At 40.2% G+C, this 132,591-nt stretch overlaps 5 protein-coding genes and 1 long non-coding RNA gene across 11 annotated transcripts; 2 read left to right on the forward strand and 4 right to left on the reverse strand.

The window, feature by feature from the left end:
• Window positions 1-21,243: 21,243 nt before the first annotated feature.
• rtn4ip1 (reticulon 4 interacting protein 1) lies at window positions 21,244-28,868 on the reverse strand. 3 transcript variants are annotated; one of them, XM_086050006.1, is made up of 10 exons: window positions 28,661-28,867; window positions 28,370-28,558; window positions 27,724-27,875; window positions 25,805-25,873; window positions 25,589-25,713; window positions 25,448-25,496; window positions 25,218-25,354; window positions 23,978-24,161; window positions 21,557-21,649; window positions 21,244-21,432 (listed from the first exon to the last, which is right to left on the reverse strand). In XM_086050006.1, exons 2-10 carry the CDS (start codon window positions 28,515-28,517, stop codon window positions 21,316-21,318), a joined length of 1,074 nt encoding a protein of 357 aa, XP_085906132.1. In that variant the 5' UTR covers window positions 28,518-28,558; window positions 28,661-28,867; the 3' UTR covers window positions 21,244-21,315. The 3 variants fall into 3 exon arrangements, with proteins under 3 accessions (XP_085906132.1, XP_085906131.1, XP_085906133.1); XM_086050005.1 differs by having other exon boundaries at window positions 28,370-28,868; XM_086050007.1 differs by lacking the exons at window positions 28,370-28,558; window positions 28,661-28,867 and adding an exon at window positions 28,252-28,358.
• A 35-nt stretch (window positions 28,869-28,903) lies between these two features.
• Window positions 28,904-37,421, forward strand: qrsl1 (glutaminyl-tRNA amidotransferase subunit QRSL1). Its single transcript, XM_086050004.1, has 11 exons — window positions 28,904-29,036; window positions 29,304-29,463; window positions 29,540-29,638; window positions 29,719-29,815; window positions 31,154-31,315; window positions 31,393-31,568; window positions 32,987-33,099; window positions 33,425-33,617; window positions 33,806-33,923; window positions 35,433-35,638; window positions 36,390-37,421. Exons 1-11 carry the CDS (start codon window positions 29,013-29,015, stop codon window positions 36,605-36,607), a joined length of 1,566 nt encoding a protein of 521 aa, XP_085906130.1. The 5' UTR covers window positions 28,904-29,012; the 3' UTR covers window positions 36,608-37,421.
• Window positions 37,422-42,985: 5,564 nt separating this feature from the next.
• LOC147137776 (uncharacterized) lies at window positions 42,986-44,892 on the reverse strand. The gene is made up of 2 exons (XR_015089309.1): window positions 44,485-44,892; window positions 42,986-43,568 (listed from the first exon to the last, which is right to left on the reverse strand). It is a non-coding gene; the product is annotated as an uncharacterized LOC147137776 (long non-coding RNA).
• Window positions 44,893-45,411: 519 nt separating this feature from the next.
• iars2 (isoleucyl-tRNA synthetase 2, mitochondrial) lies at window positions 45,412-59,249 on the forward strand. 2 transcript variants are annotated; one of them, XM_086048935.1, is made up of 24 exons: window positions 45,412-45,941; window positions 46,451-46,570; window positions 47,166-47,319; window positions 47,388-47,536; window positions 47,993-48,042; window positions 48,932-49,041; window positions 49,144-49,231; window positions 49,513-49,628; window positions 49,703-49,872; window positions 49,956-50,046; window positions 50,145-50,296; window positions 50,390-50,550; window positions 50,637-50,739; window positions 51,544-51,637; window positions 53,672-53,752; window positions 54,224-54,332; window positions 54,805-54,907; window positions 56,011-56,133; window positions 56,222-56,353; window positions 57,519-57,625; window positions 57,718-57,863; window positions 57,944-58,134; window positions 58,342-58,486; window positions 58,752-59,249. In XM_086048935.1, the coding sequence occupies exons 1-24, from the start codon at window positions 45,675-45,677 to the stop codon at window positions 58,895-58,897; spliced, it is 3,108 nt and encodes a 1,035-aa protein (XP_085905061.1). In that variant the 5' UTR covers window positions 45,412-45,674; the 3' UTR covers window positions 58,898-59,249. The 2 variants fall into 2 exon arrangements, with proteins under 2 accessions (XP_085905061.1, XP_085905062.1); XM_086048936.1 differs by lacking the exon at window positions 53,672-53,752 and having other exon boundaries at window positions 45,429-45,941.
• A 159-nt stretch (window positions 59,250-59,408) lies between these two features.
• On the reverse strand, window positions 59,409-89,981 carry rab3gap2 (RAB3 GTPase activating protein subunit 2 (non-catalytic)). Of its 3 annotated transcripts, XM_086048933.1 has the most exons (36): window positions 89,941-89,981; window positions 89,573-89,691; window positions 89,262-89,353; window positions 86,754-86,868; window positions 86,108-86,189; window positions 85,809-85,856; window positions 85,647-85,722; window positions 85,409-85,510; window positions 83,726-83,825; window positions 83,294-83,392; window positions 81,422-81,570; window positions 81,245-81,324; window positions 80,664-80,756; window positions 78,785-78,924; window positions 76,827-77,022; window positions 76,572-76,715; window positions 74,751-74,833; window positions 74,420-74,484; window positions 72,287-72,377; window positions 72,054-72,196; window positions 71,742-71,955; window positions 71,520-71,617; window positions 71,322-71,430; window positions 71,100-71,260; window positions 70,222-70,396; window positions 69,969-70,142; window positions 69,777-69,883; window positions 69,618-69,684; window positions 69,084-69,154; window positions 68,978-69,013; window positions 68,824-68,898; window positions 66,874-67,089; window positions 66,711-66,800; window positions 62,572-62,796; window positions 62,330-62,494; window positions 59,409-59,969 (listed from the first exon to the last, which is right to left on the reverse strand). In XM_086048933.1, exons 2-36 carry the CDS (start codon window positions 89,673-89,675, stop codon window positions 59,817-59,819), a joined length of 4,137 nt encoding a protein of 1,378 aa, XP_085905059.1. In that variant the 5' UTR covers window positions 89,676-89,691; window positions 89,941-89,981; the 3' UTR covers window positions 59,409-59,816. The 3 variants fall into 3 exon arrangements, with proteins under 3 accessions (XP_085905059.1, XP_085905060.1, XP_085905058.1); XM_086048934.1 differs by having other exon boundaries at window positions 72,075-72,196; window positions 89,573-89,950; XM_086048932.1 differs by having other exon boundaries at window positions 89,573-89,950.
• Window positions 89,982-96,181: 6,200 nt separating this feature from the next.
• kcnk5a (potassium channel, subfamily K, member 5a) lies at window positions 96,182-116,160 on the reverse strand. Its single transcript, XM_086050192.1, has 5 exons — window positions 115,609-116,160; window positions 100,775-100,886; window positions 100,459-100,625; window positions 100,191-100,359; window positions 96,182-98,917 (listed from the first exon to the last, which is right to left on the reverse strand). Exons 1-5 carry the CDS (start codon window positions 115,792-115,794, stop codon window positions 97,935-97,937), a joined length of 1,617 nt encoding a protein of 538 aa, XP_085906318.1. The 5' UTR covers window positions 115,795-116,160; the 3' UTR covers window positions 96,182-97,934.
• Window positions 116,161-132,591: the final 16,431 nt, after the last annotated feature.

Genomic DNA, 132,591 nt, shown 5'->3' on the forward strand with positions numbered 1-132,591 from the left:
CATCTCGGTGCACTGTGGCCAGCCACAAGACGGCTCGCTCCACTATTTGAGAAGGACTGGTCTACCCACAATACGATGACTATTTGCACAGTCGAAAGGGATATAATACAGGATAAGTATCAAAACCTTGGTCTTTGAAAATACAATAATCTTCCATTTTGATTGACACTGACAGAGATGTATTAATTTCACAACAAGTTTATTATTGGAACCCTACTACTTTGGTTGCCTCATTTAGCTACATGAGCAATGCAAAATGGAAACAGCTGTCTGCAGATGCAGTGCAGTTCAACATTGCTGCAACTACAACCTTAATTATGAATATGTTCATCCATCCATACATTAGACCGTTTGTCCTCATTTGGATCACGGATAAGCTTGAGCCAAACCTGGAGAAAATCCAATCAGGCACGGAGACAACATTCAAACTGCACACAGGAAGGCCTGGAGGAGGGATTCCAGTAAAAAAAGATCGAGAACCGATCGGCAGAAGTGCTAACCACTTGGTCACCGGGCTTCCTAATATCCATATTGTTGAATGGATATCCATCATTATAATGGGGAAATAAATGATACAGCACATTCGATTTTGCAGGTGGTCTTTTTTATATAAATAGCTGGTTGGTGTTTCTAAATATTGTGATTACCGGTAGTAGAACTACTGTGTATGATAAGTACGAATCAAATATATCTACACTTTCGATCAGTGTAATACAACATGTGATTTTTGTATTAATAAACAAACATTGGGCCTCAGCTACTTCAGCCAACTTTGATCAAATGTCCTTTGGAATCAGTAGGATTATTGCTGAGGAAGTTTGAAATTGGGTAGAAATTGCTGCAGGGAGTGTTCTGACCTCGCCTTGTGTCCACTCCTATCATTTAAAAGGACCATAACGACAAGCAGGTCTCAAAATACAACCACTCGCCTCTGCTATTAAAACACATTATTAGAAATATATAATGTATTGTAAGTTAATAAATCGTGTTTGTTTACAACATAATTTGATACATGGCAATCGCGATGTTTTGGCGTGTGCAATGCATTCTTTCTTCGATGATGACATGATATGGTTACTGCCCACATTGCTGCCCTCTGCCGAGCAAAGCAAACCATTGTGAACCATTACTAGCATCAGCGAAAAGGATTCAAAATAACACACGCACGGCTTTTGGGTGTAATTTTGAATCAAATGTTAATAAAGAAAGAGATAAGCCCCCATAACTTTCCTAAAGAGAGAAAGTTAAGAAAACAGTGGGAGGATGCGGTTGGAAGAGCTTCTTACTTTCCTGATGGCTTTGACCACGCTCTGTTTCGATTTGAAAAGGCTGAACAGAGGAGCTCATTGCTGCCAACAGGTCACTCGACTGCTAAATTCAACAGCGCGCAACCATGTTTCTTCACTATCATGAATGCATTGCGATGTAAACAACAATGGCAATGTATATGCAAATAACATTTCTACAAAATGTATTAAACTGTAAATTAGTTTAGAAAATGTTATCTTATAATTATGTTATTTAACAATCAAGTAAATCATATAGAGCAAACGTGCCATAAGAGTTGGTGTTCCTTTTAACACTACGATTGTGTTGATTGCTTTAAATATGAATGTGGCTGGAACCAAAAAGCATCAATGTTAGCATGACCTTCTTTGAACTATTATTGGAACTGTCCCTTTTTAAGTGCAGAGCAATCTCTGAATGTCTGATTTTTTTTTTCCTGGAATGTATCCATGCTCACTAAGGCCAAATCCAATGTTGTGTCATCGCAAGGACTACAATTAGCTCAAAATGTACAGTAACACCTGTCAAACAACAGGCAACTATTCATATACACTTAAGGCGTGTCATTGAGCGATATACAACTCAGTGAGATTTCAGAGGTTTTGTTTTGATGTGCAGGTCACAGCTTGGTTCTCTGGCAGTCAGTTGTGTTCGAACAGATGTGTTCTGTTCAGTGTGTCAGCTGTAGGATTTACAGTTCAACTCAAAGACAGACTGGGTGTGTTTCCTTCAGGTGTTTGGTGTGTCAGCAGCTCCCACATGGGGTGGAGTACTTGTACCTTCATTGGCACGGTGCATGTATGCGCAAATCGTGTCTGACGGCCGATCTCAACAACCACGGCAGACTTGACACAGCAGCAGGACAACTTCAAAGCAACATAATGGTTTCAAAAACCAGACACGGGAACTCCTTTATGAACTTTTGTGACCACATTGGCATGGATCCAAGATGACCTCTGAGTGAAAGCCTGCACTGTAAAGTGCAGAGCATACATTAGAGGTTAGAGGTTACATTACCTAAGTGTACAGAGGTCTGGGTTTATTTTTTTTTCTGTCATGGAAAAGCTGTTGAGCATGATGGTATTTGGCACACATTTTAACCTTAACCTTGTAGTATACAGTATTGTGCAAAAGTCGTTTTCCCACCTCTAGGTTTGTTGTTTTGATAAACCTTTTTAACAGCAGATATTCTAACTAAGATGAGCTATTCCCACAAAGATTTGAAGAAAAATAACCTAATTTGTATAATGTTTTGTTACCATCTGGATAAAGGTACATATACAGTACATTATTTCTTTTTCCAAGTAGAGTTGAATCTATGAAATCAGTGGAACTGAATCAGTAAGTTACCACCCGTCCTACTAACAGATTTTCCAACAAACACATTCAGTATGTCACCACTCACCTCTTGCACAGTTGAATATCCAAGAAAAAGCTTTATGAAAACTGTTCCTTTACAAAGATGATCAAGATCAATTATTGTGGTTGCAGTGGCATATAATTGCAGAAGGCCTACATCGTAGCGTTTTTTTTCCCCAATGGACAATTGGACACAGCACTCCGTATGATGCTGTAGTTCTACACCACTAAGCTCCAACCACATTAATGTACATGTTGTTGAATAAATACTGTGCTTCGAAACAAAGATTTGTCATCATTATTTTTAAATACTGTGCTTGTTACTGCACAAGTGTTGTACAAATGTTGACATCTGTTGGTGTATGCATTATAGCATTGCTAAAACAACAAATATAATGTTGGATTTGACACATTTATATTATACATGTACTTTGTATGTACTGTAAGCATGTTATTGGAATTTAACTTTTTTTTATTTCAGTATTATATTATTGAAATTCCATTACTGTTTATTCAAATAGCAATGTAATGAAATACAGTAAGTACTGCCTAGCTACCCAACTTGCCACTTTATTATAAATGTTCCTTATAATATATCCACAGTGTGTACAAAAAATGTGTTTAGAATTCACCCCCACTCTGACGCCACCAGTTAAGTAAAAAAGTCAAATGCATTTTAGCTTGACCATCCCAGGCGGACCACAGACAGTTGGGTAAGCTCTAATATAGTTGTGGTTGCTTTAGACTATGTTTAATAAATTAAAATGATCTGTCAAGTGTGACAATTTATGTGAAAAGTAGGTAGCAGCAGTATTTGTTGGTGTTTCATACATGCGGGGGTAATATTCTCTAACTTACATCGAGGCTTGCTGCCTGGCTAATACACAGTACTAAATGATATTTTGAAAACAATACACTGTAACTCTTCCAAGGATCATTAGTCAGATAAACGTTTATTTACAACAAAACACATCTACTGTATCACCATACAGCTAACGGCAGAACTCCTCTCTCTCTCTCTCTCTCTCTCTCTCTCTCTCTCTCTCTCTCTCTCTCTCTCTCTCTCTGTCTGTCTGTCTGTCTGTCTGTTCTCTCTCTCTCTCAGCCTGCCTGAGAGTCATTCCATGACAAAATGAACGACCTATTATTAAAACAACATATTTTATAACAAATTTGATGAACAAGAATAATATGGCTGGAGGCAATTGACGAGACAAAATCTGACTGATCGCTCATCTCTCTCATCTCTAACTTTTTATTTGTCTCCTCTTAATTAAAGGTTCTGTTTTTTATTTTAAAGCCAGCAATATGAAATATTTGGTAGAACTGTAAAAGTGTATGTAATGCCATTTATGATACGTTTGATCCAATATTGGTTTTACTGTATTTGCGATGAACAAGTCTGACAATTTATTTATTCTTTCATATTACAAATAAAATGCAATTGTTTTGCCTGTGAGTATTGGGGGTGAGTGCAGCTTCTCAACACTGAAAATTATATACATAGAAAAAAAATATCTGGGATATGGCGGTCAATAATATTAAGAGGACGGTTAACATTTCGCTGTTTTCAACATTGAAAGCAGGCTTCTGGAACAGATACCGGAATACAGCACCAAGTAACATATATTTACCTGAAAGACAATATTTTATACAAAACGGAGACAGGGAAGCTGTCATCTATCATTAGGCTGTTCTACTCGGCTACGCGCCAATAGCTTTGAGCATGTACTGTAAATGCGTTACAGCGTCAGGCTGAACTGTGGTCTTGTACTGCCACTTGTTGAGCAAAATAAGTACTTTTCGTTTTATATTATGAAATCAGAATATAAAACAGATTGCCGAATTCACTAAAGGACCCACGCCACCCCAAATAGCATGCTATCAGCATTGCCGAGCTGGGCTGCTACTGTGCGTAAACTAATGGCAGATGTGTGCACAGTGGCTCAAATTAGCAATAGCATCTAGCCTCCGATCAATCAGCGCAGGTGGAAGCCTTCGATCGCCGTAAATAGTTTTAAATTGGTCAGAGGTAGCTGTCTGGGCCTGTACCAGACATTCGGATTTCATCCATGTTGTAATTCTCAACAATCAGTCTCGTATTTCTCTTTTTACTGAAGTTATTTCCAGCGATCATTTCTTCCTGTTTGTTCGGCTCAGGTGGTATTCTGTGCTCTATAGGATGACACTTAAGTTATACAAAATGTCTTGAACAGTTTGAAATTATGACCTGTTGACACCACACTATTATACTTTGGTTGGGAGTGGACACTGTAATGATAATTAAATTGTAGAAGTTTACATTTTGAAGAGCTGGCCTCAGTTATCTTTCTTCCAGATAACTCTGACTCTCTGAGTGTATTGTGAATAGCAGAGCTGAGCGTTCTGTCTATCTGACCGACCGGTCCGTTTATCTGTCACTGACGGATGCCTGTTTTGCTGACGGTTGATGAACGACATTTTTAAAATAGACGGTGTGAAAGTTTAGTCGGACCCGTCGACGGTCGCCCATTTAAAAATAGGATGATGAATATCGGATGCGGGCGGCACGGTGGTCGACTGGTTAGCACATCCGCCTCACAGTTCAGAGGTCGTGAGTTCGATCCCGGCTCCGGCCTCCCTGTGTGGAGTTTGCATGTTCTCCTCGTGACTGCGTGGGTTTTCTCCGGGTACTCCGGTTTCCTCCCACATTTCAAAAACATGCATGGTAAGTTGATTGGACTCTCTAAATTATCCCTAGGTGCGATTGTGAGTGCGGATGTTTGTCTCTGTGTGCCCTGTGATTGTCTGGCAACCAATTCGGGGTGTCCCCCGCCTACTGCCCCAAGACAGCTGGGATAGGCTCCAGCACGCCCCGCGACCCTTGTGAGGATAAGCGGTATCGATCATGGATGGATGAATATCGGATGCTCAATTTTTTTATAAAATGCCCAGCTCTGTTGACTAGTAGCTAAAAGGTAGTATGCCTCTGAGTTTTATACGATTTACACTCCTGCTAAAATCTTTATTCTGTGACAGGAAATATTCATCCAAGGTCAGGTTTGCTGAAGTCACATGCAGCCAGAGGACAGATGTGACGAGACAGCAGAGGCCTGATGAAGAAGAGTGAGGCTGTGGAACAGCAGCATAGTGATATTAGCTCACAATTTTTAACTGCAGATGCAATGAAATTCCCTTCAAAGGGTATGCTGGATCTTAGTTGTGCATTTTGAAGTTTTAATCGTGGTTTTAATTTTGCTATGTTAGCATTACAAAACCAGATGCAAAGGTAGTCACGTGATCAAAATGAATTCCATGGGAGACAGGGCATGCGATAGTAAACCATAGGCCAACATTTTCCTGAGATATGAGCCAAAATACTAGCTCCCCCATTGGTAAAGGCATGTTTTTATTTCCCTTGGCAAAGGCCCACGCTTAAAAATCTGACATAATGAGTAATACAGACTTTCTAATACTCTATGAAAAACTCTTGGCGGAGTGTATATATATATATATATATATATATATATATATATATATATATATATATATATATATATATACACATATATATATATATACTTACATATGTATATATACGTATATATATATACTTATATATGTATATATGAGACCGAAAAAATAACAAGCCCGGACCCAAAAAGGGGCGGGACAATTTGTTGTAAATCTAATCACAAAAAAAGGCCTTAAATCACTACAGGGTCTTTTAGTTTTACATTTTAGCACTGATGTCATTTTTACATGCAAAACTTTTATATAAGTGCCAATGTTAAGCTCATCCAAGTGTCACTTTAATACCACCATGATTTGTTATATTGCTGAGAGTATGGTCTTCCTCTTAAATAAAAATGTAATTCTTCTTCATGGTCAATAAAGAGTAACTACTTAAAATGTGGCCTACAACTAATGATTTTAATAATAAATTTGTCAATTATTTTGTCAATTATCATATTTTTCAGACCATAAGGCGTACTTCAAATCTTTTGATTTTCTCAAGAATTGACAGTGTGCCTTGAATTGTGGTGCACCCTATGTATAGATTCGGCTTTTCAGTTTCTATTACGTTCACACCGTCATCTTCATCCACATCTGTGTGTGTATGTACATATGTACATTGTACAGTATAAATAAAAAATCATCGGCTTGACCATGGATCAACGCTTCTTATTCACGATGCTTAAAACTTTTCATACACCCCATGTGTGGGTGTGTGTGTGTGTGAGGAAAGTATAGTTGCTGTAAACTCCGTCTCAACTGTGACTCAGGCATTAAGTGCTCACTAATTTTCAACCATACGTCAGTGGAAAAACAGAGCAGGCAAATTTATTTGCCTTCCTCCCTCCATTCATCAAACCTGTGATCCCTGCTACTGCATAAGCGCTCATGCCACATGCATTTAAGGCAAGGAAACATGGATCTTTGCATTTCCCGTTGAGAGCAATCAGAGCGGCTGATCACACAACTCCAGACGTCTGAAACTGTGTTTGAGTCCTAATCAGTACTGCAGGATCTCCCACTCGTTGTGCGGTTGAGACACAAAATAATCCCCTGTCAGTCAGATGTTGGCCTGTTCAAACGCAAGTGTTTCACAAGCCTCTCCTTGCCGTCTTTTGTACACACAATAATCTTGCTGCGATTTTGGCTTTCGCTTTTTTTTTCTCTGACTGGTTTGCTCTTACGTCCACATAGAGTACAAACACCCTCACTCATACAGGAGCACAGGCGCAAACCCACTTCCACCTGTTTCCGATTACTGTAATTGGCCAGTGAGGTTGGGGAAATGTATGACAGCTGAATCTCGGGCAAAAAAACCTGACCCTGGCGAAAAATGAGTGGAAACTGAGGCGCGGGTCCGGTTTGCTCCCGGCGTGCATGTGCACAACACCAGTTTAGTCTAGCCTGACTCCTACTGTGAAGTCATTCATTCTCTCACACACACATTTTTAGCAAGTATGGCTCATCTTGTCATTTCGAGAAGTGTGAGGCAGGCAGGTCAAAGGGATTGCAGAGCCAGTGAGTAAATGAGCCATCCGGAGTCAGACAGAACCAATCAATCACACTCCAAGAGCATGTATATTTTGGTCGGTTCATATATAACAGGCAATCGAGATTTTTAGGTCGTTTTATTACCTGACATGTTTCGGCGTGTACTTCCGCCTTCATCAGAGATCTTCATCTCTGAAGAGCAATCAGAGATCTTCATCTCCGATGAAGGCGGAAGTAAACGCCAAAACATGTCTGGTAATAAAACGACCTAAACATCTCGATTGTCTGTTATATATGAACCAACCAAAATATAGATAACAAGGAAGACAAAATGAACTTAATACAACTCCAAGAGCATGCGTTGTTGGAGTCATCTCCCCACTGATCCGCTTTCAGCATGATGATAACAGCTTCATTCTGATGCAGTGCACATCAATAGGCTGGAAAGATAAATACACAAGGAAACATACATAGGGCTGTGGAAGTAGTGGTGAAATGTGTCAAGAGGAGAGATGAAGCCTGTTGGAGAGCTGAAAGGTATGAAGGTCTCGTCCACAGCCATATTTTACTGTGGAATGCGGACACTTTGATGCGCTGTCTGCTTTATGGGAGGATTCTAAACCATCTTTACGCACCAGTCTTGATGGGTTCAGCCACAGAAATGCGTCATTAAAAGACAGGAAGCCATAACAGTCGGAGTTTGTGAGACTTGAGCAATGAAAGTTAATGACGGTAACCTCCTAATGTATTTTTTTTAACACTCTCCTTAAAAATGGCCACCAAGATGTTTTGGACCGTTAGGACAGAAAGTATGTCATTTTTTGGGGACCTACAGAAAGTCAGGAGTTTAAAATCGTCTGGTGATTCAATACCTCAGTCTGCATGTTCTCTTCCGCTGCACTGTGGCTTGTATTTAATTGCTGCCAAACAACTACAGTATATGGAATTTGATTTAAAATTCTGCACAACATTAAAGTCACTGTTTGTGCAATCATTTGGGTGGTCTACATGTCCAGAATTATACAGAGCACCATCTATTGGTCACTTTCTCTTCTTCTTTAATCACAGTGTATGATACTTCCATACATATGTTATTTGATAGAAAATACCAAAGACTCCAGTACATTGTTAAACATTTCCAAGAATCAAGTTTTCCTCTCACAATTCCCCATCTCCCTTTTATCATCCGGGTGGAAGAATACCACACTTCAACAGGATACACACAAATCACGGCTTCACAGGCTTTTTATTGTGTTGAGTTTCCAGTATGTGCACACTCCATGCTCAAAACATGCAGTGATTTAGTCCAGAGCTATTACTGGGATGGTTTAAATCATTTTTATTGGAAGATGAATGGATTTTTTTATTCACGTACACCTGCATGAGTTTATTCCTAGCCACAGCATGTGGGAGAAACAGTCAAGAAGCCAAAAAAGCTTTCACATTGGAACTGAATTCATGTTTACATTTGCCATCAAAATTATGTTTTTCATTAGAACAGTCACTGAACAAAATCCAGGGTCATTTGGTCCTTGGATAATCAGAGCAGGATAATGCTTCAGCAAGGCTGCTCTTTCTCACTAATTCTGTTCATTAACTTTACGGCCAGAATTTCTACTTGACGGGCAGAATTTCTAGGTGCAACCAAGGGATAGATGGTGTCCAGTTTGGTTGTCTTAGAACACAGGTGTTACAAATGATCAGGATCGTTATCAGGCTCCTGCAGAGCTTGCTGATGAGCCGATCATTTGAATCAGGTGTATTGGAGGAGGGCGACATCTAAAACATGCAAAATAGTGGCCCTCAAGGGCCAGAATTTGTGCCTTATAATTTCATCTCTACTGGTGGTCTCATCAGATTCCGGGGGCGGAGCTATGTGGTGTTCAGGGCTCTTAGTAAAAATATAAATGCATATGTGCACACATGCATGTGGCCACCCCTCAGTGAGACGTTAACCATGTCCAAATTTGTAACTTCATAGCCTGGGCCCTACGAAGGCTCCAACTCATGTAGCCTCCGTGGACCACATAAACTGCGGCAATTTTGGACAGGCGTAGCGTACAAGAAGGGCGAAGCAATGTAGGTTATGAAAATGTGCTCCGAAGCTGCCTTCGCTCAGGGCTAATGTTCTCTCTAATTTTCCATGTGTCTGAGCATTCACACAAACTCCATGAGCATTCCTTGAAGCACGGTGAGCAACATCAGACATGCAAACGGCTGCCAAACCAGTATCCAATGCCTGAGATCATAATAAGTTGAACGATTGAGGTATGTTACCAAAAATAAGTAAATAAAACCACCTGTATATCAAAATATAGGATATCATTGAATAGAGATTTGTGACACGGATAAAATGAGCCTGCCTTTTTAAGAATCCGTTAAGGATAAAGGATTTTACACTTTATATTTAATGAATCAGCCCAAATTGACTTGAATTGTCCAAAAATCAATGTAACTAAATGGGAATTTTTGCAATAATCATATTTTTCCAATATTTGCTATGCACATGAGTGATGTTTTTCATCAATAATTGAGTATAAAAATGGTGGAAAAGGTCAACTTAAATGTTGTATTATTTTATTACTAATTACTGTAAAAGTGGTGAGATGCTTTAATTGTTCGATAATAATCCTCAAGAAGGATTTTAAGGATCTTACCTAGCCCAGTACATATGAGAGAATATCCTCAAATTCACGCTTCTGAGATTAGATGATACTAAACATTAGTCTTTGGTGGTAAATATTAGTAAACGTATTAAACTGTCATATCATGGTAACAGATTAAAAAATTAGGACAAGGTGGCCTATTTTACATAACTCACATTTTGTAAAAAGAAATGAGCAAAAGCACAGTGGGTTGCTGGAGCTCTGACTGTGTTTACCTTGTGCATCCAAAAACTCCACCCCTGGCCTGAGCCAGCCAAAGTGTGCTCATTCTCTGATCGTCCATTGATGACGCGAGGCTGCGGAGCTGCAAGAACTTCGTGAATTGCACCACATCTTGGACATTGACACTTCATACGTACGGCGCGGTAATGTTCTTCAATTTTTGTTGGTTTTCAACCTGTTTGAGCAATTTCACCCGTGATTTTTTTTTTGATATCCCGAGTAAGTGTTACAGGCGTAAAGTATGCGTAGAATGCATTGTCACCATGGAAATAAACAAGCCACAACCCGACGGTGGTCATATAATTAACAGAGACCAAGCCTTCCGTAGGGGTAATGTTATATTAGTAAGGTGCATCAACATTAATATAATCGGAAAGAAGTCGCATATAGGACGCCAGACCAGGTAAAATTAACCTAGTGCGTGTCTTTGACCAAGGTCTGTCTGTTAGTATGTTTTTTTTTTCATGTTCAAAATTTTAAAAAAACAAACTAAATAAAACTATGTTTTCACGGTATGGTGCTGAAATGTTCCCACATTAACACGTTCACAATTTCTTGTCTTTTTTGGACACATTTTTTGTTCCTGCTCCATCAACTACGTGCGCCAAATGTACATTTCAGTTGTATGAGGCGAATATGAAAATGCAAAATGCCAGTACAGCTGAGGTTTTACTTTTTTTTTTTTGGTACATCTATATATATATATATATATATATATATATATATAGAGAGAGAGAGAGAGAGAGAGAGAGAGAGAGAGAGAGAGAGAGAGAGAGAGAGAGAGAGAGAGAGAGAGAGAGAGAGAGAGAGAGAGAGAGAGAGAGAGAGAGTTGCATAGATACTTTATTGGTCCTTTTCAGGAAATTCTGCTGTTGCAGCAGCTCACACAGACAGCAACATTCATACATCTATCATTCACATACATAAGTACAAAGAACAACAAAATCAAAAGTAGGCATCATTAGCCCTACTTGGACAAAGGGTGTGCAGTCGAGGGGCGCCTGAATTTATGTCATGTGGTCGACAAATATGTACACAGCAGTTGTGTCACCCTTGCCATCCCACTGAAAAATTTCTGGCTGAGCCCCTTTCAAACTCTGACCGTTACCACTGGTTCTGAAACCTTCTAAGATGAGAATCAGTACCTCCATACAAATACTTGTATCGTCCCAGTGGGAGTACACCGAAAAGAATGTTGTGCATCATTTACACAATTTTATTTCTTCAAGTGGTTGCACGAAATAAAACCATCTGAATCCAAATAGATTTATTTAGCAGACTATACATCTGCTTTAAAAATAGATTTTTTTAAGTAGACTATACATATGCTTTAAAAATCTGGATACAAAATGATTGTATTTCGTGCAACCACTTGACAAAATAAAATGCAGTAAATTCAACCATCATTTTTTTCAGTGTACTACTAAAGGTGGAAATGTCTGAATATCTTGTTGCTCACAAGTGAGGGAAAGACATCATGAGATTTACCAAGACAACCAATGTGGTCATCTCATCAGACATATGTCTATGTTCCCAAAATCTATGGTCAAGCTTTGCGTAGTGAATTAAAAAAATGAGACTGTGGATTCAAATGGGGGGCACTAGGAGTTGGCAGAGGTGGGCAAGGATGGGCATCCTGTGAGGCAATATAGCCATCCATAAGCTGCCTGTAATTAGGAGGTCCCGCAATGACTAAATATAATTTGATAACTTCTAGCAACCTTTAGTACAGAGAATACCAACTTTCCTAGCATGGCACACACACACACTGATAATTGGGCCTAGTTTGAGCATTTTTCTCTCTCTTCTGATCAGGAGTCTGATTATCGCTATTTCCAGATGTTTGTTGAATGAGATTCAGCATTGAATGTCGCTGCTTCTTATCAGTCAGCTTGTATAGACTCGAGGTCACCCGCGACCCTGAACAGAATAAAGTGGGGTATACATGCAACCGGTGTGGTTTGACATTGTGTTTGAGGAAGAGACATACACATATCTTTGGAGTTGGATTCCATTTAGACTCAACACCAATCACCCAAGTCAGCAAAAAATCGAATTCCTCTTGTCAAATGTGGTCATATAACGTGTTCATTCACAGATACCGTAGTATGCTATGTTAACCCATTAAGGCCTATAGCGCCTGGCTCAACAGCTCCCCAAAACCTAAGGTCGTCTTTTTTTTCCCTTCGCTTTATTACGAACATGTAGGAAAAATAAATGAATAAATAAAATAAGAAAAAAAAAAGAAAAAAAAAAGGAGTGTCATTTAAGTGCATAAAAAAAAGACAGACATACATTACATGTTCTAAAACATGTTCTTTCCCAGAAATTCATTCATTAATTATCCATACCACTTATCCGCACAAGGGTCGCGGGCATGCTGGAGCCTATCCCAGCTGTCTTCGGGCAGCAGGCGGGGGGACACCCTGGATTGGTTGCCAGCCAATCGCAGAGCTCCCAGAAATTCAGCACCTACAAAATAATTAATATCTTAGCCCCTGTAGCAGACAGAAAAATAATTTTAAAAGAATGAGAGCTTAGACATGTGTCTTTCACACAGATCCGTTTATCAATCTTTACTGTTTCAATCGAAGAGGTAAAAATAAAGTGTCATTGCAAGAGAAGCACTACTTTTAATTTCCAAAATCCAGTGGTAATTACCATCCTCTTTTCTGTTACAAAGACGTCGATATTGTTATTATCTACAAACATATAGCTTAACCATATACCACATTCGACTGGTTCAAAGTCCACAAGCGCGTCGTCTAAATCACTGCTGTTCCTCATTCAAGAGCTCCCGCGACCACGGCGTCCACCATTATAACTCGAACGAATTCCGGAACATCCTCCACGGGTTTACAAGACCGTCACGTGTGTGTTCTGATGCATTTCATTGGTTAAGAGACCGAGGATTAAATAATAAATAGAAATAGAAACTGGCGTATACTGACTTTAAGGGTAGAAAAAGGCAACAACGCTTTAGCGGTAGAAACGCGGTTATGCTCCCATCCTTAGTGAGTTAAGCGAGCAAACTTGTAAAACCTTTGACTATCATTATAGAATTCAGTCCAGATGCTTTTTCAGGTTCCTAAAGGAGGAGGCCATGTCCAGGATGAGTCAATCCCTTAACTTGAATGAGTCACATTATTATTTTTTTTAATCACCTGCCTTGTATACCTGCATGCCTCCAGGAATGGAGAATTCTGAAAGCAGAATTGATAGCAGGTCCACAAAGGGATTGATAGTATCATGTCTCATCTGGAGAATACTCATGCCGTAGAGCAGACAGAAACACTGACACACCACAATGACTCACTGGAGGCTGTCAGCCACCTGTGCTCCCTCCCTTGATTAGCACCAAGTATGGCTCCCCTCAAGGAAGATGATAGAGGGGAGCACGAGGCCTGCTTTGTTCCTCTGGAGTTTCCTCTTTTTGGGATGGATTTGTCCGCCTCAGAGCAGGACGCAATAGGCCGGCCTGTGGAGGGTCAAATGGGGGTTGTGCAAATACACACTCACGCTGGGTGGGATGCAAGCTCAAACAGATTTTCCAGTGACTCGCCCCTGGTGAAGCGCGGCTTGCCAAATAACTGCATCATTCTCCTCCCCGCGGCTAACGTAGGGAGCCGTTTGGGTCGCGTCGCCAGGGAGCTTGAGGTTTTCCCATTTGATTCATCTTGTTGCTGCCAACATCACCCTCAATTCCTGTCACGCAATCAACAGCTTTTGGCTTCCCACATGATCTACTTGTTTGGTGATGGTATTAGAATTATACTGATATGTATCTGAATTAAAGCATCAAACTTGGCAGGAACTCCTGACCACATTAACTTATCCCGAATGCCTCCGGTTATACCTTGACAACATTCAGAATAAATCATTACACAACCAGAATATATCACAGCAGTGACACAAACTATATATATCAGTTTTCCCTTTTGGGTCCAGCTATTCATCTCCATGGTTATGCAATAAATCCCTGAGTGAAAATTCATCCTGAAAAACCTACTGTCAGTCCTCCGTTGCATATGTGAACAAACACTTTATTTTGCAGTCTGTCACAAGGAGTCCAACGTCAATATTGTCTGTTTATCCCATCAGAAGAGGAAACAACGAGGAATAAATTCCTCTCCCTGAATTGCCATGAGGACAGACTACGTGCCGACCTTACTCCTCTTCAACCACACTAATGGGAATTAAATGTTCTCAATGTCCCTGAGGTTTGATTTACTGACATGAAACTTTAGCCGAATCCAGAAGCGTCACCTTAAGCAGATGCTGATCTGCCGCTGAAAGATGCTCTGTGATCACCACTTGCCTCTGTCACATGCAGCCATTTTTCGGACTCATTTCAAAGATATCGCTGCATTCACTTCACTTTACTGAAACCTTCTTCTAAAAATAACCTGTTACCAGAGCACTCGCTCGATTGGCAATGTAGGCAAATGCTCACGGTGCCACAATTAAATTAAAAGTAGATTATTACTATTAACAATTAAATGTGAAACTGGAAAATCTATCATCAACCCTGGCACACCAAAAAAATACAAATGTCCTGAATTGCTTTACGGCATACTCACTTCCTCCTTTCGCTATAAGGACGGCTCAGGATTTCACGACACTACGCGCTGGCACGCATGGGAAATGTGGTTGATTTTTGTCAAAACACTACCGCTTTTGTCCACATGGCGCCGCCATAATCAACAAAAACTGACATGACACAGCGTAGCTTTAAGTTGATCATTTCTTCTGAGCATTTAGACAAAAATAAAGACGATGGTTAAAAACAATGCCATTAGACTTCATTAGTAAGCGTATGTACATAGCCGAGGGAGAGTGACATGGGCGCATGACATCATGCCTGTCGTGATTGATGAACTGTTATTAAAACATGACCCACAAACAAGGCTTGTGGAGGGCTAGGTTTATTTGACTTGACCCTTATGTGTGTGCTGTTATCACAACATTCACATTCTCGGAGCAGCAGACATGTATGATTGTATATTACCAGGCAGCCATAATATTAGGTACACCTGTGTAATGTAGTAAGATATAATACAAGAGCTTTTTCAAAAATGTAATTTAATATTCTTAATGTAATGTAGTGTTGAGGGACTGAGCCCTGCCGCAAATAGCAAAAATCTGTGAGTTATTGACAACCCCTACAAAGGTTTGCTTCTAGATGGCACAAGATGGCTGCAAAGAAATACAGTGGTGCCATGAGATTGACACGAGTTTAATTTGTTCCGTGACACAAAACACTCATCTCAAAATCAACTCTCCCATTGCAAAAAATGCAAATGCCATTTATCCATTCTGGCCTCAAAAACCAATAAGAATATTTAGGTAAATGTGAAACTGTTTTTGTCACACTTTTTTCTTCAATGTAAATTGTGCCATAGCCACCTGGGGGCAGTACAAGACAGATAGTGCACAGCTACTGTACATATGTACAGTACTGGAAACTCAGCTTCTCTCTCAGATTCTCAGCACAGCAGTTATCGTGGTCATTCTTCGCAGAGGACAAAGAATATATCACTGGCGTTGGACCAACACCTCATAACATTTTGGTGAATTTCATGTTTTTTTCAAAAATTTGTACTATTGGTCAGTCCACACGCTTGGGTGTAATTTTGTCACATTATTGACCACACTAAAGTGGTGAAAATGTCTCTCTCTTTCAAGATGCAATGCTGATTGTTGAAGAAATTTTCCATTTTCGGGGTCTCCTAAAAAGTGAGTATTTTGGAGGTACAGGATTTTAGCCAGGTGCCACAAATACACTTGTGAGTATTGCCATATTATACTTATCTGTCTACATGTGTTGCTGCACCTTTTTTGTTCAACTATCATTTGCTTAACGGTAACAACACCACCACATAGATACTGATTGTTAGCCTGTATGCCTATGGTGTTTCCCATTGTATGATACCATTAAGTTGACAGAGGCTATGTGGTTGTCAATGTATAATTATCTTGGTTTTATGTTTAGTTTGACACTAACCTTCATCTGAGAATGCACTTAACAGTTTGAAGCCAGTCTCTTTTTTGAAGAACATTCACCCATATCTCAAGGCATCACTGCACTTTTCTACCAGTCCGGGCTATGGCCTGGTCTAAATGAAGCTACTCTCCTCATGTTAACATTCCTTGGCACTAAAATGCCACAAGATGGCCCCAAAGCAATATTTTTACATGAGGCAGAGCTTTGTCCCAAGCACAAAAATTTAATTTAATGTTAAATTGATTATACTATAATACTTCAACAGTAAACTGAACTTAAACTGCTGTATCTATTTTAGCGTTGCACACCACACAGAGCCAGCTAACAGGAAGTTTTACCAGCAAAAACAGAGGACACTTAAGAAAAAAAAAAAAATATATATATATATATATATATATATATATATATATATATATATATATATATATATATATATATATATATTAAAAAATCCCTCATGGGGAAATTCACCTTACACTGTATATTTCTTCTTTATTTCTTCTACAACCATTTATTCATTTTGTCCAATGACCAATAGCTGGGATCAATGACCCTCTGGTTCCAAAACCCAAGGATACCAGTTGTGGTGTAAAAGGATATTTTGATTACCTTATTTAGCTATACATGTATATTTTTACAGACAAAATTCTCCCTCCAATACTTGAATAAGCTAGTTCAGACACACACAGCTCAAGAATCACTATTTTGATGCCAAGCCTGCCATCTAGTGTTTTTTGTTGAACCAGTGCTGAAGTGCACAGCCTGGAGGGGAAATTTAGCAACAGCTGCTGAATCATCACCATTTGATAGTTGGCCAAACACAAACATCAAAGGGTGAAAGATATTATTCTATTTTTGTGGGAAAACCGATACCCCTACATTTTACTTCAATCCATTTCAAAATTAAAAAAAAAAAAAATACTCTGCGTTAAAGGGAAATATCTTTGTCCAGTAAACGCTTATAAAACATCCAGCTCGTCAATCAAACATGCGTTTCCAGTGAAGGATCAAAAGATAGCGTATCAGGTTTAACATGTATCCAGACAGAATGTGACCAAAGGGGCATTAATCAGCCGTTCATGGACTATTACAATGAATTATTTTGACATTTTTAAAGTTGTCCTCCAATTTTACTGGTTTATGCAATTGTGTTTCTTCATCTTGAGACCTTTAGGTTGTGTCTCTTTTATCCTCCCCATTGTTATCAAAACAAGCTGAGGACTTCGGGGAATTCATCCATAAAAATACATAAAAATAGAGGTAAACATAATAGAAGATGTATGGTTGAACACATTCTGTTCTGTTAACTTCCAAATAAAGTGTTCTAAATCCATTCCTATGGAAATAATGTGAAGTGAATTCTAGGATCAGTTTCCAAAATAAAACAGTCACAGGCAATGTGTTACGGAACATTTATACATTCCTAACTGACGTTTAAAAATAAGTTCACCACTATATAATATGAGTCAAATAAAGTCCAATTAATCAACCTTTGAAGACAACTAACAGATATGTAGGGGAGAAGGAACAGGAAGTTGTTTTCATAGCAATACTCTATATTTGCATTCTCTGATAACTCATGCTTGGTAAAAATGATTTGATATTTAATTAATTGGCATTGGTAGCATTGACCTTTGTCATAATAAATTACTTTACAGTTCTATGGCTGTCATTACTATGTGATGTGGAGGCATCACAAACAACCCAAAAGCCATGAAAAGGCTGAACACATTTGGAGTGAAGTTAATCCCTAGATGCTCACTGAGCTGATGTCACAAAATATTTGCTGGCATCACACACAAAGTTTGCCTTTTGACACAATTTTGTAGAAAATATTAGTTGGACTCCAAATTATTTGACTTTTGGCACATTTGACATTGGAAGTTCCACTTTATCTACTATTGATGTATGTTCAAAAAAGGGATACAAGTGTTTACGGCTGTAGAAAAGAAATGCTGGTCTGGAGGATTGGTGGGATGTAATGATGCTGTGATTTGGACTGAGTGGAGTGTATTGAAATCTTGAAAGCAACATTGTCTGCAAAGGAGATGCTTGATTACTCTTCAGTGATGAGTCATATGTGCGTGTTTGCTCCACATACACCTTCAGGTCAGTCTGAATTCCTCTGGCTCACTGTTACATGACGTGGCACGTGGCTCAAGTTGAGCAACTAACCATGCATGTGGGGGACACTTATAAAATTTAATTGGATCGAAATGGGTCGCATCCATTCACAGTCACGTTCACACCTATGGACAATTTAGAGCAGGGGTCTTGCCCCCAAGGTAGACATGCTGCTACCTTTCTACAATTCTACAACTGTGCAAACATTTCAATCAAATTAGACTCCAATAAAGAAAGTCGGGCAAAGGGAACAAAGGCTGCAGGTGGTGCTGTTTATTGAGTGATGGGGGCACCATGATGAGAATTCCAAGCCTACACAGATGACAATCTTCAGCACAGAAGGCACAAGCGTCCATGTGGCGCAGAACATCTGAATTATACGTTGTTGCTGCTCTTCTCGCTGTGAAACATAATTTATTTTATTGCGAGGATGACATCATGATTAGTATCCGAGTATGTGTAATTTGTAAACGAATTATCATGATGAGGGCAATGAAACGTTGCTAATTATCTGGTTTGTGAAGATAATTGTTGTTTGCATTAAGTAAGAGTCAAATTTAAATGCACTGTACTCACTTGGCTCATAAACCTGCACCAGTGAATCTTGAATGTGGGCCACTTTAAAAGCTTTGGCCAATGGAAGCACAGAGTTTGATGACCGTGGGGCGGGCCGTCATTTTAAAATAAACAAATAAATGATATACACTCTTAGGCTACAATATTATGCAAGGTATGGTAGCTCATGTGCAATGTTAGAAATTGCTCTTGGCGTAGTGCATACAATTAAAAAAATAAACATTGTGAAATCAAAATTGTCTGCCACTCTCAGCTAAAACTGAGAATATTGTTCGTTTTTATTTACTTCATTCCAGAATTACATTCACACCAGAATCTTAACAGCTACATTTTGGAGACAAATATTTATGCCACTAATAATATAGCACTATCAGCAAACGACTGATGTGATACCAAGTATATAAGGTGACTTTCCTGAGGCAGTGTCTCCACCTTCAGGCACTGTACCAGCAGCTTTTAAGACGACCGTTATTCAACATCGGCTTAAGCGGCCAAACCTCGATCGATCCAGAGAACCTCAGTAATTATAGGCCGGTTTCAAATCCCCCGTTTATTGCGAAAATTCTTGAAATAGTCATAGCGCAACATCTTAATGCAATGCACTTAAATAAACATTGTGGCAAAAGACAGCCGTGATAAAGTTAGTATTAATTAACCCATTAAAGCCCGAAGCCCCTCGTGAGACATCTCTCTAAAACCTACGGTCGTCTTTCACCCTTGAAAACCTGACATTTTCGCCACCTACAAAATAATTAATATCTCAGCCCCTGTAGCAGATATAAACATCCATCCATTATCTATACCGCTTATCGTCACAAGGGTGACGGGGAGTGCTGGAGCCCTTCCCAGCTGTCTTCGGGCAGGGGGCGGGGGACACCCTGAATTGGTTGCCAGCCAATCGCAGGGCACACAGACACAAACATCCGCACTCACAATCACACCAGGGCCAATTTAGAGTGTCCAATTAACCTACCAAGCATGTTTTTGGAGTGTGGGAGGAAACCGGAGTTCCCGGAGGAAACCCACGCAGGCACGGGGAGAACATGCAAACTCCACACAGGGAGGCCGGGGCCGGGATCGAACCCATGACCTCTGAACTGTGAGGCGGACGTGCTTACCAGTCGACTGCCGTACCGCCAGATATAAACATGATTCCCCCAAAATGTAAGACTTTAGACATGTGGCTTTCACAGGCCCGAGTTAATTAATTGCAAGTGAAGCACTATTTTTAATGAATAAAAATCAAGTGGTAATTACCATGCTGTATTCACTTACAAAGACGTTTAAATCGTCATAGTCTACGAACATATATCTAAAACATACATCAAGTGTGGATGGTTACACAGCTTTAAAGTCCGCGAGCGTGTCATCCATATCACTGCCGTGACTTATATCAGAGCTGCCGCGATTGTTTTAAGATGCCTTGCACTTTGACAAGCACGTTTTTTCAATCCAGACTGGAGGGAAAATTTGTGAATCTGACGACCAGCAGAGCTTTTGAACAAGGTGCCAACCAAGTTGGCCAGTTACAATATGCCAGAGCAAAATGCCTGATTAGAAGGACAAAAAAGGACACTAGGTCATTTAGAGAAGTCCCAGTTCATTTCTGATTTTGCCACAAGCAGGCATGTTAATGTTTTTTTTTTTCCAATTTGAAATAGTTCCTGTTGGATTAGAACATCTGCCTCACAGTTCTGAGGTTCAAGGTTCAAATCTCAGCTCCACCCATCCTGTAAGGCGTTTGCATGCTCTCCCCATGCTTGTGTGGGTTTTCTAACTCCCTAATTACCAAAACGACTAAAGTACCTGGGCTCTTGGCCAGTGTTGACTGGGATGGGCTCCAGTTTACCCTTAAACTAAATTAGCACAAGCGTAAGGAACAATGCGTGGTGTTGGTTACAATTCCAGCTCATTCCCTGTGAAGCGGCTACAATACTACAGCCATGATGATGATAGCTGTCAAAGATTTTTGGGGGGGTGAATAAATAGACCAATTTCTGATAAAATGAATAATCCAGATTTAAAATGAACATTTATATTGGGATGAGAACAATAAAACATTTTCCAGCATTTAGCAGGTATAAATAGTCTTTACACTCCATTGTTGACCTTGACCACAGTCTTTCCTCGGGCATGACCCTTCTCCACCTTCGCAAAGGCCTGAGGAACTTGTTCAAAGCTGAAGGTCTCTTCTACAACCGCATGGATCTGCAAATGAAGCCAGCACAGGAAAAGTGAGTTGTGGATCCATAAAACATCTCCCACAGTTGTTTGGAATCTCAAATCAAGCGTGCTTGTTTGCGTGCCACAGTACAAAAGTATGTTAGCATACCTGCCCTGCATCTACCATCTCTCTTATTTCATCCAGTGCTGGACCGCTCGGTGCAAAGAATCCCCATCGGTAGTGGACCCCCTTAACAAGGTGCTGCAAGAGAAAAGAGAAAGGACATGAAAGGCAAATATAATTCTAGAGGTCTGTTCAAGTGTCTAAACAGCGGCCTCAGTAGGTTACAGTCAAAAAGACGGAAGATGACTGGTGTTTGTTAGATATGTTGGGAAACTGACAACTGCCTCTCTGCTGTGCGCCAAAAGGGATCTCCAAGCACCGAGTGTGAGACCATCAGGTGTGCAGTGGGAAATGATCCAATTTCACATCATTGGGTGAACTTTGCCACACCTAGCGAGAAAATCTGTAAGTACTTGACGCCCCACCTCAAAGGGTTTAGTTGCCTACAACTGCCACAAGATGGTGGCAAAGTACTACTTGTGTCAAAATGAAAATTCTCAGCTGACTTCAACATGGTGCCTTGGCACCAAGATGCGACATGATGGCGCCAAAGTAATACGTTTAGTGCTTTGGACAAACAATATGAATTAAATTCAAAACACTTTAATCATCCCTGAACAATCTAAAAGGCACAAGTGTAGAGCAAGAGAAACATAGACCAAACACTGAGGGAGGAAAAAAATATATATGACGAATTCCAAGTCATAAAAGTAAATGTTTAATTAATTAGTTCCTGGCTGTCACCAGTGCAATAATGAGAGTATCCAGCTGCACTCACACTAAGGAAGAGTTCCTGACAGCACCACAACAAGTCACTTGAGCTTGAGTTGGATGCACTGTAGCAGGTTTCTGTTGTTTTCCATGTCAATATTAAATGACATAACACAACACAGGCCTCCAGACAGGCATATCAACTTTTGATAACAGGGTGCGGTCACCTCCTACTCACGACAAAAGGAATGAATTGATGTGTGTGTGTGTGGGGGGGGGGGGGGGGTGGGGAGGTTTGTGTGTGTGTGTGTCATGTAACATGTCCCCTTCGGGTTCACTGGAAACTTTTGTTCCACACAAACCAAAGCAAGCAGGGGTGCAGCTCCACACAAATGTGGGTGCTTTTGGAACAAAGCAACATCCAACTGCACCTAGTCTCTGAACGACTACTTCAAGAATCCGATTTTTTTATGTAACTGATGAAAAATATGGATTTAACTACTACACTCAATACTAGGTATATTCAATTCACTGGTTTATTTCAAGCCAAAGTTTCATGAAAGTGGCACAGTTGGAATTAAGATCTAAAATCTAGTTATAAGGTGTAAAATACCTTCTCAACATCTATGTAACAGCTTATCACATCTCATGTGAGGATGTAAAATAATATGACGTTGAAAAAAAAAAAAAAAACATTCAGAGAGAATTTTTTCTACGCTTTATGAACAGTAGCGTTTCGCACGACAGAATTTGAGCATGCCTTCTTGTGACACGTGATGATGAATTCTCACGCCGCTGCGCTCCCTCTTGCGGTACATAAACGAATCACTGCCCAAGTACAGTTTCATTGTTTTTAACTTTTGAGAATACATTATTTTTCAAAAAAATAACTTTTAATTAGGTAAAATGGTAAAGAATATCTTAGTGCAATACATTTAAACTCTCTAATTTATTTTTGCAGTTTATTAAATGTTGAAAGTATGCATAATGTTACTGTGCCTAACAATAATATTAATAACCTTCCACTGCAAGGAAACCAATGTGAATTGATGGCGGTAAGATGTTGTGAAGTTTGCTGCTGCCATCTAGCAGTAGGTAGCGGTCTGAAGCACACTTGTACTGTATCACACATTTTGCTTGTATCTCAAGACAAAAAAAAAAAAAAAACCAACAACTAAAGCAGCTCGTATCTTGAAAAACTTGTAAGTCATGAAATTCTCTCATCTCAAGGAACCACTGTCTTTGGATCGGGGGTCACTAACATGGTGCCAGGTAGCACCCCAGTGATGGGACATTGTGACTTCCTAGAATGTAGAAGTGATGAACTATAACTAATGCATTTTTTGCCCCATATCCAGCAGAGGGTGCTGTTGTGCCAAAATATTTGTCAGGTTCATTTGGTTAAAGCAGTTATACAGGATTATGGAAAACTGACTTTTCAATATTTGATTGTATACTAAAATTGTGTGTCTGGAGTATTTGACCACCGACCAAACGCGAAAGTGAATGTTTTTCAACCTAATTTTAAAAAATGTTTTGCGACACTGAATTTTGCTCATTAACATAATAGCCATCCCCCGGGTGAATTTTCCAACCCATGACATGACTGGGCCAAGATCCAGAGCCAAGCGATTCAGTTTGTAAATGTAGGTCAATACTTCTGACCGTTTGGTCTGAAATTCAAATATTGAGGTTTGCCTTAATTCTGAATCAAATTAGCAGTGAAATTAGTTTAGGGGACATTCTTTTCCCTACCTTGAGGGCCTTACTGGCCACAGTGGCAGCAGTCTGCATCATTCCATCAGCAATGCCCATGGTGTCAGTGTTTTGGAGGAAGGGCGTAACCAGGGTAACGTACTTGGCGCCGCTCCACGGTTTGAGCAGATTCAGCGCCCAGCGTTCTGTGCTGCCTCCGATGTTATCCAGGATCAAGTCAAACCTTAATGAGGAGCAGGAGGAGGGCATTATCGTTACTTTTTAGTTTTGTTTTTAAAAATCAGTTAGTTATAATTTGTTTTTATAACTGGGCTGTACTGTTTTTTTTTTTTTTTAATTCTTTATTTTAGTTCAGTTTCTTTTAGTTTATTAGTTTTAGTATTTTTAAATACATGGAGTATTTGTTGAGTGCAATGTCAAAAAAATAAAAGGTCACTCAGTATTTATTGTGTAAGCATGTGAAGCAAACTTATCAAATAACTCTTTCCCCTTCTTTCTTCTGCATTTATGTACAGCACCAGATGAAAACAGCCTGCATAAATTCGAGGCAACTGCCCAACCCATGGCTGACTCCCAACTGGCTTGGGGTAAGTTTTGGAGCTCAACCACCTTAAACGTTAATATGTCAAGATAATGTATCAAGTTAATGTTTCAAGACAAATTCATCACAGAACTTGTTTTAAATAATGTCAATTTCATTTGCTTTTTCTAGAAGCAAAAGGTATTTAAAAAATAATTCCGATTTTTGTGAAAAAAAAATGGGAGATTTTATTTTAAAGCGGAAGTCAACCCAAACATATTTTTTTCAAGAATATGTTCCCAGCAGACCCACTAGTTGAAACACATTCTGATTAATTTTACGTTTGTGGAATCTAAGTTAAGCAGCAAAAGGCACTTGTTTTTAGCCATCTCCGGGGGCGGCCATAATGTCTTCTGTCGACGTAAAATGACATCACAAGTGCTCACAACGACCAATCACGGCTCAGATTCAGAAAACAGGCGCGCCGTGATTGGTTGTGAGTAGTTGTGATGTCATTTTCAGTCGACAGAAGACAAAATGGCCGCCCCCTGAGATGGCTAAAAACGAGTGCCTTTTGCTGCTTAACTTATATTCCACAAACGTAAAATTAATCAGAATGCCGTGTTTCAACTAGTGGGCCAGCTGGGAACATATTCTTGAAAAAAATATGTTTGACTTCCCCTTTAAAGCCATATTTCACAGTTCTATCCAGGGCCCCCCATGTACGACACAGAATGAAAGATGCGTGCTTGTTCTCACTTGTCCAGGGCAGCGAGCGGCAGCTCAACAGGCCCGGCCGTGTAGTCTACCACATGGTCCGCTCCGAGCCCCCTGACAAAACGCTCCGCATTCTGCGAGCATGTTACAGTCACATGGGCTCCCCACGCTTTCAGCATCTTTAACAATAACAACAACATCAAGAATGATTTGAAATTAGATTAAGCTACATGAGGGCTGGGGTGAGACTTGGTAGCAATCTTACACGATACCTGGATGGCAAATGTTCCCACTCCCCCAGACCCTCCAAGGATTAAAACACTGTGACCAAGAAGAAGACAGAGAGAGAATGTGAGACCGTGTATGTGCATGTTTGCGTGTGTGTGTGTGTGTGCGTGTGTGTGTTGCCTAACCGCTTCTTGGCACAGTTGTCTTTGGTGAGCCCGCCGGTGTTCACGAGCGCCGACCAGGACGTGGTCGCCACGTAAGGGATGGCTGCAGCCTCCGTGTGGCTCAGTGACTTGGGTTTGAGGGACACCTGTGTGCGACAGTGCAAACGAGTACAACCGCACACACGTCAGCCTTCACAAGTGACTACCGCTTTTGCGCCATTATGACGTGATGCTTACCTCATTGGCACTCAGCACAACAAACTCAGCCAAGCTACCCCGCTTCCATGGTGGGATGGCAGCCCACACCTGATGAGGACACACAACCTAATGTTTTATATCTGACTTAATAGGGAAATGGAGTGCATTTTCGGGGTGTCTTTTGTCCAATTATCCTATTTTTTGCTCTATTTATGATGTTGTCCTGCTGCATGATCCAAGAGTGCTTGAGAATGAGGGCACAAACTAATGGCCGGACATCCCACCTCAGTATCTTCTGGTAAACAGCAGAATAATTTTTTGCGACTATCACAGCAAGTTATTCTGGTCCTGAGGTAGCAAAGCAGCTCCAGACCATCACACTGCCATCATCAGGATGCTTTTTGGCAAATCTGAGAGACAGAGCTTTATGTTCTTTTGTGACAGCAGTGGTTTTCGCCTGGGAACCCTTTTGGCTAGTGTCTTTCTTATAGCGGATCCGTGAACTCTGACCTTAACTGAGGCCAGCGAGGCCTGCAGTTCTTTGGATGTTTTTCTAGGTACTTTCGTGACCTCCTGGATGAGTCGGTGTCGCACTCTTGGAGTAATCTCCGTTAATCGACCATTCCTGGGAAGGTTTGCCACTGTTCACAGTTTTATTCTTTTGTGGATAATGGCTCTGACAGTGGTTCGCTGGAGCCCCAGAGCCTTGGAAATGACTTTGTAACCTTTTCCAGTCGTGTGGATTTCAATGACTTTTTTTCAATTTTTTTCTAGAATTTTTTGGGATCATGGCATGATGCAATTGTTCTTGAGATTTTGTAGCCTACTTCATTTTGTCTGACAGATTCTATTTATAGTACCGGTATGCGATTTCTTGATTCAACAAAGGTGGTGGCTATCGAGTTTGGGTGTTGCCTGTGAAATTGAACTCAGCTTTCCCAAAACTGTGTGTGTGTGTGTGTATGTGGTGAGTCACAGTTGCTTTGTGATGCAACAATGGGGGACAAATTACTTTTTCACATAGGGTCAGATAGGTTTGTATTTTGTCGCCCCACTTGGTAATTAAAATCATCATTTAGAAACTGCATTTAATTGGGTTGTTTCAGTGTGATATTAAAATTGGTTTTCAGTGTGATATTAAAATTGGTTTGATGAAATTAAACCTTTAAAGATGTAAAAACACAGAAATCAGGAAGGGGGCAAATACCTTTTCAAAGCATTGTATGCAGTTTGTCGTGTGCATGCAATAGCCTGTGAAAGGCAAAAGGACGCCCAAATGAGCAGATTCTAATTTGGCGTCGTGACGTAGAATCATGATTCATTATTCAAGTATGCGCCCACTTTGTGGTTGCGAATAAAGGTCATTGTATTTTAATAACCCTTGTAGTAATGTGTTGATGACAATACATCAAAGTAATGTAGAGTATAAAAAAAAGTTTGAATGACCATGTTTATACTGTATGTGTGACACTGAAAAATAAAGTGTGGACAGCGACCAGCCACAAATGAATGACTTATGACAATACCGTGTAATCACTGTAATGATACCCACTAGAGCCCAAATAATAAGGGATTTTTGGGGCTGATGCCGACACTGATTGGGGGGGCTACACAAAAACATGATGATATCTGATATATTGGCCAAAGAAGCAGAGCATTACTCAATTAAAAGAGGAAACTTTAATAATTAATAACACTGTCAAGTTAAGGACTGCAAACTGTACAGCAGTCTTATGTTTGACCATGGTGGACATTGGGAATTTTGTTGCACAAATGTTTGTTTATCACACACAAATAATTGACAAAACTTTAAAACTATGTACTATAGTCTTATATTAGATAATGGTGGATATGGGGATTAACAGTTTATGTAACCAAAATATTAGCTATATAGTTTACACAGTATGTACAGTATGCAGTGTGTACGGCTAATAAATACGTGTAACAATATTTTTTACCTCATCCCTTTCTTGGAAGTACTTCACATCCAGGCCACACTCCATGATGACTCCAGACACGTCCCTCCCCAGGGTGAGCGGGAACTCACTGCCCGCCTGATTAATGTTCAAAGGGTCTCTCTTCATGGACATGGTTGCAGCACCATAGCCACCTGGCAGAATGCAAGCCATCATTATTGCACACAATATTACAGTTTATTATTTATTAAACATCTCAAGATGACTTCTGTGCCATGAAGGAACTACTTTATATGGTTTGATTCCCTTCAGAACATATTGTACAGGCAGAAGAAAAACAAAGGCAGGCATGTGTGGAGCTCTACCACTGTTGTAATAAGGAAATAGTTATACAGCATGTGGGTTCATTTGTGTAAATTTGATTACAGAGGTGGCAAAAGTACATACACTCTGGATTTAGGTAGAAGTACTGATACTGATGTAAAGTGGTAAAAGTTGAAGTACTGACTCAACTCCTTTACTTAAGTGAAAGACACAAAAATTAATAACAATCAAGTAAAGTACAAATACCTCAAATGTCTACTTATTCACAGTACAGGTAACCAAGTATTTACTTTTCACCGCAGTCTCACTGTTTGAATCTCTTGCATCTCGTTTGAATATTCAAGACCACAAACGTGTCACTTGCCTCTCATGCTGACGTCAATCGGGTTCAGTCCTGCTGCAAACACCTTGACAATGACCTCATTGGGGTAGGTGATGACGGGGAAGCTGGCATTTTTGGTGAACCGTAGAACATCATTGCCTCCATATTTATCAATTACCCATGCGGGCATGATAGTTCTGAAGCTGCTGGAGGTCTTGAAAAATCTGGAAACTAATGTTCTTGAAATGTTACGGTGAAATAACCACCTACTGTCCACCACACGTCTTGTAACTGCCATCTCTGGATAGTTGAATTATTGCAAATTACACAAACCTTTCCACAGCTGTGGAAGCAGAGGCACGGTTATACTGCAAAGCCATCATTGATTTGACCTATTACAGTTTGTTAAAGCACTACTACCTTCTTACTGTAAACATTTTCTCTCTTTTAATAATCATATTGAAGAAATTCAAATTGTCCTTTCAAAACGACGTGCTTCTCTTGAAAATACACACTTCCTGAAATGAGTTACTGCTTCAACCAATCAGAGCCAAGCTTGCTCTAAGCACAGGCCAATGAAACAAGCCGTTGTTACAACAGCCAGACTTCTAAACAAACATGGCAGCCCCCTGATACCGCACACCGTTGTGAAGGTTGACTGCGAAATCCTGAAAGTATCGTAAATATGCTCAACCTAACTTTACGAGAGGTTAGTAAAGTACGACTTCATGTTTAAATGTTGCAATTATGTGTGTTAATTCTAACTTTATAGAACATTCCGTCTGACAACAAGGCTTGTGTGTATGTTGATTATCAAATTTTATCACGTTGCTTAAATGATTGTTGACCACATAACCAGTGAAATATATAGAGGCATGTTCTTCATTATTAGTTTGTAACATTTCTTACATAATTTTGCGACGGAAGCACACGCAAGCATCATACAAATTTCGGATGTACTTTTTCAATTTTGCAGGTTTCCATTGCACTCAGAGAGGGAAAGATCTCTCCAACTGAGCTGTGTAGAAAGTGTTTGAACCGCATCAAGCAGAACCAGCATCTAAATGCTTACATCACGGTGACAGAGGAACTGGCCTTGAAGCAGGCTCATGAAGCTGAGACCAGACTACTACGAGGTGAAAGAGCATCTGCTCTGAATGTGTAACATAACTGTTCTGTGTAGTCACAACAATATTTTATGGGCTTCCGAAGGTACCCCCAAAGGTCCTCTGGATGGAATCCCATTTGCAGTCAAAGACAACTTCAGCACGAGTAGCATCAAGACCACATGTGCTTCAAGGATGCTTAAAGGTATGCGTTGGCATGCACATTATGTGTTCATTTAATATAATTAATAAGATGTGCTGATTATCTGATGCTCCTTGTTGCAGACTACACTCCACCATACAGTGCCACAGTAATACAGAAGCTGTTTGACCAAGGAGCTGTTCTCCTTGGGAAGACCAACATGGATGAATTTGCTATGGGGTAAAAGCATTGTTGGCATTGTTGTTTGATTCGTACCCATTTTCTCAAATAGTGGAATCCCTTCTGCCTCATCTGAGCAGTAGAGCTGGGTGATATGAGCTTTATGGCCTCTCCATTTATTCAGTTTTTATTACCAACATTACCCCCTTTGATTATTTAAAAAAAAAACAAAAAAAACAGATGACAAGGACACTGAAACATTTTTCCACCAAGCATTACCTTGAATTGACTTCCACAGAAATAATAGAGACAAATACAGTATTTATTTATTTCCAAATAACAAGGAAAAAATTACTTTCTTGAGGGAAATTGCCCATTTAGTCATGACGTATGTAATAAATTAACATCTTAGATAAAATGTGTAAAATCAAGCCACCCCTGCATCTAACCACCCCCATCACTGTGTTTGCACATATTGATTTAGTTTTTCCCAATCAAGAAGAACATTTGAGAGATCTGTAACTACATTCATCCTATAAACAATTAGCATTTCGGATACCTTTAATGTAATTTCACCTGGGACAAATTCTGTCCTTTTGGCATTCGTAAATATTCATAAATGATGAATATCTGCAACACAATTGAGGTGTCTACAATTTGATTTCATGTCCCATCAAGAACATGTCCCATTTCCGATTTGTTAAATTAAATGTTAACTAGACAAAATGAAATTGAAGATAACTGGAATATTATTAATTCACTCAAAAGTGGATATCTGCAACCGAATTGTAAATATAATGTTTACTTTGAATTATAGACATTGTTGCTCTGTGTCATTTCGAATAGTCACAATTCTGTTCCAACTATGTTGAATGAAAGCTATTCAAAATGTAATTACAACTAGTCAGAAAGACATTGTTGATATCTACAATGTTAATGGCAGGATATCATCTTTGTTGAAACCACTTCATCACTAGATAGACCCACCCACCTTTAAAAAATATATATATGCTCAGAAATTATTATAATAGATTTTATTGATATCATGCAAAATCAGTCATGTCCAATTGTGAATTCCATTCATCTGCAAACATTTCAATAGATGGCTGTTTGCTAACCTTAGCAATTTAAAATAGTTTATAATGGAGTTTGAATCATTTTGAGCGCAAAGGTGTTTAGTTTTACATTTTAGTGTAATTTTTATATTTTAAAAAAATATTTGTGAGGAGAGGAGATGCAAATACATATATTTTGGATATAATCATAGCAATAAAAGCCTCCTCTTCGTAATAAAAACTTGCTATTAGTTGATCAAAAATAAATATAACACTCAGCCACTGTTTAAGGAAATATGGTAAATCAGTCACAGCTGCAGTATTTTGCTTTTTTGTCTTGCAGTTCGGGCAGTACTGATGGTGTGTTTGGACCAGTGAGGAACCCGTGGAGCTACGCCACTCCCTACTGTGAGCGGACAGGAGCGATACCCGACTCTGACTGGGTGATCACTGGAGGAAGTTCAGGAGGAAGCGCAGCAGCTGTGGCTTCCCTGACCAGTTACCTGTGAGGCGTCACCTGTTCAAACTCAAAAGTGTAACAAAGAGAAAGGGAATGATACTATAATATTGTCTTCATGGCAGCGCTTTAGGGTCGGACACAGGTGGTTCCACCCGTAACCCAGGCGCGCTGTGTGGTCTTGTGGCTTTGAAGCCAACGTATGGACTTCTGTCGAGACATGGCCTCATACCGCTGGTCAACTCCTTTGATGTTCCCGGCATTTTGACGCGAAGTGCCAGTGATGCAGCTATTGTTTTAGGTAGGTTGTGCCTGGCTTGCTTGACGTCGGATATTTTCTAGTTGTAAAAGACCTGATATAGCTCATGAGTTGCTATAAACAGGGATGTACTGTTATTATTTTTTAATTACGGTAATCAAGGGCGGTCGACTGGTTAGCACGTCCGCCTCACAGTTCAGAGGTCGTGGGTTCCATCCCGGCCCCGGCTTCCCTGTGTGGAGTTTGCATGTTCTCCCCGTTCCTGCGTGGTTTTTCTCCGGGTATTCCGGTTTCCTCCCACATTCCAAAAAACATGCTTGGTAGGTTGATTGGACATTTTAAATTGCCCCTAGGTGTGATTGTGAGTGCAGATGTTTGTTTGTCTCTGTGTGCCCTGCGATTGGCTGGCAACCGATTCAGGGTGTCCCCCGCCTACTGCCCGAAGACAGCTGGGATAGGCTCCAGCACGCCCACGACCCTTGTGAGGACAAGCGGTATAGATAATGGATGGATGGATACTCAAGGGGCCATTCAGAGTGTGGCCCAATATATGTTGTATTGAGTGTGATTCTATGACTTGACTTTCAACTTGAACAAAGTCATGAACAAACTTGACTCAACTGAAATTTTGTGGCGATGCAGTTTTTTTTTCCACAGTAATTTAGCACTTACTTGAAGGCTATGACTTGAGACATGCTTGTGACCTTACTCCCACCTCTGGTGGGTACACGTTATACCTTTTGCCATCCAATGGAAGAGCATTTCATTTTTCTGACTAACACTCTATGCCACCGGCGTTGCTAGACGAACAAAGATGCATTTCCGCGTAATAAACATTTAAATAATAATTCAACAACAACAATAATAATGCATAATAATTCTGTGAGAATACTTCATGTTCCTTCTTTCACTTTTAACCTCACTATACAAGATAGAATTGATTTTCCCAAGAGTCACAGTGTATCGAACCGAAAAACCGTGACCACAAAATAGGAGATACTAACCGAACCGTGGATTTAATGAACCTTTCCACCCCTAATGTGTTCTGTCTTATGCAAGTGAGCGAGCTCTTATCCTGCCCAGTATTCTGCTGGGCCAGAGGCCAGTACAGATTTTGTTACCATGACTGACTTGGGAGCCTTTGCTTTGTGACTGGAGGCCTCACGGGCTGCCTCGCAAAAGTGTGTGCGCTGAAGCTAGGCACCTTTGAATAATTAGGTAGATACTAGAAGATTTACATTATTGCCTAATTTGACACGTAATGGGTGGGCACACAATTAAAAAGTCAATTTTTCAGAATAAAGTATGTCCCCTTTGTTACTAAATGTGGTTCATTGTCCTATAAAAGGCATCTCTAAATTAAATATAGGCAGGTTATTCATTTGTTGTATTGTAAACACGACAATTGTTGAAAGGTAACCGGAAAATCTTATCTGAGATCTTGTTGACACATCAACCAGGTATTCTCCAAGGGGTTGACACAAAAGACTCCACAACAGTTCCTGCACCCCCATCGTCAACAGAGCTGCCTGAAAACTTAGACGTCAAGAACCTCTGCATCGGCATTCCAAAGGTTTTATTTTATTCTTATAGTTTCATAGGATAGTCATTGAAAGCTCTGTTCATTACAAATATGAGCGTTTGTTATTATGGCAACCTGGGATCACCTGCTTTCAAATACATTGTTGGACCAGCCAGGATACCCCTAAAGATGGACTGGTATAAATGCCCATGCTAATGTGGGCGATGCATCCAAGAGTTTGTATATCATAATACAGAAAACGGATGGATATTGTACAAAGTGTCCAAAAAGTACGTTTTGATGGTATCTTATTAGACACCCATTTTAGCCACCTACGATAGCTAACCAAGCTGCGTGTGCCTCTCGTCGGATTCAGGAGTTCTACGCCCCTGGACTGTCCGAGGAGACTGCTGCACAGTGGAGTCGGGTCGCTGACATTTTTGAGAAGTCAGGCGCGCGTGTGGAGCAAGTGTCCCTCCCCCACAGCCAGTATTCCATTGCGTGTTACCACGTCCTGTGCTGTGCTGAGGTGGCGTCTAACATGGCACGTTTTGATGGCCTACAGTATGGTAAGAACCAACACGAGGCCCTTTCACAATACCGCATGCATTGGAGTACTTGCACAGGAAATCCATGTTTCGAGTTAGTAAGCCAAAGGGAAAGTCCCCTGTAGCCACACTCAGGGAGACATACAGTGTTGAAGTTTGAAGATGATGATAATGCTGTTTTTAATACATATTTATGCCCCATTGATCAGGCCATCGTAGCCAAGTGAACAGTTCCACAGAGGCCATGTATGCCACCACACGACATGAGGGTTTCAATGACGTTGTGAGAGGCAGGATATTATCTGGAAACTACTTCTTGCTCAAACAGTAAGGCAACTTTTTTTCCCCTCATGAGACAAATAGATATATTGGATGGGAGGGATGAATGAAAATTGTGTGAATTGATTGGAGACAGAGACAGGACATCCTGACATCCATCTGTGCTCCCTTTCTTTCATTCTTTTTTACTTTCTTTATTTTCTTTTCTTTTCTTGTCTTCTTTTTTTCATTCCCACAAAGCCAGCCATATGATTTTGGCTGACCTATCTTCATAATGTCCTTTTTTTTTTCTTGAAATGTCCACCATAATAATGAATTTTTAATAATACCTAACAGTCATCCTCTTCCGTCACCCGTAGTGCAAATCACAGGACTATTTAGCTCCGATCAACCAATCAGAGGGCGAAGAAATGCTGACATCAATTTTTGTGACTCTGAAATCTGACTGATGTAGTTTACTTTTAATTTCTTTGGCGGCTCTTTAGTTACCATTAATATTATGTCTCTTTAATGTGTCATCAGTTTTCCCCCAGCAGCCACAACTAGAGAGGTTGGATACATTTCTGTGGATCTTAAACATCTAAATGATATGTGCAAGTGCAGTCACAGAACATTGAGCTGCTTTGACATGTCTTATAGCCTTAACCTTTTACATGCTTATCTAGAATTTTCTTTCTAATCTGCTTGGACAACTCTCTCCTTCGCTTCCTGTGGTCCATGTTTCATGTGTTTACACACCATGTCACCAAATCTCACAGTGACTACATTTCGCCCTTTTGATTGGCTGGCTGACTGCTTACAAGTTTCAAGACGCCTGTGATGCTAACTGGAGCACACACCTTGGTTGAACTGTCTAGGGCTGTAGCCTGTAACCAACGAATCTTTATCAAATTGATTATTCCATCACATATTCGGTCGTAGTCACACGTTCATGCTCCCGTGATCTCGTCTCCAGGCAAAACCAGCTTCACTTTGCGGTAATTGCATAAAACTTTTTTTTATTTTTGTGCTTTTTTAATTCAAAGCAACCCCTAACCGTTGGGCATCTCCAAAGGAAATCCCCGCTGACTGAGCGACTGAGTCCGTCTGCGGCAAATGTCCGTGTGGTAAACATGGAAGTGCGCAAACATGGTTTTAAAATGATTAATTATGGTTTCGAGGCTGACTTAGCTGAGTAAGCCCTGGCCTGTTTCAATGTTACTTTGTTTTTTATTAATTTTTTGATTCAAAAGCAGTGCCTAATTTTCGGTCATTCTTTTTTTTTTTTTAATCCTTTATAGTGATTGTTTTTCTTTCATAAACAGAGGAGTACCAATTTTGTCTGTTGGTATTATATATACGCACCTTACTTACCACAGTAATTACCGGTAGTTGTGCTTGGAATAATGGAGAACACATACATAAATTACTAGTCAGTTGTGCTCCGCAAATTATGAGGGGGCCACTCAAAACCAAAAATGCCAGGGATCATTTATTTATTTTTGGGGGTGGATCCGTTGAACATGATATTTTCTCTTTCTCCTCCAGTGTTGTAACCTTTTCCTCCCATTTTGTCAGAAACTACGAGCACTACTTCGTGAAAGCACAGAGGGTTCGTCGGCTGATTGCAGACGATTTCAACCGCGTGTTCAGCTCGGGTGTTGACGTGCTGCTGACACCCACCACTCTCTCAGACGCTGCGCGTTATGCCGACTTCACACAAGAAGACAACCGAACACGCAGCACGCAGGAGGATATCTTCACCGTTCCCGCCAACATGGCAGGTACAGACATAGCAAAATGATAAAGGAAGGAAAACGCTGCATATTCAATCAAAAACGCAGCTAAATTATTAGGTGGGCCTCATAGCTCAAAGCCACAAAGGAGCGATACAAATTCCTTCACAGACTAAAATCAGCACTTGATTTCTATTAGTTGTCACAGCCACAACCACTAAGCATTCAGAAAGAAAGATACACTCCGCTTTCTCTCTCTCTCTTTGTGGCTCAGTACCATTTCCGCAGACTAGTGGTTGGGACCCATGCCCTAACAGACATTTTTTTTCGTTTTTCTTTTTCACTTATTGACAAAAACTTTCCACACAAGGCCAGGCAGCTTTGAACATTTGTTTTCCTTAACAAATAAAATCACCATTAAAAAAATGCAAAATTGCTCTTGCAAGTTGATGATCTTAAACACTAAAGTGCGGAAACTGTGTGTAAAAAAAAAAAAGAAAAAAAGAATCTGAGAAGAGGACAAATACTGGCATACCATGGCAAGGGATGTATTTCATTACTGTGTCGGAAGTAGTTTTAACTAATATTACAATAATTTCCAATGCTTATTTAGTTTTTGTGGGCTGCACCATACTGCTTCCTCAATGAAAGCAACTTTATTGATGTGGTTTCCTTATGTCATTCAGTCAGTTTCTTCCTGCTTGTTATCACTCTCCAAATTAACCTGTAACTACACTTAAGATCCTACTCATCACCTTTCCATGAACTGTCCTTCAGCTCTCGTTTTTCCTCACTCCAGGTCTCCCCGCTGTTTCTGTGCCAGCTACCTTATCCAGAAGGGGCCTTCCCATTGGCTTACAGCTCATAGGCCCCGCCTTCAGAGACAAGAAGCTGCTTAGTGTTGCCCAGTGGATCGAACAAAGGGTTGGGTTTCCGTCCATCAGTGACTTTGAGGAATCCAACATGAGGCCGACTAGTTCCAGTTACAATATTAGCTTTGCAGGGGGGCAGAGATGAATGGATATCGTACTTGAAGATTGAACGTTGATGAAAAAGACTTTAAAGCCATTCGTTCATTTCCTGAAGAGAAACAGCCAGCCACAGAAACCGGCTTTTTAACTCTTAAAGTCCTTTGTGTTGGACAAATCGGAAGTGAATCAAACAAATGAATCATATTCAACTTTATGGAATGGTGGTCACAGAGGGACAAGCTTTAATAACTGTCACGCACCCACATAAACGACCTCACTATTTTTGTCATTCCTGTCATCATCAAGGGATAAAGTACCAAATGAAAGCCATCAAAGCACAGGCTGGTAGATAAAATAGTGAAGTACAACCCAAAACTTTGTACATGGAAAATATACTGTAACTATTGAAATCATGTATGAGGGAGAAAAACGTTTTGGAGAATCATGTATTAGGTTTTTTGTTTGTTTGTTTTTTTTATTTTAGCTGATATATGGTGAGAATTAGCGGATTGGATAAAGTTTTGGGGAACCATGTATTTGTTTTGTTTTTTTTCCTTTGCTGATATATGGTGAGGATAAGACGATTGGATAATGGATGATGACTCTAATCCAGCAATCAGCACATTGCAAAAAGGAATAGAGTTCAGTCAAATGTTGGATTTGTTACTACATCTAGACCCATGGAAAAGAATGGAGATTTTAATTTTAATGTACAGTACACTTTCTTTGTCTGTCTTTTCAATTGCTCAGCCCTTTGATAGGAATTATGGATGTGCTCATGCTCATGCTGTATGCTGTATACTGTATGCTCATTACCATATACTCTCTATATGGTAGTAAATTAAAATCAATGGAAAATGGTTCAGAATTTTTAATTCACTACTGTACTAAATACATGTCATACAATTAAGATTATTGAAGCACCATTGCAAAGGATATTTATTCTTAAATTGCAAGACTACAATAGTTTGAATCGAACCATTAAAGCACTGTTATTTCTAGAAATTGACCGGGCATCCGTCCTTTTATGCCGCTTGTCCTCATTTGGGTTGCGATTTAGCTGGAGCTATGGACGGCTATGGACTGTTTAAGGTCTTCAGTTAAGATAAAATACATGTTTCAGGAGCAGGGATTCGAACCCTCTCGACTGTGAGGCAGGCATGGCAACCACTATTCCAGTTTCTAACGTGCATCTGTTGATGATTCATTTTGAGTTTGTCTGTACATCGTAACAATCCCCCACCACTGGAAGTGTGAGAGCAAGAGGGTGAAAAAAACAATATTAGCTTGCTTTAAGTTCTCTAGAAGTGGAGCTTAATGACCGTGGGGACAATATGGGTCAGACGTGAGAAGCTCCGCATTAGAGTGTAAAGGGAGCTCAGATGAAATGAGCCATCCAATCACAGAGCTGGAAAGGTGCCTAAAAGAGAGTTTACAGAAATTAAATAATTAAATTACAGAAAGAAAATAACCTGCTCTCTGGTGACTGGTTCCAAATAACCCTTACCAGTTCCCTTGCTAATTGACACAAATATACTTACTGGTAAAATTAACATTTTAAATAAATATATGCATCTGTCTGAATGTGTTTGTTACTGCTTAGGACTAGTCCTTTTGCTGATCTTTGACTCTATTCATGTGTTCTACACTTATTGAAATAATGCCAGTGAACATTTATTTCTACTTATTTAAAATAACCTACCTTGTTCTCTCATAGTTACAATTGTACCTCTCCAAATCCCTAAATCCCAGCTCACAGTTGCTACATTTAGCTTGCTGGCTAAGTTTAGATAACTCCCATTGAGAGTAACACAATTCATGTACTGTATTTAATACCACTGTATTTAAAAGTAACGTTTTGCATTGGCTGGGAGACTGGTTAATCCAATTAAGACTAGATTGTTCCACTTTTTAGGGCAGCTTTCTTTAGTCGACAATTAACCATCCATCCATTATCTATATCGTTTATCCCCACAAGGGTCGCGGGGAGTGCTGGAGCCTATCCCAGCTGTCTTCGGGCAGTAGGCGGGGGACACCCCGAATTGGTTGCCAGCCAATCGCAGGGCACACAGAGAAAAAACAAACATCCGTACTCACAATCACACCTAGGGGCAATTTAGAGTGTCCAATCAACCTACCATGCATGTTTTTGGAATGTGGGAGGAAACCGGAGTACCCGGAGAAAACCCACGCAGGGAGGCCAAAGCCGGGATCGAACCCATGACCTCTGAGCTGTGAGGCAGGCATGCTAACCAGTCGGCCTCTGTGCCACCCGACAATTAACCACACAAGTTTAATTAGTTTAATTCAGACAGAGAAATCATTGTTGCTACATGCACACACTTATTACTGTATTAGATTCAAGCAATTGCAGGGACACCTTTATGATCTACTACTGAAACAGGATACATACAGGAAGAACCATCTGCATCAAAAGGTCTACCTGATCATTTTTGAGCATCAGGTTCATTTGTAATGCATAGTCTTATTGTGTCTTTTGGGATGTTAAGGGTGCACACTGCTGAAGTAAGTATGAGGGAGTGTCTACAAATGGTGGTAAATTGTCATTTCCAAAAACTGAGGTAAATTACCGCTTCCTGTGTGACAAATAACTCACATGCATGCTGCATCAAAAGCAGGTCATGCAAAACTTTATCTGCAGCAAACTAGCAGCAGGGTCACAAATGATTGCCCTCTCTGCTTGAATTTGGCCATGTTTCATGGAAATGTTTTTGCTGTCTTATCTCATATTGGGGTATGTCGAATGTGATAACTGCCTCAAACAAAGTTGACGGGCCCGCTGAAGCATCATGCCATGCAAGCATTCAAGACATGGTGCCGCTACCTGCTCACTGATTTGTCGCTAATGTTGAATAGCTAGAGAAATACAAATAGTGCTCACATTTACACAAGGGTGAACTCAGTGTAGCTCAAGATAAGATAAATCCTTGCTTTCAGTTTCAGTAAACTGAAAGCACGAGGGCACATATGGCCGCGACAAAGGGTTCTTTACAATTGTGAAGAAGAAAAAAGTCGTGTGTTAGATCAAGCAACAGTCTTATTCAAAATCATTCTTTAAATCATTCTAGGGCCTATCCCAGCTGATGTCAGGCAAAAGGCATGACTACACCCTGGACTTGTCTTCAATTACAGAACCTGATTTAATTCACTGAAGTCAAAAATACACTTGAGTCTAAACAATTTAAGTCATTGTGCTTGTATAGTTTAGAGAGGTTACAAATTGCAATTTCATCCAATTTGGATATACACTAGTAATCCTAATCCATAACTAGTGCATAGAGAGTCCATGAGTTAATAGGTTCCTAGTGACATTCTGTAGACAAAAGTATTGGGACACCTTGCCATTATGCTGCTGTCAGGGTGAAGTCTCCTATGTCCAAATGTGGCTTATTTCAAGGGTGGCCAATTAATTTTGCAAAGGGGCCACATGACGAACTAGAACGCTTGTCGAGAGCCAAGCCAACATGCTAACCTCAATTTTTGTATGCTATTTTTAATGTTTTTAGAAAAAGCATATTGTCTTGCTTCAATAAATTATGTGTGTATTGTTGAATTGGGGAATACAAATTATAAACAAAATTATAAAAGGTTATTATAATCACATCTTTACACTTTAAAAAAAATGATAACAATTTTGTGCACCAACCACAATCTCATATTAGATGTTAGTCAGGACACCAAAATAGATAAGTAGGAAGTATAATAGTATTGACAGTGATGCATTATGGTAAGTACGGTATAACAGTAGATTTGTGTACAGTATGTGTGACACTGAAAAATAAAGTGTAGACAGCGACCAGCCACAAATTAATGACTTGCACAATACCCTGTATTCACTGTAATGATACCCACTAGAGCCCAAATAATAAGGGATTTTTGGGGCTGATGCCGACACTGATTGGGGGGACTACACAAAAACATGATGATATCTGATATATTGGCCAAAGAAGCAGAGCATTACTCAATTAAAAGAGGAAACTTTAATAATTAATAACACTGTCAAGTTAAGGACTGCAAACTGTACAGCAGTCTTATGTTTGACCATGGTGGACATTGGGAATTTTGCTGCACAAATGTTTGTTTAGGGTGGCACGGTGGACGACTGGTTAGCACCTCCGCCTCACAGTTCAGAGGTCGTGGGTTCGATCCCGACTCCGGCCTCCCTGTGTGGAGTTTGCATGTTCTCCCCGTGCCTGCGTGGGTTTTCTCCGGGTACTCCGGTTTCCTCCCACATTCCAAAAACATGCATGGTAAGTTGATTGGACTCTCTAAATTGCCCCTAGGTGTGATTATGAGTGCGGATGTTTGTCTCTGTGTGCCCTGCGATTGGCTGGCAACCAATTCAGGGTGTCCCCTGCCTACTGCCCGAAGACAGCTGGGATAGGCTCCAGCACGCCCCGCGACCCTTGTGAGGATAAGCGGTATCGATAATGGATGGATGGATTATCAGGCCAAATCTTCTTGGCCTTCTTCCCTCCACCGTGCAGGAAATAAGAACGTTGCTAACATTGGGACCACTGTTGGCATTTTTGCTAGCCTTGAGGGGTTGGAAAAGTATAGGCTAAATGTCACTAAATTGGCAACACCCCAGAAAAGTCGTAGCTTGCTCTTCCTTCTTCGCTTGTACTAGTTTTCCACAGGTGTGCAACTGAAATAAAAGCACACATTTCAAAATAAAAGCACACATTTCAAAATAAAAGCATTGTCAAATGTACATTTTACTTTGACAGTGGACACACTGTGAGTACCTGTCTGTGGGCTGGCCGTACTTTGCCCAGGTCAGGCTTATTTCATTAATTTATGCAAATCTATACTATTGGTCAGTCCCCATTTGGGTCTTTTATCGATATAAAGTACAAAGTATTAACCATTTTCAAGTGTTGAAAATAGCTTGAGAACTTTAACAATACAATATTTGATTTAAAAAAAAAACAACTTTTAAAAAATTTTTTTTACAACCTGCGTTGTAAATTCAAAAGGTGTTTAGTGGCAAAGCAAAGTGGAAAAGAGCTTCGAGTGGTCACACTCTGTTGGTCAACTAAAACAGAAGTCTTGTCTCCATCTGACCACACTCGGGCAGCATTCAAGAGTTGCTACCGAGCTGCAGGAATGTGACCGCAGCTGCAGCAAGGTCCAAAAGTCGTCGTTCTCACCTTAAAATTTTAAAAAGCCAGAGGAGAAACCTGCGTGTAATAGTGGGAACTGTAGCACCAGGAAGTAAGACGAAGGAATGAGGGATGGGGGCTATTTGGCATACATGCCAATGAAGCCTTTTGTTTAGAAGATAAGATGAGCTGGACAATGCAGCCATTGTCCAAAAATGAGGGTGGAGGCAATTCCCACACAAAACCAAACCAAGGGGGAGTCCAGAGAATTTCATGTGTCACTCTTAGAAAGAGCCCCTTTGAAGGTCCAAGAAGCAGGTGGAGGCTGGATTGGTCAGTGTATGAATTATTCACCTGCTGAAAGTCAATTATTGAGCTTCACATGTTGACGGCCTCCATTGTGTTGTATTATCCCCATTTGTTATGGGGACTGTGTCACTATAGCGACCTCACAGACCTATTCATTTAATGTTTACCCAAGTTGCACAGGCCTGAAGGGGACGTTCCAAGTTGGCGCCATTAATAATATAACTGTTAGCATTTAGGCTCATTTCAAGGTTGACACTAGTTGTACCAAATATGAAAATTCAGTGCAGTTCTAAAGGATTCTCAATTGAACACCTGGCATTTGTCCATCAAAATACACCAAGGCTAAAATAAAAATGTCGCACTGTGGTCCCAATCACACTGTAACTTCTGGGTAATGGTTCTGTCTCATGTTAATGCTTAGTACAACTCTTACCACGATGGCCAAGGATTGAAAAAGACCAACTACTTCAGTGTTGTCAAAGAAGTCTGGAAATGTATATTACAACCTTTCCTAACCCCTCCTCTAGAGGGTACGTTTTTACCTTTTTTTTTAAAAAAATAAGGAAAAAAAACATTTGAGTTCAGTTAGCCTAGCTTCTACTGCTCATTGCATTTTCTGGCAGTCTGGTTTGGGGGTAATGTCAATGGTGATGTGGGCTGTTGATCTTTAGTACACCACCCATAAGAGCAGCAAGCACATTTGTCATGAGTCTCCCATTTAATGGTTAAGTAAAAGTGGGACATGGCCAAAGAAAGACCTTCGACAGCTTAAGGTACTCAATTTCTTCTCCATCTTATTAGCCCAGTTTCACTGGACTCAGTAAAGAGCTTTAACTTTGAACAATACACTTGTAATGATACCAGAGCTGTCCAAGTCCAGTTAAGCACCTTATACCAATTAAATTAGTTTCCAAATTAGTAAATGACGAGTTGTCTTCTAGTACCTGCCACAAAACCAAAGTTAAAAAAAAAAAAAAAAAAAGCCAAAGTCACCAACTTCAACGTTTATTGCATTTACAAAATAGTTCAAGACCTAAAAAGCACTCACAATTTCTTCAGAATTCAAAAGTACAAAGTTGAGCTTTACATTTTTTTAACTGGCATCCTTAAAAAAAAAAAAAGAAAAAGTGAGGGGGAAAACAAAAGAGGGTGTGGGGACATTCACTGGACATTAAGACAAAGACATCGCCCACTATTAGACAGCACACAGTGCTTTACTTCCTGGTGATAGTCCAGTCCATGCGGGACTCCCACAAAGACTTGCACTGCTTGACAAAAGAGCAGCAGCTGCACATTCAGAACATCGAACTCCAGGTGTCATCTTTGGCTAAACCAAGGGGCAAGGCTGTTGAACTCTTCTTTTGATGGCCAGTGAAGGAGCCATGAGTGCACTCATCAGCACCACCGACTGTGGAACAGAGGGGCCAAGGTGAGGGCCAGCGTCAGCAAGAGTGGGGCATTGATCCTGGAGCATGCATTCTTATCAGTCGTCTTGGCAGTGGTTGGCCTCAAGGTGGCTGCAGCCACAGTTGTATTCACAGAGCCAACTGTGGTGTTCTGGCCATGGACCACCTACAACACAAGCAGCCAAATAAAATTTAGGCTGCTTATAAACCCTACCAAGTCACAATATAGCTCTCGGCAGGGGTGTGGTGGGCTGGCACCACTGTGAAATTAAGAATACATTTAAAAATATATACACACATGTTCAAAGAAAAGGAGCTTTCAAAAACAGTTGGGTTAAAAAAAAAAAAAAAAGGACCGATCCACTACTTGCATCAGACCTGACTTTCTGGGTTGTTTTGCAGAAAACAACCAAAATGGGCAGTTTTGTACTAAACAACCTCAAAATTTGGGCTGTATTGAACAAAACGCAAGAAGGTGGGTCAAATTGACCCAATTTGTGGATCGGTCCACTTTTGAACCAAAATTGTGTTATTTTGAACCCAATTGTTTTTAGAGCTGATGTCTTTGCATTTCAGTGAAGACTTGTCCAAAGACTGATTTAGTTGCAGTTTCAACGTTTTTCCAGATTAAAAAAATTGTGTACCAGGGCTGGGATTGAATGTCTGAATTTTTAAAATAAAAAATACGTATCTAGGATTGAATGTGTTTTAATTTTGCGTTAATTCGACAAACACTGTTGCAAGAGAATTTCAGTGGAAGTCGTGCTCAAAACTAAATACTGTAGAGATACACCTTGATGGGTCTCAAATGGCAGTTTCGAGAGGTGGGTGGCAGCTCAGCTTTACATTGTTTTGCGCGCAGAGTCCTTATAAGTTTTGTCTCTGAGAAGAAGATAAAATGTCTGTTTTCCAACTTCGAAAAAAACCCCCACATTTTAAACTAACATGTTTCAAAGACATGCCTCGTTAACTACAATTTAACGCAATTCGTGTCAGCTTGTTAGAAACAAGGCCCCTCTGAGTAGAGTCGAACAATTTGTTAGTTAAACTACACATTTTAAAATAGTTTGTTTTAAACTTACCTGTGCTGAAAGTGCAAGAGCCACGAGGAGAACGCCAAAGAAAGCAACACACAGCTTCATCTTATTGGGAGTGTAACGAGACGTGAGCGTCTGAAAGCCAGTGAAGGTAGATAAGTGGCAAGAGGTAACGAAGCGTGGGCTCAGCCCGTATTTATACCCCAGAAGACGTCACGCAGCGATGCCTGCTGTGCACTGAGGTGCTGTCGGAAGTGTTCCGTTGATTCGATTTATTTATTTATTTTTTCATTTCCTTGTCTCATAAGAAGTTTGTGGTTGAATTGAAATTAATTATCAATTAAAGAAAAAAATGATGATGATAATGAAAAAAATATTTAAATGAAAGAAGTTCTACCTTAAAACAGTTTGACGGGCATACCCAAGACACTCTAGGATAATTACGCGTTTTATTCGCGGTTTTGTACGTAGTTTGTTTTGTGTGGCACTGCCTAACTCAAAACATTCGGGAGTAAAAAAACACGCACGCAACCTCAACCTCACATTTAATTGTTTTATTTGTAACACTAAACCACTCTAATCGTCCAACTTGGTACAAATGTAGGGCGGCACGGTGTACAACTGGTTAGCACGTCCACCTCACAATTCGTGTTCGTGTTCGATCCCGGCGCCGGCTTCCCGGTGTGGAGTTTGCATGTTCTCCCCGTGCCTGCGTGGGTTTTCTCCGGGTACTCCGGTTTCCTCCCACATTCCAAAAATATGCATGGTAAGTTGATTGGACTCTCTAAATTGCCCCTAGGCGTGATTGTGAATTCGGGGGTTCGTCTTTGTGTGCCCTGGGATTGGCTGGCAACCAATTCAGGGTGTGCCCCGCCTACTTCCCGAAGACAGCTGGGATAGGCTCCAGCACGCCCGCGACCCTTATGAGGATAAGCAGTACCTATAATGGATGGATGGATGGTACAAAAGTAGAACAGGTGAAAATTTAAGTAAATTCAATTTATTTAAGGCAATTGCTAAATAGTGCCCTCTTTTGGGTCGATGTGCGTACAACATTTGATCGAATTTATTTATTTTGACCGCATCGCTTTCCGTAGTTGTCCTGCTTTTTATTTCTTCCGGTAGAAACAAAGTCGAGTGCAGTGGACGCATTGAAGCGCCACAGGATTCTGTCACAACAGACAACACGGGAAAACAGTAGGCGTTTATTTCCTCCAAAGCTCTATTACACCTCAATGCTGCTGTGCCGTGTTTCGGTCGTAAGCCGGACGCTAACGAGATGGGGACGGAGGTCACACCGAGGAGGTGGCCTCCCCCACCGGTCCTTCTTGTGTAGCTCTAGTCGCTGTCATGGTGTTTCCGCGGGCGAGGGCAGTACTCAGTCCGCAGAGCCGGGCTCTGCTCAGGGATTATACCGGGACACCGTGCTCCTTCCCCGGACGGACTTTCCCATGAAACTGTCGGGACAGAAGCTGCTTGACAGAGAAATCGAGATTCAGAAGGTACGACCGACCAGCTTTGGATAAACCTTCAGTTCCAAAACCTTCCAGATGTTTGATGACTTCCTTGTTGACGGCATGACCTGGGATATATAGTACTAGAGTACTTTGGACCTGGCTTATTTGTGTTGATAATTGCAATATGACATTACGACACAATTTTAAATCAATTCATAGTGACGTGAGTTAACTTTCATCTATCTATCTATCTATCTATCTATCTATCTATCTATCTATCTATCTATCTATCTATCTATCTATCTATCTATACATCCATACATCCATACATCCATCCATACATACATAACGGAGTACAATATTATCATCTTAGAAGTCTAGAGTTTGACACCTGTGTCTTAGAACAGTTGCGTGTTTGGCGTCATTACAGTGAATTAACAATTGTATACCTATCTTGTGCATTTGGTTACACCCGCACACACACTGTTCATCAGACATTTTTTGTCACACCATCAGCTGTATGTTAAACATCTACATATGTGATTTGTTCATAGAAGTGTGGGTTTGCAAGTTTGTACACCTGGCAGAGTGAGCGGAAGGCCAAGAAGTTTTGCCTTCACGATGGACCCCCATATGCCAATGGAGACCCACACGTAGGACATGCACTAAACAAGGTCAACATTTTATGTCATTTTTTTTCTGTTGCTCACTGTCATAGTTAGGGATGGGTATCATTAAGATTTTGTTACTACTCTTAATCAAGCTGCTTATTGATGCAGTACTTTAATGATATTATCAGTCCTTTTTTTTTGTTTAGAAAAATATTAAAACAAATATTAGAATTTACACTGCTTTTTAAATTGTTGTTTTAATTTATGACTGATCTTGTCTTGCAGCTACAATGACATTAATGTAAATAAAATGTAAGAAAATAATTTACAGGAGCCAGTTTAGCGCTGGAGCTCAGTACCCATCCCTAGTCATAGCAGCTGACACGACCTGTATGGTAGAAAATCAAATGAGAAATTACTTCAAACCCAGTGTTGGTTGAAATAATTAACTGTATATTATGAATTAACTGTCCAGGCTTGAATTGTAAAAAGAGCTACAGAAGTCATGGTGTTTTACTGTACAGAAAATTAACATTAATAACAATTTGTATAAAAAAAATGTGCAATATATTCTTTTTGGTGTGATTGTTATGGATGTGATGGATGACAAAGAACTTTGGTACCATATCAATTCCAACTTTTCATTCCTTTGATCCAGATCCTGAAAGACTTCCATAACCGGTTTGAGATGCTGAGGGGCCGACAGGTCCACTACATCCCGGGCTGGGACTGCCATGGTCTTCCTATTGAGCTGAAAGCTCTGGGCGAGCTGGATGCCGTGGATCTCAGCCCTCTACAGATCAGGCACAAGGGTAGGAAAGAAATGCCGGTGGCTCTGTAAACTTTCTGGGTTTGCTTCGTCATGTTGGTTTTCATGCAGCTCGTCAGTTTGCAAAGGAGGCCATAGAGCGTCAGAAGGCTGCTTTCCAGCGCTGGGGGGTGATGGCTGACTGGGACCAGTGCTATTACACCTATGATGGTGACTATGAGGCCGCTCAGCTTAAAGTGTTCCAGGAGATGCACAGCAAGGTGGGCTATTTTAGAAATATGAACATAGTTTTCTTACTTTTTCTCCTTTTTAAAAAAAATAATAAAACGTCCACACGCAGCTAAATTTGGCAAAATGGTGGGGTTGTGTATACTTGTGCAACCACCTTATTTTGCATTTTCTATTTTGTGTGCTTTTCCACCAAACACATTTAATTATTTTCATTTTGTTTGTACAATTTTTAGGTCCCATTGTTATTAGTGCTAGAGCTCTAGAGTGCTTGTATAAGAGCTAGAGATACTGGATTGATTGTGAAAACTTTGCCACATAGTGGCTTTATCTGCTTTGGTTATCTGGCAATGGTCAACCAATTAAATGCCCATTTCTGTATTTTCAATTGTAAGATTGGAGAGGAACAACAGCTTTTCTCTGCTCAATCCTGGGTTTGCTTAGGTTTCTACATTCAAGTGTATTCATTTCACTGTGTTGTCCCTTAGGGGCTCATCTATCAAGATTACAAGCCTGTTTTTTGGTCTCCGTCATCAAGGTATGAAGATATTTGTAGTATCATTTGCCACATGAACCCTTTGAAAATTGTTTATTAAAAGATGAACAAAAAAGCAGTGGTATAACTTGGAAGTGTCTTGTAAGATCAAAGCCTTTAGGCCTGTTGCACATCGAGCGATGCGGTTGAACCCGACTAAATGTCGCAGAGTGTGTGTGGGGTTCAGCCGCGAGTTTTGCTGCAATTCAGTGAACAACATCCCAGCTGTTACGGTCAATCCTAATGCCATGTTGTATTACTTGACTTTTGACAACCAGAATTAGCATTTTCAGGTACATGTGAGATTCAGCTGGCTGCCGGCATTGCCAGGCCGTACCAATGAAGTATAAATAAAGAATCTCTGTCATACAGTCAGTCACTAAATTGGGCCACTCAATGATTCACACACACTCTCCGTGTATTTCTTACCGGTTTCCTATCTGTGTGTTGTGTTTTACCCACAGCAGTCGGGGAAATTCACGTCTTACTTGAAAAATGCGTCATGTTGTTTGTGGTTAAAAAAACAAAAGAAGAGTATGTAGCACCTCCCGAAATGGTGGTGTTACTTTTTCCGTTTTGCGATTTCGTTAAATGTGCAAGGATCAATTGCTTGATGTGCGGCGGGAAGTTGCAGACTATTTGTATTTTTTTTTGCATTTGTCCGGTTGAGTCACTTTCGGTACTCTACGGGCCTTAGTAAGCGCCCAGTCCGATTGCTCCGATATCTTATTTGTATGGACTCTGAACATTTCTGATTATGTTTGTACCCGTTAACCATTTTTTCTTTCTGTGGCATTTACTGTCTGTAACAGCATATCGCAGCATTGGAACCCATTTTTTTAAGCACAGCCTCTATTTTCTTGAGCCAATCATTTCATGCCTGTGCTGTTAGAACTGCCTTAGCTGAGGCAGAACTGGAGTACAACCCCGAGCATCTGAGCAAAACCATCTACGCCACGTTCCCGCTGGTCACACTGCCGCCTAAGATAGCATCTAAAGCCGGTAATGCGAACATTCGCGTGTAGAAAACACCATTGTTTGCCTTGGGTGGATTATCGCTTCAAATGTCTTTGAATTTTTGTTTTGATATTTGTGAATCTGCAGGTCAGGGTGATGTTTGTGTTTTGGTGTGGACCACGCAGCCTTGGACTATCCCCGCTAACCAGGCGGTCTGCTACATGCCAAATGCCCAGTAAGCAGCAGCTCTCAACCTCCTGCATGCACACATGTTCCTGTAACTGCGACTGTAACTTGTTATTGGTGCTGAAGACATTTCGAGACGTGTTTATAAAGTGCTTTGTTACAGCTGCAGCTGTTGTGAAACGCACTATATAAATAAAGTTGTATTGTATAATTGCTTTTATTGTGAAGCCACGCGAATGGAAATAGTTTCACTGTGACTAAAACGCGGGGGAAAAATGTGTGGAGTTACAAACAACGTTTAACAATTTTGATGGTGTAATGTATTTACAGGTACTCTGTGATGAGGAGGACAGACAACTCTCAACTGCTCTTAATGGCCACCGAGCGCTCTGTCAGTATGGCAGCAGTGTTGGGAACAGAGCTGGAGAGTGTCGCCACCTTCACTGGTAACCTTAGACACACACTTAAGTTGTCAACAAAAGGAACAATCACACACGAATGTCCGGTATCCCAACAACAGGATCAGAACTAGAGGGTGGGATCTGCAATCATCCCACTATTCCTGACAAGAAAGTGCCACTCTTGCCCGCCAATCATGTGACGATGGCAAAAGGAACAGGATTGGTCCACACAGCACCAGCACACGGCATTGAGGATTACAGCGTGGCTTCTCAGTTTAAACTCCCGGTGGTACGTTCTACTTAGTGAGGCAACTTCGATGAGAAAAGGCGAAAATGCTTGGCGCGGATTCAGCCCTTGTGGTTCTATTGAAGGAGTGTATGGTGGACGAGGACGGCAAGTTCACAGAGCTGGCAGGGCCAGAGCTCCAGCGTCTATCTGTGTTTAAAGAAGGCACCGAAAAAGGTACTGAGAAAATGTGCCCCCAAAGAATGGTAGCGTTCTCTTGGTTGTCTGACACCAGGATGACATGCGTTTCCTCTTCCTCCTTGTACACGCGTCAGTGATCTGCATGCTGAAGGAGTGCGGGGCTTTGGCAAAAGAAGAGGATTGCGTTCATAGTTACCCGTATGACTGGAGGACGAAGCAACCTGTTGTTATCCGGCCCAGCAAACAGTGGTTTATTAACACAGGCTCACTCAAGGACAAGGCAAAGGTCAAGATTTGTGAATTGCCTTCACTCTGTGTTGGGGCACATAAGCATTGTCTGTTCTGGTGTAAAAAGAGCTGCGTGTGTGTGTGTGTCCAGGATGCGCTGCAAAAGGTTCGCGTTTTGCCAGAGTCAGCACGCAGCAGCCTTGTGTCCATGCTGGACAGACGCACTTACTGGTGCATCTCACGACAGCGCAGCTGGGGAGTCCCCATCCCGGTCTTCTACCACCGAGAGACCGGCGAGGCGCTCATCAACAAGTAATGTTGTGGACAAAATAAGCAGCATTATGAAATACAAAAAGTTTGAACGTGTATTGTGGTGCCTGCCTTTCCTGCCTGTGCAGACACACTGTGTCCCATATAGCTACTCTCTTCAAGGAAAAGGGCAGCGACTGTTGGTGGGAGCTTCCGATCGACACTTTACTGCCAGCAGATGTGCTCAAAAAGGTGCGTGCGTCAAAATGTGTGTACGCATCGGACACTTCATTAGGCACACCTGTATGGTTAAATGACATCCAGGGCAAGAGCTTGATCACAATTCTTTCTTAGTTGTTTGTCGAAAAGTAGTGAGCGATTGATAGTCACTAGAAAAGCAATATTTTCCATGATTCATTGTGCCAATACCGAAAAATGATTTTCCATTTCCAGGGTTTTATTTCAATTTTGGCACTAGACAAATTCAGGAGTTGTATTTTTTTCCTTTAATTGTAAGCAGAACAACACATCACAACATGGCTGGACATAAAGGGCTTTGCTTGTATTTTTGTAAAATACATTAAACTTGGACTCAAACTGAAATTGATTATCATTCAGTAAATAATTGCAGATCGCAGAACAATAAAATGTTATTCAATGTGTTTTTTTATTCCAATATTTATTATGTAAGTTCCACCATCTGAGCTTAAAATCCAGTATGTTGTCATTTACAGCAGTGTCGAGTAGTGTTTGGAAGCTATTTTTCTTTTGACGGACAAGTGAACTATATAGTCCGCTGTATAAAAATCCATATACTGTTTATTGATTAGGGAGTAAGAAATGGCTTTTAAAGAGGCAGTAATGCTCAGTTGGAAACATGAATTTATTAACCTTATGTTTTTGTAGCTTCAGTGGTATGGTGTAGTTTGCACTGGAAGGTAATGAGAGATACTGTATTTGTGTCAGTCCAGAGCGGTTCTCTACTCTTATCGCCATTTTCACTCTTCTTATGATTGGTTAGTGAATAAGTTGTTCACTGTTTTATGTCCTAATCAGAGCAAAGCAGGACCAGTAACTGATTATGTCCGTGGAGAGGACGTGCTTGACATCTGGTTTGACAGCGGAGCGTCATGGGCGGCAGTCCTAGAAGGTAAAACTCATTATCTCATCAGCTACTAGCTTTTAAGATGCAAAGCTACCTGGTGTTGGTATACTAGTCATATCTTTTTCTAGAGTAATATCACAACAGATAATGTCACCAATCCTGCCGCAGTACTATGAGATTGCATGATTTTAAACACTGAACTTTTATTTAATGTTGTGTAAAGAGGTTAATGGGGGTCAGGGGCACCTCTGGGGATGCCGCGATTCCTTCAGCACCGCCGCCATCAGTTAATATTCAATTAGCTGACATTTCATTAGGTAACCTATCAACATGGTAAGAAAATGCAATACTGCAATAGAAGTTCTGCCTAAACAATAAAAATGCCCCATTATGATGGAAAGGTCCATAATAAAATCACAAATCACAAGGTGGTCTTTGGTTTAGTTCCGTTAGTTCTCTGGTTTGAACTCAGTGGTAAAAGTCATTATTACAGTACAATATTAGTATGAAAATCAAGAAAAACAATCCAGTGAAAAACAGTTAGTGGAGCTGTAACTTCTTCTTCCACTTCTGCTGTCCCAGAAATGCCGGTAACTCTGTGATCTGCTGCCCCTCTGTTGTTTAACAATGTGTTTAATTGTTTTTTGTTTACAGTAGTGTTGGACTTTTCTGCCCTGTAAAAGAGGCATTTTCAAAACAATTGTGATTTTCACACACCCAGTGTAACTTGGATTTCCCCTCGAGAGGTCAAAATTTCCATATTGAATTAAAAAAAAACCCAGATTGGGCTCATACCTTAAACTTGCCATATTGACTACGGCCACTTGGGGGCAACAATTACAATTGAATACAGTAAACGTGATGCAAAGTTAAACTGCTAGTATTCTAAATGGCTCTTAGGTGAACGTGAGGAATTTGTTCTACTTCACCTTTTAAAATACTGCAAAGCAATCATGAGTAGCCAGAGATGGGCACTTAACCATTTTTTGCCAGTCCGTCCTCCGCCTGCGACCTGGGTACCCTTCTGTTCTCATCCCTCCATCCTTATTCATAAAAGTAATCGTTCTCCACCCCCATTCGTCCTCGATCTTTTAAAGCGCTTCCGCCCTTACATTCCATCAGTCCGCCCCCAACCCGCTGCCCCCCCCAAAAAGCATTTGTGCACTCATGAACATTATTTAAAGCTCATCAGCTGGCTAATTTCCTTTGCACATCCTCTTACCAGCGGGGAATATCATGAGCAGATTGAATTGTTTACAACTGTTTCACCAACATAGCATTTAGCTGTCATTAGACCGGAGCCCGCCAGATTGCTTTATAATGCAATACTATTGCTTTTTATTGCCAAACGTTTGCGTTATAATGCAACACGTTTTCAGTTTTTATTGTGTTATTTCGCAATAAAATAATTATTGCAAAATAATGCAAGGTTATTTGAAGAGGAAACAAAAGACTTCCACTTCCGGGTTGTTTAAGTGTACATCGGGGCTGACAGAGATTTTTACGCTATAGAGATGTCCCAGACAAGGACAAACTTCGCATGCAAAGGGGTAAGGTATGAAATTAAATGTTAAAAAAAACTAAATTGCTATCCACCTTTTTCCTACGTCCAATACATGCCTTATCTCGGATTACACACACAAGACAAGCTGGGCGTGTTTCTGTCAATCAGTGAAATGTCCTGTGGCATAATCCATGGTATTACATGTGTTGAACCACTAGAGGGCGGACAATGCCCGTGCAATGTTACTGCAAGGAACGCACGAGTGTTGTGCAGGTAGTTATTAAAGGCGGCTCCGTGGTATAGCACAAGAGAACTGTGGTCTTGTTTTTAAAACAACCCAACACAGCACTTTAATAGACAAATAGATGGATGGACGAAAACCCACTTCCGTCCTTGCTTAGTCCGTCCTTTTCAAAAGACTTCCACTCCTCTGTCCGTCCACAAAATGAGCGTCCGTTCGGGACTGACGGAGCCCGCCAAGGGACATCACACTGTAAAAAGTCAATTTTCCATAACAAGCCTCTCCATAAAAGTTTGGTTAAAGTTGTCCAATGTCGGATTGTTGTCATTTTCAGAGGAGCTACAGGGAGACTCTGATGAGCCTGAGTCTCAGCTCAGCTGGCTCCCGGCGCCACTGCGCAAACCGCTGGTCACAGGTTGTTGGACCAATTTGCTTCATGGTCGACACACGGCCGGCTGTTTTCCTTTTGCAAGGCCCTTGCTCTCCTTGTCACTCCAAATGCTCGTCCTTCCTCTTTTGGGCCTTAGTTGCAGATGAGTGGTCCCACATTGGTTAATGGCCCCACCCTACTTTGCATGCAGGACTTCTCCTGCTTTTGTCCGCCGTTGGCAACAGCTGCACGTCTTTTCCAACAGTTTTCCGCGCAGACTGGTTGAGAATGAGGCAGTCTGCTGGTCTCATCCTGTGGTGTCATTTTTTCCCAATTGTCTCTGACGTGACATGTTAACAGCTTTTTGGTAGGCATTTGGTCAATCTGCTCACGGCTGTTGCCTTCTTTGATATTTCCACGTCCAGTGCTCTGTGGACAAGAACTAACAGAAAGTAACCCTGCGTTCGATGTTGTATTGCTGGCATGACATCGGGTCTCTTTTGATTTCCCCTAAAGAGACCGACTGCAGGGCAGACGCGTACGTGGAAGGGAAGGACCAGATCGGAGGCTGGTTTCAGTCGTCACTGCTCACCAGCGTGGCCGTCAGGAACAAGGCGCCTTACAAGTGAGTTTTTGCCAACATCAAAAGAGGCAATTACAAACCCTTTTTGGGGGTGACCATCAGTTACTTGAGGATATTTGCGGCAGGGCTCAAGTTTCGATTCCCCCGCCCCCATTTACTGTATCAGCTTCGTGTTCAACTAAACAGATTCTAATTTCACACTGAATGACTACATTTTGGAGTAAATTGAGAGATCATCATTATTTCTGTATACTGCAGTATATTTATTTGTTGTTACTTTTTTGTTTGGTGGTGTTTTTGATGTAAAATATGTGCCTTAGTTACATGACGCTTGCGAAACTCTGCTCGTGTGTGTAGTCTGCCACTCAAAATATAAATTTAGGTTATACTGTATACAGTACATTAAAAAAAAGAAAACAATAATGCAGTGATGCTTCAGTAAGAGGCGTGTCCAAAATTGTGCAATTTTAATATGATTCTGACAAAACAGTCACCTTACTGATTGTTTGAGCAGATCACTGGTGGTCCATGGGTTTGCGGTCAATGAGAAGGGAGAGAAAATGTCCAAGTCTCTCGGGAATGTTGTGGATCCGGATGCAGTCATCAATGGTGGGAAGGTAAAAACAAAAATCTAATCCTAACCCTTTTTTGAGGGCAGTTTGATCCTTGCACGCACATGTCTGTGACTTGAGTCCTGTAGCTCTGTTTACGTAAACAGCACACGTCTGCAAGGGACAGTGGTGGCACAAAATAGTCTTGAGAAATTGCCATACTATATTTGTGCGACTTCACTAAGGTCACCCAATTGTGATGTAGTCGAGTGTGGGTCTATATTCATTTGCACTGTTGGTATAAATAATGTATAATAGGTAGAGGGGTCCTTGCTTTACAGTGAATTTCTGCTCCTACTGTAATTTCCTGTGATTAGTAGGCATTTTCTTTCCCCAAAAATACATCAAAAATTATCCCGCCATATTGTACAAGGGTGGAGAAAAATTGTGAACATTTTGTAGATATTTCCCAGAATCAAGAGGTTTAAAAAAAAAAAAATGTTGCCGGTTAAAAAACGTACTCGATGATTATAATCATCATTAGCAGTAAATGTTCAGATTGCAGTTGATAAATACAAATATCCGCGGCTGCGAATGAGTTAAAAATATAATACAAAAATGTATAATTAAAAAAAATTATTCAGATAATGGATGTATGGATGATTAAAATGACTTTACCTGTACTTATTTTACCAGTGGTGGCATGTCAGTCCGTCAGTCATTATTCCGGTATTATTTTAGGCCAGCCAAGTCTGTCGTCGGCAACCACAGCCAGCAAAAAAAAAAGACACACACATAGAGACGTGATTGGTGAAATAAAAACAATATGTGACAATGACATTGCAGTCTGTGGGACCGAAAGATATACAGTTGCACTGTTTGTTTCAGGTTTTTTAACTCATGTCTGCTTGTGCTGCGTCTGCGTATGACGTCTTTATTACATTCTCCATGCCGATGGGCTGTCATCGCCACCGTTGGACTTGGAATAATAATGATGACTGACGGACTAATAGTCATTTGAACATCTCCTCCACATAGACCCTCACTTTACCCTGCCCCGTCATGTATGCTTTGGAATCCAAACTGCTTAGTCCATTTGGCAACAATGTGTTTCTTTGTCTTTGCTGCAGTTTTCCTGACTCAAGTTATTTGTCCTTCCACATTACCAGGAGGGCAGCATGCCAGCCTACGGGGCAGACGTGCTGCGATGGTGGGTGGCCGAGTCCAACATATTTTCCGAGGTTCAGATCGGACCTTCGGCCCTGAACTCGGCCCGAGACAACGTCAACAAGGTAGCGGTGCCATTGATTTTATACAACGTTGCACCGATTGCGTATTCCCCAAGCCTCCAATTAATTCGTTCTTCTTCATCTTTAACAGCTCAGAAACACTTTGCGGTTCCTGCTGGGCAACATGCACGGCTTTGACCCGCAGACTCAGGCAGTGGAGGCCAAAGAGATGATGTACATCGACCAGTACATGTTGCACCTGCTGCGCGAGTACAGCATGAAGGTAGTAACGCATAATCTGGACCGTTATCAGGCTTCTGCAAGGCTTGCTGACGAGCTGATCATTTGAATGAGGTGTGTCGGAGATGGGAGACATCTAAAAACAGGATGGATAGGGGCTCTCGAGGACCGGACTTGTGCACCCCTGTTCCAATTGTACCTTATGTTTATTTGATAGATTTATCGCGATTATGCTAGGTTCAGAGCGGACATGAAATAATCAGGTGGCGCCGCGTGTCTCGCTTGTTTTGTTCTCCATGCAACTAGAAGGGGTTCGCTTCGGGCGGTGGAGGCGAGCCTCAGACAGACGATTGAAGTCTGTTTGAATATTGCTAGTCAATCTGGTGAGCGGTGGTTGTGTTATTACTTTGGCTAATACTAAATGCTATCTTGGTTGATAGTTGTAACGTTGGAAACGCTCAGCTCGCGTTCGGTCTGACCACAGCATTAGTCTAGTTGGGTTATACTTCCCATGATTCTCACACGCGGAAGCAGGAAGTAGTTCGAGTTCCAGTATGACAAAAAAAGACACCTGGTAGCTATTAGATGTGGATAAAGATGACAGTGCGAATGTAATAGGAAGGAAAGACCACGAACTGAAAAGCCCACTTCCATCCATACATAGGGCGCGCCACAATACAAGGCACAGTCAAGTCTTGAGGAAAATTAAATGATTTTAAGTACACCTTATGGTCTGAAAAATATAATTGACAGATTTATTAATAAAATAATCATTAGTTGCAGGCCTAATTTTAAGTCGATGCTCTTTACTGACCATGGAGAAAATTACATTTTTATTTAAGAGCAAGACTCAGCAATATTACAAAGCTGGGTGGTATTAATGTACGTATATTATATTTTATATGATTAGTTATTGTTATATTACCATTACCATATTCCTGTCTGTCTATCTATCTATATAATACACACACAAAAAAACCATTTTTCATTTGCTGATCTCGTCTGAATTTATTCACATGTGCCAACTTGGTTTAGATGATTAGTTGTAGCACAGCAAATCATTTTGGGGTTAATTGAATGAGATTGGATAATTAGCCACAGCAGAGCTGATGATTTTTTACAGCACACTAATGTATATAGTACACTTGCCTTTGCAGAGGTCTGCACCCTACAGCTTTCCATTTGAATTGTAATCCATCTCTTTAAAGGTGACAGATGCGTACTGTGAGTTTGACGCTGGCCGAGTCATACGCCTCCTCCAAGCCTTCATGACCAGAGACCTCTCCAACTTTTATTTCAGCATCATCAAAGACAGGTCATGTTCTTTCATAAGCAGCTTTCATCGCTACCACTACTACACTGAAAGGCCCACAACTTTACTGTTGTTTTCTTACCACTTCCTACCAGGTTGTACTGCGATCCCGAGGACTCGCTGGGCCGAAGATCATGCCAGACGGTCTTGGAGGAGATTTTGGATGGGGTGACAAGATCCATTGCCCCCATCCTGCCTCATCTGGCTGAAGACGTGTTTGCTCATACACCAGGACATGCCGGTGAGTAAAACACGCTGCAAACAGTTTGGCTCGGCCGAGTCGGCCACCAGCCTGATATGTCTCCTTGGGGCCTTGTGCAGAAGAGGAGACGCTATTTAGGAGCGGCTGGATCAAATGCAGCTCTGTGTGGAGGCAACCCGGACTGGAGGAGGCGGTGGAGGGGGCGTGCGCCATCAGGGACTCCTTTTTATCCTCTATTCCTGGCAAAAATGCGGCCCAGTATGACCTCACCATCGCGATTGAGCCCGGGCTTCTGTTTGAGCTTATGGAGGTAAGACAAGACGAAAGGTAAACATAATCACGTGAGGATCTTTTTAGTCATTTTTTTCAGAGGCTATATTTTGTTTGTTGGTTTTCGGGATTGTTTTCTATATTTCGCCCCCATATTTAAATTGTATTTGTGAGCCATCCATTTTTTGTCATGGTCCTGATTAGGTCTTAATTTAACACGGAACACACTCTGGGCTTCACTTTTTAGTCTCTCCAAGAGGATCCCTCGTCCACTTCCTCCCAGCTCGTTGAGCTCATGATGGCAGCCAGGGTCAACCTGAGAAGCAAGGTGCCTCGTGACCTCCCATCTGACACCCTCATGAGCCACGGCACATTCCTCATCAACTTGGAAGGTGAGAGACCACACCGCAACCCTGTACCCAAAAAACAGTTATCCCACTGAGCGGCGAACATTTGCAAGTACATAATATGTATTCTCATCAGGGTTCGTTCAGGGATGCAAACATTCGCCAGAAAAAACACTTCAACTGTTTCTCACCGTTTGCAACCTTGAACGAACCCTGACGTGAACGCGCATTCGCTAACCTTTTAACAGTCGCAAATGTTCGTCCCTCAGTGGGATAGGGGCTTTCCTGATTGTACGTGATGTGTGCTCAGGTGGTGTTATTCGAGAGGAGACCAGCTACAGTATAGCAGCGGTGCCCACCTCCGCCGATCGATGCCCACGATGTCGACGCTACACTGCGGAGTCGCCAGACTGCCTGTGCCCACGCTGTCAGACTGTTCTCGCCAAATCACAGTAATGGGCCAAAAACAGCCCATCGGCATGGAAACTTGCTGGTTTTGTCCTCTCGCTGAGGAACCTGTCACCCTAAGAGCTTCTCAGAGACTTGAACACATCGTGCTAATGATGTTGAGGCGGTTTACTGTATTTATGATGGAATGCACTGACTGAAGTTGAGTCCAAAAGGGAGCCAGTCAAAGGGCTGTTTTAGTTTTGTGTATATAAGTGTGGAGGATGAATTCACTACAAAAGTGTCACTATGTGATCATGACTGCAGTACATGCGGCTTCTACCTTTCGGTTAATAAATCATGTGTGTAAATTGCACTTATATGCGGGTGAAAGTATATTAAAACAAATCCAGTTGTATAAGTGTGTTTGCTACTGATGAGAATGGGCAACAGTAGCATGTATGTCTGGACACTTTATTTTAGGTTGGGTTTTTTTTTCATTACAGAGAAAATGCTGTTCACTGAAGAAAAAAAAATTCAAACTTACTTTAAGAAATAAGACAAGCTGAATACCATAAAATTAGCTCTATTTTGTTTATTCTGTCAATTGGCAACGTGGCCACAGAACTACAGAATAAAAGGCTTACAGGCACTGTGAGTACAGAAGTGCTTGCATATATATTCATCCATTCATTATCTAAAATGCTTATCCACACAAGCCATTAAACAAGGTTCTTTCTCTTAATAATAACAGACATGAATGAAGATGAGGATCATTAACTCAAAAATCCAGAAGAATCATAAATTATGTACAAAAATATGAGATGTTAAAAAAAACGAAACAGTTAAACTCTATCAACATGTTTTGAATAAGAAACAAATTCCATGAGAAAATAAGGGAAATGCGGCCCTTTGTTTACTTAACTTTTTTTCCTTTGCGGAGCTCATGATGTGTTTTTCACATACTGAACTGTCAATGTCTGTTGAGTCAGTCTTCCGTGGTAAGGGCGTCCACCGCCTCCAAGAGGTGTAGTGCCAGGCTGTACTGGGCGTGGTTCTCTGGTAGCATCTCAATTATGTGGCTCACCAGCCTGCTGGTCTGATGGAGGGGCACTAGTGGGCACCGCAGCTCACTGGAGTCCTGCAAGACCACAGAGTACTTGAAAATTTTGCATCAGCATGCAGTCCTGACCAGGGCTTGGCAAACTTCTGCGCTCAGGGGCTACACTTGATTTTTTTAAAACAGTGAGCCAGGTCTTTTTTTTTTTTTATAATTATAAATACTTCATGGTCATTTTTAATCTCAATTAACATGTATATAAAAAAGGTTTAAGGTACAGAGGACTGCAGCATACTTGCATTTTACCACCTGCAAGTTCACACATTTGTGGATTTTTTCCCCCCCCAATATATTTATAACAATGTTTTTTAAATACTGTTTATGTCTGGGATGGGTGCACATTTTTTTGTGGGAAAAGCTTATTTCTGGTATATCCCCAATTACTCAAGAAGTATTTGGGTTGAAAAAAAATAATCAAGTCAAAGTTATTTATTTGAAGCACAATTCCACAATAGAGCTAACTTACTCAAAAGTGTTGGTGCATAACGTGCTCCATGTCAAAGCATTGGTCATGTCTTTCGGACAATTCAGGTTTTAACTTTAAACACGAAAGAAGTTTCCAATTCACCAATTCACTTTTCACCTCATCATCCACCTAGTCCTGTCAAAATAACACATTTTATAGGACGATATATTTTCCTAGAAGCCATCACAACGAATGATAGTATTGTAGATGATGTTTTTTCATGATAGTTAAATTAAGATTAGAGAAGGACAATTCCATTCTAACCTTTTTAAGAGCAAATAATGTCCAAGAAAATTGAATGTTTGCATTGAAATGTAGAACAACAAGTAAAATACATAAATATAAATAACAGACCTAGGCTCTGTTCACAAACATTTGGCGCAGATGTAGAGAATGAATGACTAATTCCTTAACAGGCAATATACTGCCAATCAAGTTTACAATTGGTCAAGAATACTATTAAGTGCCATGTAACAACATATACGCCGCTAATGTATCTAGTATTCTTTAGCTCTGATCAACACGAAGAGAGAAAAAATATACAAAGATATGCGGTGGTGTGTTCAGAACGTAAAATTACTGTAAAAATGACCATTTATGTGGGGAAAATACTGATGCTGTTGATAGTAGCTATACACCACTATGTTTTTTTTCAGGACCAATACTTATTATTAGAAGTGAAGGGGGCTGATAACCAAAATTTAGAACTGGTATTCGTTTGTAGTAGAAAGGAAAAATAATTATGTCACAATTTTGAATACAAACTGCAACACTTTGTTTAAATGCCTTCAAGCATGTTTATTAAACAGCTTTTTTTTAAGTGCGCAACATGTTCAAGGTTTTTTTCTTTTGATCTTAGACCATGGGTGTCTGACTCCGGTCCTTGAGGGCACCTATCCAGCATGCTTTAGATGTTTCCCTGCTGCAACACACCTGATTCAAATGATCAGCAAGTTCGGATCGTGATAACGATCCTGGAAAACAGGCAGGACAGCAGCCCTTGAGGACTGGAGCTGGGCATGCCTGATCTATACAGTGATGATTAATTTGATGCCTACATCGTTTTAAATCGCTTTTATAATCTACTAGTACACCCCCGACATCGAGTTAACTTGATATATGCATTTTTTGTGTGCATTTGATGCCCAAGCTCTGACGCAATTAATCACAAAGTTTCGGGCTTGGGAAGCGTTGTAATGACGTGCAATCGCCAGCAGATGTCACCGGTGTCGTTTATCAGAACCATTGCCAATATGTAGCACAATCTTCATACGTTTTTTTTGGCATCAAAGTTGCTTTTTTAGAATTGTTTTGGGGTCTTAAATAAGAAAATTACTGTTTATATATCTGAGGTGTCATAAAAGCAAAACTATTGGGGTCACAGTTGAAATGTATAAGTTTATAGTTGACATATAAGTCTTTTCACAAAACCCTTGATTTCTCTTTTTTTTTCTAGAAAAAGGATTTTCAGTCAAACTTGCCTATGTTGTACTGCAAATTACTCAAGAATGACAAATGCTAGAAATAAACTTTTTTTTTCTTATGAAAGAAGAGAGTCAAATCTTTCCTTTCGTGGGTTCTATGTGTATATAATCATAAAACACAATACAGTATTCTGTGGGATTTCAAAGATGTGTCAAAATATACGAAAATGGCTGGTACTGAGGAGCTTATCTGCAATGCGAATGGCTGGCATTGAATGAGTTAAAGTAATATTGCTTTTTTTTTTTTTTTTTTAATTATCCTTAAAAATAAATGTCAGACTGAAAAATGCAACTTAAGTGCGAGGACACTGGTGCATGCCCCAGGCAATTTCAAGAGGGCTTTTGCACCACATGTTAGGGGCCCTAACTTCCCAAAGACCAGCAAAAAAAAAACAAAAAAAAAACTCAAAATAAAGTGGCGGTGTTCTCACCATAGCCTTGAGCCATGTGCACAGGGTGGGGGGCAGGCGCGCCAGCATCTCCATAGCAGGCTGTGTCTGGTTCTGACTGCGCAGCAGTGAGTAGCTCAGCCTCTGTCCTGTGATCATCAGCAGCTGAGAGCCCAGCACGTCCTTGTCTTCCACCTCTAACGTCACCTAAGAGGACACAACCATGCGTCAAGTCCAAATGAGGCGTTACCTGCTCATCGATAAAGGTCGTCACGTCAGCTGACCTCCTCTGCGTGCGGGTCCAGGCCCTGGTTGTAGAGTTGGCACACCAGGTGTCGCCGCAGGATGTCGGGGGTGACCTGCAGCAGGCCGCCCAGCTCCAGACACAGCGAGGGCCACCAGTCAGCCCGGGGCCCGCTCGAGGGTGGCGTCAGGGGGCCGGCGCTCGAGGCAGACGCGGACGGATCGTCCATACACTGCACCCAAGCGGTGAGCAGCCGGAGAAGAAACTGAGGCAGACAGGAGGGAGGATGGAAGATAGGACCACCGTTAGGGACATTTACGACAAAGAGAATTGAGATAATCATTTTGTAGCAAGGGTTATAAAAGTTTGGGATTTTTCATTAGTTCTTATTTCATTTTTTAAAAACTCAGTTAGTCTTAATTCATTTTTAGAGCAGGTTTGTTTGTTTTTAATTTTTTTTTTTCAAAAATGTGTTTTTTAGTTTAGTTTTATTATGGGTGCAAGATACAAAAAAAATAAAAAATAAAAAAGGTCAAAATAAGTAATATGTCAAAAGGCACACTCCCAAAAGACTATTGGACCTTGCTTTTTCTGTATGGCTGAAGAATACTGAAATGAAATACATTTAAATACATCTTGAAAAGCTCATGTATGAAATAGATTGAGATTTTAAGTGAAGTTAGTTTTAGTTACTTTTAACAAATTGTTTTTTTTCTATTTGCATTTTTGGTTATTTTTGTTAGTTCGTTAACTACAATCTTGATGAGCAGTCTCCGAACGGGAAAAGATGTATTAAGTATCCATTGAAAAATGAACACGAGCAGTTTAGTGCGTACCTTATGTGGCAACAATAAGGCTCGTGTTGTTTGATCATATTGTTTTTGATATTAAGATACAAACTCCCAAGAAGGTATCTGTGGGCTTTGTTGTCCTTGTAATTATTAAGTGTGATTATGGCCTTAAGTTTGGAAAATCGAATTTCGAGAGAAGGGAAAAGTACTGACATTCTGTACTTGAGTAAAAGTACAATTATTTGTATAAAAAATGACTTTGGTAAAAGCACTCATTCAAATACTCAAGTTAAAAAAAAAAAAAAAAAAAAAGTACAGGCTCTGAAATGTACTTCGTGAGTAAAAGTAAAAAGTATTTTTTACCTGATTTCCTCCTCATGTCATAATTTGAAAGCTATTAAATTTGAAAGGTCGCCACTTAACACAGCATGCAGGTAGACCCACCTCTTGAAATCACGTTTTTATTAATGAGCTGCTTTTTCATTCAAACAGTATAAAACTAACGTCATTAATCAGGGCCAAGCTAACGAAAGGGTAATCATTTAGCTTTACCGCGACATGTTTTCTCAGATAAGGCCATGGCCGGGCGGCAGCCAGCTGTTGACTCGCTGGCGCTGGCTCGTTCTGACTCGAGCCCACATTGTTGACAGTTTCAACGTCGACACGCTCCACGGCGTCGATCATTTTACCTCACCTTCCAATTACATTATCTTCTGTAGCGGGTAGCATCGGGTGATGTCATAACTTTAGATAGAGCTAGGAGCTGGGACGTCCGGGTGTAACCCTTCGTATGATTGGCAGAGCCACGAGCACCGGTCTAATTTATTTTTTCATTGTCACGCATCATGTAAAACAAAAGTAACGACCCTGTTTTGAAAATGTATCAAGGTAAAAGAAGAGATACTGGTGATAAAATGTAACGGATAAAAGTAAAAAGTATTTCAAAAGAAATACTCTGAATTACAAAGTAGTGGAAAAACGGCTCAAGTACAGTAACAAAGTAGTAAGTACTTCCCATCTCTGCTAATTTCAGACTTTTTAACAATGCTAAAAACCTTGATACACACAACCTCCTGCCTCTGATTTGCAGATAATTGTGATATGAATGTTAGTTTTCCCAACCAGTTGTATCGTCGCAGGCTGAGATGCTGCTATCCCAGTGGACCACATCTCAAAAGATTGATGCTATCACAGGGTTGTATAAAGTCGTTAATATACCTTTCACGTGGAGCTGGCAGCCGTGCTGGTTTGGAGCAAGAAAATGCCCAAATTAGCATTGGAACTATTACTGCAAAATCCCCCACTTAAGGCTGGCTAAACCGGACGTAGACAAGCAAGCACCAACTATTTTCTAGAAAGGTCCCATTACATAAGTGGCTGGGGGGTGGAGACCACAGGACCCCGGCGTCAACATTCAACAGTCATCGTACGGCCACAAAGCAGTGAACTCAAGTCATGCGCTGCTTTGAACGTTATTGTTGCTGCAGTGACGTAAATCTTGGTTGACGCTCTGCCAGTGCAAAGCCACGAGTTGAACCTACGTAGAATTAACACCAGAACAACAACCCGGAATAGTACTGGCTCAGTGTGATTGAGTCCCCACATTCCAAACAGGGTTGTTCAATTGAAATCATCCAATCATCAAATCCCGATTCAAATCAAGCACAACAAAAATTATTTAATCTTCATCTTATTTTAGTACCTGTTTTCAGATAAAAGGAATTACATGATGATCATACTATTATCAAACACAACCAGAACAGTCCAGTTGCAATTGAATCAATGCCCTGAGAATGAAATAACTTGGCTGAATCACAATATTCAAAGGCATCTTATCATACTAGCGCAGATGGGACCAAGGCCAGGCAGTCCATAATCATGTTTCAAGTTAGAATAAAAGAGAATAACCAACCTTCTGACTGTGAAATTATTGTACTAGCGGGTATTCTGGGATGCTGGTTGAGTCATGTGAATATGAGTCATATTCTTATTGATGATACTTGTAATACTCGCTGCATCGCATTCTTCCTTTGTATTTTGGCGGTAATGTGCCCAGTCTTTTAACCTCTGTTGCTAACACCGTTTTGCAATGATACCAACTTATAGCAGTAGCTATTAGTAGTTTACGTCCCAGATGACCTGGATTACCACTACTGCGCATGTGCGTGACAGTGGGTCAAAGACAGGCAGGAAGAGAGGGCAGCAGCCGGTGGAAGACGAGGCAGTTTGAATGGAAAAACAAAATGTCAAAAAATAAACAACATTGTTTCACTGATTAATTGTTGACAATTTTGATCATCGATGGAAATATGCCGCATCTTGGCAGAAACTGATTTGAACACAAACGGTAAAGCAACACATGTAGAGAGACAATACCACAATACTCACAGGCATATATCCTCCGCTGAAAAAAAAAATGATACGAATTCAGCTTACTGAGTCACTATGAGTAGTGGTGACTCTTTTTCGTTTGTATGACTATATTATACTGACTCCCCAGTGGCCAAGGCGGGCCCACCAGAAGGCGAAACACAATTACAGTATTTTCCGGAATATAAGCCGCTACTTTTTTCTTAGGTTTTGAACCATGCGGCTTATATAAAGCTGTGGCTATTCTGTGGATTTTTATTCCACTTTCTCTTCTCTTTTCTAGGGGCGCTCTAACCGGAATTAGATTCAAAACTAAGAAAAAAATCATTGCAAAGAATATGCCACTTTTTCTTCAGCAGAACATGGATGACAAATTACTGTTAATTATTTTCAAATCCTCCCCGCCTCATCATGGAACCCACACGGAGAAGGCACTGTTAGGAAAAAATCTGTTCAGGTACATACATGTACATTTACAGTTCAAAATCATTCTAAATATCAAAATCTTCAACACTGATAGGTGTTGCGGCTTATATATAATTTCTTATTTTATTATTTTTTTTAAAACAGTGGATGCAGCTTATATAAAGGTGCGGCTTACAGTCCAGAAAATACAGTAATTGATTTGAAGCATTTAATCATGAGGCACAGATGTTTTTTTTCTGGAGAAGCAGGAACAGATTCATGATATTTCCATTCATTTCAATGGGGAAAAGATGATTTCTGGTGCAAGTGTTTTGAGATAAGCGCATGATCACGGAACAAATTAAACTCATGTTTCAAGACACCGCAGTATATGAACAAGCAAATAAGTAAATTTTATGTTTTCCATGAAAATTAAATTGATTAAGTAAGACTATTCAGTTAAATAAATAAAGCACATTTGAATACAAAAGTGTGACATTTATTTTATTCAAATTCAGATTTTTATCCACTCTGCCTACAAAAGACCCCAATGATTGGGAGTTAGAATTTTCTCTGAACTTTTTATTATGGAGACAGAAAAGAGAAGTCTCACCTCCTGTCGTAATAAAACCAGCCCTGGGTCCATGTCTCCACTTGGCATTAGCTGAATGGTGGTCAGGTCTCGAAAGAAAGCATTCTTACCCTGGATGAACAATCACAATTATTTATCACATGAATAACACATAGCACCCATTTTATAACTCTTGTCTCTTCACCTTGCTGTCAAACAGGCTGAGAGGTTTGACCTTCAAGCTAAAGGTCAAGGCTGCGTGTAGCAGGGAGGCTAGCAGACAGTGATGCTGCACCAGGGGATAGTGAACACCTTTCTGCTCCAGGGCAAGTTCAGCGATGGAGGCCGGGCCCTCGGCCCCACACCACACCTCCTCCACCGACAACTCGGGGGAAGGAACCTCAGCTACCGCTGAGTCCGCCTGGAGAGAAGCAAGAGATGCAGAGAAAAATGAATGATCAAGGAAAACTTACAAGAAACAATGATTTTGTAACTCGCAAGTGCAAACATGATAAACAACTGGTGTTGTTGTGAGCAAACACTTATTTAATGTGCTTTTCTACAGTGTGTCCAGAAAGTATTCAAAGCATTTGAAAAGCATTTTTTCCTCATTTTATGTTACAGCATCATCCCACAATGGAATAAATATTTTTTCCCCCTCGGCTGCCATAGTGCTACAGAGATGGTTGTAATCTGGAAGCTTCTCCTCTCTCCACAGAGGACACCTGGAGGTCTGACAGAGTGACCGTCGGGTTCTTGGTCACCTCCCTAACTAGGGCCCCTCTAGCCCAATTGCTCAGTTTATATATGCGGCAGGGAAGAGTCCTGGTGGTTCAGAAATTCTTCCAATTATGGACGATGGAGGCCACTGTGCTCATTGGAACCTTCAAAGTAGCAGAAGTTGTTTTGTACCCTTCCCCAGATTTGTCCCTACATATTGTGCAGAGGCCTCCGGTCACCCGGGCCTAAGGAGCCTCGACTCCGACGCTCCCCGTGGGAATTGCCCTCTTGTCCAACCTAGAGGTTTCATCTGATTGACTTCAGATTTGGGTCGTACCATTTTAAGACCTGGGACAACAACGGGGAAACAAATCTTAGGTTTTCAAAATATATGATGGAGGTGGGTCATCTAATTTGTTGTATCAAAAGTGTGTCTCAAACTTCACATTAATCAGTAGCCAAGAAGTAGCTCTCAGTTTCAAAAAGGTCAGTGACCCCTGCTCTAGGCCGAGTATTGTGACTTTTGGGCGAATTAAGGGCGCTAAGGAAAACAACTTGATTACGCTGACATTGTATTGTACGAGCCTGTTGCCAGTGTTTAGCACTAGCCGCACTAGTATTTAAAGTATTTATTTTTGTATTTATAGATAGTTTCATAGTATTAGTGCAGCTGCATAGCGTATAGTGGTAATTGCCATCCTCTATTCTGTTACAAAAAGGGGCAATATTGTCATTGTCTACAAACATACATCTTAACCATATGTCACGTTCGACTGGTTCTACTGGTTCAAAGTCCTCAAGCGTGTCGTCCATATCACTGCCGTTACTCTTTCCAGAGCTCCCGCGATCAACGGCGTCCGCCATTATGACTCGCAAGAATTCCGGAACATCCTCCGCGGGCTCATGTGTATATTTTGATGCATTTCATTGGTTAAGACCGAGAATTGGATATAGAAAAAAGAAAATTATGTATATGCTCTCCTGGCTTGAAGGGTGGAAAGACGCAACAGCGCTCCCGGCTGTAGTGGTAGAAACGTGGTTGTGCGCTCCCGGCCTTAATGGGTGAACCTAACATGCACATTTTTGGAATGTGGAAGTTAAGCTGGTGTACAGCAAGCACGGGAAGAACATGCAAGCTCTACACAGTAAGGCTTGAGCATAGACTGAAAACCTGAATCTCAGAACTGTGAGGCAGATGTGCTAAGCACTAGACTGTTGTCTGCCACTGCAGTCTTCTAAGTGCAAAAAAACAAAAACACTCAATGAAAACAAAAAGGGCACAAATGGAGCTGATAAGCTTCATTTCCGACTCATGCTTTTTGCAGACTGATGCGAGCCACTGGCCACTCTTCATGCCGTGTTGTGGACTCTCCTTACTTACAAAGCAGTTGAAAAAAGACAACGGGCACTGATTCTTAACCAAGAGTCCAGTCACCTCCATGAGGACCTGCAGCAGCTGGACACAGCATCCCAAAAATGAGGTCAAAGCTTTGTCTCCCATTCCTACATCCTTCAAACAAAACACAGAACAAAATCACAATCAGTCTTTTGAGAAAGTGACTGATTTAGAACCTTATATAGAAACTTACGCGTCGGCACAAGCGATCTTTGGGTGCTTTGCCCACCTGGCATAAACAAGATAAAACATTTAGGTGTGGAAAATATCTCGTTATTGTGAGGGAGGATACTGCTTACCTTCTCAATGAGGAAGGCTGTTGCAGAGAAGCGTTTGACAATAAACGTACTCCACATCATTGTGCAAATGCCTGTGAAAAAGATTCATCCAGAAAGGATCTGTTTGCACTCATGCCAATGGCTGATGCCCATAACTGCCGAGTCAATTTCATCTGAGCAGCTAGCCAAGTTAGCTAAAAAGTAAATTGTTTTCAGACGCTCCCCTCCCACCTGCCAATCATGTACATGTACACAAAATAAAAGTCCCCACATATTCCAGCTGTCAGGACAACTTTATTGTGATGAGGTGCGACAACAATAGCATAACTGCGTGCATTTGACATTTTCGACTTGACTGTCAAAGCGCGCACGCCTGTTTTTTTCTTCTTCTTAATTGCTCCAAATGACGGAATTCCATCGTGGCAACGTAATTCTTTAAACCCTCTACCTAGAGAGTTGAGTCGAGCTCCACCGCATCAGTCGTTGTGCGGCAGGCCTAAGGCTTTGCCCAGTCAATGTAGACACTGCATCATTGTGTATGTTTGAAAAGCCTACCTTGTTGGATATGAGGACTGGAAACTTGCTTCAGATGTTCCACGGCCCGGCACAAATGTGCACTCTCCTAGAAGAAAAACATGAAAGATGATGTCAGCAATGATGCACTTGAAAGGAAATTCATAATGTGTGAGTGTCTTGACTGCGAGTGAGTCTGACCTCTGGGTCTTTGTTCCACTGCACCACATACTCCCAGCAGCAATGAGCGAAGAGCAAGTTTGGGGAGAGGGAGTGTGGGAAGCGCTTGCACACAGTCACCAACAGCTCTGCATGAGCATGCATATAAGATTGTATTTACTGCATATGGTCGGTACAGCATGTCACAGCACCCTGATTTGATTTCCTCCTGACCTGCTGTTCCATCGGCGTACTCTTGACTTTCTACCACTTTTACATCTTCCCCTGTGCCCTCTTCCCTCTTTTTATCATCATCTTTATCTTCTCTCTCCTGAAGGATTTCTTTTAGTTGCTCAGGGGCCAGGTTGTGCCTGAACACCCACTTGGAGACATTGTCAGTGATGCCACCTTGAGAGACGACAATTGAGTTTCAGGCTTAAGAATTATGTAGAAAACAAAAGACATCATTCATTATTAGGACTTCAACCTGAGCCTCCCTCCAGCAGTGTTTTTATGCAACACATCACAGCAGGGCCTCCTGCTGATCCAACAATCGGAGGCACTAAGAGTAGCGTCTGCAGCACCAGCACATCCTCCAGCTGACGAACACACACCACCCAGTGCTCCAGCTCCAAAGACACTGCTTCCCACTCTGACTGTAACTGTCATATACCCACACAGAAAAAGAAACCCTTGTAATTTCACACGTGACAATAAACAGCTTTAGACCAAAAATGTTCTGACCACGTCATGAACATTTATTTTACTTGAAAGGAGACATATGTATTCTTTTGACTAATCTGTAGGCTAATGTTAGGCTGTGCTAACGGTGGCTACATTTGCATAGCCAACATTTCTTTAATCCAAAGTGTGATGCATGAACACGCAAGTCCTATTCGGATCAATATTTTTAGTGGTCATGAAAACAGTGCAGTCCGATCATAATTTTAATCCGAACTCTGATGGAATCAAAGAACTTTTGTCCATGTAAACATAGCCAGTGAAGCTCCACCTAGTACCTTGGCTTTGACATGACAGACAGAGCTGTCGACTCAGGCTTTCGCTTGGAAATGGTGGCGAAGTCATGGTGGAGAAACGCGGTGTGGACGCGGTTATTATGTAAGTTAGTGGCGGAAACTTAGAACAGCTCACTCACAGAGACAGTTTCAGAAAAAGACGGTAGGCAAATACTTAATCAAGTCAACTTTCCATAATATGTCCCCTTTAACAGTATTTTGGATTTTTGGATTGTCTCAAAAGGTACGGGGCTCAATGAGGAAAGAAATAATTTCTTCAGTTATACAAAATAGATCCCCCTAGTGGAAATTCCCACTTTTGCTAATTCCAAGTGTCTGTGCATCCTACCTTGCTGTCTGCCCTGCTGGTGATGCTAGCCTTAGCAGCGCGATGAGCAACAAAAGCAGCCAGCAGAGCCGCTGCAGAGTTGTGTGACTGCACCAAGATGTTGCGGCACTTCTGCCACCAAGGCGAGACGGACTGCGGGTCCCATGACTCTTCGATGGCACCTGATGAGAAGGGGCAAAATGCAAGATTGTGTTTGATTATTCCACAAATAATTATACATACCTTCCATGGTGCTGAGCAGAACCAGTAGTGCGTGAAGGTTTTTGAGGAATTCTGTCGGGGCCGGGAGCACCTCCTTTTCTCGTTGCAACCATACACTCAACAACAGAGACTTAAACGAGACAAAGGGACAAGATTATTAAAAATTGTTGCCGTTTTCAGCCACAGAGAACAAAATGATATTTTTATCCAACGTCTTACTAGTAGCTGCGGTGGACCAACGCCAGCCTGTTGCAACTTGTCACAGATTTTATGTGGTGGGCTTTTACCACACAGACAACCCCAGAAGATGAAGCTCCCTGCATAGAACAGACGTACTTTTAAGTCAACACTCTGTGTCTCCTTCAGTAATGTTGGAAACAGTATTGGGGTTATTGGCACATCTAAAAAGATAAAGCATAGAGAACTGATAACTGTGTGTACCTAACTGGTTCCATTCTGCTTCAGAATGACGGATAAGCTTTAACTGCCCCTCCTCTGTGCATTCAATCTGTGATAGGAAGGCTTGGACAGGCAGTGGTGCGTCTGGTGCGTCTTGAACAAAACAAACGCTGGGCCTCGAGTTGAGCTTGTTGTAGCGTTGCAAGGTGGGACTCACACGTGCCAAATCACCCTCCATGCCATCAAGGGAGTCCAGCTGTGTGTGAGGTTTGCAAAGAATAATTCCAATATTTAAAATCATTACCTTACTTCTTACATGACTCAAGGTAACTCCATTCAGTTCAAAACGCATACTCTGTTTTGGTGTACACCTACTGCTTCGTCGCGCTCCTCAGTGTCAGCAGAAGAGTTCATGTGGTGGATGTCAGCGTAAAGCTGAAGCAGTTTCAGCTGCGAGGAGCAGAGCTGCTTTAACACTGGATCCACCTGTTCAGCGTCTGGACAGACATTTTGTACACAGAGGAATCAAAATTAAGATAGGATTGATACTCGAGTAAAAATGCTCTCTTTCAAATATGCGGCTCCACCTTGCAGCTGCAGAGCGTTGAGTAAGGCGCATGTGATGTTTGTGAGACACAAGACAGGAATGTTCTTGTTGGACAGCAAAGACTCCAAAGCCTCCAAAGCAAGAGAAGAAGAAAAGACAAGCCATACTTAGAAATGTGCGTGCGTTTGACTGCAAACATGTGTTCTCATTTGTAAAGCTATGTTTACACGAGGGACGTGCGATCAGGGGAGGCAGACATATGAAGTACAAAAAAAATAAAATAACAATAATCAACATTAATGCTTCTCTGTGCTTTGTGTTGATTTTCATTTTGAATCTAATAATACCCACCGTATAATGTTCTCAGATACTCGTAATATCGTCAGCCTCTTAAAATAACGGCCAGTGTCATATTTCGTCATATTTGACAAATGTTTTTTTTTTGCCATAAACATCTCCTCAGGATGCTGGCCACCTCTGGTAAAATCGTCTGCATCCTTAGTTAAACAGGTCATTCAATTTTACGCCTGAAATGAAATTATCAATACATATAAGATCATCAGAATGTGGTTCAGTTTTATGTGTTTTCCGAAAAAATAGAAAAAAAAAAGCGATTCTTTTAAGAGGGTGACAAGAGTTATAATTTTCCGTAGTCGATACACATTTAATATTTGTGCGCTACATATTTGGTTTTGCTGATGATATGAAACCGCAGATTAAGTGTGAAGTGGGGCAGACAGCACTGTGGCTCTTTCAGTGTGGATGTGATGGTGAAATGCGCGCTACAGTTCGCTCAACCACAGATACTTTCCATCCCGACCCGGCACTCCTGATTGTTACGTTTTTCACGTTGTGATTAAGGTCTGACACATTTTCAGTGTTCTGTCAGGGACTTCTATGCGTCAAAACACGGATGCAGGGTAGAGCATAAGGCAGGGTACAAAAAGGAGGTGTGAACTCTATATCTATCATTTTATTCTGAAGTAACGTTTACAGTATGTTTAATTTCATTTCAGGCATAGAATTGAATGATATGTTGAACTAAGGATGCAGCCAATTTTAGCAGAGGTGGCCAGCATCCTAGGAGATGTTTCAGCCCAAAAAAGAAACTTTGTCAAAATGTGACAAACTATGACTTTGGCCATTATTTTAAGAGGATGACAATTTGTTGCCTGAGGTCGATATTGTATCAGCTATGATACAATATGGAGTGCATTGTTGATTTGGACATGTATTTTATTCATATCATATCTCCCGAACACAATGCAGTGACGTGACACTCCGTGCTACCTGCCGCTGCGAGAGTCAACCGTGACATTACATTAAAAAAAAAACGTTTAACTACACGAGGGCCCATGGGTTCACAAAACCCACCAACCCACTGCTGTTGCCTTTATTCACAGTGTTCCTGTGTTTCTGACTTGATAAGCAAATAAATCTCTGTCAGTAGACAGTATCACATTTCAAGTGCTAAAAATAAGAAATATGATACTGTCTAATTAGTGACCAGACTGTGTAACGTGAACTTTCCGGCAATAGAGTGATGCTTACTGATTCAGTATGGCTTACTGTAGTGTTGCACTCTAAAAACAGTTGGGTTAAAAATAACACCATTTTAGGGCAAAAATGGACCGATCCACTACCTGAGCCAATTTGACCCATCTTTCTAGGTTGTTTTTGCAAAAAACAACCCCAAAAAAGGTAGTGTTGTACAAAACAACCCCAAAAAATGGGCTGTTTTGTACCAAGAAACGCAAGAAGGTGGGTCAAATTGACCCAGTTAGTGGATGGTCCACTTTTGACCCAAAATGGTTATTTTTAACCCAACTGTTTTTAGGGTGTGTGACCTCTCACGCAATATTGCAATAAATATCATACTGTGACGTGAATACCGTGACAAAACCAAACCATGAGCTTTTGATATTGTTACAGCAGGCTTGTCTGATGAAAACAATAGGATTGTGGGGAAAAAAATCTGTTTTACATAAAGTGAGCAATACAGTGTGCGTGGAGGGCTCGTTTGAACGTGGTGATGGAACGGATTACAATCGACAATCAAGGTACCAAGTGTATGTGTATGCCGTGGCTCTTTGCGGTAACAGTCAAAATTGTGGCTCTTTGCCTTTAAGTGGTTGGCCACCCCACCCCAGGTATAAACAAAGCGTAATCATACCTGTTTTTGGATGGAGGAGTGTTTGATGTCCAACAGTACGCCTTTGGCTTCACTCTCCAAAATATCTAAAAAGAGGAGAAAAATAAACTGAATGTCAGTGATTTAGTAAAGTCTAACCAAACGCTAATGCTCACTTAACCTAAGTGGGGTAAATAATTTCGATGCTATGCTGATTTCTGTACTTAATGATGACACAAATTATCTCTATGGCAGGATTATTTTAAAAGGTAGATATAACAAAAATGTTATTGATTGTATTGATGCAATTAACCAGCAATACTTTCAAATTTGTATTATAAGCGGTAAATATAGGTCAAGAAAAATCTCTCACCAGGCTCCATATCTCTGCTCTTGAGGATTGTTGTCAGTTTCTTTAACAAATGCATATCTTTGGCTCCTTCACTCTTCTTGTCGCTGAAATGAATAGAATACAGTACATCAAAAACATCACAACTATCTTCTTTGAAAGTGCGGAACCTTTTAGCGCTCGACTTCATTACCCTCCAGTCTTTAGAAAGAATTTAAAAAGTGCTGAAAATTGTGCCAGAAGACGGCCACATATTAATGGGAGACAACAAATCTACTGATTCATTTAAGGTGGACTGGTACCTTTACTTTCGAGTTAAATTTGTCCCATGACCAAGCTCAATTTTCTCCTATTGCAAATCAGTTTTCCCCATTAAAATGTATTAAAATGCCATTAATCCATCCGAGCACCCAAAAACACACTTTCATTTTTTTTTCACGTGTACCGGTATTTAAAGAGGAAGTCAACCCAAACATATTTTTTCCAAAATATATTCTATGCTGGCCCACTGGTCTAAACAGTAACACGGCATTCTGATTAATATTGCGTAAAGACAAACAGCATTACATTGGATCAAACAAACAAAAGAGAAACAATGTAAACAAATAATTTGGTTTGAAGTTTGTTACTGCACATACTGTAGTATTCGTGGGTGAATTTATGCCTTTAACCCATTAAGGCCTAAAGCACCTGGCTCAAAAGCTCCCTAAAACCTGAGGTCGTCTTTGGAATTACCCTTGAGAACCTGAAGTTTTCCCAGAAATTCAACATCTACAAAATAATTACTATTCCAGCCCCTGTAGCAGACAGAAACATAATTCCACAAGAATTTGAGAGCTTAGACGTGTGGCTTTCACACAGGCCCTAGTTTATTAATCTTCACAGTTTCAATCAAAGACATAAAAATGTCAGAGAAGCACTACTTTTAATTTTTAAAAAATCAAGTGGCAATTGCCATCCTCTATTCTGTTACAAAAAGGGGCAATGTTGTCATTGTCTACAAACATATATCTTAACCATATATCACGTTCGACTGGTTCTACTGGTTCAAAGTCCTCAAGCGTGTCGTCTATATCACTGCCGTTCCTCTTTCCGATTTGAAATAGCGACTGAAAGGGCATCTGTGTCTGTGGCTCTACTTGCCTGCATGCGAGGACATTACAGTGCCTTAACTGCTCCCTTTCTTTTTTTAAACATCACTGAAGCGGTGATATGTTAAGCTTGCTCTTACCTCAAACGTTGGCTCGTAACAAGAGTAAAAAAATAAACTAAGCGAAGACTTGTAACTTAAAAACTTGACAGTAGGGGCACTCGTAAGATATGGTACTAGTGTGCGTGTGTGTGCATGTGTGTGTGACAGTATATTGTGATGTATACAAGTGTTAAAGTGGAAGTCAACTCAAACACATGTTCTATGCAAGCCCACTAGTTGAAACAGGGAATTCTGATAAATATTGCGTTTGTGGAATAAGTGTTAATCCACTCGTTTTTAGCCATCTCTGGGGGCGGCCATTTTGTCTTCTGTCGACTGCCAATGATATCACAACTGCTCACAACGACCAATCACGGCTCAGATTCAGAGAACAGATCAGCCGTGATTGGTCGTTGTGAGCACTTGTGATGTCATTTTCAGTCGACAGAAGACAAAATGGCCGCTCCCAGAGATGGCTAAAAACGAGTGCATTTTGCTGCTTAACTTATATTCTACAAACGCAAAATTAATCAGAACGCCGTCTTTCAACTAGTGGGCCTGCTGGGAACATATTTTTGAAAAAAATACGTTTGGGTTGACTTCCGCTTTACTGTAAACCAGTATGTGCACACACTCTAGGTTAGTGGAATAACCTGAGGGCCAGGTGGAAGGGAACATTCACAGTCCTTAGGGATCCTGTGACAGGATCCAGCAAACACACTTGATGGGTGTGGATCTTCCAGCCCTGACTGGTCACACTGTTCACCCCTAACAGACGGTAACCAGCATACAGCAACCTGGAGGTGAGCACACAGTGAGATCCTAAGAAATCCAGAGTGGTATCCAATGGTGGCACTGCTGAAACGGTATTCAATGTTTGACATAAAGCACTGGTTTTCTGAGTGTACCTGCAGTGTTTGCCGACAGTGAATGCGCCCACTCGAGGTCCGTATTGCATCGCCCATACCTCCAGGATCCCTCTGCGGGGGGCGTAAATGACCAAAAACAGTGCATGGCGTCTGGGGAGGGAAGTTGTGAGGGAACTTTCCCGACTGACTTGCTCCTCTGGAACATGCAACCAACCCAGCTGGGCATCTCTGTAACCTTTCAGTAAATACAGTAAATAGATTTGCATGACAAAACACACCAACTACAACTGTCCAAATCATGTCGAAATTCAGATGACTTAAAGGTTTTATTATCTCAGGAATTATCTCAAAGGTGTTTTAGGTCTGTTTGAGGTTTGCGCACTTTTGCGTCATGTTTGAAGTGGGATTAAATGAAAGTCAAATATTAAGTAAAAACTGTTACTCAAAACAACTTTGCAGACTATCTCCCCGCTGCCCACGCGGAGCGAATTTTGTGATCAGGATGTCAATGTCAGATATATATGCGACCTGGCGGTTCACACTGCGGTCGCATTGCAAAAAATATTGCCTCTAGTTACGAAAGAAATTTCAGGATACGAAAGGTCTGCCATTGGCTCTGCCATTGGCTAGCCTAGCATCTACCTGGCATCCCATTGGCTAAGAGGGACCTCTTCCGTATGTCTCTATGTGTGTGGATAGCTAGGTAAATAGATAGATAATTGCAGCGAACTCGTCATTCGCCCGTCGGGCCACGAGGTCTTCCGATAGTTTTACGTGAATTAGAAACGAGGAAAAAAAAAAAAGGAGAAAATATTTTTTTTGTCCATACAACCAAAGCAAGAGATAATAAAAAAGTATGAAAGGGGCATGCGTTTGTTTGATCTCGCCAAATAATATGACTGTAATGGGTCGACAGTTTCCACGTTATTAAATCAGTTGTTTACAAAACGCCAGGCAAAAACACTTTTGAGAGAGAACATGAACCAAAGAGGGCAAAAAGCGATGAGGACAGCAATTCAAAGGTAAACGACCAGCATTTTTATTCCTTACTCTATTCTTTGTTTTTTTACATTATGCACAACTCTAATTTATATGTGCAATAATCTAATTGTAACATGTATTTGTTACATGTTTTTATGCATTTTTATGCTTTATAAAATATTTATGTCTGAATATTGGGGGGCTTGGAACGTATTAGGGCATTTACATGGAAAATGCATCTCTACTTACAAAATTTTCTACTTAAGAAATTTCTTCCAGAACCAATTAATTTCGTAACTAGCGGTACCACTGTATGTATCCGATCTAGGACCACATATAAAACTGGCTCAGGTCACATTCGAAAAAAAATCGGAATTGAGCCGCTCAGACTGTCATAAAAAAAAAAAAAAAAAAATCTGATACTTGTCGCATATGGGCAAAAAATCCAATACGGGTCGCATTTGCCTGCGGTGTGAACCTACCCAAAAGGGCCCAATTCCAATTTTTTCTAATTCGACCTGGGTCACTTTCATATGTCATCCTAGTTCGGCTACGTATTGGATTTTTTGCAATGTGACCTCAGTCTGAACGGACAGGTCAGATGTATCTGATCTATAAATCATCAAAATCCCAATATGGGTTATAATACGGGCGGGCGGGATAGAGTGCTTGGGAGGGCGATCGACAAGTGTCCGAAACTGCAAAGTTGTTTTCTGTAACAGTGTTGACTTTATATTTCACTTTAATTTAATCACACTTGAAACATAAATTGGACATTTGTGGTGACATTTAGTAATTTAACCAGGCAGACGGTTAATTTATGAAACACAAAAATTTGGAAAAGCGTGGACATGATGTCATCTTCAGTAGACTTCTGCAGGAAATGAAAAGATCGAAAAGCCTCGCCTCATTTGCCCAGAATATTTCTACCAAAGCATCTGTAGTATGAAACAATGGCATTGACTTCATAGCACCATTCTTTGGGCCTGGTTATTTTCGCTCTGCTTTCTCCTTACCTTTCCACATTCGAATTGCAATCCCTCTGTTTAGGTCCATCAGTGTGACTCGACCAAAGTCATCAGTGACTCCGGCTAGAGTGTTACAAGGGGAGAGGCAAATGGACTCGCCGTGGCGGCGAGAGTCTGGGAGACCAAATCTGAATGAGAGAGGTCAGGATGAAAACTGGATACCAACAAGCCTCATTTATTACATTTGCATTACATTACATTTTACTGCAATATTTATAGGGCCAAAAATGTTTTTCACTTTATGTAGCCAAATGCCTTTGACAAAATTACATCCCAAATGTTACAAATACAGTATTTTCCAGACTATAAGGTGCTACTTTTTCCCTCACACTTTGAACCCTGGAGCTGTGATGCGGTTTGTTTATGAATTTTTACCGACAAGCTTCAAGCCATCAATAGATTCACCCAAAGTCTCTTCAGATCTGACCAATCAAATTACAATGAAACTGTCCCGAGTCCGCCCTCATACTCAATATTAATCAGCCATTTGCCGTTAGAGCGCGCACACAGGCTGCCTGAAAAATGCTTACGTTTGTTTAAAAAGCGGTACTCAGCTGTGTAGAAGAAAATAATAAAATAAATAAAAAAATAAATAAAATACATTATATATATATAGTAGAGTGAAAATAAGCATTTTGAGTTGAGTTTAATTTGCATTGGGAACAAATGCCATAAATACATCCATCTCTGCAGTGCAGCCCCCGTTGTTGTTTGACTACTGACTGACCACCATTGCTGGTAGCTACGACGGGCGTTTGCGCCTAGCCACGAAAGACAGAATTTCTGGCCATGGAGCATCATCCCGCAAGTCTTCCAAATGCGTAACAACGGGTTTCCAAAGGCTGCACTGCCACGGACTTATGTGCACTGCTGCCTGACGAAGCTTGTCGGCGAATTGGCCTCATGTGACAACAAGAGGGACTGAGATTGGCTCTGGGATGCCACTGTGTAACTAGCTATGTTCTGCATTGTTTGGGGAGGAATAATGTCGGTAAATGAAGGTTCTTAAAACTACATCTGAGTGACCTTTTTTTACGTCACCATCAAAGGGCTAGACGTCCGCAGAGGATCCATTACAGGTCGCTCAATTCAACCCATTAAGGCCGGGAGCGCATAACCGCGATTCTACCACTAGAGCCGGAAGCGCTGTTGCGTCTTTCTACCTTTTAAGCTGGGAGAGCGTATACATCATTAAAAAAAATTATTTTTTTTTATTCCCGGTCTCTTAGCCAATGAAATGCAATCAGAATAGACACGTGACAGTGTCGTGAGCCCTGTAGGATGTCACAGAATTTGGTCGAATTGTAATGGTGGACGCAGACGACCGCGGGAGCTCTGAAATAAGTGACAGCAGTGATATAGGCGGTGCGCTTAGGGAGTTTGAACCAGTCAAACGTGATATATGGTTAAGATATATGTTTGTAGCAATGATGATATCTACGGCTTTGTAACAGAATAGAGGATGGTAATTACCACTTGATTTTTTTCCCCATAAAAAATAGTGCTTTTCTTGCACCGACCCTTTATTTTTACATTTTTGATTGAAACAGTAAATAATAATGAACTCATGGGTGGCCAAGTTGGGCACACCGAAGAGGCAGCATTCACTTTATACACTCTGACAAATCTGTGTAATTCTTTTTAATAACATTTAATTTTGTCATTGCCATGTGTTTCTATAAAGTGCAATATTATGGAGTGCTATTTTTCCTCATTTAACTAAGAATAAGGAAGGACCAGATTAATGGTATTTCCATTAATTTCAGTGGGAAAATATGATTTAAGATTCGAGTGTTATGTGTTATAAGCATGGTCACGGAACTAATTAAAGCCAAATATCAAGGACCAAGTGTATTATGAAAGGCACCTGATCCCCAACGGTGTTGGAGGTTCAACCTTAGGTCTGTGTTTCTGCACAGTCTCATCTTCATTCTTATTCTTGTTCCATCCTAGCCATCCACTGAAAGAAGAGCGGAGAGACAGGACAAAAAAAAGTCAAAAAATGAGATTGACTTGAGTCGCATACGAAGTAGTAAAATGGGACAAGAGAGGAAGGATAGCTTCAGATTTAGTGTTGTCAGCAGTCAGTCAGTATTATGTCCAAGTGTGTGTACATGGGGGGGAAGAACAATGACAGAAACAAAGAGACAACACATGACGAAAATTGAGCCGGGATCATTAGTACAGGTTGTACTAATCATTCAGGCAACATTTTCACCAGTTAAGCTGTTTTCTTTTTTTTATTTTTATTTTTTTATTGTAATTTTGCGTATCGTTGCTGTCCTGTGAAAAACACGTGTCCATTTTTTTTTTCATTTTTCTCACTGTTGCGTGAATAGCGTTTCCACGTTACAGACACCTCATTAACGTGAAAATTCAAAACAATTCCAAAATTGAACATACGTTTTTCATAGGACAGCGACGATATGCATTCAAAAGCTTCCACACCTGGCTGCACTGAAGAGGGCTGATGTTAGTTTACTGGCCACAGCGAGAGCCACGTGAGAAAGAAGAGGCTGGGTGCTTCCCTAAGAATACACAGAGATGAGTATTAATGCCATTCATTTACCGCAGGCTTGTAAATATTTTTTAAAGTGTGTACTGTAAGACACTGTCATGGCTCACCTCTACTGCATAGTAAAAGCCAGTGTACGGGCCCCCTCCTACAGTGACGTACTGGCTCATGGCAGGGGGGCTTCCTTTGACTGAAGCATTGAACCCCCCCAAAATAGAGGCATTCTTCATCTGATCAAACACATTGAGTGTCATGACACCTGCCAGAGAGAAAGGAGGAGATGGACATTAAGAAGGATATGTGGGGAAGAAAAGACATCGGATGCAGGCGGTTAAGCAACTCAGGTAAACGTATTTTTATTGATTGCACACAAAATGAAATCAATGCAATTAAGCAATTTTCTGCGTGCGGTATTTAACCCATTAAGGCCGGGAGCGCATAACCATGTTTCTACCACTAGGGCCGAGAGTGCGGTTGCGTCTTTCTACCCTTAAAGCCTGGAGAGTATATACGTGTACGCCAATTTCTTTTTTTTTTTCTTTTTTTATCCAATTCTTGGTCTCTTAAAGTGGAAATGAACCCAAACAATTTTTTTTCAAGAAAATGTCCCCACCAGGCCCACTAGTTGAAACACGGCATTCTGATTAATATTGTGTGTGTTTGTGGAATATGAGTTAAGCAGCAAAATCATCCCCTTTTTAGCCATCTCAGGGGCCGGCCATTTTGTCACTTCTGTTGACTGAAAATAACATTACAACTGGTCGGAGCTCAGGTAACGACCAATTACGGCTCAGCTTCAGAAAACAGGTCAGCCGTCGACAGAAGTGACAAAATGGTAGCTGCCTGAGATGGCTAAAAAGGGGTGGATTAACTCTTATCCTACAAACGTTAGCCTACTCCTGTCTCTTTCCTGTACTTTTGCAGTGGATTCCCTTCTGCAGGCAACATTGCTCACAATGATTGACTACAATATGCTTTTATCCTGACAGATTTATAGTTCGCCTCTATGTCGGCCTTTTTTATGCATACAGTACATAATTAGTGTGAGTCGAGTAGATCTGCACGCTGGACCAACTACAGTGTTGCAACCACTGTTTAAAGACACTGAAATCTACAGATTGAAGATGATAAAATAAAATCGAAACAACACAGTGACTGTGTTCAATAGTCTGTACGGTGTTTTATTTGCTTTCGCAATAGCTTCTGTTCATTTGAATGTTGTTGACCTCACAAACATTGGGACAAATAAAGTTTGGAGTATCCATCCATATATCCCTTATACTAGTTGCTTGTCAATAACAGGGCAACAGGGAAAACCCACCTTTCATACTCAAGGCAGGCAATTTTAATGTAGAGTCAATATCAAGACCAACTTCAGACTTTTGTGTTTTACAGTAATCATAAAATGCAAGGTAATTGTATGGGGAACAAAATTGGGTGTTTCCAGCAGCTATTCATCAACTTTTTCTTTGCTTAAAGAGAAAGTCAACCCAAACATATTTTTTTCAAAGATATGTTCTATGCAAGCCCACAAGTGGAAACAATGCATTCTGATAAATATTGCGTTTGTGGAATAAGAGTTAATCCACTTGTTTTTAGCCATCTCTGGGGACGGCCATTTTGTCACTTCTGTCGACTGAAAATGACATCACAACTACTCAGGGCTCAGGTAACGACCAATCACAGCTGACCTGTTTTCTGAGGCTGAGCTGTGATTGGTCGTTATGAGAGAACCGAAACAAAACGTTTTGGATTAAGGTTAAACGAATACCAATAAAAATGTTTTGTTTATGCTTTTCCCTAATTTTACTCATTTGATTCCACTCTCCTCTCCATAAAAAAAAAAGCAATAATTTCAGAAGAGAACAAATACTTTTTCAAGAACAGTACATGGTCAATAAAATAACTGTGACAGTGACAACACAATCTGATTATGCAAGGCTCAGCACATAACTGAAAATCAGTTTCAATTATACACTTACCCACACTACAGTGGTCTACAATAGTGTCCATGTCCTGGAGACCCCATTTCTTATAAGCCAGGGGAGGAGGCTGAATCGCATCACTACCAGCAGCTGCCGCTAGATTTATGAAAATAAAGACGAGGGGTGGCACCGAAAAATGTGAGAAAGAGCTTTAAAGAAAGACAGTATTATCAGAACCCATGGAACAGTGATTTCATTGTCCATGTTCCCCTTTAGCGTGTAGGCGTGATCCACATTAAAATCATTGGACAATGCACACAGTGATGTATGCATACAGTCAAACACACACAGAACACTTGTAAAAGCTTAGTTATTGGCTTTGTGTGAGTGTGACCAAACGGCTAATTTATATCTAGATTCTTCATGGTTAATGCTGTTCCCCTTGGGTAGCAAAGAAATCAATCTTAATACACACACACACACTAATACCTCTTGCCACCTGGTTCCGGCAAGCGCGCAGTGACTGGAAGAGGCTGAAACCATCTATGGTGACCAGGGCAGTAGGGTAGAGGATGCTTAACTCTTCATGCTGAGATCAAAAAAAGTTACTCATGATTAGGGCTAACCAACGATTGATTTCATAATCAATTAATTTGTCCAATATTTTTTCGGTTAATCGATGAATGGGATAAAACATTATAAAACATGCATATTTTATTTATCGGACCGATATTGGGAAAAAATTATGTCACTTGTATCGGTCCGATTTCAGCAAATTAGGCTAATATTGAAAGCCTCAAACACGCTAACGTTGGCTGGTTCCTGTCACTTTAAGAGTCCAAGCGTCTGGGCGCCCAAATTTCACGATGTGGAGACAGAAAAAAAATTGTGCACTACACTCAGCTGAAGTCTCCTCGACTCTATAAACCGTGTTATAAATATTGATACTTGGGGTAGAAAACTCCTGTGAGCGCATACACCTGCGCATACATGCAACTTACATGATCCATGAGGGTTTTCAACTTTCTTTGCTGCTATTACAGTGAATGCAGACTAATCACGTTGCGTTAACGTGAACACACAGTTTTTGTTCACCAACCATTTTGCAGATCGTGCTCTGCATGCTTGATGCGTGAGCCGTTGCACCACTGGTACGCAAAGGCACGTCGTGACGTACATTACGTTACGCATCAGTGATTTCTGTTGCGCATGCAGTTATGTTCACCCCTGTGTGTGTGTGTGTGTATACTGTATGTATGTTTGTATGTATGTATGCATATTGCATGTCTTTTACAGGCAGTTCCGCCAACTTCTTCCGCCAACTTTTCCTCATGGCCTTTCCTCAGAGAAACACTGCATTAACCTACCATGTATGTTTTTTTTTGGAAGGAGGAATGTGGGAGGAAACCGGAGAACCCGTAGAAAGCCCACGCAGGCACGAGGAGAACATGAAAACTCCACACAGGAAGGCCGGAGCCTGGAATCGAAAACCCTGGACATCTGCACAGCGAGGCGGACATGGTAACCGTATCGGCGGCATTATTTCCAAATTCGTAAATTCAATGCTTTTAAGACTTTTTAAGGCCCCGCGGGAACCCTGTACGTCAACCTCCAAACCCGCTACATTATTCTTTTAAGCTGCAACCACTGATATATTTGAAGCATACAAAAAAAATGGAGAGGAGGTAGTAGCAGGGAGTTATCGTTTATTGGTTTCGGTGTGAAAAAAATGGTTATTGTGCTATGTTTTATTTTATTACAGGTATTTCTATCTATTTATTCAAAAACAGGACATTATTTTAAAATGCTAAAACATAAATTATGATTCAGTTATTGGTTTGGTGGTTAACATGTCAGTAAACAGGCAAAACATGGAGATCACTGTTTTCCAAAGTAATAGCAAAGTTTGCAAATATCTCATTTGGATTAATTAATAATCAGCTTGCTTTCATGGAGGACTACAGGAATCTGGGAATATTCACTGATGAGGATGAGGACAATTTTATGTTAAAAAATGGCTCTAAACAATCGGTTATCAAAATTGTTGATTAATTTGATAATTGATTGCAGATTAATCGTTGCTCCTCTCATTACTATAATTAGTGATATTGCTGAAGAAGATTCAAGTTGAAAGCGGGAAAAAAAACCAACACAATTCCACTCATCTCCTACCTGCTCGGTGACACCAGGATGGCGAGGGATCTCATACGTGCGACATTTCAGTCTTAAAACTTGGTCCTCATGAAGCAGTTGGGCCAGAAGCAGAACCCCATTCTATTGAAAAACAAATAATATCATCCCTAATGAACAAACACACTAATGTATTTAAAAACAACATTGACTTCCCTGCGCGTAACAATATTAGGATGCAGCAAGCAATAAAGAGGTGACGGATTTAATATAACTGTACCTCTGTGTAGAAGCGGACATGGCCAGAAGTGAAACCCACAACAACACATGTCCAGTCCGGTCGCCCAGTGGAGCTTCTACAATAATCAGACACATGCCCATGATATCAAGGCACCTCGTTACTCGTATACGAGAAAAAATGAAAAGAGGGGTGTGGGAGTACCTCTTCTGGCTTGCCAGCGGTATACAGATGGTGCTGCTCACACGCTCTCTGAAGGGAGAAATCCAACAATACACCTGACATTTATTATTTTAATCATATTTCATTGAAGAACTGCCTGTAGCATAACTACCCCCACAAAAGCATATAGCTTTCAGAACCCTCAGGGTTTGTTTTACAAAGTACAGTAGCATACTATACAGCGAAGCATTTTTCACCTTAAAATTCCAAACAGAACACTGCCATGGTTACAAATTCCAAAACATTTGTTAGCTTTTTACCAAAAATGACAATCATCTCACCCTTCTTCTGTGCTGAGTATTCCACTCCAAGACACAGCCAGAGTCATCTCTTCTCTGCCACCTCCATCTGTTCGCCACTTAGCTGTAAAGAATCAGCCAAACCATAACGCCTCTGCTCATCAAGAGATGATTGAGCTACTGTACATTTTCAGTGGGAATTGCCAAGACAGAGGTGTGAAAATTAACACCTGACGCTCACTTATCCCATCTGATTGTTCAAAGCAACTGTTTCCGTCTATACTTTGTATTTTACATGTCTACCGTGACCACATGCTTGTGCAGACATTCTTACGCGTCTAACGTGTTCTGCGGAGCTCAGGGGTGTCAAACTCCAGTCCTCGGGGGCCGCCCTCCTGCATGTCTTAGAGGTTTCCTCGTCCAACACACCTGATTCAAACGATCGGGATCGGGATCAGGCTCCCGCAGAACTTGCTGATGAGCTGATCATTTGAAACAGGTGTGTTGCAGCAGGGAGAGATGGAAAACAGGCAGGACAGCGGCCCTCCAGGACCGGAGTTTGACACCCCTGGAACTGGTACAGGTGGATAAATACTGCCTGCGTCTGTTGTTATACAGTAGCTCTGATGCAGCAATTTAATGCGATTTCCACGTGAAAGAGGCTTGTGTGTCTATGTCGACATCTGACCTGAGAGAAAGACAGCCTTTTGCTCATGAGCCACCACAAGCAGGTCTGAGCAGGGAGACAGGGATACCACACAGTCCTGCAGCCAAGGTCCACTTAGCTCTGTGGTTTCCTCCACCTACAGGTTAGCGGAAAAACATCACTAATAACAACTTGACAGAACATTTTTCACTCCCTCCATCCATTTTTTTTTTGCACTTCTCCTCATGAGGGTCCCGGGTGAGCTATCCAAGTTGTCTTTGGGTGAGAGGCGGGTTACATCCTGGACTGGTCGGCAGTTGATCGCAGGGCACATATGGACAAACAAGCATTCACGCCTATGGACAATTCAGAGTCTCCCGTTCATCTCAGAAGTATGTTTTTGGGATGTAGGAGGAAGCCGGTGTACTCGAAGAAAACCTACTCAAGCACGGGGTAAACATGAAAACCTCCGAAGGGAGGGACTGTACCGAGGATAGACCAATCCGACGTTGGCCAACTGTGACAATACAAAATACAAAGTAAAGGTGTGGGGGGGGGCATACGTTCACAAGCCACTGTATGTGCCATGCACAAAAACTCCAACCTTAGTCACTCATGGTGTAGCACAGAGGTGTCAAACACATTTTTTGTCACAGGCTACATTGTAGTTATGGTTTCCCTCAATGAGCCGTTCTGACTGTGAAACCATATGAATATTCAATTGTCTCATCATATTATATGTACACAACCAACAGATTTTTTTAAAGCGACAATGTACAGGAATCAACGTTATAAAATGTAAATGCACCCGAGTTAGCTAAATTAAAATTTAGGTAATTTTCATATTCAATTAGGGCTGTGTCGAAATTCAATTACGATTTCGATTATTACACACCATGATTACAAAATTGGCCTAATCGTAAAAAAAAAATATTATTAATACTAATTTTGAGTTGTTTTGAAGCATGCGCACACGAGTTACTCCGCCGCGCCGCCCTCTCCAAGCTAGCTAGCTAGCCAGCCGGCCCGCACGCCGCACCCCGCAAGTCACACTGCACACGCTCCTACTCAACGTTTTAACAGAGTAGCAGACCTAAAAATGGCACAAGACCCGCCACAGGAATTACTTGTAAACAAGCAAGGCAAGTCGAAATCGCTTATTTGGTTACATTTTGGGTTTGCCGTGGAAGATGGCGACCAAAGACGTAAAAAGTGCAACTTGTCTCTGCATCCACCGGCAACATAACAAATCTATTCAACCATCGTTTGGTTTACGATGATGTTATGATACACCAAAGCAAGAAAACACCGAGTCAGATTTGGCATCGTGCGCAACGTTGAAACACTGTACGCAGCAACCCCCACCCATCAACATCAGAGAGACACAAAAAGATAACAGAATCTGTTGCCCGGACAAGGCTTCCAAATGTTTAGGGCACAGACTCCACTTCGCAATCGGCACAAGGGAATTTATTTTAAATAACATATCTTGTGCAAATATACACTACTTTTACAAGCACAAAAATAGAAACCATGCAAAACATTATTACTGTGACTTAAGTTAAATTTCTTCTATAATATGAAGTCAAATTTTTTGTGTTCATTTTTGTTTGAAATTGCTTCAAATGCTATTTGCAAACATATTATTGGTCATTGTATTGTAATACAGTTGATATATGGCCTACTGCAATATGAGTATTGTATAGATTACGTACTAGTATGTAACAGTCAACATTTAAATGAGTTTAAACCCAATCAGCATATTAAATTGACAATTTATCAGAAGCAAATTACTTTAACTTTATTTACAATATGTACATATTACTTTAAAAACAAAACAAAAAAGGCTCCAGACAAAGGTCTAAATGTATAGATGAATAGCATGTCTGTTATTTTGTCAAAATTGGCATTTTACTCCAGTCAGTTTTCTACTTTGGCAATTTATAAATGCATAGCAAGTTAACTCGTTCGTTTGTACAAGGAAACCATACTTTAATACATACATTTGCACTTTAATTGTTTTTTTAAAATAATTAATTTAATAAATGTTGTTGGGTCCAAAACAAACTTAAATTATTATAGCGTTTGAAAGAATTTTTTCTTAATATTTTTTACATGTTTAAACCTGTTCTTGTTTTGTAGCAAAAATAAATAATCGTTTGAATAATCGTTATTTCAATTATTACCAAAATAATCGTGATTAATATTTTTTTCATAATCGAGCAGCCCTATCTGCAATGATGAAGAACTCATTTTAAATTCAGATGTCAAGGATAACAGCTGTTCAAGTTAGTGTAAAAAGGGGTTTGGTAATAAAAACGTTTGACTGGAAACAAGTCCAGTGTCTACTCCACCAAAATAAAACGGATGAATGGTTTGTTACTAAGGCTATCAGGCATCCATACAACTACTGGTAACATGACTACTCAGCATTCTCGTCCATGCACATGTAAGTTTCTCTTTCAACCACAACTGATGTTCCATTAAGTTTTGCAGATCTACAGGGGGCAAAAATCTGATTTTAAGATGATGAAAGACGACATGACAAACCAATGTGGCCGGTGTGGGTTTATGCTCTTTGCTGTTGTCACTTTCCCATGCTGTTTCCCAGTCAGATGTGTCCCACGAAAGTTCATTTTCAGCTAGGAAGAAAGCAAACAACTCATTTCAATGTACGCAAGAGACTCGTACTACCGCCTCTTAAGTATATTTGTATATGTATAAGTGTGTGTGCAAAACACCAAGAAAGAACGGTTTTAACTCAAAGAGAAAATAGTTTACTCGTGGATAATTGCCCCTGTGGTATATCCAGGAGGGGACAGGATTTAGCATCGTCTGTCGATACTGATGATTGCGATTACCTGTTTGATTCTTCTCCACTGGCTCAGTTTGACCGTGGAACAAATAGTCCCTGACTGTCTTGAGCTCTTGGAGACGACAAAACTCCAACAAGCCACAGGACATGTCCTTTCCGCCCTACCTGGACCCAATTTGACAGAAAATTCACCAGTTAGCCTATGTGCTAACAATTCACTTGCAAAAGAGCAACCTAGTTTCGCGTTGCGCTTATAAGGCCCCGCTGTCGTGCTATGACACCTTCTACACAACGCCGCTTTCTGTTTTCTTTTTCTTTTAGCGTAAGAAAAATAACGCCACCAGATACTAATACGTGTCTACTATATTAGATATGCGCAATGTTTGCTGTGCAAGTAAGTGGAAGACAACTCACTTGCATAACACTGGTTTGTTTCCGGGTTAAGATCAAGTCGAGGTTTTCAAAATAAACGCCAAACGTGCTTAATTTCTTAAAAACCTTGTGAGGATAAGCGGTATAGATGGATGGACGTCGGAAATATAAGACAACAACGACAAATATAACGACAACAAAATAAAGATTTGCACAATGTACTGCTCATTTATTCCTGTTACCAGCACACCAATAAGGATACTTACCTATGTTTTAGCGTTGTTGTTTTTTTCTTTACATCATAAATGCTTTGCTCACCAGAGAGCAGTAGAGCAGTTGTTGTTGTTTTCTTATTTTGCTGGAATTATAATGAGCCACGTATCTGCAATAGTTTATTAGAGACACACTTGACATGCTTTAGTCAAAATTACTCTATCTATCTATCTTTCTATCTATCTATCTATCTATCTATCTATCTATCTATCTATCTATCTATCTATCTATCTATCTATCTATCTATCTATCTATTTTTTTCTTACCACAGTGTGATTAATAATACAATATAGAAATAAGTGAAAAGACAGTATTACAGTATACCAAAGAAATAGAAATAGAGCTGGGCATTCGCCTATCCACCAATGACGGATGCCCATTTTATAGGCGATAAACATAGACGGGAAACTTAAAAAAAAAAAAAAATGGTAGGACTAAGCATAGTCTATTTAGTCTATTTTTGCATTGCTGCGGGGTCGGCTTCTTCTTCTTTGTTGTCGTCTTCCCTCTTCATTTAAGACGACGAAGAAGAAGAAGCTCTGTCACCGGAAGTGTGTCATGGCAATTGGCAAGTTAACTTTAGATTTCGACATCAACAAGGACCTTTGGATAAAATGCAAACTGGGATTCTAGTTAAGGTTAGCTGTTTTAAGACAAACTTTAAAAAACACTTTAACATTTTATTTGCTGATGTTTCGTCGTCCTTGTGCTGAATGCGTCATGCTTATCGTTCAGCTGAGTGCGCTCTGCTCACAACTTGTGACCGCAGCTGTACTATCAGCTATCCGGCTCGAATCTGACTAACTGAACTGCACATTTGAATTACGTTATGAGTATCGGTGCAGAACGTTGTTCAAAAATGCCATTCATTTATTAGCGTGGACAAGATACAACACGGGAAAATACCAGTTGAGGCTGCGATGATGCGCAGCCAACACGGGATAAATCCTCCCATGGTCTCATAGGTCGATCTAGGGGGTTACCATATGTGATTGGATGAACAAGAATGCTGAGGTGGAACTTCTGCATATGCAACTGATTTCTTCCTTACGCCGTGGAGTTTTACAAATTCTTTTCACTTTGCAGCAATGTGCTATTGCACGTTGCTAATGAAGGTTAGCGCGAGAAGAAGCACAACATGGATCCAGCCGCTAGTTCAGGACAAGACGTCGTATAGAGAAAATAGTATGTAAATTATAGAGGTAGTTTTTCTATGAAGTTTTGTGCGTATACCTCAAATTGTTCGTAAACTGGTGCATTCGTAATTCGAGGTTCCATTGTAGTTAATTTGTATCATCACTCTTTCACCCATTTGGCCTCCAACGTGCCCTTGCCAGGTCAAAGGTCAAGGGAATGTTTTCCTCCTGTGAAGGTAATAATCAACATGGCCAGCTCATTGTTCAACACTGTGTCTTTCGTTCCCATCCTTACATCCATTTAAAAAGCAGCAGGCGTGTTACCAGGGTACTTCCTGCATCTTCACTAACAAATACACCATGGCCCACGTCCGCAACACACAAGCACAGAGTACAGTGCGTGCACATATAAATAAACACATACAATTTCTCCTCTGGGGGGTGCCCAAAAGTTTCCGGTCCGGAAAGTCAGACACAGAAACTCAGGAAACAATTGGGTGTCAGAAAGGTCCGTGGGCCCGTTTCAGTCACATTTCCCCATCCTGGTGTGTTAGCTACAGAACTGTTGTTGCATCTGCTGATTCACAAGCCACGGAAACAACTCTCCTTCTGGTTCCCCTTTCTTCCCTTGTTGACAAGCAAGTGAACTGGCATCACTGTATACCTAGGTAGGTGTGTCTTTGATTTGATCTAAGGACCTGTTCAGTGTCCATCACTGCTGAGCTTAAAGAATTTTGAGGTTTGTTTTGTAATGCCTGAACATTATTCAGTTATTTGCAATGACATGTAATTCCTCATATAAAATCTAATGCATAAAAGAAATTCACGACCACCCATTTTGTGTTAAACTCCGTGTAGAAAGTGCATTTTATATACAGTACAGCACTGACATGTTATTTAACCATTGGAAAGGACTTTGGGGAGTAATCTCTTCACAGATACACTCTACTCCTGTGAAACACAAACTTTCGGATTATTTTGAGTCTGCAGGTTGTCCTGACATGCATGTTTTGGGAAAAACAAAAACCTCTCGATTGTAAGGCACAGGTGTTTCTACGTTATATCACATCGGACAAAACAAATCAAATTATAGTACCGGTAAATATGTTTTTGGTCTTGTATTTAATGACACACTGATGTGTTACCTATGACCATCATTTCTGGCCTGGGAACACCTTGGGATTCCCCCGGAAAAGCTGGATGAAGTGGCTGGGGAGAGGGAAGTCTGGGGTTCACTGATAAAGCTGCTGTCCCCGTTACGCAACCCCGCAAAAAACGGAAGAGAATGGATGGACGGATGGATGGGTGGATGAATGGATGGTTTTATTTATTTCAATTTATTTAAACTCAAAAGTATATTCAGGTAGCAGTCAGACATTTGTTTTTTTTATAATAATAATAATATTCGTTTAACTGTATAAGAAAATTATAATTTGAATTAAAGTTCACCATGGCTGTTTTCGCACAATTGTATATAATTAATGAGACCTCGCTTATGTAATCCACGGTCAATGATCAATTGGATCATTTGGAAACCTGACTTGAGTAGGGGTTATGCACAACCAACTTCTTTATTCGGCAAAATAGGCCGTAGCATAAAGAAGCACTTCCATCTGGCTTGGACAAATGGAGGACCCTGATAGCAAGAGAATGGGACAAAGTACAGATAGAATTTTAAACATCTACATTGTGTTTTATTTTACAAAAGCTGTCTTCAAGAGCTACCAAAGATGACAATAACCAATATTTAGGTATTGGTTGTGTTTGCTTATATGGTATCATATTTGTACAGCTAAATGACATACCTGTATTTAACGTTTGTGCCATAACACCAGTAATAAAAAAACTACATTTTAGCAAGTTTAGGTCCAACCATTGTACAATCAATTTAAGATAGTTATCGCAGCATACACAAGATGTCTGCTAACCCGTTTACCAGGTTCCACATTCCGCACCTAGCAAACAAATCTAGGCTTTTTTATTGTTGTGGTCGCAAATGTGAGATTATCTCAGTGATACACACATGCACATTATTAAAGCTGTACTAATACAGCTATTTATTCTATACAACATTGTGCAGTTTGTTGTACAGTATGTATTTGTATTTTCATTTTACTTTGTTTTGCTCTGCTTTTTCCAGGATGACATTTCAAATAAGAATATGTTCTCAATTGACGTACCTCGATGAATAAAGGTTAAGTACATTTTTAAAGGTAAATTTGTTGAAGCATGGTTTCATTTCATTTCTTATTTCGTAACACTTAAAGCTCGACTTCTTTCCCTTCTGTACATGATCAGTGCCTGCCTGCAGCACCGAGGAAAAGATACTGTGGTCTGCTTTTCTATTCACAACTCTGCCTCCTCATGAATGCCTCGTATTTTGTCTTGTGGTTTAACCTGAGGTTCTTACAAGATTAATTGTGTTGCCACATGTCCTGCCTAATTTACACACATATCACAAACCGCAGCTTGGCTGATTGGAGCCGATAATGAACCCTCCATATGCTCAGCCATTATGCGATTGTACAGAATCAGAGTGAGACTAAGTCACTGACAGAGCACCAAGGTGTGCTGCTACACTTATTCTTTACACACCCAACCAAGTGGAAGAACATATAGTTCCCACCAACAGTATATCATGTACACAAGATCAGTTTAGTTTAGGTACTTTCCACTTTTTCCTTATTGATATACCATACATTACTGCTTGAATAACTTACAGTAAGTATAAAAGGTATTGACATTTTGATCTAAGAATCCATTTTCAAAAAAGATCTGGTATTGCGCTAATATTGCAGCACTATCGGTAAATCTGATAGTGCTTAGGCCGACAGAGAGGTTCTTGTCAGCTCAGACTGCTCACCACTGGAAGGTTTGAATTCCAAGTTTCATTGAACTTTTAGGACATGTTCTTACGGTAAATTCTCGTTGACCTCTAAATTGTACCACCTTTGGGCGTTCAACTGTAGACGTTCCATTGTCCTGTATAATACTTCATTTGTTCATGAGTTGAGGAAAATGAAAAAAGGCACACTTTCTTAAGTGTTTCCTGATGGCGTATCCTCATCTGACAATCTCGTGTTCTAAGACATTTCCAGCCACACAGACTCATCACTGCCGACACTGTGGTGAAGATTGTGAAGTTTAAAACTGTGAAATTGATGGCATAAGACGTTTTGATCATTATTCATCTTCTATCATTTGAAAAATTAGCATGAGGAGAAAACAATGCAGCAAGTTCTACGTAACAGCGGGTAACATTGATTCTGAAATTGTCCCAACTATCCATCCATTTCCTCTGCCATTTGTTCTTTGGGCAAGAGGTGGGGTAATGGTTGAAAAAACTAAAATTGGTTAAATATATATATATATATATATATATATATATATATATTTGCAGCATTTAACAAAAAAACCCCTAAAACTAACAAACCCGCTTTAAAAACAAAAGTCAAAAAGAAATAAAAATTAACTATAATGACAAAAATCAAAAACCTACTATAACCATGCTGGTTGCCAGTCAATTGCAGGGTACAGATAGAAATACAACCTTTCACGCTTTCTTTCACACCTCTGGTCTTAAATTAACCTAAGAAGCATATTTTTGGGATGTGCAAAGAAACCGGAGTAGTACCCCGTGTAAACCCACACATGCACAGGAAAACGTGAACTCCATACGGGATGGGCCTATGCTGAGATTCAAACTGTGTTAGCAGATACCGTATGCCAACCACTAACTGCTGTGCTGCCCCTGAATAGTGCCTTTTAATAGAGAGTTGCTAAACCGAAACTGAGCAAAAATTGCAATTTGGGGGAGGAGGGTGAGGGTGTTTTTGGTTTCCGCGCATTAAGACCGTCCACACTTGAAGGCACAATGAACAGAGAACATGTCTCTGTCGTGTCGCCATTAAAGTGATACTGCCCACTATGCATCCTTGAGGTTCATTACATAATATTGTAAAGCTCTGTCTCAGTCTCACAATTGTGAGTTAGTTGTGGTCTGCGTTGGCTACCCACACGCTCAGTTTTATTGTTGGCAGTCCAATACTTATTCAAGTACTTTGTTGTGAACTTGAAGTAATGGAAATAGGGTTACTTTTAAGTTTACTTTGCGTCATTGCGCAAATCACATAGGTCATGATTTTTTTTTAAAACTGTCTGTTAAAGAAAAAAAATGTTGATGAATAGCTGCTGGAAACACCCAATTTTGCTGTAAAACATAAGAGTTTGAACCTGGTCTTGATATTGATTCTACATCAAAATTGCCTGCCTTGAGTGTGAAAGGTGGGTTGTTCCTGTTGCCCGGTTATTGACAAGCAACTAGTCAGCCGGTATATGATCCAGCTCCATGCGATTCTGAACAGGATAAGCGATATATGGTATATGGTATGTATAGTATATGGATACTCCAAACTTTATTTTTCCCACTGTTTATGACGTCAACAACATTCAAATGAACAGAAGCTATTACAAAACTAAAGCAAAAAACACCATACAGACTATTGAACACAGTCACTGTGTTGTTTTGATTTTATTCCATCCTCTCCAATCTGCAGATTTAAGTGTCTTTAAACAGTGGTTGCAACGCTGTAGTTGGTCCAGCGTGCAGCTCCACTTGAGTCACAGTAATTATGTACTGTATGCATAAAAAGGGCCGACACAAAGGCGAGCTATAAATCTGTCAGGATAAAAGTGTATTATAGTCAGTCATTGTGAGCAATGTTGCCTGCAGAAGGGAATCCACTGCAAAAGTACAGGAAAGAGACAGGACTAGGCTAACAGGCCTTTGAAAAGACATTAATTCCTTGTTTAAAATAAAAAATGCTTTCATAACTAGCATTTAATGGGAGTGAAATCCAAAACAACGAATTCAATAAATTTCAACAAATGTTTATTTTTACATGAAATATACAGTTTGGTTTGGAATTCATATACAAACAATAACTTAATCATTAAAAAAGGCAACTAATATATTAACAGTGGAGTTTTTACACAATGGAGCAACATAAAAATGGAAATGCAGGATAATGGGTTTAACCAGTTACAAGTAAATTATCTTCGGACATGTTCGACAAGTACCAGGACTGCATAACAATGGTGCACCAATGAATTCACCATAATGACAAAGACAGAAATGTACACAAAATGTGACCAAATATCAAAAATGGTGGGGGCCAAAAATGTATAAAAACACCCAGTGTGAAACGTACTAAAATTTCAGCATTGTAATTTATTTCCTCTGCTTTGCAGTGGATTTAAGGCAGTCTATAAGGCAGAAGGTGTTCCATGTGCCACAAACATTTCTTCTATTACTCAATATTTACAAACTAGTAATGTCAAATGACTCAGATTTCCAAGTTCACAACAGTCCTGTGTGACACTGCATTGTTGGCATCTTCCCATTAGAAGTAACACTCATGTTTTTGTACTCAAGTGCATGTGCAAAAAGCAGGAGGTGAGCAAATAAAGGCATCGGACAGGACTTTTCGACACACACGCATACACACGCGCGCGCCCACGCACACACACGTCATGAGAGTATCGATCTGCGTTGTGTTAACCTAGCTGGACGTCATTTGCGGTACCAGTCATCTGTGTCAGTGCGAGCCCCTAAAAGCAAACAAGTAGCAAGGCCATGTCCTCAGCTGAGGCGTTTGTGGCTGCTGATGGGCTCTTAGACAATATTTACTTGACAAACACAAGTGGAAGGGATTGCTGCAAAAAAAAGTGAATACTTTGCTAATACTTTTCCATCATATTGCCACATTAAAGACCCATTTCATTCATCAGCAGCACAGTACAATAACGTAGTATTTTGTTAATACATAATTGGATATTATTACAAGGGCCGTGTTTGGCATACATTTGCGAGGAAGGTTTGTCGTATCACTTTGGATGGTCGTCTCATCTACGTAATTTACATACACCAGCAAGATCCTTCGGCTCACAAGGGGTTTTTCCTTTTCATCTTTACAATACGTCTCTATAACTCACTGTGAACCCTTGCCAAAGTCTGTTCCATACAATCAAAACAAAATGCAATTTCAGATAGTTATTCATCAGGGACTTGGAAAAAGAAACAACAAAAAGAACAGAAAGGGTTTGGCTCAGGTTAAGAAATAATTCATCTGCATTGGAATGGACTTTGGTCTGTGCTCATCTGACGGAATTGTGCAAGAGACACAAACACCCAGGTAGCTACAGACTACTACTATGCCCACCATTTCAAATATTTTTAAAACACCAATATGGCGTATGTGACAGCTAATATGTTTCAACATATAGATAATTGATTACAGTTATGTGTAGAACATATGCACTCAAGGAAAAACAGTCCATTTGTACATGAATTGGATTCGCAATACCTGATGATTCTTTTCTACATCTCTACAAAAGACAGCTAGAGCTGATAGTCTCACGTCAATATTGAGGATGTAAAATGTGTTTATGTCCCAAATGATAGGGATTTGAATTCATCAGAAGAAAGAACATTCATTTGGCTCGGCAATTTATCCTTTTCCAAACCCGACAGTGCAATGGGATTACCAGTCTTTTGAGTTCACATTAGAAACGCTTCAAAAGCATCACCGTTCACAAAAGAGGCAGCGGTGACTGTGTGCACAGCAACTAAGGTTCTGTATTGTCCTCCTTTACATATTCCTCTACAAGAGTCTCGTAAGAGTGGCTGTGTTCTGAAACGTCACTGGCAAAAACCGAGCCATCCGACTCAGAACTCTGCTCCTCCTTGGAGACTGTTTCAATGTTTTCATCACATGTTGTTATAGATAGTTTTGCTTTGGAATCCTCCTCTTCCTCCTCCTCCTCCTCCTCCCCCTCCTCCTCCTCCTCCTCCTCCTCCTCCAGATTATTGCCAAGATAGTTTTCCTCATCAATGAAAGTAATGTTTGCATTTTGGAATGTAAGAGAATGGTATTCTTTAGAATCCCATGTCCTTCGAGCAGTTCTTCCACAATCTCCCACACCTCCGCTCTCCTGATCCACGTCTTTGTCAAGCTGATTTTCATATACTTGATCCTGGTCCAGTTCGACGTCCCTGTCACCATGATCCTCTGTTAGCAGCAAACCATTGTCAGAGCCCAGGAGGTAGTTTTTGGACTTGGAAAAGGCAACTGTGACACGGTCACTAAAGCTATATCTTCTCTTCTGGCGGGGTGAACGGTCTAAACTGAGGATGGTGTGGCCATTAAACTTGGGAGTGTCACTGCAGCTCTTGGAGCGAGCCATGTCTTTTGCTTTGGCTTTGTTAATGGCATTCCCTGTGCTGGTGTCGAGTTTCTCGTCGGTTTTCGTGCCAATCTGCTTGATCAGGTCGTTGTAGCCTTCCTGCTTCTTGGACAGGAAGCTAAAGATGTTGACATCATTGGGAGTGGGCGGCACACGAAGCGAAGCTTTGTGAGACTCTTTATAATGCCGCAGCTCATCGAGGGATAGTTTGCGTAGCTTGCGTCGTTTCTTTAGCGCTTTGTGAGCCTCAATCACCATTCGCACTTTCCAGTTGAAGAACAAAGAAAGCCAAGCCAGCCCCAGATAAATCCAAACCTCCACAAAGTAGCGATATAGAGTGGGGTAGTCTTTGGTGGGTTCCACACCTGAAACGACAATAAAAAAAATACACTAAGTTTAATCAACGTCCAGGTATTGTAATAAAACAAAACTGTTATGAAACTGGGAAAGATGGGCCTTAATGCCTAATATTTTGCTCTCTCATACTGTAACTATGGTGTCCAGTGTAGCCATGCTCTACTGTTGCTGTCTGATGAGAAGCCAGACTTAGCACAAGAAAGGTAAGCCTAACTTCTCACAGTTTAATCTAATGTTTGAAATGTTGAAACACACTTGTCTTGTGTGAAGATGTTTGTAAATGTAATAAAGGATTAAGATGAATGGATCAAGCAAGTCAATTACCTGTCTCAGCTTGTAATGTTACTAAGAGGGTAAAATGTCACAATGCTAACAAAGCAATGCACTAAAATAAACCTAATTAAAATGTCTTGACATTGAAATGCATGCACAAAAAAAAAAACTTTACTCTTAATTATCTACTCAAAGTATTGAATTATTATCAATGGTTGTTTGAAATTAGATTTACAAAAGCGAAGTAACAGTTCTTAAGAGGGTTCCTTTCACTCCAAATGAATGTGAGAGGCTTGCGGGTTGTGGCGGAATGTTTGAATGGAAATTTCTGTCCAGGAATTGAATGAGCTTGTGAGGTTTGTCCTGTTTTAACAGTATGCTCAGGAGAACACATAACTTCTGTAAAAAGGCCTAAATCATTATAAAGTGGACTTAAAACATTATAATCAGTCAGCAGCAATATATTGTTTTATACCGGTATTTCTAATTCCCTGGTTAACAGCAAATTAGAGCAGAGGTAGGCATTCTATCTGACCGACGGGCTGGTCCATCTATCCGTCCATGACGAGATCCGTTTTGCAAGCAATCAACTGATAAATGGGGGACTGATTAAGCATAGGCGGAAGTGGATTTTCGCCCATCTATGTAATCGTCTATAACCTGACATTGATGATTATTGTTTCGTTTGATGCAGGTAAGGTTACTGCTTGATTCGTGTATTTTACATCAGTCATGTTTTTGGTCAGCTAATGGGTCCTAATAGCGTGTGTCACACGAGTGCTATTTTTAGACCGTGTGATATTACATCGTGAACCGGAAGAGGGTCAACGTTGAAGTGCGCTCGCAGACAACTCCAGTTAGTACTGCTTGTTTTCCGCTTGTTTATCTCAGAAAAAAAACATGCAGAGTAAACACTGCTGTCCGGCTTGACGGATGGCGATTGACGGATCCGCAAATTTAAGTAAAATGTCCACCTCTGTTAATTTGAGTGTATTCCCACAAACATACCTGCTACCAAGTCACCAAATCCAATTGTAGTTAAGGTGACAAATGAGAAGTACAAGCCTTCAATATATGTCCAACCCTCCTGGGACATAAGCACAAAAGGCGGAAGGATTAAATGAACCAGCAATCCCCAGAGAAGAAAAATAGCTGTGCAGGTAAATTGAGCCTTTCTCTGGAATAGAAACAACAAAACATCTGATCAGGTGAGGTTTTTGAATGGATATGTACAGTCTTTTGCATTGACATAATAATAAAGCAAATATTAAGTTACCAGTGAAAATCCTTTCTTGGTAAGATAATGGCCAAAGTGCTTGGCTCGTCCACCAAAGAACTTCCCAAGCTCGCTGATCCAGGTAAGACACAAAGGCACCCCAAAGAGCCCATAGAAGATACAAAATACACGTCCCTCTGCTGTTTTGGGAGCAATGTTTCCATATCCTTAAAAATAAAGAGCAAAAAATATTTGAATTAAATACCTTGAAACCACTGAGCTGAACTTGACTCATAACCAGGAGTCATTTTCTCAATAACATCTGGGGAAAAATAACTTTCTCCAACAATTTTACATAACCAGTACAAGTAGTTACCTATAGTAGTTATGACTGTGGCAGCAAAGATGACAGCATTTGGCCAGTTCCAGTTGTTGAAAGTCTTGTTGCCAGTTATGGTGACTCCTTGGCCAGCAGCATCGGACACTATCTAGAGACAAACATGACAAAATTATGTAAGATAAATGCAGTTATAAGGTCTGATATCTTTGAAAGATACAACAATTTGTTAAGCCGAAAAACGTTTGTATTTTGCGTGTGAGTTCATATTTTCTGCCCTGCATACTTCCGGTAGAAAATGTTGATGTATCCGAGTCGCATCAGATAAGATGAATTGATGCTATGGCCCATTTAGTTTCAAATTAGCATTCTTAACCACTGTTTACAAAAGGGATGGAGAGTGAAACGTCCCTTATTGGCATTAAGATCTTAAGTTATGCAAGATATGCACAATGCTTCAGGGAAAAAAAACATTTACACCGCTTTGACAATTTAATTTTTTTCCAAAAGTGTATAGACTCGATTACTTTTTTTAATCCATCCTGGAACTCTGAGCATAGAATTCGTTTAGTAAAATCCCCTGAACACAGCAAATGCTCAAGTCATACGGTCTATACATACATACAGAGAGAGAGAGACAGAGAATGAGACGCTTTGAATTAAATGTTTGTTTTTTTCCCCCTCCCACCAACTGATAACAACTAGGATTGTTGGAGTGGCAACACCTCAAATCTTTTGATTATTCTCTGTCATCAACATCCAAAATTGTACACACAGTGTTACATATAGCAGTGATTGCTGAAATTTTAAGTCCACTGTGTACTGTCTTGCAGGCAAGAAAATTCATTTTTTACAAGTTCTGAAGTGCAAAATGTTCTTGGGTGTTGTTGTTCATTGTGCTCATAAAATGTGAAAATGGAATATGCCACAGACCTTTAATTGCTAAAAATCTACTCATCCCTCATCATCTTGAAGGACATTTCATCGGGCCATCATCCATATTTTGTCGTTACAATAAATAAAATCAGCAACACCCATGAACATTTTGCTGTTGGGAAAGTCATGACTAGTAGACATTCCCAATCAAGGAGAATAGTTTAAAAAAATAAATAAATAACAATCATGTCCCGGTGAAAACAACTCCCACTCCCGTCCCGCTCTGATTCAAATGACTCACACTCCCTTTCCACCATGTCAGCTCCATTAAAAATGGCTTTTTAATGTAGCTGGCATCCAGTTTTTTTTTACCTTCTGTATAATCCTTCTCCCGTCTGCTCCTGTGAAGGTTTTATCCTATACCGTGCCTATCCCGTGATTAAAGGTAAAGTTGACTCTCATCCCATGGAATTCCCCCAAAAATGTCAACCTCTAGTCGATATGTAAAAATTATGTCAGCACTAAAATTCCCCTCCCTGAAAAACTCAGTAGCGATTTAATGCGTTTCAGCACAACCTAATGCCCATTATTTGTAGGTGGGGATTGCTTTTCTCATTGGCCTAACTATGTCATTGAAAGAAGGAGGCAATCAGTGTATAAAAATGGTGCCCAATGGTGCTCACATGTTGCGATAACATACAGTTTCCCACATGGAGACGGATGAGCCATGCAGCTCGTTGCTGCTGCTGCAAAGTTCCATCACTCAAAGTAAACAAGCTACTCACCCACGTTCCCCCTTAGCCGCCACCGCCCAGATCGTTTTCGCAATACAATTAAATGCATTGTCTAGTCATCTCTTTATGGTTGTAGCAGGCACGATATGCATTGTTGTCGCTGTCTTTGTGAAGCGACGCCCCCCGACTTGTTTCAAAACAATTTGTGTCCACGAGTATATTCAGACGCTAGCACATCAAGGTGGAGTTCATGCACTTTTTCTGGCGTTCACTACTTCCGGAAATACGCCATAGCAAACCTGCAGTGTATAGTGGTGTGCTGGTATGATTTTATTTTGAAGGCCTGGAAGGAGGGGAAGTGTGCAAAATAAATAAGTAACTTGACTACGACTTCTGCGACTCTTCTCTAGAATTATTGGACCCAAATAATTATACAATACGACAAATCCAACCCCGGGGCTCGCAATGCAAGTAAGCATGCAGTTGGGTAAATTCTACTGGCGCATTTGAAGTGTGTCCACAGCCGGTTCAAAAAGTAAATTAGCCAGCTAATGATCCTTAAATCCTTTTTTTTTTTGGGTCATTTATGAATATGGCCGGAGGGTCGCGGTCGGAAGGGTACCCAAGTCAAGGGTGGAGGATCGGCAAAAAATGGTCAAGTGCCCAGCTCTGCAAATAGGACAGTTGTTGTCTGTGCATCAATGGACATAATGTTCCAATTAAGCTTCACTTCATGCCGCTGCCCTTGTTTCTGGTACACTGATATGAATCTATTAACACTGTCAGCGACTGTCGGGGTGAGCCTCAGGCCGTTACCTTTCTGCTAACTTTGCACTCGCCTGCTTGCTTCCATAGCGACACATTACATCACCGGAGCCACCGGGAGAACCGGCGTGTTGTCAGATTGCAATTAGCATTTTTGCTCATTTTCAACCTGTTTGAGCAATGTGGCCCGTGTGTGTGTTTTAAAAAAAATTTTTTTTTTAATATCCGGAACACCACAAGCTACGCCCGTGGCGAGGTCGCGTTCAGAGATTTCCCTAACAAAATATAGACAATCCATAGCAGCCGGCAGCTCTAGATCCTGCGTTGCTTGCTTCCTTCAGTACTCAAGTAGAGCTCACAATGCACTGAGCGTATGACAGTTCCTGAGCGAGAATAACATGGTGCTGGAGCAACCTCTCTACTCACCGGACCTGGCTCTGTGTAATTTTTATTTTCTATTTTTCTAATCTTTCCCAAGCTCAAGGGTGTTGTCAAAGGAACTTGTTTAGAAGGTCAACATCAAGATGGCCGTAATGACTGAACTGCAGTGGAAATGCAGAAAAATTATGAGCACAAGGAGGGTGGCAAAGTGGCTGGCAAAGTGCATTACACTTCTAATGCACTTCTAACACTTCTAGTACTTTGAAGGGTTAAACTTGTAGTTTGAAGTTCTGATTTGAAATATATCTTTTGTGACACCAATCCTTGAACATTTCTAACACAACTCTTATTTGCCAACTAAGCAGTTTGAACATATCCCTCACCTTCTTTCGGTGGGAAGGGCATGAATAGCATGTATTCATTTTATCTGACAGATAAAAAAGTGCTGAATTTCATGAATGAAAAAACGCTGATTCACAGGAATATAATAGGGGCAGAGTACAACCTTTCAAATATGGAAGACAGAGGTCAAAATGCTCTCAAAAGTCATAATAATGCACTGTACCATACATCTCTAAATTGAGCGATCTTGATCATCTCATTCTTCAGCAGTGTTTCAAGATGTTATTCCTAATCACACAAACAATGACTCCAATGAACAGATGAATAATCAGGCTTTTCAATGTTTAAGCGGGAGACCGGAAATTCAGTGTGAAAATCTGCTTCAGTTACAACTTGAGCTATGAAGGAAGTTGTCAAACTCGCTTTTTCAAGACGTTTTCACAGTTGATTCCTAGGAGAAAATCTCCAATCAAACCAAGAAGTATCAGGGCCCGAGGCTGCGAACAATATACTCGCAATATGACCAATTTTCCAGTGCGTCTGGGTAAAACTAAAAATTTCATCTGATCACACTAGCGCGAGTACATGTTTTTATGCTCGCTGTTTAAGAGGTGATTAAAAGTTGCCATCTTTTCACTGTTTAAGCCAGTTCTGCACCCTCTCCTGTTGCAATGAGAGAGTCCCATCTCCTTATCTGTGGTTGATCTGTGGTTTCCAGAGCGCGTTCTGATCCACTCGGACCCTTAAATTCAAGAGTATTTTTCAAATGTGCCATTTGGTTATTCAGAGTGCCCTAAAAAAGGAGTAGAGCGCGCTCTACCCGCTCCAACTGGGGACATGACGCGCCCGGTGCGTCAGGCAGTCCAGATGGAAACAGTTCATGCAAAAGCTGCCGATTGGTTTCAACATAGGATGCATTTGGAAATAATGAGAGGGGAGCATGCTCCACCTCTCCGAACGCAATCTTTGTATTTGAGTTAGACAGAACCTGCTGCAATATGATTGGCTGGCTGTCGCTTCCACATAGGATAAGATTTGCCATCCCGTGAAAATTCATAATCAAATGGCGACTTTAAAAAAAGCAGATGAAGTGGATATAAAACATCATTTAGACCAGGTGTAGTGACCGAGGCTCCAGCAGGGAACCGTTGAGTTGCCCAGAGGACAAATACACCAGGATGTGTTGTATAATTAATGCAATCATTCTGCCAAATGTACAAACAAAAAGACTAGAAATAACCCTCAACTCAGGAAAGTTATTATAGTAACATAATGTTGTTTTATCAAGTAATGGCTCACATAAACTGACGGTGAAGTGGGGATAAGTTCAGAGCGAGTGTGGGGACAGAAGGGAGTAACCCAGCCAAGGCACATCTGCAGTGTTATGGTGCTGTAAAACAGGACATTTTGTTCGTGTTCGTGCAATGTTCAGCATACAGAAGACAATGTTATTAATTCTTTTGCCATTCACACGGAGATGCAAAACGGCCTGAAGACACTGTCATCTGCATAATGTGCCCCTTTTATGTGCACATATTGCAGCTGCTGATCAACTGGGTCTTATCTTATTTTTGATGTATACATATATAGACACAGATATACATATTGATATGAAAAGACATTGCTCAGCTACACATGAATTTCAATCAGTCAAAAAAAAAAAAAACCCACTGATATTATTGGTTGGAAGGATACATTCAAGCGATATTTCACATATGTACGCCATTTGCAGCAGTAAAAAGTTAATATTTTGTCTGTAATTTGATAACTTACTTATTTTTCATGTACATTTAATAACTTTAAAAGCAATTTTTAAAATAATATAGCCGCGATGTTCATCAAACACATTACTAGATAACAGTCACATGTGTAAACGTTGGACAACACTGCAAAATGGTATACACGCATAGCTTCGCTGAATGGCATGCATTTATTCCATAGCATTAATCCTGGAAGTATGAAGCCATATTGTTTCCTGCCAATACTATGAAATAAGTCTACTGAGTGAGATTCCACTTTTGATGTGAAAGATGCAGTACCGGATGGTCTTTTGATGACACAAAAAATACTTTGGAGAACAAGTAGACCAAGTGCGGCAGACAGAACCATGTCTTGCTCCAGTGTCTCAGCTGCTTGAATAACGAGTGCAGACTCCACTCGCAATATGGACATGTAACCCACAATGCCGCAGGGCTCGAAAAAACTTCCCTACGTACACTTTTTGTAAAAACTGTGGAACATGCCAGTGTGCACCTTCTTTGCCGTTTTTGGTCGACCCCTTGCAAATTTTGCTATGCGTTATGGCATTGTTTTTCTTTGCGTCCTCATCATTGTCCAATGTGTGTCTATTGTCCAGCAGTAAATTACACACATTACCAATCAATCAATCAAATTTTATTTATGTCGCACTTTTCATACACGAAAATGCAACTCAAAGTGCTGTGCAATAAAAACATCCAAAACACAACATAAAAAAAAGGCCCACTACCGCCCTTCCTCCCAACAAACCCAAGGACATATATCCACCAGTACATCAGCACTCACACACCCACACGCATGCGCACACGCACGCGCACACACCTATATAGTTACACATTGATTAAAAAAATAAGACAAGAAAGGTGTGGCTTGGTGTATGGTGATGTTGGTTATTTAACAATTAGTATGCTGCTGTGCACAGGCTAAAATTGCAAAGAAAGGATTCGTTGATACTATTAAAGAAGTAAAACCAATTACAGGCTTAGCAGTCTGCTGTTGCTGTTCTGATAACCAAAGAACTGTAAAAACCACAATGACAAACTCCAACTGTTATCTGGCAGCTGGTAGCCGAGCACACCACTTCATTCCGAGGTATTTTTCCACTTCAAGCCTATGAGCATGACACAGCGAAGGAGCAACAGCTGCCCATAGGCCAGATCAACGAGGTCACAAACAATGAAGTCACTCATGCTCTCTCATATAAATTTTGTATTGATTTCAGGTTCAGAGGTTGGTGGGTGGCAAACACAAGGACAATGTTAGCAGTTCAACTGTCTGTGCTAGTGAAAATCTTGTCTTGACACAACAGGACAAAAACAAGAGATCTGGAAAATTTAAGTGGTATGGTTGTATTTCTTAAAACTTTTGCTACTAAAAGTAAAAGCATACATAAGCAGACAAGGCAATATTATGTCATGTTTACTGCTGTGTTTCTACAGTCACAAAAATGAAGTCGGCAGTAAAACCCCCAGAAAGGCAGAACAGACTACTGTATGCCACAAACACGTTTGCAAGTGTTTGCTTTAAAGTCCCTTGTAAAATTTCATGAGATTGAAAGTCTTGGCCAATTAGCACCAGATGCACAGTAGCTGTTCTTTCTTGTTAATCCTTTGTTGAGTTGATTAACATTTAAATCAGTGGGTTGCGGATTCTATATAGGTGGGTTGCGGACAGTTCGTAAAAAAGTACAGGTGGTCCTTCCATACAAATTACAATTTTAACAATTTCCAATTGATCATTTACTACTGATTACTATTGCATTAGTGTAGGTTAGTGATAAACAATCACTGCATTTACATGCAGTCTATAAACCTTTTAAAATCCAAAATTTGGCAGTATTCAGGTTTTTAAAAGCCATGTAAACGCGCGCAATAACCCAAATATGCCCTTATTCTGGTTTTTAAAATTCTGAATATAATGCCTGGATAACTCCCTTTCCAACCCGAATATGTGTGCATGTATACGGCAACTGGAATATCCCGAATGCATGGGACACTCAACCGCAAGGTTCCTGTAGAACAGGAAGTGCTTGTATGCGCAGTGTTTGGCGCGAAACCCACCGGTTTAGTGATAAACAAAACATGGCGAAAGCTAGAGTAAGTAAGACACCACACTTTTAAAGCGAGGAGCAAACCGTCTGCTTCATTAGTACGGTGAGTGACATGATGATATGTGACATAATGTGTTTTATTGACGGAAGAAAGTAACGAGCGGAGATTACGTAAATTGCGTCATGCCGTCTGTACGTCGCTGTTTCAATCGGGTTATTTAAAGGTGGGAGGTAACTCTCTCCGCTCAAAACATGTAAACCTTGTTTACGTTGTTTAAAATGTTACAGTATTCCGAATGACTCAAAAATGGGAATTTTTAACCTTAACCCAAATATTGACTGCATGTAAACGTAGTCAATGAATGACACATTCCAATTATTTACAAATTTGTCGGAGTAAAACTCCATTGTAAACTGAGGATATACAATTACATGTACAGTGAAATATTTAACGTCTGTCCAAGGTCAAACTTGCCCTTTGTTTGGATAAAGACATTTTTTACAGGCATATAGTACGTCAGAAAGGTAACACAATATATATATAACATACAGTAGGTACATATATTTGATACATGGAACATATTAGGTAAGGGATTTTCCCAAAAAGAGTAGATCAGTGCCAAGACACAGGTGAAATTTTGTTGCCATATGTTGTGCAATTGCAATATTTCATTTTACATACACGCAGTTGTCCAGTAAATCTTCATATTTTTAATTAATTGCTCTGAATGGGACTTGTAACATGTAAGCATAGTGTACAATTGTTTAAAAAGAAGATATGCATCTTTTCAAAGGCTATTTTTTTAACAGATTTTCTTTATTGTTGTTAGCATCTATAAAACCAGGTCACAACTTAGCAACAGTAGGGAAATGCGGGTCCCAGAGTGACAACTGTTGAGAACCGCTGATTTAAATACTTAAACCAGCATGGCTGTTAGCGGGCTCTGGCCTCTCTAAAACAGATTAGACGACCAGCAACAGCTGTGCTATAATCCCTCAATGTGGTTGTGCATCTTGGCAATGTTGGCGGACCACATCCGACTGCGGGGATAGGTGCTTTGACTGGCGCAGGTGTGCGTTCGGATACATTTTTACAGCTCAAAAAACGCAAACACATAACCTCCTAAACCTATGCGTAAACACACCCTACCCTACCCTACCCTACCCCACCCACACACACACACACACAGTCACAACATTAGGCCCAAAAAACGGGTATGCCCGTATAAAGTCACACACAACATCAACCGTTATAAAACAGGTGTCCCCAGGTGGCCACAGACACGCACATATGTACACTATTAAGCGTTGCCTGCGGCGGGCATTGGGTCATTTCAACATGGCTTGGATTTAGAAATGTCGATGTGGCATGTGGGTATTTTCTATATGCAACGGCAGTGTCCTTCCACTTTGTTGTGACTTTTCTGGGCTCGTCAACTGAAACCAACTGGGCCTTATTATTTTATGGAGCATTGTGCACCTGTGGTTTGAAAATGTGTTTCTCAGAGAATAAATCCTCGCATATTGCCGTGGAGGCGCCAAATGCTAGGCAGAATTTGAAAGCAGCCATCAGATGTGTGTGCGGTACTTTGACAGGAAGGAACACGACTGCGAAGGATCAACAACATTTTCTTATTTTTACATTGTTTTCATGCTCCTACCTTACACTTTGATTAATTGTATAGATTGGCACAAAAAGGCTACACTGCATTGGGCGGGGGGCATACAGTGACTTATTTGAGGCGGGGTGTAGTGCCCCTCCCATCACAATGATACTGCCTTTAAGCAATCGTTGATCTTAAACTTTCTTGGTCAACCCTAGTTTACATGGTTGTGTTGAACTAGTTACTTTCTATTGATCCTGAGACAGCAGACACATTTGGTCTGGTATGCTTAGCATTCATACCAGCAGGATTATCACTGGATGAAAGGTTGCTCAGGAAAAAAGCATACACATGCACATAAAGTCACAACATTTTTGTAAATTAAGGTGACAACATTTGGCAATTTATAATGACAATTTATAGGTCAGACAAAAGCACTGTCCCTACTGACAAGTTGGCAACACTGGTCATCTCTAGTCTCTACACATAGTGACCAAGACAAGCCGGAGAGAGACGGGGTTTCAACGCGTACTGGACTTTCCTGTTATATACAGTATATTTGTGATTTTGCCATGGAGGGGGCCTTCGGATTTGGACAGTTCCTCTCCTAGGGCGGTGATGAATGCAAGTCGGAACTAGGCATGGGTCGATTACCTGTTTTATAGTTTACCGTGGCTTTAAAAAGTCAAGATTTCAACAGCAGCTTATACTGGCTGTCAGTGATAATTAGCTCTTCTTTTCTTTTGCGTGGGGACTTCGAAGCAGAGCACAATATGATTGGATGCTTACAGAGTTGAGTAAATCAGCCGTACCTGTGAGCAATTACACACGGAGGAGAAGGAGGAGGAGGTAGGGAGCAAGACGAAAGACACTGCAAACATGGATGCCTTCTTGCTTTTGCTGGTACTAGTTAGTTCCTAGGACAACATTAGTAGCCCATGGATCGGTTCTAAAAATAGTTCACCAGTGATTTGACTTACTAATAAGAATTAAAATAGAAGGTTAACATTTATCTACTCATTTATTTATTCAAACTTAACATGGTACATGTTTCTTATTTTCCAAATATTCAATATATTGTTTAAAAAAAAAAAAAAAATCTGAATCTAACATCGGCTCATGCCTAGTCATTGTTTATCACTAACTGTGCCAATGTAGAAGTTAAGTCAGTCACATGAAATGTTTGATTAAAAAACACAACTATAAATCAATCAAATGAAAAACAGTTGGTATGCTGAGTATGCCTTCTTATGCAGTGTGACAATGCAGCCTTTTCTTCTAACGTGCTCATTGCATGCCATTCGTAATCTCAAAATTAGGGCTGAAGCGATAAGGGTACAGAGCCCCGGTACTAAACTGGCCCTGGGGCTGAATTTGTAAAAATTGCAGTATCGACAAGCTCCACCCTTAACGGTTCTGTTACGGTGTTGGAGAACTTATTCCAATTCATTTTGATTTTGGCTATATGAACGTTATTTTGCACCTTGGACCACTCTGATGTTGTCTCTAACCAACAATAAAATTAATATGTTTGTTTAAGACGCATGTTGCGATTTTTCTAACTGATATTGCGATTTCGATTTAATTTGCGATTTTCTTGATATCAGCTTCAGTGCAATAGTCACAATGAACAGTAACCTTTACAAACATGACACAAAATGCCATTATAACATCAAAAACAAAAGCTATTACTCTAATAATGCAAGTACACTAAAGAGGTTATGTGAGGGTAGGCACCAGGCAGTCCTTTTTCTAATGTACATGCTCTTTGTACATAAGTAAATATTTTCCCATATTTTTGCTAGAGACTTAACTGCTTCAAACAGAGACTGGGGGCTTAGCCGTATGGCTTGAAATACATATCATGGTATTATTTGAATCTTTTGGTCCTAACAGTAATGGTGAGTGTAAAAATCACGAGAATATTTGTGATTGGATTATTTAAGCCGTTGGCGAGTTCCGGCCGGTCTGTTAGAGCGTGTGCTAAATTGCCAATGTAGCCCTCGCCTTATTTTTTGTCTAGGTGCGTGTTAATTGTAATACAACATTTCTGTTCATAACTGCTGGATCTCCACCCTTACGCGGCTCTCGTCAGGCTTCAGTAAAAAGTCTACTGTACATCTAAGCACTTGTTTTGCTATTCTCGACTCTACATTACACTTTAGCGCTTAGCACACTTAGCGACCCCTTGTTCGCCTCCCCGGTGAAAATGCTACTTCTTGGTGGGGTCGTTTATTTGTCACAACTGAGAAGATGCTGCGCAGCACGCAGCTCATTGCTGCTTTGCACGGACTTACATAAATAAAGACCGTGCTGCTGCAGGACACGCTAGCTTAGCGCCTAGCATTCAAGCACCCGCGACAGCTTGTAGTTGGACAACGGGTTTTTTTAACCAGTTCGGCGATGGACCTGCCCACAGTAGCATGCCACTAAGGGTGTTCATGTGGGATAAGTGCCCTTTAAAGAAACCGCATCTTTGCCGATTTCGGTCCCAAAACAATAAATCGTTCAGCCCTAGTTAACAGTGTCTCGCTCATTTTGTGTGCTCCAGGGTTCGGATGATAGTATCACTATTTGACCAAAGAGAACACAGTATGAGTGGGACAATAGTGCCAGGTTATATTTGAACCAAACCACAAGTGATGAGAAAGAGCAAGCATAATTTCCCAAACTCTTCTTAATAAAATGTCTGTTTCCGAGGAAGGGAGACGCATGAAAAAAAATTAAGGTCAAAATCAAAGATTCAGTTAGAAGCAACTAATGCGTGAAAAGGGAAAGAATTCGATTGGAAGTCACGTTTTGCTATTTCAAGCCACAAAGCTTAAACTGCACCGTAGGCACATGACAAAGTTAGCTTGTACAGAAAACAGTGTGCTACTTCATTCCTTGCACAAGTTTCACTCTGACTACGGGCCATGTTTGATTAAAATGAGACGGTAGCAATGATAAACACGTCAAGTGTTTACAGACTTCACTTGGCCTTGCAAACGTGATCAGCCAGTCATGTGCAACTGGTCTGCAAAAGCACTTCTACGGTCAGGTTGTAAAGTGTGGAAAATGTTATTCTGGTGTACAAAGGTTAAAAAAAACTGAGATTTCATTATTGTAGGTGATTCATTAAAGCTTGGTGGAAGAGTCTCAATCGTTTCATATACCAGAAACATGTGTTCCATTTTCTTGGAAAATATTCTTCATTTCTTTTCAATATGCTTCCCAATCTATCTTTGTGAAAAAGAACGAACCATTATGTCCACCAAGTATGTGCTCTATGTGGACATTATCTTGTGGATTTCACGCATGAACTTGACAGACACTGGCCTATTGTTGATATCATGTCATTGTTCAGAAGACACTACGTTTAAGCCTGCAGATTGTTTTATAGGAAAATACATTAAATATTTTAGTCACTGTACAGTTAAAAAAAATAATAATAATGAATACATGAAATAAATAAACATTTTTCTAAATTCAAAGTTCTGGAAGCTGCACTGTGCACCTGACTGCTCACATTTCACGCAACAAGCAGGATGCTTGCATAATGATCACCTATTTGTTAAAGAAAGATAAAGAACACTGCCTTGGCTTTACTGAAATTTTATGACAGCCTCTTAAGTACTTACATCCATGGGATCATAAAGAGTAACCACTTTAAAGGACTTGATGTTAATGGTAAACTTGTAGTTAATAAAGCAGAGGGCCAAGTTTCATAAGTGGTGGTGCGGGGGAAGAAACAAGATGACACCTGAATTTTGATATCAGGAGTTCGACTAGAAACTCTCTGGAAAAACATAAACTAAAAGATCTTATTTTTTTCACAGCTACCTTAAATTATACTTCCAAAATCTTCATGTGTTTAATATTCCTATTCACTTGAGGCCTTTGTGGGGATTAGGCTGTTACTGCAGTGCAATGAATGGGGGAGGTTCATGGGTGTATCCTTTTCAGTCCCCCAAACACAAAAAGGAGAGGCAAAGAAAAAAGGGGGGATGGGTAAAGTAATAAATCTCCCAAATACTAATGTGGGCCCATACTGGGGGACACGTTCAGACATGCTTCCTGTCGGTCTCAGAACTGAAAAAAAAAAAGGTGAAACAAAACTAAAACAAAACAAAGTTGAAAAGGAAAAACACATTTTGTCTTGGTAGAGGAAAGAGGACCCACACCTAGGAGAAATGGAAAGAATCGAGGAAGTGGAATCATATTATGAGAAAAACACCTGTGGAATAGGAATGCTACACTGTAATGCATTCATTGGAGGAAGAGTGTGAACCCACAGGTCATTGGTTCTCGCTTTACTGGCCAAGCAGTTCTGACATTGGCAACTTTGGACACTGCAATAGAACACCGTGCACTGCACATTTTAAAGCTGAGATTACACAGGGCAACTTCCTTTACACACCCATGAAAAAATGCTGAGCCATGCATACTGTATGCTTACATGCACATACAGACTATCAGGTTAATAAGAGCACCACATGGACATAAAACAATTATTAGATTGGCATGGAAACAGCAATACATCACAGATTACATGAAGAGTAACCAATTTCGGATTATCAAAAACGTTTTCCATGCTGTCTCAAATGAGAAATTTGGACCCAAGCTTCCTAAAAACACCATGCATTTTCAAAACATAGACATACACTGCGCAGAGTTAAGAAAACACGTGAAAATAATATGCTGTAAACGTGAAGCCACCTCATCATAGTATTGAATAATTTTCCCAGCAATTTCCCTCTGTCTTTCTCCCTCACACTCTCTCTAGTTTGATATTTATTAAGTTGTGCAATACAATAATTTAAGTATACAACTATGTTCAATTTATGTTAAGAAGGAATTTATATTCACCATACCCCCGCTAGTCCTAACAATGTATTCTGATGAATATTGCTTTTCTGGAATATGAATTAAGCAGCAAAATGCCCCTGTTTTTATCCATCTCAAGGGGTGGCCATTTTGCCACTTGCTGTTGACAGAAAATGACATCACAGTTGCTCAGAGCTCAGGTAACGACCAATCACGGCTCACTCGTTTTCTGGGTTTGGTCATGTGACATTCGCACACATTCTTGATTTGTCGTTACCTGAGCCTTAAGAAAGTGTGATGCCATTTTCCTTTTCATTTCTATTGATAATTTTGGCTAAGCTTTTTCAAGGCATAGGGAAACTAAGCATGAGGACTTTTAAAATAAATACACACAAATATACATAGGACTGCAACTGATGATTTTAATAATCAATTATTCTGTCATTTATATTGTCAATTAAGCACAAGCTAATTAATTATGATTCAGTTATTGGTTTGCTCTGTAATAATGCAAATGTAATGCAAAAAATGTTGATTATTGCTTTCTAAAGTAAAATCAATTGTTTGGTTTTGATTGAACACAAAGATAATCAGTCCGTTTTCATGGCGGACTACAGAAATCAGATATTACTACCTGTCGAGAAGCTGAAATTCTGAGCATTTGGACTATTTTGAATTAAAATTTATATATGTAAATGTTTTAGCAATTATCATGCATAATTCTCAATTAATTTGATAATCAAGTAGTTGGTGATTAATCATTGCACCTCATTAAGTTAGGGTTATATAACACACACTACATATATACACATACATACACAAATACAGCACATACATACATACATACATACATACATACACACATACATACATACACACATACATACACACACACACGCCCACACCCACGCTACACGCACACATAACGGCTGCAGAATAGATTGAAAAAATATCGTCCTCGTGAAAATGGCACATGCAAAGACGTGCAAAAATTTATACTAAATTCTTTAGGAATTGCATGCTTTTAATTGACATTGACCAATCAGATGCAACCTTAAATGTGCATCTCCTTACAATAAGAAAACAGTATCTACGGGCATTACTACCACACTAAATAAATGATAAAATTAATTTGACCGCATTAAAAAAAGTCTTTACTTGGGTAATAAAAATGTCATGTCTTTAGGTACATGTAATCGCAAATCGACATGGCAATAGTCAATATCCACATTGCACATTGCATGTCTATAAGTAGTTTGATATGGTGGTGAGATAGGGGCCCATATCAAACTACTTATAGAAATTGTGCCGGTAATGCATTTTGTGTCCTTGCCTAAATTAAGTAGACCCTTATCTACCGTACTGTATTGCATGTTAAAATGCTTGTGCTGCAAAATTAAGCCCTGCAGTCACAATAGCAATGACTGCGTTGATCCCCAAGAATAACTGACATGACAGCATTCAATTCCTCAGCGGCTTCCCTTCACTAAAAAAGTTCATTCATCTCTCACGAGACCTAAACTAAAGTCGGCCGAGTGACTGACTTATTATTCATACCTGTAGTATTTTTTCCAAGTCATCTTTCGTCAGACAGGGGTAGTCCTTAAGTATTTTTTCCTTCTGTTGTCTATAGTGCTTTGCGGCCAGCTTCCAATTGGGCTCCTCCAGGACTTGAAAAATAGCTGCCCCGATGGACAGGTAGAAAATAATTGCAGAAGTCAACAAGGGGCCTTTATCCACCATACTGGTGTGCAGTGGCTCAAAGTGGGGGAAAAGAGGAGGAAAGTAGGGAGGGGGAGGTTGACAGCAACGGTACTAAGTGTGCAGCTCAAGCAGTCATTGTCGGAGAATTTAGGGAGTTTTCTTGTCCTTGTTTATGGAGAGTCGACGCGCGCCACACTTGACAGCATTTGTCCTCGCGACATAGCCAAAAGAGGCTAATACGGGTAGCAAAATATTGTCTCCACCAGATAAAGTGCAGCCACTCAGCTATTGTTTCCACGTGCAGCCAGAGAAATAGGGTGAAGCTGAAGTAGGAGTGGAGAACTTCTCACAAGATCCGCCCAGAAAGAGAGCAGGGAAAGGCTCGAGAGCGACCACGAGGAGGAGTGGAGGTGTCAACTTTTACTTTGCTTTGGTGTGCTCCCTTTTAGGCTGATTTTGGCTACTATACAGGTGTGCGCTTCCTGTGAGTGGACGCGCAAGATTCAGCAGTCGGGAACACTCAAGTGTAATTTTTGATTGAGTCTGACTCTGAACAGAAGTGGCAAAGGTACTGCAAGTATTAGTACACTTGTGTAAAAACAACAACAACAACAACAACAAGTTTACCAGCTGGTTAACGTAAAAAAAAAAAAAAAAAAAAGAAGACTGAAATGTCCGTACACACTTTACACGTTTTGATAACTTGGCACCATGTGAAAAATAACTTCACAAAACACTTTACACTTTGCATAACTTCCCCAGCGCTCGTACTGAAAACAAAAAAAACATGGCAGGGACTGTTTAATGAAATGTTTAATGAAAAAAAGCTTAACGCCGCTTAATGTTCAAAAATCATGATTAATTGCAACAGATGTGTCTCAATTCATGTGCACATCTCTACTCATGCCCACTTAAACGTTTGAAAAATTTAGCCGTTCAGCTTTTTCCTCCCCATAGGCATTCACTATCGAGAAAAAACTTAAGATGTCAGAAAACTACCACCAATCGTCACCAAAATCATCTTAACTTCACTCGATGTCAGTAAACTGTGATCAATCTTCACAAAAATGTATGTGGACATTTCTACTTATGCCAACTTCAACCACTGCTTCTACGGAAATATTAAAATATTTTAAGTGGGCATGAATACTGTAGAGAAGTTCACATTAATTTCGGTGACAACTGGTAGCAGTTTTCTGACCTTAAGCGACATTAATATTTTTCTTTTACACTTACATTATGCATTTTAAACGATGCCCGTGTTGCATGTTGTTGTTGTTGTTTTCAACCAAGAGCTAGCTAGTTGGCTGGACTTGTATAATATCTTAATGAATGAAGAAACAAACAAACAAAAAAAGCTAAATTACCTAATATCAACTGAAAAAAAATATTTGTATAGGACTTGCACAGGGCACAACAACGTGGCAACACAATTTTCTTGTTGTCGACAACATCAAACATCAAACAATTTTCTTGCATAAGGCCAAGGATGACGAACATCTTTTTTCTCTGAAACTGCTGTCTTTGTTGTCATTGCTCCTTGGTTCATGTTCCTCCGTATCGCTACTGTTTTTTCTACCTTTCAATACCCCGAAATCTCAATCAATCAAGCTGTTGTCGTTTTTGTGGAGATTGAAAATGTTGCAAACCTATTTTGACAAAAAATCTAAATGAGTTTTAATACGGGCAAAAGTTTTGGTAGAAGGTCTCTTATTGTTAGATTCCACGCTTTTTAACATTTACCACCTGCAAACTTACTGCAATCAATCTTATGGCTTTGGTCACTGAGAGACCTGCAGACAGCTTTTAAAAAACAATAGAATAGTGTTGTTAGTAAGTTAGTGAATACATTGTGGTGCACACAGCTGACTTTTGTGCAGGCTTTTGTGGGATTTATTCCCCCTCGATGACAGGTGTGCATGTGAGCATGAATGGTTGTCTGTATATGTACACTGTGATTGACTGTCCAACAGTCAAGGGTGTAATCTGTGATTGTGAAGAGAATAAGGGGCAAACATTGGATGAGTGGAGTTGTAAGATGTTGCCTCACTGCAAGAGGGAGAAGGCGTTGAGTTCAAATACTGGATCAGGACTTTTTGTGTGGCACTTGTGTCGGTTTTTGCTTTCTCTCCCAGTGACCAAATGTCTACCATACATTTCACAAGATTCTTAACAGCTATTACCTGGATGAAACAGTTTTAACTTGAACAATGACAATGGCATGAAGGTAATTTGCGGCATTGTAGCATTTAAACATTATTGTCACACAATTGTAAAATGACGTAATTCACTGTTCAACGTAGAATCAATGAACCACACTAACTTTGGCTGATTTTACACTGCATGGTACAAGTGACATAATTCCGATTTTTTGGTCCCTAGTGGCACGGCAGCGTAAATAAACGAAAAATGCATGTCATTGAATAGCTTCAAATTGAAAAAAGGCGTCTTTCAAAAGCGGATACAAATCTGACATGTATTGGATACACACTAATGTGAGTGCAGCGTGAATGCACAGATCGGATATAAATGATAAATGGGCTTTCACTTGTATAGCGCTTTTCAACCGACAAGGTACTCAAAGCGCTTTAACATTCTCCTCATTCTCCTCATTCACCTACTGATGACGCAGTATCAGGAGCGAGGATGGAACCCACAACCTTTAGGTTAGGAGATGACCACTCCTCCACCTGATCCATTCTGCCCCATATACTCTGTCAATCCATCTACATATTGGTGATGTGTACTTACTCATATCAGTCCAAACAATTATATCCATTTTTGTATACCGCTTATCATCCCTCCGGTCGCGGTGGGCTGGAGTCTATGTCAGTTGACTTTGGGCAAGAGGCGTGGTGAACCCTTGGACGAGTTGGCAGCCAATCACAGAACAACACAAACACATTCAAATTATTTGTCTTACTTGGTTATTGTTAACTTCTGCATTGTCACTGGCTGGCGTTGACGCTTTTGAAGTTACGAGTGCAATTAGGGCATCTGTTGTTTCATGTATTGTCAATGTAAATTCATCTGTATTGGATATGTGTCGCTTGAAATATAGATGGAAATATAACAACAAAATAATGCGATATAGACATTTAATTGGAATTGGGCACTTGACATGGCAACAGGGAGAACAATCATTGTACACCTGTTCATGATCTTGGGCAGAAGTAATTATACTGTGGACTCTGACTGTTTATCTATACAATATGTGGGGATTATCATAAATAACTTGCCAGAGGAACGATAACATTGATTATATGACACTTACAGGTTGGGCAGCAATGCACAAGCAATCATGCTGTGCCCACGCCCTCCTCATCTAATCTTGATAGGGCCAGGGAAGATTCTTAGCATGGGCTCAAATTTGCTTAGATACTGTTGTTCGAAATGTTGTAGAAGTGCACTGCATCTCATACTTTGACCCCTCATGTATCAAACTGAAGAAATGGTATGGCAATACAATCACCGTTTCCCGAGCTTTTATTTGACAAATTCTGGAAAAAGTGGTGTACACTCAGCTGCAATCTTGTTTGGATGAACATAACGTCATAGAGGTTTTCCAATCAGGTTTTGAGATGCTGCATAGCACAATCAGCCCTGTTACATGTTTTTAATGACATCCTCTTAGCTAAGGCTACTGGAGTCTATGTATGTGTGTCTTTTTATGTTGGAACTTACTGCAGTTTGATATGGTGGTGGACCATAGCTTTCTGTTGGCTCATTTGCTCTACCAGGTGGACATTATAGTAGCACTCTAGAGTGGCTTAGATCCTATTTGGCATGCAGGACGTTTTTTGTCAGCCTTGGAGTTCCACTCTTGGCCCACTGTCGTATGGTGTTCCACAGGGATTAATCTTGGGGGCCCTGCTGTTTTCATTGTATTTGCTACCCCTGGGTTGCATCTTGTTTTCAAAGTGCTCTATAGATAACGTTGAATTGATTTAGGAACACTTTTCAGCAACTTGGGATGCTGTGCATTTTTTTTTACCGCTAACAACTACAACCAAGTGTCCGAGTGCAGTACTCTATTAGATGTTTGTACTGTAAAATTTCATTTAAAGTGGAAGCCAACCCAAATATATTTTTTTCAATAATATGTTCTATGCAGGCCCACCAGTTAAAACACAGCATTCTGATTAATATTCTGATTTGTGGAATATGAGTTAAGCAGCAAAAAACACCTGTTTTAATCCATCTCAGGGGACGGCCATTTTATCACTTCTGTCGACTGAAAATGACATCACAGACGCTCATCATTCATCAATCATGTAAGCTGTGATTGGTTGTTACCTGAGCCCTGAGCAACTTTGATGTCATTTTCAGTCGACAGAAGTGACAAAATGGCTGCCACCAGGGATGGCTAAAACGGGTGGCTTAACTCTTATTCCACAAACGCAATATTTTTCAGAATGCTTTTTTCAACCAGTGGGCCTTCATAGAACATATTCTTGAAAAAAAAATATGTTTGGGTTGACTTCCCCCTTTAAGAGGCTTAAGACCAGAGAACAGTCAACAAACTTTGTGCATGAATGTATTATTTTGTACAAAAAGGTTCATTGTAGACCAATCTAAGCTGAATTGTGCATGCATGTTGATTTGGTGTTTCTTCAAAACGGCATCCTGAGTCACTTTCCCTTAATTGAACTCAGTTCATTGGAGTACACAATCCTGTAGACTGTCCACTGCATTTGTCTTCATTCACAAATGTTTTCAAGAATATTTTACACGTTCAAAGTTGCAGTTGTATTTTTCAAAATGTACCTTTAGGGATACCTGGAGAGCTTCCTATATGTAGCATATAAAGAAGAGCGCATAAACCCGGGATATTTTGAATATCAGCAAATGTCCACAGGCAGACATACTCTATGTGACTGTCAAATGTAGAACGCTCTCTTCAGTTAGAACCCCATGATCATCACTGTCACAAGACTTCAATATATGCTTGTGGTGTAACTGTGTGTGTGTCTCTGGGAATTCACGGCATGCAAGACAAGCAGACATTGCATCATCATCCCTGCTATTTGATTTTCCTGAGGCACTTTTTTTCTTTTTTTTTTTTCAACTAAGTTTAGTTATGTGCACGTTTATGTGTGTGAGTGTTTTTACGATGCATTTAGATGGACAAGTTACTTAGAAACTTGTGATGGTTCACTCACACTATGTTGCATAAAGTTTTTTGTTATGCTGCATAAAGCTCTTTCCTGATACAACAGTCCTGAATTACGGGTTGCATTTGTGGGTTTTTGAATTGCTGGAGCAGCATCCCGAAAAATAGATCCATGCAGGACTCTACTCCAATAGTGTTCGGTCTTGACTGGATTGGTTCATTTAAAACAAGTTCTGGTGGATTTTCTTTGACAGCGGGTGCCCACAAACACATGAACCAACATGTGTGAAAACGAAAGTCTATCTCTTAATGAATGTAAACAGGAAGTTGGCTGTACTGTATGTTATCTAAGTACAAACCTGATTATTTTATTTTCCATTCACCTCAGATCAAGGTTGGATTACAAAATTGCATTCAAATAAACCATTGCGTGTTCATTTGGAAGCATACAAAGATCATGTCCACCAGGCTGTATGCAGGTAGTGATTAGCCCCCCTCAGCTAACAGGCTAAAGCCACTGTCAGGGCTCAATTGGCGCTCGGCCACTAATACAGCCAAGCGTAGCGGTACAAATGATCTTCTTACTGTCCTAAGGTTAGCTGTATCATTGTGGAAGTGATAATGGCTTTTCCTCATAGGAACTCTCATTTAATGTCAATAAAATCCAAAATATTGTGTCGATTGCTTTCATATTTTCACAGGTTAAAATGGACATGAGTAGAGCTGTGCATATGAATTTTGGTGATTATTGGTCACCGTTTTTAGACACTAGGTGACAAAAGAACGTGACAAAACAAGCCAGCCAGAAAAAAAGTATTACAATGCTTGCTTCTTTCTTTGACAGGCTCAGATGAAAAAAGCAGGCCACAGCCATAAACAAGGACATTATTAAGATATGCTGAATGTTGTGATGAAAAGAAAATGCATTAAATCGCTGCTGAGTTTTCCTGGGGGCGGAGGGAATTATAGTGCTGACATCATTTTTACAGAGGCCTATTATATAAGTGCCAATGTTCAACTTAACCAAGTGTCCTTTCAGGGGTGGGAAAGGCAAACTAATTAGGGGAGTAAAACAATTGAAATCAGGACTACCATTTCAATTATCCCAGAATTTTTCGAATTTTAAATTTCCACTTTCCTGTTACGGTGCCGAGCAAGAGAACAACAGAGAAGAAGTGCGCATGTGCTACGGTGCACTGCGCCAATCACAAGTGTATCTTAACTTTGTTAGACTAAATTAATAATCGCCTCAGTGCAACACTTAGAATCAGATGATACTGTGCAAATGAGGTTGCATGTATATAAGGCTTCTTTATACTCCCGAGTCGGCGTGACTGACGCGTAGTGCTGTGTGACATGTTGGCGACCACATGCCGCACACACTCCAGAAACTGTTGCTGCGTATACGACGCCGCACGCATTCTCTCTTGTGATTGGTCACATGTTCGTGCACCGAACAGTGAATGTATTCTTAAAATGAACAAATCACATTATTTACTAAATTGGATTGATAAAAACATTATTTTTGTTAAAGACTTATTTAACTGTCAACTCCTTAGTTATGCTGATTTTTTTTGATGGAAAAAGCATTCCCTGTCAAATTCAAAGAATTTCACTGTGGTATAACTTCTATTCCCAGTGAAGTAATAGAATTAAAGAAAGGTTATAAGAAACAAAACGAGCAACATGTGATTATTAATAATCTCTGTATAAATGGTATTGACCTTTTAATTAGTAAATGTACCAATAAATACATTAGAGAATCTCTTTATGAAGTTAAGAAAATAATCCCGCGTGGGAAATTTTTGGGAATGCTCAATTTAGCAATTATTAGTTGGAATAAGGCCTAGCTTGTTCCTTTTAAGATCTTCATTAAAAACAAAGTCACAGAATTACATTTAAAAATTCTACATACTATATACTCAACTAAAATGTACATTTCAAATTTTATGGATATAAGAAGTGTTATTTTTGTACAGCTGAACCTGAAAGTGTGACTCATTTGTTTTTTGACTTATATATATCTTATCAATTTAAAAAAAAAAAAAAAAAGAAAAAAGAGATTCGGCTGGCTAGGTAGTGCAGTATCGTTTTTTCCGAAGGGGTAGTGAGATGGAAAGTAAACATAAATCAGGAAAGAAAAGAAAATTCACATGAATGTGAAACACCAGAAATACAGGAAGTGCTTGGGTGATCGAGTACACTTTCACAGAAGCCTGGCTGGTAGCGCATTAAAGCAGAGCGTATCCAAAACAGCAAAATAGCAGGCAATTTAATTAGTGCTTGGAGATAAAATTATACAGTGTGACAGGACCGGAACCAGAAATGAATTATTGAATGTTATGGCCTACATCAGCCAGGAGGTGTGGCTTATAAAGTTAAAAGTTTAATAATACTGTATAATATATTGATTATTTATAATGCCAATAATGTTATTTGGTTGTTTTCACAATACAGGTCTGGATTTGATTTGAACATTTGAAGTCTGCATTACCTTAGAAGGAAAACAGTTTCTTTAAATGTAGCATGCTGAACCTCACCGTCTGATTTTTGCATTAGGTACAGCTAGTTATACCTTTTCAATAAAACATAATTTGCATGATTAGGCAAATGTGTTCTTGGCAACACGTTTCCAAATACTTTTATCTTTGTCAGATCTCAAAGTATGTACTAGCAAACACCTAAAACCACAACTATGAATACATTTGAATAGACTAGAGGCAAATGTGGTAGAACCAGCTTTGGATACTTTTGAGTTATTGTACTTCTGGTAATCTTATGACAAACACCTATATGCTGAGTAATAAAACAATGCCACAATGATTTCAAGTTAAAACTTGACATGATGATCTTACATACGGTACGTTATAGCAATTATGTTGCTATGTATTATATAATGGATATAAAAAGCCTGCACACCCCTGTTAAAATGCCATTTTTTTGGGGGGGGGGGTGATGTAAAATAAATGAATAAATATTCATAAATTCAACTAGTGGGCCTGCATCGAACATCCAGCTAAAAACGAGTGCATTTTGCTGCTTAACTTAAGTTCCACAAACGCAAAATTAATCAGAATGCCGCGTTTCAACTAGTGGGCCTGCTGGGAACATATTCTTGAAAAAAATATGTTTGGGCTGACTTCCACTTTAAAGACTAAACCCACTAGTTGAAACAAGGCATTCTGATAAATATTGCGTTTGTAGAATAAGAGTTAATCCGCCCGTTTTTAACCATCTCCAGTGGCAGCCATTTTGTCACATCGACTGAAAATGACTGCTCAGGGCTCAAGTCAACGACCAATTACGGCTGACCTGTTTTCTGAAGCTGAGCCCTGAGCAGTTGTGATGTCATTTTCAGTGGACAGAAGTGACAAAATGGCCGCCCCCTGAGATGGCTAAAAACAGGTGGATTTTGCTCATACACCAACACGATATTAATCAGAATGCAGTGTCATCAAAGTACCCTAAAAGACCAAGAAAAAGACCAAGAAGTAGAAATAGATTTTACCCACCATTTTTTAAGCCTCCCAGAAGTCAGGCTGTTTTGCCGGTGATGTTTCCGTGAGAAGAACTTGCACATCTACAATAAGTATCAGGCATGGAAGGCATTTTTGACAGGCTGGCACATCCTGACCTAGTAACGTAATTGGTATTGTAAAAGATATTGTCAGGTGTGCCGTGGGAAATGATCTAATTTGTGTGCCTGTGTGTGTCTATCGCCCGGCAGCGTAATCATGTCTTTACTACATTGTAGTATAACACCAGAAGAACACCAGCAGGTAGCAGCAGGATAAGGTAGCTAATTGTGTTTGTTTAGAGACAAGCGAATTAGTGATGCATGTTTATCCAAACAGGCCCATGTTTCACACTGAGTAAGTATCAATATGAAACATTATAAAATACTTTTTGTTTGTGTTTATTGAATTCCTATTCAAGATGTTATAATATAACGTTATTCTTCAATGTTAAAAATGCTTATATAAATAATATAACACTTATATTGTTAGAATAAGCTTCTTTTTTTCACAATTTCAGCTGGTGGCGTGCCACGGGATTTTTTCAATGAAATAAATGTGCCTTGGCTCAAAAAAGTTTGAAAAACACTGACCTAATTATTGTAATTGTAAATAATAGTTGTAGTAAATCTTTCGGCAAAACAGGTATCACTCCGTTGATCAAAGAATGGAAGTTGCACATACAGTACATTTCTCCATCACTTAAATGTGATGTTATGTATGTTAAGAGTGTGTTCTTCCTGTTTTGTTTAGTAGTGCCATTCCATTGAAAGAGTTATTTTTAACCTCCACATGTGTGTACACTGATGGACCATGTGTAAAGACAGAGGAACCATTTCCTACACCTATTGTTTTTTTTTCTGTGTATTTTTTTTCCTCCTCTGCAGTGAGGAAATCTGCAATATGTTAAATTGCTTTTCTTGTGACGTTTTAATGAACCAGAAACCATCCAGGCAGGCTGGAGGGTACCGTGGCTGGGCCAGTACATAAGGGGCCCCTGTCCTGTCCTCAGCGGCCGACACCTTTGTTGCTTAGATTTGGCCAAGTTATTAAATAGAGACTCACTAAGTCTTGAAGGGTTGGTGCAGATCAAGAACCAAGCAGTCAAAATTTGAGGCTGGAGACAAAGAGATGAGCTGCCCAAGGAATTACATTTTCAAAAACAAAATTATACTCGCTAAACAGAACTGGAAACCAGAAATGAATTGAGTTCCGTTACAATGTACAGTATATGTCAGCCAGGAGGATTGGCCTATCATCTTAAAAGTTTATTCATACAGTATAAAATATTAATAATGTTTTGTGAATTGTTTTCACAATACAGTCCTGAGTTTTGATTTCAACGTTTGATATGTACACAATAAATGTTTGAATGTCAAAATTACATTACAGTAGCTCTCATAATTAAAAAAAAAAAAAAATCAAATTAAATTAGCTAAAAATCACACAACCCATTCAGGAATACTAAGATTAAACTGACATGTATATTTGGCGGAATGGGGACAATGCCTTGCTCAAGTGTACCTCGGCAGTAGGCAGCAAGAAAACTAGCAGAACGATTTTTACATTTTGTCCGTAGTGGGACTCAATCCCGTGTACTTCAACTCCAAAGTCCAAGTCCTTACTAATTGAGCTGTTAACAGAGGTTTCGCCTTATTATTGTTTTTTTCCACTACATTGGAGCTGTGAAGAGCCTGAAGCTCACTAGTAACCCAAGTCACTGCTCACAGGTCAAGGCAAAAAGAAAAAGCTCAAAAGATCTCAAGTTGGGGCATTGTTAAAGGAATACTTTATTCATTTCATGTGTAGCTTGAACGGTAGTAATTAATTAGGTTATTGAGGAGAAATGCATAAGAGATGAAAAATACACCTCTAAATTACGGTTGCTATTTTTTCTTAGATACATGTACATCGAGTTCCATGTCGACCTTTTTTCGTCGACTATTTTTTGTTGTGATTGTTTATGCTCACTAATCAGAGCTACTTTTTTTTTTTTTTTTTTAATAGCTGTGTTTAATCGCTCCTGTTTGTTTGTGTTGCTTTGGGGTCTGCATTTTGTTAATGCCCACTGTAACATTTTTGAGCTTTACTGACTGGTACTTTTTTTTATTTACTTTATTTTTTTTAAATAACCCCTTTCCACTACTCTGAGCACAATTTTGTGTGTGTGCGGGTGCTATGCTTACGTGGTCAAAAAGTATTCTAAAACTGAGTTCAGTTTAAGGGTAAAGGTTGTGATTACATAATAAAATGTTAACTATGAGAGGAAATTCCAACACTTACCACAAAACCAAGTTATGACTTATCCTGCAACAATGGGTATTGGGAAGAAATGCTAACACAATAGGGTTTTTTCAGGCAATGGACCAAATAAGACACATTTAGACAAATTCTTAGACCCAATGAAAAATAGTTAATCATTTTGAGGAGAGTTTGAGTGTTGAGCTTGTTAGAAAAATCTGCCATGCTTCCACGCTCATGCAAAGACATGTCTGAGTGTCTGAGTGGATAAAAACGGGATGAGGAATGGCATGCCGTCAGTTGATGAGGCAATTTTATGGACTACAACTACAAACCCCAATTCCAATGAAGTTGTTTAAAATGTAAATCAAAACAGAATACAATGATTTCCAAATCCTTTTCAACCGAGATCAATTGAATACACTACAAAGACAATATACATCTAATGGTCAAACTCATCAACTTTATTGTTTTCTTGCAAATATTCACTCAAGTTGGAACAACAGTAGCCTGGGAAAGTTGGGGAATGCTAAAAAAAACACCTGTTCGGAGCAAATGAACAGCTTTATTGGAAACAGGTGAGTGTCATGATTGGCTGTAAAAGGAGCATCCCGGAAAGGCTCCATTGTTTACATATAAGAATGTGGTGAGGTTCAGCACCTTGTGAACAGCTGCGTGAACAAATCGTCCAACACTTTAAGAAGGTTTCTCAGCATACAATTACGGATTTATATTGTATGGTCCATATTATCATCAAAAGATTCAGAGAATGTGGAGAAGTCTCTGCATGGAAGTGGCAAGGCTGAAAACCAACATTGAATGCCCATGACCTTTGATTCCCTCAGGTGACACAACATTAAAAATCGGCATTGTAGTGTAAAGCAGTGTTTTTCAAACTGTGTGATACGTATTGTCAGGTGTGCCGTTGGAAATGATCTAATTTGTGTGCTTGTGCGGTCTAGCGCCCGGCAACGTAATCCTGTCCTTACTGCATTGTATAGTACTCTTTCATACTAGCTGGTAGCAGCAGCACCAGCAGCAGATAGCTAATTGTCTTTGTTCAGAGACAAGCGAATTAGTGACGCATGTTTATCCACACAGGCTCAGGTTTTACACTGAGTAAGTATCAACATGAAACATTATAAAATACTTTTTTCTTTGTGTTTATTTAATTCCTATTCAAGAGTTATAATATAACGTCATTCTTCAATGTTAAAGAATGCTTATACAATACAATACAATACAATTTTATTTATATAGCGCGTTTCATAACAGCTAGAGCTGTAACAAAGCACTTTACAAACAATACAATAAATACAACAATACCAAAAAAAAAACAATAAAAGGCTGTGAAACACGTATTAATAAATATAGAATTAAATAAATAATATATAAATATAAATAAAATATAATAATAAAATATACATATATATGTGTATATATATATATATATATATATATATATATGTGTATATATATATATATATATATATATATATATATATATATATATATATATATATATATATATATATATATATGCGGAAAGGATGGACTTTACCTTAGCCAGCTGTCTAAGGTGAAAGAAGCTCGACTTTACAACGGCGCTCATTTGCTGGACCACTTTAAGATCACTGTCCATTTTAAAACCCAAGTTTGACACTGTTGGCTTTAGATATGAAGCCAGGGGGCTCAGGACACCAAGGTGGAATTGAGACAAGCCGCTGGGGCCGAACACCATAACTTCTGTTTTCTTTTCGTTGAAATTTAGGAAATTTTGTGACATCCAATCTTTGATGTCCTCTAGGCAGGACAAAAGTGGTCTTAAGGAGGAAGCCTCTTTTTTGCTTAGCGGGATATAGATTTGACAGTCGTCCGCATAGCAGTGGAAGGAAATGCTGTGTTTTCTAAGGATGGAACCCAGGGGCAGCAAATCCAGTGAGAACAGCAATGGCCCCAAAACAGAACCCTGTGGAACACCATACGATAGAGGGGCAGAGCGGGACTCAGAGGAACCTAGGCTAACAGAAAAAGTCATGTCATGTCATGTCATCTTCCAAACCGCTTATCCTATACAGGGTCGCGGGGAATTGCTGGAGCCTATCCCAGCCGTCAATGGGCGAAGGCAGACTACACCCCGAACTGGTCGCCAGCCAGTCGCAGGGCACACATAGACACTGTCACTGAGCGGGAATCGATCCCACGCTGCCCGCACACAACTCAGGCGTGTGTACCACTACACTATCAGTGGACCTCCAGAAAAAGTCCTGCCACCCAAATAGAATCTAAACCACTCTAGAGCGCGTCCACTAATGCCCACTTGGTGTTGCAAGCGAGTCAAAACAATACTGTGGTCTACCGTATCAAAAGCTGCAGTCAAATCCAACAAAACGAGACATACATGGTCTCCAGTGTCATTTGCCAGGAGGATGTCATTGAAAACACGTAGCAGGGCTGTCTCTGTGCTATGCCTCTTCTTGAAGCCTGACTGGAAAACTTCCATGACATTGTTTATCCAAGTATGATCTTAGCTGTGAGCGCACCACTTTTTCCAGAATTTTAGACATAAAAGGCAGCTTGAAAATGGGTGTGAAATGCTTATATAAATAATATAACACTTATATTGTTAAAATATGATTTTTTTTTTTTTCACAATTTCAGCTGGCTGGGATAGGCTCCAGCAACTCCCCGCGACCCTATATAGGATAAGCGGTTTGGAAAATGACATGACATGACAATTTCAGCTGGTGGTGTGCCACGGGAATTTTTCAATGAAATAAATGTGCCTTGACTCAAAAACGTTTGAAAAACACTGGTGTAAAGGGTGCCACGTGGGCTCGGGAACACTTCAGAAAGCCATTGTCGGTTAACACAGTTTGTCGCTGCAAATACAAGTTAAAACACACCAAGAGTAAAAATAGAGAAACAAAAAACAGATTTACACCCACAGCAAGCAATCTAGCCGGTGTATCACTCAATAGCAACTGGTGTGTGCAAGAGACAGCCCAGTGAACGACTTCACGCCACAGCCTTTCCCAAAATGGCGCCATGCATTAAAATTAACTAGTAGGATTATTTCGGCAAGTATAAGACTAGATACAAAAATGGGAACACCGGATATGTATCAAACTTTACAATATCGCTCCCTTTCTCCATCAATATTTTGAAATGGGCAGCTGAAGGTCAACTTTAAGATAAAATGTGTCAGACTTTAAATGTGGATCCATCGTGGATCTGGAAATTATCGGCAGTGACGTGTGCGCAACTCATTTACAGGCTAGTTTGAAGAAGCGTGTGTTTTTAATAAACCCAATACAAGAAATGTAATCAAAATTCCGTGCTGATAACGGAATGCTTAGGAGACGGGTCCACATTGAGAGTTGACCAGGTTGCCAAGCAACGCACTGCGTTATGTCTCATCAAACACCTATAAAAATCTTTTTTAAAAAACTATAACTCACGGCATATTATGCACGTGGAAATGCTCCTCACAGCGACAGGTGAAGAAAAACAGCCGCTGGCGTTGATTGCCCCCCCATTGAATACAATATATAATATACAATATAATGTCGACGTTCGGTCGTCATTCTAATCTAGTAGGTACCAGGGGTGTACTGGCTATCGGGAATTTAAGGGAAAATGTGTTGATTTTCCTGGACGGATGTTTTTTTTCCCAGTTTGATCAAAGCACGTGACGACCGCCCTCTGCCCCCGTCGCCGATTAGCTATCGTAGTTTGACGTCCGCCGCACAAACCGCCCCCCCACAACTTCGATTACGTGTCATTGCGAGACGGCCGACGGTTTTATAGTAAAATAGTCCAGCAGTCCAGAGACTGTTTCATTGAAAAGGTGTAGCACATTATGAAGCGTAAAATATAACAATGGACAACTCAGACTGTTGCGCAACTGAAGTTGTACATCAAGCGAGAATGGGAAATAATTTTACTTACAAAACTTCATCAATTAGCGTCCTCAGTTCTCAATAGTATTGTCAAAAGAAAAAGTGATGATATGGTAAAATGTTCTGTTTTAACATTACATTTATTTTCTTTGTAGTTTATTGAATTGAATATAGGTTGAAAAGGATTTTCAAAATCATATTCTGTTTTTATTTTATACATTTTACACAATGTCTCAACTTAATTAGAATTGGGGTTTGTCCATCCAGGACAGTATTCTTTCAGCCAGAGGGCCAGACGGACACACCAAATCACAAGTTTAGAAGTTACATAATAAATAGAATGCATCATTAAATCGGAACGCTGTATACTTTATTGACACAGGCAATTTAGTTTTACTCAGATTTTACTACACATTTTATCTCATAAAATCTTCAAATATGAATCAGAAGTTGCAACATAACCTCTCATCTGAGATCTCAGCAGTTACTGGTGTCACTTACTGTAATATCTTTGCCCTTTACCCTGGAACAGACACGAGCATGTGATCCTTCAGCCAAAGGAGCATGCCCTCAAAGACTTGTGAAGTCATCTGTTTACATCTTTGACCTTTTTAATCTTGGTCTGCATAGGTGAATGGAAACATCGATTATGGGAAAAAAATTATTTTGTAAGGTTTAATGTAGAGTATGAAAGAATCAGAATTACAACATGACATAAAGCATGGGTGAACATTTTAGAATTTTCAGTATGTCTTACATAATAATGTAACCCAGAAAAAAAATCTTCTAAAGTAGTTCTTCCATTCCAGTTTTCTGTTTTGTACACTTTTAGCTGTTATACAGTAGATCTGGACTCCAGGTTAGAAGAATGGCAAGGGGACACATTCAGCATAATACATCTTGTGCGTAATACCTTTTTGTGAATATTACATAAGAACCTGCAGGCTGGTGTGAGGTAATTTTACGACTTGCAGTGCATGACCCTTGTACGTGACACACAAACAACTTCAAGACCATGTTTTTACTTTCAAAATCACAGTACTTACTTTTAGGGAACCTTGTGACATGTTCAGTTGATATTTTTTAGCGACGTCGATTATTTTGATCATCAGCCATTTGGATGCAGCAAAATGTAGTCATTTTAATTTAAAATAACTTACATTTTATTTTAATTGCATACTGTTTTGGAATGTGGGGAAGTCTGAGGGTGGACCTAATTTCTGGATTGCTGAGGATATTCATTTGGAAAATATGTCACACTTTGATTGAGAAATTAATAGCGGCGGTCACGCTAGTCAACTTCCATCATTTGTCAGTGGCGGACCCTGAAGTCTGTCATTATTTCAGGTTGGCCCAGTCCGTCATCATTATATTTAATGCATTCCCAGCTGATTTCGGGCAGAAGGCAGGGCACACCCTGAGCTGCTTGCCAGCCAATCACAGTTAACGCGCTTCCTTCATCACTAAATTCCTTCATTACTCCTATTTTAGGACCATCTGTAAAAAAAAGTTTATAAGGGTAACTGCACAGAATTTTATTAATTTTGAAATGGTTTGGTCCACTGTATACACAGTCACACAAAATTCTTATACTTCTTATACTCCTGCTTCTTGTTCCTAAACTACCCTTCGTCTTTGCTTTTTGGGTTTAAAAGTTGCTTCCGTCTGCGCTTGTTGTATCAGTCATTCAAAGTTACCGTCAGTCCGCCAGTGAAAAGGAGAGTCAGTGAGTGACGGACCTTACATCGATACTGTTGGACAGGTGAACACAGGTGTAAATGCCTGGAAATTAACTTGCGTCATTGATCCAGAAGTAATCACCAATTACATGTGCGTGGCTCATCTAACAGGCTATTTTGAAGAGTGTGTGTTTTTCCCCAGAGGCGGGCATTCCATCAGTATTGATAAGGACGTCTGTTATACTGGCAAATGACGAATGATGGGAAATTTTTTTAAAAAAATGTCCAGACTGACTAAGTATTGACAGAAGTGGGTTTCCATCCATCACCAGAATTGTCGCTAACCGTGTCAGTTCCGACGGACATTCTCAGTCCATCACTGCCGG

Source organism: Filicampus tigris, chromosome 13 (genome assembly GCF_054856515.1).
Source record: "Filicampus tigris isolate MCC_2025a chromosome 13, RoL_Ftig_1.0, whole genome shotgun sequence".
NCBI classification, from domain to species: domain Eukaryota; kingdom Metazoa; phylum Chordata; class Actinopteri; order Syngnathiformes; family Syngnathidae; genus Filicampus; species Filicampus tigris.

Coding starts and splice junctions, on each gene's coding strand:
- kcnk5a (XM_086050192.1), bottom strand. CDS start 115,794: ATGGTGGATAAAGGCCCCTTGTTGACTTCTGCAATTATTTTCTACCTG. Junction 100,360..100,458: donor CCAAGAAAGGATTTTCACTG/GTAACTTAATAT, acceptor TTTCTATTCCAG/AGAAAGGCTCAATTTACCTG. Junction 98,918..100,190: donor ATTTGGTGACTTGGTAGCAG/GTATGTTTGTGG, acceptor TTGTCGTTTCAG/GTGTGGAACCCACCAAAGAC.
- rab3gap2 (XM_086048933.1), bottom strand. CDS start 89,675: ATGTCCTGTGGCTTGTTGGAGTTTTGTCGTCTCCAAGAGCTCAAGACA. Junction 83,393..83,725: donor CCGGAACCAGGTGGCAAGAG/GTATTAGTGTGT, acceptor TCATAAATCTAG/CGGCAGCTGCTGGTAGTGAT. Junction 74,834..76,571: donor CCCTTCCACCTGGCCCTCAG/GTTATTCCACTA, acceptor TATTCATTTCAG/CGACAAGAAGAGTGAAGGAG.
- qrsl1 (XM_086050004.1), top strand. CDS start 29,013: ATGCTCAACCTAACTTTACGAGAG. Junction 33,100..33,424: donor TCTGCATCGGCATTCCAAAG/GTTTTATTTTAT, acceptor CGTCGGATTCAG/GAGTTCTACGCCCCTGGACT. Junction 33,924..35,432: donor AACTACTTCTTGCTCAAACA/GTAAGGCAACTT, acceptor CCATTTTGTCAG/AAACTACGAGCACTACTTCG.
- rtn4ip1 (XM_086050005.1), bottom strand. CDS start 28,625: ATGGCAGTTACAAGACGTGTGGTGGACAGTAGGTGGTTATTTCACCGT. Junction 25,874..27,723: donor ACTTCCAAGAAAGGGATGAG/GTAAAAAATATT, acceptor TGTCCTCATCAG/GTGTGGGCTGCCATCCCACC. Junction 24,162..25,217: donor CCGCTCGCTGCCCTGGACAA/GTGAGAACAAGC, acceptor CTCCTCATTAAG/GTTTGACTTGATCCTGGATA.
- iars2 (XM_086048935.1), top strand. CDS start 45,675: ATGCTGCTGTGCCGTGTTTCGGTCGTAAGCCGGACGCTAACGAGATGG. Junction 45,942..46,450: donor GAGAAATCGAGATTCAGAAG/GTACGACCGACC, acceptor ATTTGTTCATAG/AAGTGTGGGTTTGCAAGTTT. Junction 49,629..49,702: donor GAGTGTCGCCACCTTCACTG/GTAACCTTAGAC, acceptor TCCCAACAACAG/GATCAGAACTAGAGGGTGGG.